The 144,179-nt window shown below is 42.3% G+C and overlaps 2 protein-coding genes across 2 annotated transcripts in view; both read left to right on the top strand.

The window, feature by feature from the left end:
* The window catches only part of LOC115381768 (polypyrimidine tract-binding protein 1-like), a 22,475-nt gene extending 6,148 nt beyond the window's left edge, over window positions 1–16,327 (top strand). Inside the window, exons 3-15 of the mRNA XM_030083363.1 lie at window positions 5,521–5,581; window positions 6,199–6,371; window positions 6,515–6,661; window positions 6,746–6,874; window positions 7,100–7,210; window positions 7,508–7,685; window positions 7,969–8,046; window positions 8,716–8,858; window positions 10,230–10,263; window positions 11,612–11,704; window positions 12,363–12,579; window positions 12,666–12,743; window positions 13,315–16,327. Of these exons, the coding sequence (XP_029939223.1) occupies window positions 5,521–5,581; window positions 6,199–6,371; window positions 6,515–6,661; window positions 6,746–6,874; window positions 7,100–7,210; window positions 7,508–7,685; window positions 7,969–8,046; window positions 8,716–8,858; window positions 10,230–10,263; window positions 11,612–11,704; window positions 12,363–12,579; window positions 12,666–12,743; window positions 13,315–13,447 (1,575 nt within the window). The 3' untranslated portion in view covers window positions 13,448–16,327. The remainder of the gene's footprint in view (window positions 1–5,520; window positions 5,582–6,198; window positions 6,372–6,514; window positions 6,662–6,745; window positions 6,875–7,099; window positions 7,211–7,507; window positions 7,686–7,968; window positions 8,047–8,715; window positions 8,859–10,229; window positions 10,264–11,611; window positions 11,705–12,362; window positions 12,580–12,665; window positions 12,744–13,314) is intronic.
* Window positions 16,328–44,021: 27,694 nt separating this feature from the next.
* LOC115382120 (ephrin-A2-like) lies at window positions 44,022–129,897 on the top strand. The gene is made up of 4 exons (XM_030083780.1): window positions 44,022–44,677; window positions 122,011–122,303; window positions 124,836–124,901; window positions 129,090–129,897. Exons 1-4 carry the CDS (start codon window positions 44,481–44,483, stop codon window positions 129,212–129,214), a joined length of 681 nt encoding a protein of 226 aa, XP_029939640.1. The 5' UTR covers window positions 44,022–44,480; the 3' UTR covers window positions 129,215–129,897.
* Window positions 129,898–144,179: the final 14,282 nt, after the last annotated feature.

The raw sequence follows: 144,179 nt of genomic DNA, 5'->3' as shown, positions 1-144,179 counted from the left end.
GAATTGTGAACTTTTAGTTGGTAATCAGAAGCAGAGGGAGTCGTTCTCAACTCGTACCTGCAACATGCAGCATCATTTAGAAATCAGACTGTCGGGATCTGCGGGACAGGAGTCTGTTGCTGTGACTAGAATGTTCTCTGAAGGCCTTTCATTTTTAAATTGATTAAACTTTTTTGAGCTCGTAAGCCCTTTTCTGTCCTCATTTTCTGTCTCTGAGGAGCTCTTTTGCTTCGTCCCTCCGCTCACATGCAGAACCTTCCATCTGTTGGCGACCATTCACTTACTCAGCACTTCAGCTTCCTCAATCATACTGAGCTGTTTGTACTTTTTCCAGGTCCAGACAATGTATGACTTGGAGGCTGATGGTCGTATTGGAGGCGTGCTGCCTTATGAAAAATGCATTATTTGGGGGACATTCATGTTGTCACTTGATATCTGATAATAGCCGCTATGTTCAACAATAAAATTGTCTTCTTAGTCCAGGCTGAGCAATATCGTATCATCTTTATGAAATGGAGCTCATGAAGAAAGAAGGCGTAGTTTATTTTTCCACTTGGGGGAATTCCTCTTGCTTGGAGACCCTGTGAACTCCTGATCTTAGGCCTGCTTCTCAAGCCTCGAGGCCACGACTGGAAACGGCTCACAGTATCAAACGTCCCCCGGTGTCAGACCCCTGGCTGTGATGCCACTTTGTGGACACGCTGTGTTACGTCTGGTTGGCGGGTTTGGGTTACGGGTGGCGAACGCTGACCTCCACCTCCCACACCGCCACTGTTTTCAAGTCAAACAGGAGCTTCTGAAGTCAGAGTGGCTGTGATCTGAGAGCGGGAGGCGAACAAGGCGGTGTCTTGTTACCTTCTGGTGCCTCGAGGGAGTCATGTGAAACCTCGTTGACCACTCACGCCGGCCGCTGCTTTAAAAGGGACTTTTCAAACCCAGGAACAGTTTCAGAGGGTCAGCTCATCTGCTCTCTGCTGAAGCAGACGGGAAGACCGCGGCGCTTCCTCTTTTTAATTTTTGGGGGGGAAATGAGTTTCAATACAATAAGGAATATTTTCTGACTGGACTGAAAGAAAACTCACTCAAAATCTTTATTTTAATCAGATCTGCTGTTTATTTGCAGGTGGGAGAATTTGAGTGACAGAAACCAACACATCCTTGTTAATTTTTTATTTAGAATATGCACTCTGTTTATTCAAAACCTGAGATTTTTTCTGATGGGTGTCATTTAGTTTGACTAACCTTAAACAAACAAATAAGCTTCCACAGAAGACTGAGCTGTTAACAGTGAACCTGTTCCGATTGCTAAAGGACCCAAAATCCAGTTGCTTTCTTAAATATCTGATATGGATTGTTACAGCTGCTTTTAAAGAAACTTAATCTTTTTATTTATTATTCTGATCAAGGACTTTCATTAGCACCCTGAGGATATCGCTAATGCTCTTAATAGGGAATTAGCGGCCGATAATCAGTGTTTTATTTTGTGAATATGCACCACAAAATTTACTGAATACATATTTTACCAAGATATTCAGTAGTCTTTTTCACTATTTTTTGCACATAAATAATTGATGGTTTACGAAAACTAGAAATTCAACCAAGGATTATTTTATTCGTCACTCAGTAGTTCATTTGAAAAATCTCTTTCAAATAAAAAATTAGACTTCTAAATAAATGTAGTTTGACGCACAGGCACAAACCCTCTTTAGTATATTTATCACTGCAGATCTTCAACAGACTAACTCTGAATCAACACAAAGAAAGAGTACTTTTAATTGAACCCTGAGGAACTCCATAAGTCAATATTGACGCTGTTTGGAAAGCAGTTATTTGTCAGCTGTTTTTCTCAATTCATTCGTGTTTCTTATAGGGATAGACCGATAAGGATTTTTTAGGGCTGATGCCGATAGCGATTTTTTTCCATCACCCTCAGCCGATGGCCAATTATAGACTGCTGATTTTCTTGAGCTGATATTTGGGGCCGATACTGCTTTTACTCCCTCAGTTTACATCAGAAATGACGCAAAGATAACAACTATTTCAGGTCTCAAGCTTAAAAGAAGAAATATTTATTGAACAGTAAAAAATTTTAACTGCTTTGTTCAACTTCACGCGACAAACATTAAAATTAACAAAAAGGGGTGCTTTTAATTATTCAAATAATGCCTATAAAGTAAAATAAAACACATATTTAGACATCATTAAAACAACTGAAGTACTTATAGAGCTGCCCGTGGATGCCTGTCTGTAAATCATGCCAGGGAAAAATAAATCTGCAAATCCATGCAAGTATCGGCCAATGCCAGTAAAAGTAAAAAAAAAAGCTCAAATATCGGCCCGATATATCGGCCGGCCCATGTATCGGGCTATCCTTAGTTTCTCAAATGGTAACTTAATATTACTTTTAACTTGCACATGCACTAATGAATATTGTAGGATTTTCTTTCATCAAAATGGTAAATCACTCCGATCAGAAAAATAATTACCTGTTAACTGTCAAAGAACCCAACAGCAGAAGAGATAGACATTACCAGAAAAAGACTCAGACTGCTGGTTATCACCGATCGTCACATTTGATAATAACATATTATGAACTGATGAACACCTTAGACGACCTTTGGCAGATACAGTTTGCAACGATGTTAGAATGAAGTTAGTCACTGCAGCCAACGACTCTCATCGACGGCGATAACTTCAGATGAACCTGATGAGTGATTTAGCGGTGCAGCTCAGCTCATAGAACATCAGCACTACCGTGATACAAGCGTGTGTTTATCAAGACAAAGAACATTACAAGGAGCTTCACCAAGTGGTTTTTATTTACAGCAGTTATAGCAAAGTAATTGCACTCCAGGTTCTTGGTAACCTGCACGGCAGGTGCTTAAACATGAATTAAACAGTGAAGGTCGAGTAACTGATGGATCCCTTTGGTTTGAAGTATTACTTTGAATCTTCTCATGAGAGGTTTTTGGTCTGGAGCCAGAATGTGCAGCCTGGACGAGTTCTGCTGCTGGTCTCTGTGCTTGGAGCCGGCCGGTCTTCTTGTTCGAACCAGACGTCGGTTTGCTCGCCGGGCGCTGACGCCGTTTGTCTTCAGGCCGTTTGTCAGCAGCTGGCATGCAGCACCCAGCGATGGAGAGATAAGAGCGGCGTGGCGAGGAGGGCGAGCGGTGAGCGGCACTCGGGTTTCTGCTGGCTTTATTATTCATGTGAAGATGGTAAGAAGATCTGAGCTGCTTTGTCCCCGCTGAGGAGAACGCAGGCGTGTGCTCCAGTTCCTCTCAGAGGAAAGTGCAACATCGGAAATGACCGCCCTCTCCGTCGCCCCCTGGTGCTTCTGCGTATGAACACATTATCGTGTGTGTGTGTGACGATTTGCTGGCGAGCATGCAAATTGTTGACGTTAAGTTCATTTTACAAAATCTGTAACCAAATCATTGTTTCTGCAGCTGAATTTTCAGGACTGAAGAAAGCTCGTCAACCTGACTCCCCATCAGCTCAGCTGCAGTGCGAGCACGCAGCTGAAGTGTGGTTTGTTTTGGTGCCTCTGCTCAGCGACTCCGGGCTTGTTTGTCCACATCTGTTTCTCATAGAGCTCCAGGAATTCACGCTCGGCCCCCTGCAGGGGGACGAGGAGCTGCTGCAGCGAGGTGGGGGTGTTTGGAAGAGTGGGCTTTCAGAGTGAAGCGCAGGACGGAGCTGTGACCCGTCGGTGTGATTTCCCACTGTAACGCTGCTCTTCACATGTCAACACATCTCTCTCTTTTTTTTTTTCCATTGGATTGTGTAAAGTGTGGGGGAAAACATGTTGCGTAATTTCACGCAGTCAGAGGTGACGTGTTTGCACCTGCAGCCACCTCTACGCAGCTCCAAAATATTCAGTCTGTTAAGCGCAGAACATTCTGAAGTCAGGGAGGCTGAGGGCCAATAAACAGTTTTTACAGTCATTAGTGGAGCAAAAGGATGTTTCGAGGCCCAAAAGTTGGATTTCAGTGTTATTGCAAGGATAATATTAATCTTTTGATGAGCAGGAAGAGAAAAGTAATCATCAAAATATAAAACGGGCTTCATTTCTTTAGAGATCGATGTAGGAGAAGTGGGATCATTTTGTATTTGACGTGTATCATTTAGCTCCAGGTGAGCCTCACAAGTCAGTTCAGACCACAAATGGTTAATCTGGTTAAACATCAGGTTTGCATAATGAGCCTTGACTTGATGGCTGCAGCTGGATGTCCTTAACAAGCTGGTGAATGACTTCAAAATGCTGCATCGTCGATGCTTTGGATGGCAGAGAGGACGATCCACTCTTCACGAGAACACCGGAAACGGCTCTTAAAATGGTGTCCAGCAAAAGAAACATCTCAGAAGTTTGAATAAATGGCTTTGTTCAGTGTGAACACTTGTGTCTAACCTAAAGTGCAGTTTTTGAGGTCCGGGGTTCCAATACCAGCCGGGGCCTGCTGCATTTCTGTATGGAGTTTGCATGTTATCCCTTATGTGTGTGCGCTGCACCACCCATTTTTTTTGATTAATTTCACAATTTGTTCTTTTAAGCTCTGACATGTTTAGTGTTCTTTAAGAATTCCTGTGGGTTGTCCAGGAAATGAGGGACTTAAAACCTGCTCCACAACCCATAAGTGGTCAAGCCCAAAGAGGCCTTTGACCTTAACAGTTCTTTTTATACAGCACTTTAGAAACAACTACAGCCGAGCCGAAGTGCTGCAGCTGCACACAAATTGATATAAAAACCGAAAGACATAAAATGCAAACAATAAAACGATAAACAAGAAAATCTCAGTCTCAAGCTGGGTTAAAAGTCAATGAATAAAACTGGGTTTTAAGGTTAGTTTTAGAAATAGGCGGTGAAGAAGCGTTTCTGATGCGCAGTGCAGCTCGTTCCACAGTTTCAGGGAAGACAGAAAAAATTCTGTCCACTATGAGCTTACGTAGCACAGAAGCATCATGTTAGAGCGACTGCCACCACATTTTGCTTAAATATCAAACATAAAGTGTGATTTATGACTCCGGGGTGTCTCACACATCTCTACTTATTTTGGAAAATCTGAATATATCCTGACTTTTTTTTTTACATATCAACTTAGGCTGAAGTGCACTGGGGGCAGTTAGGGGTTCAGTGTCTTGCCTAAGGACACATTTGCATATGGACAGGGATGGAGAACCGAACCAACAACCACCCGACCATTGTACCAACCGAGCCACAGCCGCCCCATGTTCAGAACTCAGATTTAATTTCTTTACACAACAAAGCAACACCATGAATTCTTGGTTGTGAAGAAAAAAGCTGATGTTGTTGTGGATGCATACCTCCAGACCTTATTCCTGGTGTCCTTGACCGTCTCAGCATTGAATTACTGCTCCTTCTGTCAGCTGACAGATGGTCTCAAATCACCTGTTTTGTACTTTTGGACTTGTTATTTTTTCCTCCCCCGTGTGGATGAAATCTCTTCATTTGACTCTGCTCCTCACTGACGGCCAGCGCGGTGTGTTCTTCTGTTTCAGAGAGGACCAGACGAGCTTTTCTCCAGCGTCTCAAACGTCCCGTATATCATGAGCACTGCAGGTCAGAGATCTGCACACACTAACACCCAGTCGGTTTAGTCGGTTCACGAGTCCTGGGAACAAACTGTGACTTCTGTGTGCTGTATTTACCCAGTAAAGTCAAAGCATTAATTATGTACTTCAGGTTATTTTGCATGCACAGAAATGGAAACCAGTAACGGCACGCACACAGCTGGTCTGCAGCATACTTTAAATAGTGACACAGGACTGTGCTGCGAAGTGAGAATGCTTTGAAAACTGTAGTTTCAAGAAGCACTTCATGTGTTGGAAATGCCGTTTAAAAGGAACTCTACAGTTCCAAACAATAACCAGTCGTAGATATGGATATGGATATGGACGGCTTTGGCAGTTTGCTTCACAGCTTAGATGAAGATGAGGGTCTCTTGGAAACTGTCAGGTGTGTGGTGAAGATGCAGCTGTGAGCTTTTCCGAGGTTTTACTCACCCACAACGATATTCACGCTTCTTCAGTAGAATCATTGTGAACAGCTCACATTTTCTCATTAGTGCCTGGAAAAAGTCTCTCAAAGAGAGATAATGAGTTGCATCTCGCACAACACTTAAAATAATACATTCTCATGTTGGAATGTTCTGAAGTCGGTTTGTGTCTGGTATTCAGCCAATGGCAATGACAATAAGAAGTTCAAAGGTGACGTCCGAGGTCCCAGCGTGCCGTCCAGAGTCCTCCACATCCGGAAGCTTCCCAGCGACATCACGGAGACCGAGGTGATCGGCCTGGGCCTGCCCTTCGGAGACGTCACCAACCTGCTGATGCTCAAAGCCAAGAACCAGGTACAGGGCGGCGACGGAGCAGCGGAACGCCGCAGACGTCGATCTGCCGCTGAAATCCAGATGGAAAATTATTCTGTTAAAATGTCACTGATGGAACTGTGCTTCTCCGTCCCACCTGTCCTCTGGTCCTCGCCTGGCCTCAGGCCTTCTTGGAGATGAACTCAGAGGAAGCGGCTCAGAACATGGTGGGCTACTACTCCACAGTGATGCCCATCATCAGACACCAGCCAGTGTTCGTACAGTTCTCCAACCACAAAGAGCTGAAGACCGACAACTCCCCCAACCAGGAGGTTCGTCAGCCCGACGCAGACATCGTCACGCTCTGCTGGTGTCTCAGTGCGAAGTGAACCTGTCTCTCTCTCTCTCGTTCTCAGAGGGCCCAGGCAGCTCTCCGGGCGCTCAGTACGTCTCACGTGGACACCACTGTGGCGGCGCCGAGCTCGGTTCTCCGGGTGGTCGTGGACAACCTGGCGTACCCCGTCACTCTGGATGCCCTCTGCCAGGTAACTCAAACCGGAAACAACACACTCGATGCTCACCCGTCGCCACATGGACGCAGCAGCGGTGTGACTAATGGTTTTATTCATAGAATCTTGCTAACTTGTAGACTGTTTTGCTTTTAATGCATGAGCAGCGCAGTAACAAAATAGCATGGAGCGTCGCATTGTATCGTCAGCTCAGCTTCTCGTTATGAACCGGCGTGCTGTGAAATGTCACTTCCTGCCCAGATCTTCTCAAAGTTCGGCACGGTGCTGAGGATCATCGTCTTCACTAAGAACAGCCAGTTCCAGGCGCTGCTGCAGTATCCAGACGGAGCTTCGGCTCAGGCGGCCAAACTGGTGAGGCAGCGCTCCCCGATCGGCCTCAGCGCCACGCATCCTGCTGTGTGAGCCTGACGGCGACTGCTCTGGTACCAAAGTGTCAGTCCCAGATGAAGTGAGGCATCCAAAGACCGGTCTGGTTTATTCAGTGTGTCTCACGAATGTTGTATTTTAATGGGGGAATGGGGACTCTGGACGCTGACTGAAGGAGCTTCGTCTCTGCACTCAGAAGTGGTCTGAACGCTAGGGTCAGGGTCAGGGTTTCTGCCGCCATCTTCGACTGACATTAACCCTTCTGCTGCTGCTGTGTTTCAGTCGCTGGACGGACAGAACATCTACAACAGTTGCTGCACTCTGAGGATCAGCTTCTCCAAACTCACCAGCCTCAACGTCAAGTACAACAACGAGAAGAGCCGAGACTTCACCAGGCCGGACCTGCCCTCCGGAGACAGCCAGCCGGCCATCGAGCACCCGGCCATGGCTGCAGCCTTCAGTAAGGAACCCCGCCTCGGCGCCGCCGGGCCAAGGAGAGAATGTGACCGGCAGGAGCCAGTGGATGAGAAGAGCTCGTGTTTGTGTAGATTTTACAAGCTGAACTGAAGTAAAACCTGTAGAGTGGGGATCTAATGGAGGCTTTACATCTGTGAATGTGTTGCAATAGAACTAAAACACACACACACACACACACACACACACACACACACACACACACACACACACACACACACAGAGTGACTGCTCAGCCTCAGTTCTTTGTGTGTCTTCCCGCTCCGCAGCACCAGGTATCATATCAGCGGCCCCGTATGCAGGAGCCACTCATGCTTTCCCACCAGCCTTCACGATCCAGCCTGCAGGTGAGTCCGTCCTGGGCCTCGGTCTGAGTCCGCACAGGAAGGAACACACCCCAACACACCTGCTGGCCTGATGCTGCAGCAGCAGACATTCACACCGACCGCACTGCAGCCAAGATCTTTACGCTTCACAAACGTTATGCACAGTACAACATGCAGTGAAAGGTTTTGACTCGTTCAGACCTGAACAGTAATAATTATAAATGCATGAAATATCCACAGATGTAAAGAATAAAAAAACTGTTGAATGTATAAGTCTATATTTAGATACTACACACAGTGTCTCGGAAAAAAGCTGTGGATGAAAATACTGCAGAAGAATCTTCTCTAAAATCTTTGAACTTTGTTGCCTCCTGTCAGCTAAAAGCAGCAGAATGTTCCAACCATACAGAATTCATCTTAAGCTTTTCTTTTGGTCACTATTTGAATATAAAAAGATCTGACTGAGCGTCACTAAAGCCGCCTGGTCTCTGATTACCCTGGGTATTTTTGTTACTGTATGATGTGCAGATTTTTTTTTCTTTCTTAATGTATCTTTAAGAATTTAAAACCAGTTTCCAAACACCTTAAGAGGGCTTCCGGCTGCTCTAGACAGAGCACAGAGGAAATAAATGTGGTCGTGTTGCATCCTGCCCTTCCTGGACTCTTGCTTACTGGTCTGGCCTGTCTCAGTGTCCTCCCCGTATCCAGGCCTGACGTTCCCCGCTCTGCCCGGCGCCCTGTCCTCGCTCTCCCTGCCCGGCGCCACCAGGCTGGGCTTCCCTCACATTCCGACAGGACACTGCGTCCTGCTGGTCACCAACCTGAACCCCGAGGTGAGCCAGCTCCCGCAGCGTTTCACATTCGTTCTTCAGACACGTCACATTAAACCCAGCCTGAAGCTAACTTCGGCACCAGCTCCTTCTCGCCTCAGGAAGCAAAACCAAACCGGTTTTCTGGTTCGAGGTGCTGCAGCGCTGAATCCCCCGCTGACAGTGAACACCTACTGACACTTCACATCTCTTCACCTCACGGTATCAGTCTGCGCTGATCCCTGGCTACGCTCTGTACCGCCACAACCACTGGCTCTCTCACACACACTCGCACACACACAGCACAGGAGCCCGCTTCATGGAGTAACCTCCTCTTTTCTGCTCCTGCAAACATTCACAGCCAGAGAAAAGAGAAGCAGGTGTAGCTTCATGAACTCAGGTAGAGAAGTGGTTCAGTAGTTTTAGATCACACAGTTTGATCTCCTGTTTCTTCATTAAATTACCTTGTTCTCATCAGTGTTTTTCAACTTTTTTGCACCCCCCCCCCCCCCCCCTCCCCCCCTCAGCTCCACCCCCTGCCGCCACATCTGACCCTTCATAACAGACTCATGTATGGCTGTCCACCGGGGCGCAGCCGTACCGGTGGCCCGCAGTTCAGTCTGGCCCTCGCTTTTTGTTCCTCGGTTTCGGTGCTTTTTTTTTTTTTTTTTTTTTTTTTTTTTTTTTTTTTTTTTTATCATAAAGAGAAGACGTTCTCTCGAAGTGACGCTATAGATCTGCTGAAAAGCGTTCTGGACACTTTCGAGTCCTCGGCTGTCAGAAAGCGTCACTTGCTAATGCTCCTGTTTCCTCCGACGCATGGGACGTGATTCCGGCAGCTTTTGCCGACAGTGACACAAATATGTTAACTGTTGTCACCCCATTCGCCACTGTATTGAGAGGATCAAAGAAACAAAGCTTGTGGCCCAGTTGTAGTCGCCGCCTAGTGGCCACCAAATGACACACACACACACACACACACACACACACACACACACACACACACACACACACACACACACACACACACAACTGCATGAGCCCCTACCTGTGCATACACACACGCTTGCACATGCATGCCTTCACACCTGCATGTGCGCCTGTGCACACTCCTGAACAGTATACACACACACACACACACACACACACACACACACACACACCCACAAATACACCTGTGCAGTCATGTGTGAAATTGTGCTGGTTTTGACATTTATCTGCCCCTCTCCTCTCCACAAGATGATTAACCCTCTGATTGACCCCTCACCTGTCTTTTGTTTTTTTTCTTCCCGTTTTTAATTTGTTGCCATGGAAACGCCTCGGACCCTCCACCTGTCCTGCCCTCCCACCTTTACCTGTCCTGTCCCTCCGCTGCCTTCTCTGCTGTCTTTAAAGAGAGTTACGCCCCACTGCCTCTTTATTCTCTTCGGTATGTTGTCACTAGCTTCTTATTTTAAATTATCAATACCAACTGGTTGTTCTGATTTACTTATATAAGTTTTTTTTTTTTGCATTTCCTCTTTTTAAGTGTCATTTTAATAATTAAAATGTGAGTGTTTTGTCATAAATTTGCGTGCTGATTGAGTTTATTCACAATATCTGCAGTTTTTCCTCCGTGGTTTCACTACAAAGTAAAAAATTGAGAAGACGTTTGAAAGTTTTACAGGTTTTAGGGACAAAAACGTACTTCTTTCTCTTTCAGCATGTTTTGATAGTCCCAGTATCTCTTTATATTTAACGTCAGCCTCTGTGTGGCTGCAGTATTCTATCATTTCACCGGAGGTCAGTTTCAGGGCGACCTCTTGTGGGTTTTGTAGTTACGGCGGCGGGAAGGCGGAAGATGAAGCAACAAATTAAAATAGAGCTGAGGGATGTGTGTTTTAACTCAATACAGATGTTCTGTAAATCTTGCGTCTGACTTATTTAAGAGTACAATGTGCCATTTATATAATTTTCACATTCAAGTTGACGCATTACCATGACGTTTCACAAAATTCATAAGAAGCCAGTTTAAGACTTTGTCCTTTTTTTATTGTAAAAACGGGGAGGGAACAGAAGCAAAAGATCTAGTTTTTTCATTTGTGTATAATTTGGAAAGGGCGTCGCTCAGCTGACCCCTCAACAGTCGGGGTTTGCCGTCACTTCACTGCCCCGCCCTTCGTGTTTTCAACCAGGAGGAACTGCATTTATTGTGATTTCCATCTAATTCCAGTGAGCCTGTTTGTGAGTTTGCATGCCGGGTTCCTTTCAGTTTGCATGTCCTCAGTGCTGAATCAGCTGCTCTTGGTTTTCTTAGTCAACTCCCATAATTCATAGCTCCTACATGATGTAATCTGCCGGGTTTTTGTTTTTTTTGTTTTTTAAATGTCCTCTGACCCTTACCCTTAATTTCCTCACTTACATTTCCTGTGCGTAACCACCAAGGAGATCCTGCCTTCTAAATTGAATGTGCGCCTATTTGGTTGGTTTCCCAGCCTCCACTCCGTGGCTCCTCCCTCCACCTGCAGATTTTTACCTCCGGCACTGTGGTGGAGAGAAGTCCGTCAAAGTGACTCCCAGTTAAATCTCCTCCGCCTTCATTTGACCAATAAGACCAAGGGTCAGTGGCTTGGCAGGCTGCAGTCAGTCCAGCTTCAGACACAGCTGTAGGCTTTAGTGGGTGTAGCTTCATGTTTGGATGCGTTTGTGTGACTTGTTGGTGTTTCTTTTTTTTTTTTTTTTTGTTCTTCTTCTTCTTCTGTCTCTTCCTCGTCTCCCCCTTCCTCGACGGCGTGAAGGCGTTTACGGAGACGTGATGAGAGTGAAGATCCTGTTCAACAACAAGGAGAACGCTCTGGTTCAGATGTCCGACCGCACACAGGCCCAGCTAGGTAACACTCGCTGTGCTCCCCTCTCACACACACTCCAAATATCTCAGATGTCACAAGTGGGCAAAGGTGCCAGGTCTGGGAGGCGACGAGCTTTTGTGTTCCTCCAACTGCTCAGCGTCCTTGAAGTTCTGCTGTCAGCTGCAGATCAGTGTGAAGCTCAGCGAGCAGCGTTTCAGCGTGAACGCTGCTCCCTTCCTCGTCCAGCCGCCTGTCATTATGATATAATTGGTGATAAATATAAATGATTGAGTAAAGGAAATATCTTCAGAAGAACAGATAACACACACACACACACAAACAAACACACACACACATATATATATATATATATATATATATATATATATATATATATATATATATATATATATATATATATATATATATACACACATATATATATATATGTATATATATATATGTATGTATATATGTATAGCTGAATCACATTCTTTACTTGAATGATGGACTTCCTCATAGGTTTCACAGTTCATGATACCTGTAAATGGGTTTTTGGATCTGCAGACAATTTGAAGTATTTCAGAGGCTTGCTGGTTTGAAGGTTTTTGTAATAAAAAGGTGAAACGTGTCTTTATTTAGCCTGCCGTTGTTCGGCCGAATGTGAAAGTTGAGCTCCGCTCGCCTTGTCCGTCCGCAGCCATGAGCCACCTGAACGGTTACCGGCTGTACGGGAGGAACGTGCGCATCACGCTGTCCAAACACACCAGCGTCCAGCTTCCCCGAGAAGGCCACGAGGACCAGGGCCTGACCAAGAACTACAGCAACTCCCCGCTGCACCGCTTCAAGAAGCCCGGCTCCAAAAACTACTCCAACATCTTCCCGCCTTCTGCCACTTTGCACCTCTCCAACATCCCGTGAGCGGCCGGCGCGAAGCCTAACCCGAGCCACGCTGCGCAGACGCCTGAAACGCTTCTCAGTTCTTGTCTCGTTGTGGTTTCAGTCCTTCTGTGAGTGAGGAGGATCTCAAGATGCTGTTTTCCAGCTCAGGAGCGGTAGTTAAAGCCTTCAAGTTTTTCCAGTAAGTCCATCTTTACACTGAAAAGCCGAGTCACTTTTTCCCTCTTCAATTATTTTCTCTTGTATTCATTTAAAATCTAGCCTCCGTCAGTGATGGGAAACTCTAAGCCCCGAGTTCTGCAACCTTCAAAACAGCTTTTTTTATTTTATTTTTTTTAGATTTTCCAACATTCAGAAAAACTGCCTGGAGCCCAAACATGTAAATTATCTGAAATGAAGAAAAAACACTTTATTTATGAAGAGTCATAGCTGCGTTTTATATACAGATGATAATTGTTGACATTTTTAACTTTTGTAACTATTTTTAGGGATATTTACTCTTTTTGTTTGTTTGAATGGATCGTCCCACTTTATTTATTTCATGTCTCGGGGCTATTGTCGCTGCATTAGCTATTTTTAGCCACTGCCAGTTTCCTAATAAAGCGGTTTAAGCTGTATCGTGATTTTTTTCCCCCCTCTTTTTTTCATCCTTCTGAGTTTGTCCTCGTTGTAAAGCCCCTGTCTTTTCCCAGATGCTTTGCCCTAACCCTCACTCGTCTTGATGCCACCAAAGCTTGTTGTCTCTCGTGCAGGAAGGACCACAAGATGGCTCTGATCCAGATGAGCTCGGTGGAGGAGGCCATCGAGTCCCTCATGGAGTTCCACAACCACGACTTGGGAGAGAACCACCACCTGCGGGTCTCCTTCTCAAAATCCTCAATCTGAGCCGGGGCCTCCTCCGCCCTGAAGCCCTTCGCTCGGCCGAGGGCTGACCCGATGGTGCCCACTACACTCCGATCATTCCAACAGTCGTCTTCAGAAACAATCGTGAAGTTTTACGTTAAATTATTATTTTATTGTTTTAAATCTGGGCAGGATTTGGGCTGCTTAAAGAAAAAGTGAAGGTCAATGTTTAATCAACCCTTGTCTGGTGTTCCAGTCTTTGGGACCTATTTCCATTTTTCATAAAAAGAGAAAGGATGAAATTGATTATTTATACAGAGACTCACTGGCATTGGCTTTCCTGTGAAGACACCCTACACATTTATATTAAATCGAGGATGTCCGTGTGTGTGTGTGTGTCCGTGTGTCCGTGTGTCCGTGTGTGTGTGTGTGTGTGTGTGTGTGTGTGTGTGTGTGTGTGTGTGTGTGTGTGTGTGTGTGTGTGTGTGTGTGTGTGTGTGTGTGTGTGTGTGTGTTGTGTTTAGGCCCCTGCTGTTCCTGTGCAAGGCTGAGATATCGTTGCAAAGTTGAAGCACTGGCACCTGTCTGCACTCTCATTCCCGCTCATTTTACCCTCTGTCGTGTGGGAACCCATCTTTATTTTCTCACACACCGCCCCAGCCGTAAGCCCTCGGCCTAATGTCACCGGCGAGGAGCAGCTGATGCCTCTTCAGATAGTAAACAGCAGCTAAACCTGCCGAATAGGGGATAAAGATGCCTGGAACCTGAAGGCATCCACAGGGAGGGTCATGAGAACTCCGCACAGCGTCTGGCGGATGTGTGGAAACTGGCATTGAAAACAAAAATGAAATGAAAGGAGGATTGGACGACACGGGCTAGCTGACTGCAGAAGCGGCGTCCCGTGATGGCCACTGGCGATGCTCTCTGTCCCTCTCATGTGACCGCCCCGTCTCTTCCACGCTTCCCCTCAGTCTCCAAACAAATTCATGAATGTGATCTAACAAAGAGCATATAAGAGCTATATATGCTCTTTGTGTTGCTTTTAAATGGGATAAAGTAAACATCAGGTTTTTTTTTAAGGTAAAAAAGCTTGATTGTGTTGAATTTAAAAACCCCAAAAAGCAGTGGGTCTAACAGACTCATGAACACCACACAAGGGTTAATCTAAGATGCACTGTGTTGTCAAAAGTGTTTGCTTGCCTGTTTTCACTTGCATCAGAGTTTGATGAACATCCCCCTTCCAGGCTGGCGGATTTAATACGTCGGTTCAGCTTTTACAGCTGCAACAGCTTCAGCTCTTCCACAAAGCTTTGGAGAGTGCTGATGGGAAGTTTGGACCTTTCAGGACAGTCAAACTGGATGGTCCAGGTCTTTCTGGACCTTGCTCTGTGCACTGAGGCGCCGTCTCCAAAGGAAGTCATCCAGAATGTCTTGGTGCGCTGAAGCTTTCAGTTCCTTTCACTGGAACTCAGGGGCCGAGTGCAGCTCTCCCAGAACAAGCCCACTTCATAACCCCTTCCACCAGACTTACTCTTGGTTCAGTGCAGTCAGACGAGTCCCGTTCTCCTGGAAACACCTGACCAGGACGGAGAAGTGAGACTGGTCCCTCCAGGGAACGGTTCTCCACTGTTCTGGAGTCCAGTGGCGGTGTGCTTTACGCCACTGCATGCTACCCCTTGCGTAGCACTGTAGCTGTTGACTGCAGGAAGTTCTCCTCCGCCGTGCAGCTCGGCGCCCTCTGACCCCGCCCTGTGAGTTTTTGGGGTGGCCGGGTTGCTGTCGTTCACAGCCAATCCCACTTTGCTGTCGTACTGCTGACAGTCCTGGTTGGCCTTATTGCCCAGGCGGCCTCCAGTCGCTGGACTGTGCTGGAATTCACTGACCTCCTGAGAGCGACACGCGTCGTCACTCTTTACAGAGATAATCTGCAGAGCTGAGCGAACACTTTCGGCAACATAGTGTATCATGATAGAACTGATGTTTAAAGCCAGGACAGAGACGCTGTCCTCCATGTTTTTTTTCAGCCACTCTTGCCTTTGTGACTTTAACCGCAGGTTAAAGTCGGCCTTCCACATCGTGTCGGCAGCAGTGCCGACGCGTCTGACTCGCCCTCGGACTTCTGTTTGTCAGATTGTGAAACCATCCCGCGGCCTCGCCCCTTTTTGAATGACCAGTTCTGCGTTAAACCCGGCGGCGCCGAGCCCACGCCGGCCGTGCAGCAGGTTTCTGCTCAGGCTGTCGGATCTCGGACGGGTCTCGATCGCTGAGGCCCGTTCTGACCATCGGATGACCCCTGTGCCTTAATCCTGGAGTCACAACGACCTCAAAGAAGCCTCTGTGAATTGGTAGAGCAGGTTTACAGATTGAAAGGTTTACTGTGTTTCTGACATGTTCTATTGGTGTTTTGAGTCCTTTCTTGTCGTGTTTCGTACTGCTGGTTACTGTAGTGTAAACATGTGAACTGAATGTTTTTAGCAGGTTTTGTTGGGTCTTTAGTCTTAGATGCGTTTGTTTTCCTCCTTTGATTCCTTTCTTTCCACTTCTTTATTTCCACATATGCAATCGAGATTTTATCAGATATCGTAGCAATATTTTAATCATTCCTAAAGCGTTTTGTTTGTTGTTGCACGTTGGTGAGCTTGGCTGCCTTTTTACAATCCAAATGTTGTTGTTTTTTTCCTTTTGCTGTTTTCTGCCGGGCTCTTGAGTCATGCTTGTTTCTGTTGCCTCTTTAAGGGGTTTTATTTATGCGTGTGTAATCCACTACAGCTAAAACCAAAAACGGCCTTCCAGATGCAAACAAACCCACCACCAGCCTCAGGTTTCTGGTTTTAAAGTTTCATTTAAAGGAAAAAAAAAAAAAAAAAAAAAACTGCAGTGACCTGGTTTTAGTTTTCCACTGGGAATCTCCGTATTTATCCACCGCTTCACTGGATTCTTCCGGTGTGATTTCAGTCGCTTCCACAGTATCAGGCGTCACGTGGAGTGCCTTGGAAACAGCACCAAGTCAAGTTCATTTCTCAGCTCCTCAGGAACCAGGAGACGCTGGTTGGGCTTTATTGGTCTTAATGGAGTTAATTATAATAGTTATTTCCACATTCCAGCTGACCAGATGTCACCTGAAACTCAGAAACATTCGGTCTGGACGTTTCCCTCTCGACGGCCCGCCGCCAGTCTCACAGCTGCGCTGCATTCAGGTTCACTCGGGACGCCTCCTCAGTTCTTTGTAGTCTTTGGATTCCTTTCTGGAAATAATCATTAAGAATGCAATTAGACTTCAAAGTGAAATTACATGGGGGAAAAAAATGACCAAAAGCTCTCCTGCTGTCAGTCCAAAAACAATCCAAGACCAAAATCAGATGGTTCGCTGCTTCCTGTAGCATTTTAACTTCAAGATATTTAGATATTGAAATTTTAATTGAGCAGATTCCAAAACATAAGGTTAAAAAAATAATTTCAAATGCCTTTCCTCTCTAATAGTGACCTCTATACCTGCTAGATGTTGACAAAACATCTTTTCAGGCTTCCCACAAAAAGCACGGGCCAATTGGGAAAGTTCAGATTTCAAATACGCTGAAAGTTTTTATTTGATTGACTATCTGTGAAAGTTGTAAAAGAAGTTAATGTGAAGCCGTGAAACATGAGGAAAATCAGGATGCACCAGTTTTACTAAACTGATCATATCATGGTTACTGTGAAAATAACCAGACTTCACTAACCTTGAATGTTATTATTTGAATAAATAAAATCAGTTTTTTCCTCAAAGGCGGAAGTGATTCTTCTGATAATATTGACCCTAGTTGCACTAATTCATGGGTGTTTGACGATCATCGGCTTATTTTTGTAATGCTGTTGGGGAAAAATGCTCATTGTGTTTCCCATCAAAATCTTTAATATCAGTCTGAAAAGTCAGCGTTTGGCAGAGACTGGCTGCAGCTCATGACGTAGTCTCTGTGATGAGTTCTTCCTCCTTCCTCAGGTTTAGATCTGGCTCGTTCAGACGCCAGGAGGGTCCGCAGAGGAACGTTGCTCCTTCGCTGATGCATTTGTTTTTTCTGAAAGGGCAAACAGGATTAACAGTTAGCCCGGACAAGAGCTTTGCATTCAAATGTGGAGAGGGAGAGCTAGCTTTTACCAGAAATAACCTTTTTTATAGAAGCAGACTCTATGGCGGAGACGTCCTGCTGCTCTGGCTGGAGGTTCGAGGTTCGAGGATGGGAGGAGGAGGGACAGGGCAGCCGGAGAGCAACAGACCGATAGTCATGAATCCAAAGCCGTTCCCTCAACAGACACCTGAATGCATCAGTCACCTGGAGGCTCGGCCGAGGGCGAGGGCGAGCGTTCGGCTCTATACAAGTCGTCTGATTGGTGACGGTGTGTGTTTTCTATTTGGTGGAAGTGTGTGAGCGGTTCTGAGCCTCACACTGTTTGTGTCGCAAAGAGAAAAACTCAAAACACAAAATAAATGACTTTTTAACTAAAGGTGTGAACTCTGTCTTCTTGAGCTGCATGAGATCTGTTCTTCCTCTTACTCGGAACGGCAGCAGCCCGGAGGTTAGAGAACAGAAGTTAACTTTATATAGTTAAATAGGAGGGGAACGAAAAGTAATTCCTGATCATTATTCTTTATAAATAATTTTAACTAGTCCTCGCAGCTGTTAAAAACCACAGCGAGGAGCTGAACTCAACAGTAGCAATGGAGCAAAAGTAGCCTAGTTATTCCAAAAAAAGCCTGAACTACTGTAACACGTAATATTTAACTTATCGATTCTAGTTACTTCTGCAAAGTAAAAAAAAAAAAACAAAACAACAACCTGATATGTTAGTTCTGCTGAGTAATCGGTTACTTTATAAAGTGGTGGAGTTACTTTCTGGGTTGTTACAAAAGAGGAAAAAGCTTAACTATTGTTAATTGGTGTGTTATCAGTAACATGTCCTTGAAAAAGTGATACTTTTTCCATTACTGTAGATAAAAATATAAAGTATCTAGTTTCTTGGAGTCAACTATTAGTTTGCATTAGTTACTCTTAACTTGCTTCTGAGGTAGAAGTTATTAATGGAAATTAGGCTAATCACCTATTAACTAGCTATTGACTAATGACTGCAGCAATACAAAAAGTGATAAAGGAAAAAAAATACTTGTGGATCTGATAATCAGTTGAATAGTATTCTTCCAGTCTTCTTGTGTTAACAAGAAGCGATTGATGATTTGAAGAATTGAATGAATTTGTGCTGTTTTGCACACACACACACACACACACACACACACACACACACACACACACACACACACACACACACACACACACACACACACACACACAAAACCCTCGCTCATCATCATCCTCGTCGTCGGCCCCTGTGCTGGTGTAGTACGCATGTGGACCGATAGAGGGCGCCCCTCCAGTAGGAATGGCTGCTGCTGGCAGCAGACAGGGTTGCTGCTCTGAGGCCTCCTCTGTTTTCTCTTTGTTAAATTTACATGTGAAGAATTCCAGTGAGTAAAAATACAATGAGCAATACATAAAACAAGCCTGGCAATGAAACTATGATCACTAGTTTTCTGACTCTTCCATAAAATGTGACTGGACGTATTTTTAGGTTTCAAATTTCATTTTAAATTTGGCTTGTTAAGTGTTTTTTTTTCAAACCTCCAGGTGTTGTTATTATTACAGCTCATTGTGAATCAATACAAGACCACCTCTCTCAAGCAAAACTTACAACAACTTATTCATTTGTGGCATTAATTTCAAATAACAGTGGAGAACAAGTCAGGAAACTGCCGTTTTACAGAGATGACTTTTACAGAGTTTTCAGATGATTGTTCACAGCTGTTCGGCAGATAAGGAGCTGAAAACACTGCCCACTGACTGAAATCACAGATAAACTAAACTGCATGCTTTGTGCTCTAATGAATACAGTTCAGCTGTGAGTGTTCACAGGTTTTCTAGAGATATCGGGAGCAGCAGGTAGTGTGTGACGCTGAAGTAACTCAGCTCTTCTATTATGCACATTTGATGAATAACCACTGTGTTTCCAGCAACAAATGAACACAGCACCAGAGCCACAGTTATTCTAGCATGTTCTACACCTGGTGTGTGTTGAACAGACACTGTTCAGACGCTTCACGTCTCTCGCAGTAACTTTCAGTCTGCACTCTTCCCCAGCTTCTCCACAGCAGACACTCATGTAGTTAACCACTGTGACCAAGGTACCTCTCTGTTTCTGACATCTCTGGAAAAGCTTTGGAGGATTGATTTGGTGCTTTCCACCAAACTGTTGATTAAAGCAGCCAGTACCTGTAAAACAGTGAGGAACATTTCTACTTCTTGCCACAAGAGCGAAAAGAAAGTATACAATCCAAAGAAATTATGAATGACAGTTTAGCCAAGAAATTTCTATGAATGTCTGAAAGCAAACAGGCTGAACCTAAAAAGCAAATATTCTTTCTTCGATAAAGTTTTAAGTTGTGAATACCGCAGGAATTCTTTGTTACGTTAACATCCAAATTTTTATTCAGTGTAAAACATTCCAAGTGTTTGAAATGTCACATGAATGTTGTGTGTCTGTGGAAGGAAAGAGGGAGGGAAGGAGCAGGAGTTAATAAATCGGGAGAGGAGGAGGAGGAGGAGATAATAAAAGAGAAGAAGGGAAGAAGTGAAGCGTTGCCTCTCACACTCAGTCCTGTGGAAACGATCTGAGGCTTTACAGACTGGAGGGAGTTCATATCCGTGTCTTCCTCTTCTCACCATGTTGGACCAGCGACACGCAGCCCAACAAAGAGGGATTGTTGGGGGGGGGAAAAAAAAGGGCCGGCACGCCAGCTTGGTCTCACATGGCTGTCAATCAGAAATCCTCCCAGTCTGAGCAGAGTTAGCATAATCCGCCCAAAACTTCAGCCCAACACAGAATCACACATTCATTCATACAAAAAGAAAAACCCCAGCAGGAGACATGCAGACCGGCAAAAACAGCAGAAATGTTCAAGTTCACACAAAAAAAGCTATGCAGAAAAAAAAAACAACTGTAGAGATGCAGAAACAAAACACAGAGACCAAATTTCACCATCAAAATACAAGAAAATACAGTACAACCACAAAAAAAACTCATAGATAAAAAAAACAACAACAAATGAAAAAGACACGAAAACCACAAACAGATACAGAACCAGAAGGAAATGAAATGACGACAAAAGAAAGCGACAAAAAACTGTCACAAAGAGACAAAACATGGTCTTTAAGGCTTCGTTCACGCCACAACGTTTCAAGAGCAAGATCTATTTTTTTTTTTTTTTTTTTCAGTTTGGAGAAGTTCTGCATTTTCCAATGAAAACAATTTCCTCAGAAGAAACTGACAATAAGGTATTTAGCATGCCAGGCCACAAGTTGACACTCTTGGCTATTTTTTAAATGAAAGCACACACTACTTGTACACAGTGAACAAATACGTTGTAAAACAACAATGTGGCGTGCAGGGTCATCCACATGACAGGACAGCTGTGAAACGATCAAGTCCCAGGAGAATAACGCCACTCTGGAGGGGTAACACGACTCGTCCGTCTACTGGCTGCAGAGCCACGATGCACATGAACAGTAGCAGCGTTTCCTAAAAGTTGCATTTTCCTCATTTCCATGAAAATGGAGCCAGAGCTTTTTCAAACACTTTGGTTTTCAGTGACTCTGAACACTTGTTGTGCTAACAGACGCTCAAAATGCAACGCCAGTTTTACTTTTTTTTACATAAATATACAATTTTTGTGTTAACGGGGCATTCTCAGACATTCTAAAACTGTCCATCGTTCCAAGGCCCTGTTCTTACCTGGCATTTCGGGCGATCGGATCAAAAGTGGCGAGCGCCGTTCACATTACGGGCAAGCCACCTCTGTGGTGAACTTCTTACCTCCTCCACGTCACTTCTGCTAAGGGGCCTGGCACGCAGTTCTGAGTCAGAGGAGAACAGATAAACCGCTGTTCCGCGGACCCTCAAGGAAAACAAAGGGCAGAGCCTGTGACAGATGTGGAAGTGAGCCTCAGCCATGGCAACGGTGGCAAAAGAAATGTGGAAGAAAGCAAGGACAATGCAAAATTCAGCTTTTAACAAACAAACAAAAAAAAAAAAAACAATTTGGAAAGTTGTGACAACCCATTTATGTTAACACAACGAGAACAAGTAGTGTAATCTGAAGAACCAGGGCTCATGAAGATAGAGAGACACTAAATATACCCACACTGAAATATTTTCATAGACTCAGCAAATACGAAGCAGAGAGCAGTGAGAAAGAGGAGTTCAGAGACAGAGGTCTTAAGATATTGGATTGCTGGGTCTGATTATAGATTCCGTGTCGCTGATCGCGTTCCAGTGATGCTGAGAGGCAACAAAGAGAAACAGACGAGAAAGAGTGAAGATCTAATGCCCAAATAGTTGAAGAATGTTTGGAGATGTATTTCAAGGTGTGGGCAGCCAACCTCAACGAGTGAAAAATGCAATTAACCCAAAATGCAGTTCACGTAATAGGCGAACAACCCGTATCCCTAAATGAAAGGGTGAAAAACTCGCCCACAGACAAAAGAATAAAGCAAGGAGTCGAAGAAGTTTTAAATGCTGTGGATCAACCCTCGAAAGGAAAGTCAGTGGATCCAGAGCGATGATTACCAACTGCAAACAAAGTCAGACACAACAAACACAACGGCAGGAGCACGGCTCTTTCCAAAACCGATTGGTTCTTAGGGTTTTTAAGGAATCTCGCTGGATGAGGAGAGTGCACCGCAGCGCTCGTTCAGTGCACCTTCTGGCAGACGCCGCTTTGTATTTATGCCCTTTGGGATTTCGTCTACCTCCCGAAGTTTCTGCAGCAACTGTTTGATGGGACGGTTTGGAGGTTTTCAGGATGATGTGGTCGTCTGGGGAATGACAGAGAAGGAATTCGGTTTGAGATTAGGAGAAGTTATGACGAAAGCCAAGAGTCTGGACAGAAGTGTTGACTGAGTGAAAGAACCTATCTGGGTAACGAACAGCCAGATCCAGAAGGGTGAGAGCAGTAACAGACGTACCACCACCAAAAGACTAACCAGAGCGAGGTGGTGAATCATGATGAAAGATTTATTCCAAACCTGTCAGCGAACACAAATAAAAGCCGGGTGCAGGTTGCTGGAGGTCAGGACCGACTGGCAGTGGGGTCATCTCCATGAGACAGGAAGCATGGTGAACAATCAAAGTTTTATGATTCTTTCAGCGGAGGTGTCCGCCACTATGTCAAAAGATGGAGGCGAGTTTTCCTTCAACATCACAAATCAGCAGGGTTTCCTGTCAACTGAGCATCATGGTCAATGACAGCGGTGAGAAGAAAATAAGCATAAATCAGTGGGAAAAATCACACTTTGGATGTGAGGAGTTCCACAAACACATCTGTGCTGGAGATGTGGCTTTAGAGACTGACCACAAAGGCTTTGATTCCAGTCTCTACTAAACCTCTGGGAGATGAACACATGCAAAAAAAAAAAGACAAAAAACCAAAACAAAATCAACACTCATTGATGGCCGTGCACTCAGCAGCTTTGAACACCACAGGTCAAAGTTCAGCAGAACATGAGCTGCAGGTACACGTCAACAGCATATGAGAGCATCGGCCAATGTCAGGAGATCAATGAAGACAGACTGCAGAAAACCGAAGACGTGACAGGCAGCTGCAGGAGGGTTCGATCTGCCAGCCGATCACAGAATAATAATCCATCGGTAACAACTTCAAAGAGCAAGTCACAAACGTGGATGGCATTTTGTTGAAACTTAACGGAATTACCACTGACCTTCGTACACCCAGTAAAAAAAACTAAATTTCCACATTTATTTACAGATAGAGGGAGACGTTTAGGCCTCACACGAACAGTCGTTATCACATGACAACATGTCAACGCCACAGGTACCAAATGCTTCCCAGCAAACCAGACAAACAGTGGATTAAAAAGGACCTGCCTCATCTCGCAGGGAGAGATTATCTTGCTTTGGATTATCATTCAAACTACACTGAACTGGCATGGCAGTCCAACGTCAGGAAATTCACCCCAGGCGTCTTCGGCAGACATATCAGTAGATTCCAGTAGAAGCAGTAGTGGGCCGCAGTTCTCCAGCCTAGAGGACTCCGCAGCTTCATATGGATTCCAGCATCTCACGTCCACAGTTTCCATAAATGTATGGCTTAGCTGAAGAGGGAGTTCACATCATTAAGAGATTCTTCAAGAAAGCAGCAAAGGCGGGAGGTGATCCCTATCTGGCTCCGCTAAATTACAGAGCTTTACCTCTAATGGGAGGCAGTCTGTCGGCTGCCGAATGCCTCAGGAACACGGAGCTGAGCACCAGACTTCTGTCAGCGGAACTCCTCCGGATAAAAAAGGAGACGGTCATTCTACAAAATACAACACACAAAATCAAGCATGTGACTGATCTGCAAAATGCATGATCCATCTGGAGGAGAAGGACGCGGTTTCTGTCAAATACGAAACAAAGCCGAGATCCTACATGTAGCAGCGCGCACACACACACACACACACACACACACACACACACACACACACACACACACACACACACACACACGCAGAGGAGGAACCAGAGGTCAATGCACCAAATGGTCTGACTGAACATGAAGATGAAGAGGAAGAGGAAGCATTAATGTCACAGTTGATCCAGGAAGTGACCAACAGAACAAATCAGCAGAGAGAGAAAATACAGAAAGGCCGTGCAGACACACCAAGAAACCAAAGCTTGATGGAAGAATGTTGAAGCTTGATTAAAGTAATAATAATCATGCTTTATTAAACTCTTTTTTTTCCCCCACATTAACCCCATTACTGCGGTGGTGCAGCCACAGGACGGCGCGCCGGGGAGCTGATGGGAGTTAACAGTAGTAAACTCTCCACTGAGTGACCCCAACCAGGAGAAGAGGAAGAAAATTATGTTTAAAACGTTTGCAGTATTTATTGAAATTGTACTTAAAAAAAAGAGATGTATGGATAACAGATACTCCAAAATATTCTGTAATGCTGTGACGTTGCTTTACCGTTTGTCACAGAGGGTTAATGCAGCAACACTGCTTCAGAAACACGTAGTTAGCGTGAGAGTCACCACTCTGTTCTGTCAGCTGGGCGCCGTGCACAGACCCGACTTTCGCCAACAGAGCACCAATGATGACAGCTGTTTCTACACTTTACACCACTGAAATGGGAAGTTCCTACTTGATTACTTGACCAGTGAATCTTTAATGACTGAGTCTTGCACTGACAGTTAAACTTACTGATAAACTTAGTCAACTTCAAATTGAAATCTGTTTTCCGTGTGGTGGCCCCACACAGATGGTCTCTGGCAATAATGGGCTGTGGCCACTGGTCTCTGATGGCTTCTTTTAATCGTCAAGCCCTCATATCATCTCGTGAAGTCTCACTTGACCTCCCTGATGTTGCCTCTGTTGTCCACCTATAACGCTTCAACAAAACCTAAAGGTTTTCAGTAAGACGTGTGCCTTCTCACCAAATTCTCCCCATGTTTGATTTTTCCATTGTCCTGATCCCGGACTGCACTGCGCTCCTTTTGGAACCCGGAGGACAAAGACATAAAGCAGACAGAATTATAAAATCCTCCTCTGTTTCCATCCATTGAGACATCCCATGGTTCCCTCCAACCGTGTGCTGACTGCAGGGGCCTGAGCAGCATCTCTTTGAAGAACCATCAACTTTCATGAAACTTTCAACCACTCCATGTCCAAGCGCTGTTGTCTAATGTATTTCTTAAAGTTGGTAAAGTTGTAATTTGACTTCCTGAAGTGACTTATTAATTTGGAATTTATTAAAAAGTCATTCTGCAACGCGCAGTGAGTTAGGAGAGCCACTGCTTACATACTAACGAGGAGAAAGACATATTAGACCGTCAACGATACTGAAACATTACACTGTAACATCCCACAACCTCAGAATCTGAGCAGAGTGTTAATCTGAGTTAAATCTGCACACTTACCAGGTCTGCTTGCTACACCGTCCATGGGTGTAGGATTACCAGCCCTCTCTGTTCCTGACGCTGGAAAAAGACTTCAGTGCCTCTCTGCTGTTATTCTGGTCTGGCCCCCATGTGGTCAGAAGGTTTGTCTCTAAACCTGAAGTTATCTTTGAGAGGCTGCTTTGTGTCGCCCAGCAGCATCAGCCCTGCTTCCCTTCGTCTCCGGCTACCTCGGGCCGTTTGCAGGAAAGCTGTTCCAGGTCCTCATATGAACCCCCTCCACAGAGAATGGACACTTGGTCACCTCGCAGCTCTGGAGCCACATGTGGCTCTTCAGCTCCTCGGTAGCGGCTCCATGAAAGTTTCGGTAATATGCCATGTATGTATGTTTTATTTATTTTGCATTCCACGCTGCTTTTCACTTGTTTTGGCCTAATTTCCAGGCTAAAAACTGCCGTAAACAGTGAAACACGTGAAACGTCTGGAATAGATGGAATTGCTAAAAATGGACAAAATCAATAAAATGACTCAAATAATGAGGGAAAATACTAAAAACCAATAACTAAAACTGTTGATATACTTTTTTAAATGAGGAAAATAAAAAAAGAAAAAAAATTCAAAGAAAGGATGAAAAAAGAAAAAAAAATGTTTAGAAAGATGAAAAAGGAAAAGATAGAAAAACTTAAAAAAGAAAAAATATTTTTGTACAGCTATCCTTGGATTAAATAAGGAAACAGAGTGAATATGAACAGCCAAAATAGGTAAACAGATTAAATGTGCACAAAATGATTAAACTAGAAACTAGGAAAATCCATGAAATTAAAAACTATAGCTAGAAAAGCTCAAATAAAATAAAATAAAATAAAATAAAATAAAATAAAATAGCAAAATCTGGATTTATTTCTTCTTTTTTTGGGGTGCTGGGGGGAGGTTTATTGATTTTCAAGTGAGAAGTTTGAAAGGAACACTCAAATTTTAAACATTTTAACATGCAACTTTAGTTTGAGCTCTGGAAAACAGCATGTCTAGTATGTGTGTGTGTGTGTGTGTGTGTGTGTGTGTGTGTCTCCAAAAAAAGTTTCTAAAAAGGTTTGTTTTGTTCTCTTTCAGGAATTGAACAATGGCCTCTTTGAGTGAAAGACAGTCTGTTTGGCGGAGCCTCCATTCAGCTCCACTGTCATCATTACTGTAATAAAGTCCTATCTGGGTGCAGTGGAAGCAGTCGGGCTCTTGTAGACTACATGCATGGGACTGTGTGCACAAGAAGCTCGGTCAAACCTCTAATAAACTGATCATTGAGCAGTTTTTACCTCCTAATCTGAACTGAAACACCTTGTGTTACACCTGCACTGTTATTTTTCTGAATAAGTTCAATAATTACAGTAAAATGTGTTCATGTAACAGCTGACAGTGCTGCGAAAACAGTGTGAGCTTCTCACTGAAACAGAACAATAACAGACTGAAAAAAATAACCTACATAAACTGAACTGGTCCTGTTGGCGAAACATAAACAGAGCCTTATTATGGAGGAAATCTCTGTCAGACAGGGAGGGGGGGTTAATCAGTCTGAGAAGAAAATGTACACTCACACAAAAAAACCCAAACCCAAGAAAGAAGAGCAGGTGAAGAACAGGAGGAGGGGGAAATAAATAATCCTGTTTTATAATGAGGATGAAGATTAAAACCTGAAAAAAAAGTATCAAAGATGGAGTGAAAGGCGAAAATCTTTAATCAGTCTGAAAAGAAGAATGGAGTCAGACAGCATCGCTCCAACTCCTCTGAACTGTCCATCATCCTTAGAGTGGGTGGGATGGTGGGGTGGGGTGGGAGGGACGGGTGGGGGCGTAAGAACAAGGAGGACAGGGAGGAGGAGGAAGGCTAAAGAGGATGAGGAGGGAAGAAGAGGAGACGAAATCTGGAACCCTTATTTTTTTAAGGAAACAGAAATCTGTTTCACTTTAAGCACTTATCATCAAGTCAAAGGTTTCATATTTAATGCAGAACTTTTAATATTCTGATTTGAGCGTAAGCAGATGATCTGAATGAGGTTTTCTCAGCTGATCCTGATGATGAAGGTCAGGTTTATTTTGCCCTCTGGTGGCCGAAGTAGTTCCTGTAGCAGCAATGTAGGAAGCAGATTAATGACACAAAAAGCCAAAAACTGAGCCAAAAAAGCTGAGGTAGAAAACATTTGGACATCATAAGTTAGTACATATGCCTTATAAGACAATAATGTCATGTTTCACGGCTGCTTGTTTTCAGTGAAAACATGTTTGGGAAAGTTATTTGTAATGATGTTCACAACGTAAATGTCAACTTCACTACAATTTGGAGAAATCACCTGGTGAGAAAGATGCAGGTTATAAAGTCTGAAGCGGGATAAAGTCTGTGACGGTCAGGGTGTGACTGAGAGCAGGATGTGGACGACTGGATGTGCCTCCGACTGTACATTAATCAAAGAAATGAACAGCGATTGTTTCTGCTTGGCGGATTGTTACGTTTGAGAACCATTAGTGTCTCTCTGTCTTTGAGGAAACAAAAACAAAAAGTGCACAACGCTGTCTCAGTGATACAAGGATCAAACATGCTGAGCTGAGGACTAAAGTTGAAACGACACAAATGACAGTCTGTTGCCTCAGTGCAGCAGTGGACCTCTCAAAGCCACCCAGCAATTCATCATTATCACGTTAGGGGGCGTTGACTTTCTGAAAGACTTGAGAATCTGCATGAAACCCTTTGGAAGGTTTTACCTTTCGAGACAAAATACAGGAATACAATTATTTATGATGAATACATTGTTTTTGGCAACTTTAAAAGCCAACTGCACCGTGCCAGAGGCGTCCACAGTGTCTGTGAGCACCTGGCTCAAATAGCACAGCCCTGACTGGCTGACTGACTGACTGAACACTCACCGCAGCTTCACTGGCTGCTCACATGCTGCCTGCATCATTTGGTTGTTGGAGGTAGAATTCTTTCTTCAGTCTTTCTTGACCTCTCAGACTGTGTTCGTGAAAAAATGAAAACCTCCCACATCAGACAGTTGGGATACAATACAACTCAACCGGAGATGCACCTGTTCAATAACCTGCTGAGACAACTGGCAGGTCGCCTCGGCCATATTACCCAATAACAGGTCGTGGCGGTCTGGGTTAGAGAAACAAGGTTGTTTTCAGAGGTTAGTGGTTAAATCCCACTGCCAGTTGTCACTGTGAGTCCTGAAACAAGGCCGTGACCCCCAGCGACTCCCTGGGCAGGAAGGGCGACTGCAGAGAAGTAAGTTTCCCTGAGGTGATCAATAAAGTATCCCGTCGAGCCTTAATGAAGTGTCTGATAAAACCTGACCACATGATCTCATTCAAATTCAATTCAAACTGATTTATTAATGTGCAAAAACAGTGTTTATTTTATTCTTTAAACAATTAATTGAACTTCTGAAAAATGCATTTTTTTTGTTAAGAGAACATATACAAACAGTTTTATGTGGGTTTACATTTATCTCATCATGTTGACTTTTATGAGTTTAAGATTTTTTTTTTTAAATGTACGACACGTTCCCGTTTGTTCGTATGTCCGCAGGCATGTTGACCTTCGGCCTTTCACTGGCTCAGTCTGCGGCAGGATCCGTCCTGTAATCAGGGCCTGCAGCGCTGCGTTCACGTGCTCATCTTCACCTGGTGGTTACCCCGCTCCACAGAGGAGGAGGGCTTGCTGCTGATGTGGCTGCAGGCTGTGATTAAAGAATCTGTGGAGGAGAAGGAAGAGGAGGAGGAAACGGCGGCAGCAGCTCCTCCTGGTGACACCGCCTGCGGCCATGACACCATCACTCCTCCTCCTCTCCGCTCAGGAAATGAAGCAAAGGCAAATAGTCAGGCTTCATCTAAAACTTTAAATACCTGATAATGTGGAGCTGAGAGGGGCTTTTTATCATCGGCAAAACAAATTCAACCAGTCTCAACCAGCCTCAACCACACCAAAACCCAACGGGTCTAAAATAGTCTTAACCAGCCAAACTAGTCTTCATCCAACCAGTCTCCACGAGTTTGAACCAATCAACGCTGCCTTAGCCAGATATTCTCCACTAGGTTTAGACCTGTTGGACAACATCAAACAGGTTTAATCATCAGTAATCCAGTCTGGACCAGAACAACTAGACTACTGTCTGAACATGTCTGAACCAATCATGGCAGTGTTTACTGTAGCAGACTAGTCTGAGCTGGTTTGAAACACACCAACTGCTGCAAACCAATGCTGAACCAGTCTGAACCAATGTCCCAAATAAAACTTGCATCAGCTTTATGTGGTCTGACTCCCAATCCAAACATTATGAACCAGATTAGATGGTCCAGCTGAATCTGTCTGAACTGGCTGGACTGCCCTGAGCCAAACTGAAACAACATAAACCTGCGCTAACCAATGTGGGTCAGGGTGAACCGGCATGGAAAGGTAAAATCACCTCAAACGTAAACACTCATCATTCCATTTACTGGATCAAGCCAGTCTGAACCAGAACGAATTTGTCTGAACCTGTAAAACCATCCATCTCCTTTCCCACAGTGGCGATATACGGAAAGCGAAAACGCCCTGACTTCTCTTGTCCTCCACATCTTACTCCAGCTTATCTGGTTGCACTGCAGCCAAACCCGAACTAAACAAGAGAGACACTTTTTCCAGACGGTCCAGGATCAACTCCCAGTGGGACACGCCTGAAAGACCTCTGATGGAAAGTGACCAGCGGGTAAAACTACCTCAACTGGCTCCTATCAATAGGTGCATTTACATGGGCCAAAAAATCCTCCTTGTAATTGGATTATAAGGTGAAGTAAATGTGCCTACTAAACACCTGAGTGGATCCGCTTCACTCGGAGCAGATATTTCAGATCCAATTGTAAGAGGCAGTTTACCCGATTGATAATCCATTCATGCCTCATATAAACAGCGGCTGACAGTCAAGCTGATTGTACGGGTGAATTATTCGTCCTGGGTTTGCATTTCCTTGTACATAGTGATGTGATGAGGTGCAGAGTAAACAGGAAGCAGAAACACAAGCAGAAGAACTGGACGGATACAGGATTTGGCGCAAGTGCAGGATTTTACTCATATTCGCTGTGTGTTGTGTTGTTCAAAAGGACACGTTGGTAGCTATGTGTTAGCGCTATGATGCTAAGTTGCTACATGCTACTCAGCTCGCACACGCACGAACTTTCTGCGTATGGAGGAATCGTTCCTCCGTAGAGAGCAGGGGAGGAGGGGGTGTGGGTCACGCATGCGCAGCATTTCAAAAAGGACTAACTGTCACTGGATTTCTCTCTCCATGGAAAATCCTCTATAGTACAACCTTTAAATGTGGATTGCTTTATACAACATCTATGACACAAATGTGTTTAATACAAATGTTTTTAGTCAGATTGAAAAAAAAAAAAAAAAAACGGTCATGTAAACGGGGCCACTGTGAATCAGCTGGACTCCCACCTGGAAGCCTCTCTTCGACCTTTCACCAAAAGTGAGGCCAACCGTTCTACGGAAATAACCCATTTCAGCCATGTTTTGATCTTTAGCCTTGTCCTTTTTGTCATGATGGGAAGTTCTGTCAAATCAGGACAGGAAAAAAAAAAAAAACATTTTGTCAATTCTAACCGATCTTAGTCATTTTAACAAATCCAAACCGTTCGCTCTAATCCAACATATCCCAACTAGCCCAATTCAAATGTAACACAACTTAACAAAATGGTGCGTGTACTGAACCACCAGTGTGACCTGATGGCCACATTGTCAGAATCCATTTTCCCGTGCATAGACGTTAAATTGAGGTTTAATTAGTGCCTCCTCCAGCCAGCAGATCATCTCTGAGTTCTTTATGTTTTGATGCTCTTGTGATGAAGGGACTGAATCTTCCTCCTCCTCCTCCGAGCTACTCTGATTTCACATTTTTGTATAGTTTTGGAGATTTCTAAGACCAGCAGGAGACATATTGGCTGAGCCCACCAAGGTGTGCTAATGCCTGGTGGGCAACTACTTTAAATGCTAATTCAGCCGCTTTCCATCCTGCACCCAAAACATCAGCCAGGCTGCTAACTACCACCTCCTCTTCCTCCTCCCGCGGACAAACACCGGGTCCGGCCTGTCAGCGCGCTCTTCCCGCCGCCGTTAGCGTCTCGTGCGGCTCGGCGAGCAGTCACGCGTGCGTTGACATGTGTGAGGAGGGCGGCGTTTGGGCGCTGTGAAGACGGCTCAGCGTGGCGCTAATGGCCGTCCGGCTGACAGCTCCATCACAGCTCCCAGAGCCCGGTCCATCTGACAGCTTCTGCGCTTCTGCCTAAAAGGCGGATTATGCAGCGTGTGGTTCACTGGCCTCCATCACTGGCAGCACCTCCTCCGCCTCCTCCGCCCCGCTGCTGCAGCTCTGATTGGAGGCCGTCCCGCCGCGAGCCGCCAGGTAATTCTGCCCACGTGCGACCAGACGTGAATAATCGTCCACTTTCAGGCGGTGGAGCTGCCGTGTGTCCTCTGGGGGATAATTAACCCTTTAATTCTCTCTGAGAGATGATGTGTACACACACACACACACACACACACACACACACACACACACACACACACACACACACACACACAAACACACACACACACGCCCACACACACACAAAACATATAAACACGTGTGCACACAGACCAAGTTAACAAACATATGCTATGAAAGAGTTTATGTATGTATGAATATGTGTGTGCATGCGCCTCAACTTCATGTTTATATGTGTGTGCATGCATGTGCGCATGTATACACTTTGTGTGTGTGTGTGTGTGTGTGTGTGTGTACAGGAACATTAAGTAGACTTACATTAATTTCCTAAGGATTGACTCCAAACTCACACATAAACTACTGATTTAATAACCGGTAATCACACCATAACCTCGTCTTGACTTAAAGCCTTTTCTTCACTCTCTCACAAATTTAAAGAATAAGTAGGGTTTAAACAGCTTTCACGTTGTTTAGAGAATGAAGTACAACAATATACTCACCCAGAAGGCTTTTCTGATCTGAACAGTGCTTCGGGAGAAATTTATATCTAAAATTGAGCGGCGGACATCCGTGTACATCTAGCAGACAGGGCATCAGTAACGCCGCTCCTAAAACGGCTTAAATTGTCCAAAAATTCATTAGATTCACCAATATTTCATTTCACGCCACTCCTCCATGACAGATATTCGTCCATTTTGCAATAAACTGGAAGAAGAAAGTTGTTGTGTAGCCTCCGGTTGCCCCGGAAACAATGAGCCGTACTGCGCATGCACGCGGCAGCCGTAAACAAAGCTTTCAGTTCAGGGGTCAGCAAAACCACAACAACATGTATCTTGTAATATGTATGAATGAAGTCCAGAGGCGTTTGGCAGGGTGAGAATGTCTATTCTCGAGAGCAGGTATCAGACACATGCCTTAGCATCGGCAGTCAAACACACACAACGACAATACGGCTTCCGTAGCTCCGGCTTACCTAGACATAGATATCTAGACACAGAAATCTAGACACGCGTAAACTTCTTACTGAACATATATCTGCATATATGACAATCTCTACACTGGGTTGTCGTGGAGGAGTGGCGTGAAATGAAATATTGGTGAAACTAATGAGTTTTTTGGACAATTAAAGCCGTTTTAGGAGCAGCGTTACCGAAGCCCCGTCTGCTAGACGTATACGGATGTCCGCCGCTCATTTTTGGATCTAAATTTCTCCCGAAGCACTGTTTGGATCAGAAGAGCATTCAGGGTGAGTATATTGTTCTACTTCATTCTATAAACAATGTGAAAGCTGCTTAAACTGTACTTATCGTTTAATATTAACATATATTTCAATAACACTGTCAATTGCTATTTGCTTTGAGGGGGACTTCCAGCTGGAAAAAAAGCAACTATATATTTAAAAAAAAATTAACAAAAGTACCAGAACTCAACAATCGTGCTAAATATTTAAATAAAAAAATAAGAAAGTTTAATGAAAACCAAAAATAACAGGAACAACAATAATAAAAAAAAAACTAACAGAGAAATAATTTTAACAAATTAAATTGATAATTTCAAAGATATCGCAATTTTACCTCTGTTTCTGTGTTTAGAAAGTGGTTCAGTTGCTAAATAACAACTGAAACAAGCTAAATGACAACAAAAATCACAGAGAGTAAAATAAAAACAATAACAGTGAGCCTCCTGCTTATCGAGAGATTTCAGTCTCTGCTTCAAGACACTTTACCTAAGACAGTGAGTGTGTAAACAGGTCTTCACAACATGACACACACACACACACACACACACACACACACACACACACACACACACACACACACACACACACACACACACACACACACACACACAGCGGGTGAATTAAAGGCTGATGGAGGAATCAGCAGACAGGCCATTAAATGGTCTGTCTGAGCGTCTGATTCGGAGGTCGGACCCCTGCAGAGACGCATCGTCTCCTTCAGCAAGGACAAACGGAACTGAACTTCACGCTCAGCGGGGTTCCGACCAAGTCCAAGGTTCTCCACAAACCAACAAACAGAACAACAATCCAGCTATTCTATAACCTCAAAGAGACACTAATGCTGGAGGGAGATGCCAAACGACTTACAAACAGGGACAAGAATACCCCAGAGAAACACAAAACAACCAAAAACAAATGGAGAAACTACCACAGAGGGACAAAAAACAACTACAAACAGCAGATACACAACATCAGAGAGAAAAAACAAAAACAAAGAGATGCAAAACAATCACTAAGACACACAAAACCAAAGAATAAAAGATGAAGAACAATCACAAAGAGAAAACGAACAACCGCAAAGAGGACGATAACAACCACAAAGATGCACATTTTCCCAGAGGCAAAAAAGAGACACAAAACAAACACAAATGAAAACAGACAACCACAGAGAAACAAAATTACGAAGGGTCCCAAACAACCGCAGAGAGTTACAACCGCAAATAGACAGAGAACAACCACTATCGGCCAAAACAACCAGCATGAGACACTGAACATCTCCAGACAGACACACAATGACAATAATGGGACACAAAATTAATAGAAAGAAACATGAAATCATCACAAAGACACAAAAACCTATCACAAAGAGAGACAATACAACAAACAGGTACAAATCAAACACAACAAAAACAGGAAAAACCACAAAGATAAACAATAATAATAATCATTAAATAAATACACAGAAAATTACAACAGAGATACAGAGGCACTAGAACGAGACACAAAATGATCAGCACACACACACACACACACACACACACACTCACACACATAAGTAAAAAACTAAAAGAGATGGAAAAAAGTCATGGACATCCAGTAAAAGACACAGAACAGTATAAGGAACATAAAGTAAACTACAAATAACACAAAACAAAGAGACAAAACACAACAAAGACCCTAAAGACCTTAACTGAACCACAGACAGGAACAAAGCAAACACAGAAGAACAGAAAGAGTCATAAAGGAACAAAAAGATGCAGAACAACCAAGAACCACAGTGACACACACAGGAAGACAATCAGGTCACGCTGGTGTCACATCGAGGACGTTTCTGGACGAGCAGTGAGGGTTAGCTTCATCTAGAATGTCTAGACAGGACCTGCAGCATCGGATCAGGGCCAGTTTTAGTGTTTGTTATTTGACTGACAATCAACAGAATGAACCAATCGTCTCAGAAAAACAACTGACATAAGGTGAGCGCCAACAATCTGCAAAGAGATTCTTCCCCTCTGCCACCGCTCCCATGAGCAAGGCCTCGGTCCACCACTGACTATACCTGGCAATTAACCTGTTTCTGATTCTGACTGTAATTCTGAAAACTCCACACAGATGAACAGACATACAGAAACATACATGGTACAACATTTACAAATCTAAGAGGGAGGGATCAGGAGCAGTGTCTCAACAGAATGGTCAAACAAACTAGAAGAGTTTTGTCGGCGCGAAAATGAAGGTTTTTAAAATGCCATCAGTGCATTGTGGGAGTTCTGGGCTCCTGTGAGAAGCCACATAATGGCTCCTCCTACCCAGTCCTGAACCCAGTCTTTAGGGTCGCAGGAGTGTTGGTACCTGGTGCCCTTCGTATGAGGAAGTCTGGGCCACAAGGCTGCAGCCAGAAACAGGAGCTCAGCATGTAAAGGATGGGAGCGGCTGGAAAAGATGGCATCAGCCTGCCCGGTTATTAGCCTGACGTACAGATCAGTTAGCGTGCTCCGTTGAACTCCTGCTGCCGGTTAGTGAGCCGGTTAGGAGAGATCAGCATAGAGTCAGTTTGGAATCTATAAAGTAAAACCATCGGAGACTCACTGATCTGCAATTTTTCTGAGACAGGATAGTCGTTGTTGGCCTTTTGGTGAAGATTCTCTGGATGACAAGTAAAATTTAGCTTCTTATCCAGAACAGTCCCAAGATATTTATGATTATCGACTCTATCTGCTGTCGGGCCTTTGATGATGGCTCTATGACTTCGGTCTTAATTCCATGCACGTCCTTGGTTTTCTCTGCGTCGAGTCGAAGAAAAGCATCAACACACCAGACTGCAAACTCATCAACGACAGGACTGTGGGGATGTTCATGGACAAGCTACAAGGATAAACATCACGCCGCCAGTATGGCACAGAGTAGAGTTTTCCTTGACAGCGACTGCCAGCTGGTGAATACACCTGGTGATACCTCGACACGTTTCCTTTTGTCACAGAAAGCTGATGTTACTCAACTTGTATTTACAGACTAATGAAAAATGGATGTTCAGTTTACAAAAAACATTCACGCCTGGTGTCAGATGTCAAGATAGTCGACTACAAAACATGTTTTGCTCCGGGGCTGTACTGAGACTCTCAGCACACACTCAGGTAAAAACACAGAAATCAGGGATTATTTACAAACTAAAAATCTGACAAAGACAGAAGACTTTCAGGAAAAGGGGAACAGAATGCTGGTGCTTTCTAAGACAGACTCAATACTGCCGACTAACCTTAAAGCTTTGGCATATGAGGAAACGAACTCAAAATAGAAGGTCCTTCAGCAGACAAACAAAACCAAGACCGTTTTCGAAATCGAGACGCCGACCACAGCTCAGCTCCGAGTTGGCAGGATGTAACACCAGAGTTCTGACCTGGGCTACACCAATAACACACACGGCGAACCAGGGGCACAGCAGTCCGGAGGAGAGCTGCAGTTTGAACTGGAGAGGGGAGAAGGCAGCCAGGGAGCGCGGAGGTGACGGCAGAGTATGACCCGGCGTGCGTTTGTGGCTCTGGAGCGGCTCTTATGGGGAGTGAGGACCAGACGAGTTGCCCCCCCTGCTGCTGGGAGTCCAATCAGCTGATTACTGTGAGCGAGCTCAGGCCCACCTGCAGCTCCGCAGGGCGGCAAGTGCAGACCGGGACGCATTCACCACAACCTCATGAAACAGTCAACAATCAGTGACGAGCACGTCTGAATGAGATGTGGACCCATATTAAAGCACAGACACATTTATTTATTTATTTATTTATTTATTTATTTATTTATTTATTTATTTGTCTGAATTAAGGAGACAAAGAACAGCTTGAAATAGACAAATCTCCCACAAAAACACAAAACACAAAACGAAGAGACAAAACAAGCACAATGGCCCAGTTTACAATTTTTTTTTTTTACCCCAATCCATTTTAAAGCAGTTGTATTGAAAGGTAGTGTAAACATGATGCTAAATAAAGTATATTAAACTTCGTATATACAGCTCTAGAGCGAACCTTAGCAAGAGCCACAGCAGGAATAGAAAGAGGCACACAACAGCAAACACACTCCAAACAATTACTGAGAGCCATAAAAAAAACAACAAAAACACACAAAACAACCAGAAAGAGACGGAAATGACCACTGAGACACAATCATACTACAACGGAACATAAGCGACTACGAAAGCACAACACAAAGAGTCAAAGAACACACACACACACACACACACACACACACACACACACACACACACACACACACACACACACACACACACACACACACACAGGGACTCCCTGCCTGGGCTCTAATTATGTTCATTAAGTGAAGCTGTGATTAATTGAAAGTCATTCAGTGTGAAATCAAACCTCCTCATTACCAGACTCATGTTAAGGACTGACTGTGCTGCTGCCACTTCCTGGGTGACGGGCAGCATCAGTGGCAGTTTGTCCGTAGTAATTATAGCTGCAGTGTTGTGGAGATGCTCTCTTTTCAATACTGTCCTTTCAAATGATAGCATGAAGCTAGCATGTAGCACGGCTTGAAGCTACGTAGCGCCGCACCTCACTGTGTGGTTATTTTCTCCTGGAATTCAAATTCTCTTTTTTTAAGACATGTATTTAGTAAAACAGTGTACTGAAAAGTATTTCTAAAGAAATTTGAGCTGAGTGATTAGCTGTCCAGTTGCTGAATTTAGCCTTGTTTCTTTCCCCTGCCTCGTAGTTTTAAAATAATCAGCGTTTTGGATATCAACACATATTCAATGAAGTGCATCACTGCTATTGCTCTTTACCTGTCATACGGTCTCATTACAAAAACAACCAACAGCACCGACTCGTAGTCTTGCATGCTGTCTGCGTCGTTTTTAGCATTTTTGAAATTTCCGTTTAAACTAACATACTTTTCAAACTGTTGCAGTGTAAATGTGAAACTTTTCTGAAAAAAAAATGCAGAAAAATGGGGCCTAACTTCCAGTGTCTTTAACGCTAAATAACACACGCATTCAAACGGTGAGCTGCGTGCCAGACTCACCCTGAAAGCAGCGATTCCAACACTCTATCTGCTCCTGAGTGCAACACTCACTGTAAACCAGCAACACCGCGCCGGCTAGCAAGCTAACATTAGCAGATCCGTGCGATCGGTTCACTTTAGAACTTTTTAAATTTATTTTGACAACTTCAAAATATTGTGATTAAAGTAAATTGAGTAGACTGAGTGAGAAACCACTTGAAATGTTGTACATGATGTGACAATTTGTTAATGAATTTAATGAGGTAATGAAATAATGTTGATTACACTGACATGAGCTGCGGAGTGAGATACCCTCATCCCAGCACATCACTTTATCAGCTACCAGCAGCAACAGCAGTAAAATAAGCTGCAGTCAGTGTCCTGGACTTGTGTCCTCTGGTATGTTAGCATTGCATTGAACAGAGATATCAACATGCGCTTTCACAAAATTAAAATAAACATTTCATCATATTTAATTATTTTATTTACACACCAGAGTCATTTTCAAAATGACTGTTGTCTCTTGGCTGCAAAAAGGCTCTAAAACAGTCACAGTCACTAAATTGAGGAAAATAACCAAAACCACAAGATACTGAAAACACAGTGAAGTGATTAGTATTTCTAAAATGGGGGGGGGGAAAAATTTAAAATGGGAGGCAGCAACGGAAAATGCTTTAAAAAGGGATAAAATAGCTAAAATGACTGAAAAGTCCTTCTTTCCTTTGGAAGTAAGACTCAAGAACCCCTTAAATTGATAAAGCATTCTATTCTATTATTCTATTCTATTCTTTTCTAAAATGTTGAAATTGTTTGAAGAACGGTGGAAAAGAAGCACAAAACTAATAAAATTAGGCATAAAAACAGCTGAAATGCATAAGTTTGATTTGGCGGGAAATCAGAAAAAGGTGTGTTTTGTACATGAAGGTTTCAGGTCGTTGTTAAAGATGAACAATGACTGACACAAGGGGAAACTTGGTCGCCTTGATAAACGTCCACAGAAGCACAGGATAAGTCACATCCGGTTCATCATGAGACACACCTGCACCTCTGCCACTCATGGCTGTATTCCACTCGTCCCCGCCTGGCCTCACTCCGCACGGCTCGCCGTCACCTCATTTCACCTCAGGGCTGCTCTTCGTGGATGAAGCCACATCACCTGGAACATCAGGCCAGCTCGTCCACTTTCAGTCTCTCCACTTCAACACTGGGCCTGCCCAGCTGAGGATGTTGTTTCCGACGCTTTGTACTCTGGAGGGACAGTTTATATTTCCTTATATAGTGTATAAGGATATATTTACCCAGGTATACAGTATCTATTACAGGTTCTTGTTTCCTTTATCGTCCAGACTGAACTTCTTTCACGCCTGATGCGTTCAAGGAAACAGTTTCCCAGCAGGACCTTTTGGCCTCAGGTACATAAACGCAGCTGTGTGGTTCGCTCTGATTTTAGGTTTTCCTTTGACCAATCAGATCTCTCCCTTCTGCTCCTCTTGTTGATGCCACCTGAACTTTAATAAGAACCGACGGATGTGATGCGGTTTTCCTGTTGTGCAGTAACCAATCCCCTCATCCCTCTCTCTCTCTCTCTCTCTCTCTCTCTCTCTCTCTCTCTCTCTCTCTCTCTCTCTCTCTCTCTCTCGGTGTACATGGTCAGTGGTTGTTGAACGCCCGGCAGTTTCTGCATTTATTCATGGGACCCTCTGAAAGTTTAATAGTGCGGCTCCATTAATCTTTGGGCCCATTTTAAAAGCAAGAATTAAAGATTCATCTGTATTCCTCTTCTTTTTCTCTCCCCCCCACCCCCCTCCCTCCCTCTCTCTCCTGGCTTTCCCTCCAAAGCTGACACTCTGAAATATTTATGAGTGCTGAATCACTGGATGAGAGGAGGAGGCTCCTGAATGCATCACAGGGCAGAGGAGCAGCTTCACTGCCGCCCTCACACAACTGGAGCTGCTCACGTCGAATGAGCCGCTGCTGGATATCCGGCTGAGCGTCACAGAAAAACCACAATGAAAACGCAAAGCTGCACGGCGCAAATTAAAACAAAAGACAGCCCAGAGGTCTTAATCTTGATTTAATCAGCTGTAAATGCTTTTCAATAATCTGCAGAAGAGTGCGTTTTTCAGACTGTTTCAAGTTCGCTCAGCAGATTTCTCAGATTAAACGTTAACTAATCACCACGACAACAACAAACAGAAATAAACAAACATGAATTAAAACCATAGCCTAGGCTGAAAAAAGGGGCCAAACAACTAACAACAACCAGAGGAAGAAAAAAAAACAAGATATGTGAACTCCTGCCCGAATCAGAAAAGTCAAGCATTTAAAAATCACAAGCCGAACATGCAATGGAGTAAAACAGATCTACATCATGGAAAAAACAACTGCAAGACTACGGCTAAGACGAGGACAATTTCAGTGGAACTCAGTAACATTTTTCCTCCTTCCTGAAAACAGTAATTTAGAAATGAATTTAGAGCTGATCAGTCACTCGTACATGTTACTCTTACTCTTAAGTTAGTTTCCTTTATCATGTCTGGCTTTCGGACAAACATCCCGCAGCATCATCCAGGGGAAGAGCAAGAGGACAGGATGAATGTCTTTTAGTTTATTTTATATGGATGTTTACATCTCCATGTTAGGCGGTCGTACAGCCCAGCAGAGGGTCCGCTCCGGCCCACATAAAAATACAGATAAAAAGTTTAATTTCTGACTCTGTCACTGGAGATGGCAGCAATCCAGCTACGCCAACAGGAAGTAACACTGAAATCTGTCCTGAGAGGTCAGTGATGCAGCAGTGAAAGATAACAATGTTACTGCTGCTGAAGTAGCATTAGCTTTAGCATTAGCATTAGCATTAGCATTAGCATTAGCAGCAGGCCATACTGGGGAGATGAGTTTATGCAGACACTCATGCAGAAAGCATGACCTCTGTGATCATCTCACAAAGTCGTTGTTCTCTGGATGCATCAAAACTCAAACAGCATCTTTTTTTTATTATTTTTAATTTAACCTTTATTCATATTATTAATCTCTTTAGAGACATGAACTCATTTACTAGACTGACCTCGTAAAACTCAACACAGACGTGTACAAAGTCACACAAAGTGGCAGGCATGGGATGTTTGATGTTCTGTTTGGCAGAAAATAAGAAGAAAAGGTAAAACCTTCTGAGAAACATTTTCAGTCTCTCATCAACATGTGGCCCACAAATGGAAATAATCATTTTAAGATACTTCACAACGTTGCACTAAAAACTGCTTACTGTTGGAATTGCTGTTATTTTCTAAATTTTGCTGAATGAAGTTGTACTGAACTAATTAAACATTTGGAGTTGTCGTCGTTAAGTCATTGCTGTGCTTTAAATTCCCAGGTTCCACCTGCTCATGATCACACTGCTGTTCATGGCCCCTCGACTAAAACCAGCATTACTCATGTGAAGAACACACATTTCAGTTTAATATGAACTTGTACAGCTATGTTTATTAACAGCAATGTGACACATACATATTCTGTGACCATAGTTGTTGCTCACTTTGTTCTGTGAAGAATGAACAGAAAGTTCAAGGAAACAAAAGACCCCCAAAAAATCCCACAAACTAACTCAGGGGTGTCAAACACATGAACACAGTCTTGAGTGGGCCGGACTGGTAAAATAGTGTCATAACCTTTAAATTTAAATTTCAGAAGTTTCTTTATTGTGGTGCAGCGTATACGTGATGAAAATGTTGATATGGTCATGAAAACAACAGCAAAACAACAACAACAAGACAATTACAACCAAGAATGACAACAGTCTCAGCATCAAGCCAAATCAAAAATCAAGCCAGTTTTAATGAAACCTTCTGGTGAAAGACAGTAAAATGCCCCAAAAATAATTCTGACAGCTGTTGCATAATGCAGGTTTTTACAGAATGGCTCAGCTTGGGCTGACACTGAGGTGTTGTGTTGGGTCTCCACCATAGAACACTTAAAGAAACATGCCCCCCCCCCAAAAAAAAAAAAAAAAAGAAAAGAAAGAAAGAAAAAAAGTGTGTTTTTGTTTTTACAACTTGCTGGATTGGAGCCTCTTGTCTCTTGTGGCCTGGATTTAGCCCACCGACTTTATTTTGACACCCCTCAGCTGCCAATCGGAGCCTCTGGTTTAGAGAAGTCCACACTGATGTTGCTATACAGAAAAAAGTCATAAAAAATGTGAAGTTGTTGACCTACAGATGATAACACACAAGTTTTGATGTCCAAATTAATTACAGATATTGATGAATTTTAGAAATAGCAGGGAAAATCCTGTCGTCATTGCGAAACTTTTTCCTGTTTAAAAAAAGGATCACAAAACTTTTTTTTTTTTTAAACATGAAGGAATTTGCTGAGAATGTAATGCAGACAAATTCAAACATAAACATCAGTGTGAAACTATGGGTGTAACAGCAGTTAGAATTTAAAAATAAAGGTCTACAGCATTTCAAATTAAAAGCTCAAGAAGAGTCTTTTTTTTCTCTTTGTACTGGAATTTAAAAAATGAAATGCATAGAATGTCAAACTTTCAAAATTTGTTCTTAGAGTGACAGTTCGGAAAACGGGAGGCTACATGAAATGTGCTTCCTACATTTTCACAATAAAAGCTATGTTTTGCTTAGTGCCAGATCTGGTCCATTAGGCAATACAGGGAGATGATAAAGGAACTGTGGCCTCCAGGGGGCGCCAAAAATGGGTAAAAATAGATTCACCTTCAATAAAACTACAGTATATTGTAAAATGTGCACTCTTGAAAAGCTCATAATGATTCAGATATAAAGAAAAACCAGTCATTATTGCTGCAAATGAAAATACAAGAGAAGTGTGGATGAAGGATGAGGACGACAATGGGGTCAAGATGAATATGTACCTGATTCTTTGTGAATGGGGAAAAAATGTAGAGACACTGGCTGGTGTACTCTAAAATGGATGATAGCTTTCACTGCTTCTGCTCAAAATGTTTTTAAAAAGAGATTAGAAATCAAACAGGGAAGAACTATAGGACTGGAACAATGCAATAAACGGTTCAGGTGTTTGAGCGTCTTATGGAGGGACGGTTTATAAAATCTCACCTCAGGCGCCCCCAATGAATCTGCTCGCTCTGGACGTCCAACATTCAAAATGTGTGCTTGTAGTGAAATTGGGGGTTCAGGTGAGAGGTGGCGGCGTGCTGGTGCAGTTCAGAAAGCTTTGTTTCCCGGAGCTGTGTTGGTGCTGCTGGTAGAGGTCATGGTTCAAATCTGATTTAGGAGTCTTTCAAGCAGAATTTGCATGTTCTCCTTCTACACTGGGTTCAATTCACAAAGTTGAATGAAAATTCAATCCGATTTTTTTTAAATATCATGAATTGATTCAAACAAAGCATTTTTACTTTCGTAGATTAAAACTTTTATTTTTTCATTCATTCACGTTGTTATGTATGAAAGTATTTCCGTACATAATGAGCTGTTCCGCTGTTCACTGTGGTCCATGTGTGAAGAGGTGGAGGAAGAGGAGGAGGAGGAGGAGGAGGAGGAGCGTCAGGACGCCGTGCACCACAAGCTCCGCCCTGCAGGACGCACCGGGATCCGCGGTCTGAGCGGAGCCGGTAAGCGAGCCGAGCGCTCCTCTCGCAGCACACAACAAACTTTCTCTGCGTTTCTTTCTGCTCCTCTTTCGTCCCGGTTGTTCCGTTCCGCTCTCACCCGGTCCCACTCGGCTCGGCTCGGTCCGGACTTCAGCTGCGGACGTGGTAAAGTTTGAGTCCGGGCTCACGGACGGAGGCGGACCCGGAGAGTCACCGCGGCTGAACTTCCAGAGAGCGCCGGGGCGGTGGGACGGGAGCTCCGGGGAGCTGCTGTGGGCGCTCGCTGCACAGTTTGTGGAACTCTTCAAAGTGCGGATCTGCTGGGAAAGACACTTTAAACCCGAAAGAGCGTCCCCAGGTTCGAGCCCGGGCTGATCCGAACTGCGCGTAAACGTGGGCGCGAGTGAAGCCGGTAGCGGGACGCACATGGACGGACTGAGAGGAGCTGTGCGCTGCCAGTCCCGCCGAGGTCCTGGTCCGGTTCAGACCGAGTGAAGATGAAAGTTTGGATGTGGAAGAAGAATTTCAGCATCTCCGAGCAGAAGCTGTCGCTGTGAGATGGAAGCGTCCCCGCTGGGCCAAAGCCGGTTCACTCTGAGGATGCAGCTGGTGCCCGGTGCGCTCTGAGCGGACTGACTCCTCTGTTTCATGCGCTTGGCTCCCGGTTCTGGTCCTCCTCCTCCTCCTCCTCTTCCTCCTCCTCCTCCCGTTACCTCCTCACCGCCGAATCCCGGAGCCGCGGATGCTCACCGGATCCCCGCGCAGCGCGCCGCCGCCGCCACCGCCGCTCATGGAGCGCTCCGGGCGGCCGCCTCCGCCGCTGCCGCCGCTGCTGCTGCTCCTGCTGCTCGGCCTCCTGCTCCGGCTCTGCTCCGCTGTCACCGACGACCGCCTCATCTCCGACCGGTACGCGGTCTACTGGAACAGCTCCAACCCCAGGTAAGACCCGCGCCGGTGCGCGCTGGAGAACCGGGCCTTAGTGAGGAAAACTGGGCGCAATGACCCTTTAACGCCAAACTTTCTGATTTCTGTCACACGCCTCAGAGAAACCAGTAAGTGACAAATATAAACTCTGGGCTTGCAATCAACTTCCAGCTCTGCATAAAACTGTCATTTATGCACTTTTAATAAAGTGTTGTTGTTTTTTTCTGCTCCAAAAGTCGTGAAGACTTTAAGTGAAAAGCTGAATGCATTAAAAAAACTATTAATAAACGAGGAAACTCAAAAAAAACTACATCTATGTTGTATTTACCTCAGAAAACTACACACATCAGCAACCTTCTGCTCAGCTTTCACCTGGAATGTGAAAAAGAAACAGGTTAAAGTGGGAAAAGTCAGTGAAGTGACAGGATCCTCCAGCTGCTGTATTACTGACACACCAGCAAGTGTCAGCTCTGAACAGCCTGCACAACACCTCAATTTACTCCTCATTTTAGTGTCAGGACACTTTCAGCTCATCATTTTATGAATGAGGACACATTTATTAAAGTATTTTTTGTTATTAGAGGTTTTATTGACTGCCGTTTTCTTGGTGAAAGTTTGTTATTAATCATTATTTTCATTGTCCTGAGGCGCCAAGCTTGCAGTTTTCTCTTATTATTGATTTTTTTTTTTTTTTTTTTTTGCTCAATATAAAACTTAAATAATGGAAAATGTGTAGATTGGAGCCGCTCTGATGTCTCAGTTTAATTTGGATCATAATAAAGAAAGAGACCAGAGGCTGAAAGGATGGGAATCCTATTAATTTGTAACTTTTTGGACTTTTTTTTTTTTTTTTTTAAATGAAGTAGCAGCAAAATATGATAAAATGTGAATGTGATGATCAATACTTTGATATCAGGACCACATTTTAATCAAAAACAGGCATATTTGGCGAGTCAATCTGCTGGTAATCCTTTTCAGTAATTACTAGGGCCCTTATTAGTATTTTTCTCTGGATTAGAGGACTGGGTCGCTGATTAGAGGTTAGAATTAGATTATTTTTCACAGTTTTTATATTTGTTCAGCTGAGATGACTTTAGTGGTGACTTGATATGATCAAACTAGTTGCAGAGCATTTTTGTTCAGATAAATATTCAAATTTCCTGATATTGAAAACATCTTTTTAATCAATAAAGTCTAATATTTGCAGCTGGTAATGGCGTTTCAGACTTAGTTTGCGTGTTTCTTTGTTTAACTGATCCCATTACTGAATGAAAAAAATTGTAGAAATAGAAAAAAATGTGAACTTCAGAGCTTTTTTAGAGCTATGACAGAATGGATAAATCAGATGGGAGAAATCTGAGGGTTTTTGTCAGTTTTGAACCAAATTTCAGTAAAAAAAAAAAAAAAAGACTGAAATCATATCCGTTTTGGATTTTAATCAAACAAAAAACAAAACATTTGCATGTTTTTCTGAGGTCTTATTGATCCCAGAGCTGCTGCTAATGATTATTCTGGCTGTCCTGAGGCAACTTACTCTTATTATAATGAGTCAATGATTGTGTTCATCAATAAAACATGAAATGTCTCCTCCTGTGAAAACAGTCTGTTAACAGTGAAAAATATAAGAAAAAACAGACTCAAAGAAGAAATCAAACATTTCAGAGTGATTCTAAAGATATTTCTATCCAGAATTAACAATATTTCACAGTCATTCATGAAAATACTGTCTGAATATTTGCCTGTATGCGTTTTCTTCTGCTGTAGGCAGAAAGCTGTGAAATACGTTCAGTTTCAAGCTTCTGGCCAGAAATCAGATTTACTACAATTTTAAACACGCTAGAATAGAATAATGGCTTAAAGGGTGAGTTGTTAGCTAAAGTAGTTGCACGGTTTTCTGCTTTCTGTTCGTCAGCGAGATTTTTAAGAACAGAATCCTGCTCTGAAATTGAAAAAGTGACTGATTTGCAGGTTTGAGCGTACATTTGAATACGTACGACAGTAGAATTAAACAGTAGTGGGTTCTGTTTGGTTCAAATGACACGTAGCGCCATGTTTTTACTGTTTGGATGCATATTTTCTGAGAAATTGCGGAAATCTTCCATTTGCGCTCAACTAGCTAAGATTACCGGGTCTCTTAGCATCACAGATGTTAAAATCAAAATGAAATGAGTTTTAATGCATGAAATAGAACAAAACAGAGACCAGATCATTTAAAGGGAATATTTTATCATGTTTTTGTCAAAAAAAAGACTGAAATAATTATGAATCACAGTAGGTTTGTAATATTTCACCTTTTTCAGTATTTTGGGGACAAATGATGTGAGCGATTCATTTATTTGTTTCAATCTGTTTGAAAAATGAAATGAACACTGAGGTTTCAGTCAAACACAAGAGAGACTAAAGCAAGCTGTACAACATGGTCCATTTTTTTTTTAACTTCAAATCTGAAATGTTGGATTCTGGTTGTACGATTCTTTTTGTGTGATATCTTGGTGCTTTTCTTTGTGTCGTGACGGTCTTGACTGTCTGGGGGTGTCCGTTCCAGATTTAGATTGTGTCTGGTGTTTATGGTGGAAATGCCTCATTTGGCCATTCACGTCCAGAAATTCACAAAATCAACAAAATGTTGATTTTATACCGAAAAACAATTGTGATGAACGCCTTTATTTACACTGAAAACTGAGACAAACGCAAGCTTGTTGGCTAAAATGTGAATTTCATGACAAAATTCTGCAAAAATGACAGGAAATAAAACTCATATTATCAGTTTTTTTGAAGTCTTTTTTTTGCTGGTATTTGTTATTTGGTTGTACATTCTGTTCATGTAAATGTAATATATGTTGTGTTCACAGAGAGAAATCCAGAAAAAATTTACGTCTCACTGAAATCGTCCCCCCCCAATTTTTTTTTTGAAAAATTTAGTCTGTAGTGATACAATAAAACTATTAAACGTCAATGAAATTATGAAATAATAATTTATATAGATTTTTTCACCACTGCTTATATGCTGACTTGTGAAAGCAAAAATTTTCCACTACAGTTTGAAATTTAAAAAAATTTGGACAGTTTGGTGCCTTGTGAGTTACAATAATGAGAGTAGCACTACTATTACTGCCACTGCTAGTGGCTAACAGTAACATTAATGAAGCAGATTTGATGATTTTTGTGAGTCAAGCTTTCATTATTTTGGGTATTTCGTCCTTTCTTTGGTGGAACCATCACATTGTTTTCGTTCAGCACTGGGCTCACAGACCTGCTTTTATTTTTCAATCACTGAGGAGAGACGGTACCTCACAGCTGAAGCAGACATCTTAAACTGCCATGAAATGGACGGGAACTCATCTGAGCGTCTCTTCAACCTTGGAGACCTAGCTTAAGCCCTTTAGGTGCCATCCATGTGTTAAAATGTAAAACTGAGCTAAGTGATACATATTCACTGTTCGTAGCTTAAGTTCACGGAGTTTGCTTAAAATATACCGTCGACCTCGTCGTGTCCTTCACGTCCGCAGTCTGGCATATAATCTGAAACAAGCGAGCGTGAATGTGATGAATCTGCTCAATGTTTGAAAGCCACTTATATGACACAAGAAGAAACGCAGAAATTCAGTCATATGGTCGTCCGCACACACCGGGTTGACAGATTTTAATATAAATAAAGGGAATAATGGAATTTTTGAAGGCTTTGTTTGCTATTATTTGGGGAAAAAGGCTGGAATAGTTTATTTTACTTTCATTTTGTTGTTTTATGTATCAATTTCAGTGTAATTCTAAGATATGTGTGTATTTTTAGAACCGTTTTCTTAAAATGGTTGGAGGTTGTCTTTGTCATTCAGTAGTGAAGCAGAACATTGACTATAGCGTTTCCAGTTCCTTTCAGGAAAAGCACGGTCTGTTCATTGACTCTTGAAGTGGCCAAAATGACGATTTCACAAAACAAAAAGCAAGAAATAGGATTTCAAATGATCCACATTTGAACCATTTTTTAGAGAAAAAATAATCAAGCAATTTGGGGTTCCTTAACGTTGTTCCTTTTCTTTGTCGGTCTTTGTTGGATTTGTGATATTTATCAGATAAGTGGTGTGCAGTTAAGCCTGAAGTCCTGCACTGACACTCTTTTTGTTGTCCTTTGAAACAGAGAAACAAACTTGTTTAAAGAGTTGAAACAATAAAATTAAGATTTCTGTGTTGGCGTCATCTTGTGCCAGAAAAATGGAGGAATGTTTCCCTCTAAATCAGTTTTTTTCCCCACTTAAACAAAAAATAGCGAAGAAATACCAGAGAAATTCCCACTTTACATTGTAAAGATGTGAGAGAAGGTGCCTGCAGAGGTCTTCGATATGTGACCTTTGGCCTCTTTCATCCTGTACTGTCTCCATCACGCTGTTCTCTCTCCTGATTGGCCGACTGCAATCTGAATTCTCCAATAGGAGTCAGTAGAGTTTACAGTTCATAGACGTCCTGCAGAGATTGTACAAAGAGCTGAAGGCAAAACTAATTTACATTAAGAAAACCCCAAAACAACAACAAAATAACAACTTGATTGGGCCTTTAGTGAGTTTGACCCATGTGGGGTCAAGTGTGTGATCGAAACACAATAAGATTAAAATTTCCATTTAGAATAAGATCGAATGAGATGAGCAGAGTCCGAGCCCAAACCAAAGAGCTAATGTGTTTCACTGGGAATCAGTGCCGACTTGCTTGGTTCAGCCTGAAATCCAGAGAACGTGGAAAAACCCTGGAATCACATTTTCTTCCAAAAATGACCTACATGCTGGAAAAATGTATCTTCTGTCACTTAAGCGTAAAATCATCATCATCACAATTTGGCTGTTTTCAGCGCCTTTAAGTCGACAAATCGCAACTTTGCTTTGTTAAAAAACAGAACTATTGAATGTTTTCTTACTAAATGAGTGGTTGTTTAGAGGAATGTTTTAAATGCTTTAGTGTGTTTCTATTGTCTCACTCTGTGTACTGGCGCTCAGTTAATGACCTAATACTTTAACTCTCTTAATGTGATGTTTTTAATTTCCTTTCGGGATTAATGCCATCTTTCAATTTCACTCCAATAAATTAGATTCCATTCATTTACATCCACCGCCTTCATTTTCATTCCACTCTTTTATTTTCTATTATGGTCCTTCATATTGCATTTAGCTTTCATTCCTTCTCATATTAGTTGCTTTAAAATTCACCCCATTTCTTTATATTTTATCATATTTCCTTCCATTCAATTTCATTCTCTTGATACTGTGAGAGAGCTGCTTGTGAAGCCCAAGCACACAGGCAGCGGTGTGTGTGTGTGTGTGTGTGTGTGTGTACGCATACGTGTGTACTTGTGCATGAATTCGACAGCTAATGAAGTGAAATATCTGCAGTCGGATTATAACCATAAATCCAGCTCACGGATTCAGTTTTCAGAGAGCAGGAGTTGAAAAGAATTCAATTTTCTCCCCAAAAATTGTAGGGATTGTTTTGTTGTCGTTGATACCAGCAAAATTTTGCACACAGAATCGCAAAATTTGGACATTTTCTCCCAGTTGGGGTGATTTGATTCCTTAAAACACACACACACACACACACACACACACACACACACAGACGGCCATCATCTGAAGCCTTGCTGCCGTTTGCCCTTCAGCGTTAGGTAAAGGTCAGATGTGAAGTGGCGTCTCTCTGCCACGTTTTCTTCTTTGCAGATGATATTTTGTTCTCTGTCACTGGAAAGCAGATTTGCTTGTTGTTCTTCGTACTTGTTTATGTTGTAAAGCGTGATCGACACGGCATGAGCAGTGGACAAAACGAGCCCTTAAATTCCCCACAAACAGGTTTGAAACCTTTTACTGATTGGCTCAGTAAAGTGTGACTGATATTCTCACTGAGTTGACCTTGAAAAACCGTCACACCAGTTCTGGTTTGTTTTGGATGTTTGTAGGATTTTTCTCTCTCATGAGTTTTTAGTCATTACCTTTAAACAAGAGGCAAATGAGCTGATGCCTCTTAAACCTTTTAAACTTAATTTTTTTTGTGAATTCGGCTTTATTTTCTGCACCTTGTTGACTGTCTGCAGTCCAACAACAGTGTTCATCGTAACTTGTTACAAACGTCTTGAATGTTGTCAAAACACCTGGCGACCTAAAATGACCTTCATGCATTTTTGCAAACCGCCAGTTTGTTTGTTTGACAAACACCATTTTAGATGAACTGACTGGAAAATGAGCTGTTCTGAAAAATCATCTCTCATTTTTTTTTTTTGTTTGTTTTAATCAGAATGCAGATTGATTTCATTAAGCTGCAGCTTTCATTTTAACAGCGTAGCAAGAAATCCGGAGACGTCTGATTGGCCGGCTAACCGTGTGACCTGAAGTGACCTTGTGAGGTTTTCAGGTCCAGCTTCTTTTGAAATATGTTTCTGTTTTCATTGCTTAATAACGAACTCCAAAACCTCTGATTGATCCAACCTGGAAACCTTCTTATTGCTCATTGCTGTTATATTGTGTGTGTGTGTGTGTGTGTGTGTGTGTGTGTGTGTGTTTTTGCTCTGGTGGGATGAGAATTTCCTTGTCAAGCTGCTTTATAAAGACTTTGTGTGTCTTTGTTTCTGAGTTGGACTGAGCTGATTGGAACCGTATTTTGTGTCTGATTTTAATTTTGCTTCGTCTTTACTTCATATCGTTGTGTCAAATGTGTTGTCTTCTGTTGTGTGTCCATTGTGACAGCGTCACAAATAAAAAAATTTGTCTGTCCTCGAATTTGAAGTTGTGTTTCGCTGTGCGGGGTTCGTGTGTCGTCTGCATCGATCTGTCGGGCATTTTGTGATGGTGTGAAAAAAATTATAATTTTAAATGTGTGTGAGTGGCGTGTTCACAAATCAGAGCGCCGGGTTGTGAATTATGGGGCTGTTAAGGCAGCATTTGGATTCTGTGTGTGTGTGCGCGTGTGCGTGTGCGTGTGCGTGTAACTCTGATTGGTCAAGTTGTCTGGTGACCTCGGGTAACCTCATGCGATTCCTGCATTTTCAGAGTTTTGTTGCGTCTGTAATGAGTTCGGAGTCGGATCTGATCTTCTCACTGCAACACGCTGACTTGTAACAAAAGCCTGAATATCTGCGGACACTGTGTCTGTCTGCCAATGAATTTTCAGTGTTGTTTGATCGGTGACTGTTTCTTCTTCTTCTTCTTCTTCTTTTCACAACGTAACAAGCTCCAGGGTTGCGGCCCTCTGATTGGTGGCGCTGTCCGATGACCTGAAGTGACCTTTCTTCGTTCTCTGAACCAACAGCTTTTTTTGTGCATTTCCAGCGTGTTGAGTGGCCGCTTTAGCCGTTAGTTGATTTTAGCTTTCCAGAGGTTAAATTATGAGGTTGAATTGAATTAGTTTGAGTTCTGATAGGTGGAGTCGTCACTTTCCTTCATCCACCTGCTTCCACTGAAATGTTTGTGTATTTCTTGCTTTTGGTATTTTAGCTTTTCTGTCACTGGCCTGACAGGAAAAATAGCCAATACCTACAAAACCTCAGGTCCTTTTTTGAGTCCATTGTAAATTTTGTGGTCAAAATGTAAGAAAAGCTGAATGCTGTGGTTGGTTGAGGTTGTTGGTTTGCGTTTGCGTGGATTACTGCCGCGCTCCGACTGCCCGCTTTGTGTGTTTGAATTCAACCGCTTGTCATTGCTCTGCCACTTGTTCACTTACTTTCTATCAGTAGTCACACATTAGAAACATCTCTGCTAATAATCAGCGTGATCAAATGTTCTCGTCTTAATTAGTTTAAATAAAGACAACAGCGAAGAGGCTTCATTTACTGATGTTGAATTGATTTATGTTTTGAAGCGACTTTGACCGGAAAAGCCTCCATCTTTTGTTCCCTTGTTGTTGCCTTGTCTTTAAATGAGACACAGTCACACCTTTGTTTTCATGTTTTATTTAAATTAGCAGTAAAAACAGTCAGAGCTCTGGTGTTTTTGCTGTTTCGCCGTTTTTTTCCCTCCTTGTCATTGTGTTCACTTTAAACCGTTTTATTGTGATGTGGTTTGGTGGAGCTGCTTCCTGACCTGAGCTGACCTCAGAAAACCTAAAACACGAAGAAAAAAAAATATAGAAAAATATTTTTTTAATGCCTTCATGCATTTAAAGTGCATCTTTTTTCTGTTGTGTTCTAATCCGAAGCGTCGGTTCTTCAGTGCTGCGATTGGCTGAGCTGCTTCATAACCTGAGGCGACTCCTTACGTTCAGCCAGTCTCAGGTTTGTTTTACAGTTTTTCAGTTGAACAGACATTTTGAAGTCATATTATTTTAATTTACCTCGCTGCATATTTTACTGTAGCCGTCTAGTTTCTTGGTAATTTAAATGCTGGAGCTCATCTCACATATTTAACTGGATGCTTTTTTTTATGATGGATTCATCATATTTTTAAGTGAGAACGTGTGCTGACTCTTTATTGAACTGTTCCTAATTTTAAAACTGATTAAATCCCAAACGAAGTCCGTTTAGACTTTGAATCTTGCAAAACAGGAAGTACAGAACTACAAATGTGGCTCATTTTTTTTTAATTTGAATGCATCACTCACACTTCGAATCAGCAAGATTTATTATTACGGAAATCCTTTGAATTTTTGCCGGTCACTTTATACAGAAGAGCATTTCACAATTTTACACTTTGCAAAAGCAGACTGGAGGCAAAGATGGGATGGAAAATAGTAGAGCGCTTCCATGCTAAAATATTGGCAGATGCCATTTTGAGTCCAAAGCTTTGGGACATGTTTACTCTTTGATACGACACAGGACTGGAGAGACGACTCAGACCTGCTTCCCGATTCATCTTTGGGCAGAATTTCTAATTTCTTTGTGATAAATATTGTGGCGCCACCAACACTCTCAGCAATGTCTTTCTGAGAATGTTTTAGATCAGAAAATTCCCTCCTATTTCCTCTGAAATGGTAACAAAAGAAGGAGAAGCATATTTATGACTTTTATTGCACAATGCAAAACGTTTGCAGATGTCGGACTCGACTGATTGAGTCAAGAAGTTGGTCGTTCTCATTGTTATCACACATCTTTTATTCAACTCAGAAGGGGGAAAAAAGAACCTAATTGAGATCAGAATATCTTATTAAATGTTCAGGCAGGAACAGTCTCCCTGCACTCTGTGATCTTCCTGTTGGGAGCTCATATTCATGAGCACTTCTCAGGCAGCAGGTGTGATTTTGGCAGAGGAGAAGTTGTGCTGGGAGGTTCTGAACGAGCTGCAGATGATATCGAGAGCAGAGCGGGGAGGATGGTGTTCACAGGTGTTTATGGGAGCTCTGTGATTTTCTTGTTGTGGTAAACTTTCACAGCTCCCTGAGAAAAAAGGAAATAAAGTGCAGGTTTGACATGTTGGAAGGAGCAGGCTCTGATCCCGCTTCCCTCATGTGACCTCCAAGGATTCACATGGCTGTTAATGCAGTCATGTTTCCACAGAACAGAAAAGATGAAATTGTTCAAATTGCTGTGATTATTGCCTCCCATTTGGGAGGATTTTACTGCAATTTGAGTATTTTGTAACATTTTTTGGGTTCTTCTGTAACATTAAGCTCTGAACTGCTGCGTATGTTGGATCCAAGGGAAGGAATCTTAAGTTAATGCTGGAAAAAAGGAAGGAAACATCCCGAGAGCAGGGGGGTGCGGGGGGAGCCTGGACCCCAGCCTTCACGGTTTGCTGGTTTTTGCTTGGTTTCCTGTGAGATCTTTGCTGGATGAAGCCGGGAGTTGTTTCTCGGAGCGTCTGCCTGAGCCGAGCTGAGCGATGCCATCGTGTTTGTCCTGAATGGCTGAACTGTGCCGGCCTGTTTCTGCTGGTTATCCTGGAGTTTTCTGCTGCTGTCAGCGTGTCTGAGCAGACTGGAGGCCTTTGTGAGGCGCTCCGCTCTCAGACGCTCTCAGACGCTTCCCTGTTCACAGGTCAACCCAAACATTTCCCCACTGTGACTTAACTCGTCTACAGTAAATGAAATTATGAGAGAATGAAGCGCTGCTCTGTGGCTACAGCCTCTCTCTCTCTCTCTCTCTCTCTCTCTCTCTCTCTCTCTCTCTCTCCTTTTATATCTCTTTCACGTTGTTTCCATTCCAGTCTCTCTCTCACTTTTCTATTTCCCTCTTGCATTGTCTTTCCATTTCCCTCACTGTGTCTTTATCCGTCCATTTCTCCCCCCTGAAGCCAGAAACCCATCAAAATGGTAACTTCATTAGAGATCCCTGAAGGGGGGAAAAAAGAAAAAACTGTCCCGCGGCAGAGGAAAGCAAATAGCCCAGTGGAGAGAAAGAAATGCTCCTGATGGATTTAATAAAAGTGGACGTGTGAGTCAAACAGCAGAAAACATGAGTTCATCTCCAATGAATCGACCTCACACACACACACAGACACACACACACGCTGAAGGCATCCCCGGCTGTGTTTTAACAACTTCCACACACCAGCCACTCTGTGGTCTGCTCCTTTAAAGAGCTCCTCATGTCGTCTCCATTTGGTTTCTGTGTGTGTGTTTTCTCACACACACACCATTAATTGTTTTATTCAGCTTTAACAGCAGCATCTAACTTTAAACCTTAGTAGCTGGTGATGAGTTCTGCATCGGCACGTCAGACGTTGTTTAAACTTAGGAAAAGAAACTTGCATGTGTGTGTCCCTACGAGGGACCTCACCTCCACCTCAGTCGGCTGAGTGTTGTTTGCCCTCAGTGCGGACTGGCAGGCTCTCGCTCCGTCTGGCGGAGCGTCTTTTGACCTGGACTCAGTTTTTTTCTGCCTTCATGACACAAAGTGTAGAAGTCAGTGATTCCACACATTTCTAATAGGAGTCAGCCGGACAAGAGCGAACCTGCAAGTGTGACCATCACAGAGACAGAGTGAAGTTGAGGCATTGAAAGTCCCGCGGGTGGAGGTAGAGGCGGAGGTGAGATATTTGCACGTTCTCATAGGCTCAAACATGTCACACTCACAAAAATCTAATTACACACACACATATACACACACACACACATTTCCCCCAAGTTTATGAGAAATACTCCAGGAGCGTTAAATATATTCTTTACCACAACTTGCCTGCTCATCATCGTCTTCATCATCATCGTCGCTCATTAATCAGCAGATAAAGAAACGGTCATGTCTGACTGGCTGAGCGGCTCCCCTCCTCTTCCACCTCCTTGCCTTGTCTGTTTTTTGTGGGTGTTTCCGTCCTTTTCTTCGATGTCCGTCTCCCCGCCCGCCGCTCTGCACCGCTGCAGAAGAAAATGGCGGACTGTGTTTTTTCTTTTTCTTTTTTTTTTTTTTTTTTGAACAGTGAAAGGAGCAGAATCGCTCGGCTGCTGTAACCGCCATTTTGTTCTGCATCTTAACTCCCCGTGACTCCAACCCCTCTGACCTCGACCCGAGTGAGGATCAGCCGAGCAGCGCCTCGGACGGACAGGAAGTCCGTCTTTCTGAACGGAAAGGCGCCGACACCTTAGGAGAAATAAACTGTCAGGAATTTGGCTCAATTCATCGATGAATGCCGCTAATTTTTCTTTAAATTCTTGATTTTTTTCCTGCCACGCCAGCGCTCTGGAAACTGGTGGGGGGAAAGAAAAAAAAAAATCACTCCAGTGAAGATTAGCAGCACAAATGAGGTGAAATCGCAGTGAATGTGCACAAAAACTCGGCTGGTTTGAGGTCCGATTCAGAACAAATGCGGCTGAAGTGTTCATTTTTTTTCTATTTCAGTAGAAGTACGGACACTATTATTTAAATATATTCTGGTAAAACTACTGATTCATGAAAGTACTGGTTCAGAAGTGCACTCAATTACAGTTTAAAAGTTAAAAAGGAGCGGTCTCACATTAATAGATAAATAAATAGGTAAATATTTGTAAGTTTCACTGTTTGGATTCCACTATTACAAAAAATAGCTGTCCCTTTATAAGCTAAATACATTTTTAACAGTAACGGTGGATTTTTGAGTCACTGGGAAATGAGAAATGTCAATTTCCCAACAGGAAAAACACATTTTAACTGCAGCTCTGTCAGCACTCAATTTCTCTGATCTCATATCAGGATAGTGTGTTATATCTGAAGGTAAACAAATGACAAAGCAGTTGATATTACACATGCACATCTTGGACAATGAGCTTAAAAGTCTACAAGATTGTCACTTCTGTTTACACTCACAAATACAAGACAACACAGAATACATAAAGAAATAACTGTACTAGTTATGTGTCGTGGTGGGGAAAAAACAATAAGAAACTGTTGCAACCATATGGAATGCTGGATTTTTGATTTTCAATTTTGTAAAGAAAGTTTATTTGTAGAGCACCGTTCACGCATGAAGCATTTCAGAGTGCTTCACAAAGTCAAACACATAAAATTAAATTAAAATCATACAAATACAAGACATCAGAAAAATAAAAGGCCATTAAAAGACACAAGGAAATAAAATAGGAGAGTATATTGTAAGAAATCAAAATGAAGCAAGAATAGTAAAAAAAAAAAAAAAAAAAAAAAGACTAAAAGGAATGATGTATTAAAATAAAAACTGTAATGAAATGTAATAAAAGCTGGTTCACTTGGTTTGGTTCTGGTTCTGGCTCTGGGAGCACTCAGTAAACCCAGACCGCCATCAGTTCTGACAACCTGAGGGGTCTGGGTTCTTCACAGTGAAAATAATTAATCTTATTTACATTTTGCGCTGAGACCATTCAGCAGTTTTCAGAGAAGTAAGATTTTTAAGTTCTCTCCTTTGACAGGAAGCTAGTGTCACGTTTTGAGTTGTAATCGCTTTTAAGTGGTTGTTAAGATTGAGGTCTGATTCAAAACAAAAAGACATCTATTTAGATTTTTAGCTTTCACTAAGATGGAGTAAACACGAATGCTGACCTTTGACTGCTGACCTTTGATCTTTGGGGCCGACAGTAATCACTTCTGTCGAGATTGATTTGGAGAAAATTGTGGCACATCAACATTTAATGAATGCACTTAATGAGGGTAAGAGACCGTAGTCACGTGATGAATGAAATATAAGGTTGTGTGTCATCTGCATAAGGAGAAATGCTGTGATTCCTTCATCTGATCAAGGGGCAACATGGAGACAAGGATAGAGAAATAAAGAACTTTTATTTGACTTTTCTGAGGTGCAGGTGTATGATTACCGTGCATTTCTGAGTAACTGGTAAGTGGGAAGTGTCCCACTTGCTAATGGGGAAAAATACTCTGTTGAACTTGGAAACTGGGAAATTTCATTAGTTAAAGACTCATTAGCCTAGCGCATGTTGTGTGAGCTAGTTTCAATAACTCGCAATATTACCACGTGCAGTAGTGACATTTACTTTACGAGTATGTATTATTTAATCAACTTTACTTTATTTGCAGTTTATTGGAAATGGAAGTTTCCCAACTGCTATAATTGTCCGACTTTCCAAATTGACGAGGGCGCTGTCACTCCTGCTCTTGAACAATCTGTTTTATATTCACATGTCTCTCTATTTTATTAATCATAAATGTTAAACGGTTTCAGTGTGAGTGAGTGTGTTGAGTTTAAACGTTTCTTTTGACTGGAGGAATCAAACCGCTCATTAACTCCTCATCGCTCTCAGCAGAGTTCAGACTCGTGGAGGAGATGGTCCCCACAGACCATGTAAATTATCTGAGTGCTCATGAGATGAAAGACGGTGGCGGCGGCGGCGGCGGTTAAAAATGGTGTGAAAGTCACTCTGAAGACGGTTGCTGAGGCTGTGAGCGTCTGAGTGATGGAGGAGCTCGTTACCCTGCAGAGAGGGTTTTACAATGCAAATAACGCGGCGTCACGGGAGTTTTTGTGCAGCACGAGGCGTCGCTGTGATGTAACAGAATCAGGACGGATGAGATGACATAATTTGACATGAGGACAGCGTGGAAGCTCAGACTAATGTCAGCACACTGAAGTTTTCAGGTGGGGAACAACTTCAATCACTATTTGGTTTGCTTTATTTTTTATCGTGAGTTTATTTGAGAAATCTAAATGTATATTTTTGGTCATTGTGAAACTTTCTGGAGCCGGTGGAGGTCAAAGGCCTCGCTGAGGGAACCACAGTGCTAAAGTCTGGGCAGTAGAATTCGGATCTGTTAATCTGTGATCATATTAAGCTTGCTTGAGGGTTAGCTGAATGCTAACTAGCGGTTTGCGTCGGCTGAGTTGCAGCCGAGCACTGGCAGCAGGTTTAGAATAAACGCATTTCTTGCTGAGGAGTAACTGGTTTCGCAGAACATTCGGCGCAGGTTCATCACAAAAGTGACACGTTTAGAGGAATGGAAACATTTTTTGGCCGATCTTTGGCGGTTTAGCAGAGCAGCATCAGATTTAGCAGCGCAGTAGAAAACTTGACACTGCATTCTCATCAATCTCAGTAGAGTACCAGGTATGTCGACCACCAAGAGTTTCAAGTGAAAAGTTTGGTATTTACACTGCAGCATTTTGAAAACCATAAAGGTTTACAGGGGAATGGCAGAAACTCAGAAAGGGATGCTAACTTGCCAGACCACAAGTTGGTGCTGTTGTGTTTTTGTCATGAAACAACACACATGTGCACAGAGAACAATATGCTATAAATCTTAATCATTGAGAGTACATGGACATTCACATGGGCAGACAGCAGAGGTGTTTTGCTGTGCTTGCATGCGTGTCGGACGGCAACGTATTGAGTGAAATGTGAGCATTTCGACTGTTTCTTCCTCCGTAATTCCCGCGTTCTTCTTCTCTGATTTCATGCGGGATGCAGAGATGTAAACGCTGCCCCCAGTGCTTCCTGTGGTGAACTGCGGTGACAGATGAGCATGAAGCGTCCGCTGTGATTTTATCATACAGCAATGAACAACGACAATAACGCAAATACTGGTGCTTAAATTTTCAGGTTGATGAATTTTTCTCGCCGACGTCCTAGATTACGTCGACTGACCGTTGCAGCCCGACTTAGCAGCAACTTGATAAGTTTGTGAATCATCAGCAGCAGGTCTCTTGGAATGTTTGCAGGTTTGAGATTGGGAGCAGGTTAACCGACCGGAGCAGGCGTTTTAACATCTTCACAAGATTTAGCAGAGTGGCAGCAGGTTAAACAACTGAGCAGCGAGTTTATTAATGGATCAGCGTCTGGTTTAGCAGAGTGTTAGCAGAGGTCACTGCCTTACATGAGGCGTTCAGGTGCAGAGCTAAACTCAGAACATGCAGAATAGAAATCATGAACTTGATACACAACATGCTCCTCTGTTTCAATTTTAAACTTTGTTTTGAGCTACAGGTATACTGTGACATGTTTCAGCCTTGGTTAAAACACTTGACAGTCTGCAAAGTTTATGAGAACAGTAAATAGTATTTCGAACAGCACTTAAGTGTTTGACAAATGTTGATTTTTTTTTTCTTTAATAGATATCGTCCTTTACGTGGCGTGATTATAGTTATTCCTCAGTTAAAGTGAGTAAACAGATTATCACCCATCGTGCAAATCCAGGAACTTTTGCTCGTTTATGAGACTTGAGCTCTCCTCCGATTAGTGGATGCTCCTCAGCAGGAGTCCATCACCCGCCTGATTGGACTGATGAAAGGTGGTGAAATAAAGCCACGAGTTCTCAGCATCAACATGCAAAATAAATAAAGTCTGTTGGAGGGAGAATTGGTGTTTTATTCTTGGAAATCCTGCAGACATGTGCGCTTTTCTGTCAGAGCTGACGGGAGCTGTGAACCTCGTCCAGGCTGCAGGAAACATGTCTCTGCTCTCTCTCCTTCGCCTTCTCCTTCTGCTTTTATTTTTTTCCACCACCGGCGCGGACCAATGGCGTGGCGGCGCGGCGTCAGCGGGGAGAAGTTTGTGTCAGAGCCGCTCCTCCAGTTATTTTTACCTTCTCTCCTCCTCGTGTCTCAGCACTTCATCATCATGCTTTCTGCTCCCCGCTCATGCATTTTAATGTCTGACCCACATTTCATTGGATCTACACACACACACACACACACACACACACACACACACACTAGGGGAACTTTGAAGTCCTGGCTCAAGCACACACAGGAGGAGGGGAAGGTGGGGGTGAGAAGCTGCAACCTTTCCCTGTTTTCTGATTAGATTTGGCCTGAGGAGTGTCAGGAGGAGCCGGGCGGGTCGGATCAGGAGAAGAGTCTCTGCAACCAGAACTCCCCGAACAACTCCGGTTTGATTTCAGCAGCGAACAGGCCGAGGGTCTGCAAGTCAAAAGAACCAGCTGCTCTATGGGACAGCATGCCAGTTTGAGTGCTGGACTGAACTGTTCTATGGATCAGATCCAAAACTGACCTGACATATTATTGTTTTATGAATTTGTAATAGGTTTTTCGTGTATTTTTCCAATATTTTTCCGATTGTTTGTTTTTCTAATTTTTAAAAACATTTTTATAGAAATTGTTCATGGTATTTTTATTGAATTTTTCTAATTTTTTATTTTTTTGGGGGAGAAATTATTTAGTAATAGTTTACCATAGAATTTTAGAAAAAAGTTTGTGCACCCTCCCCATAGATTTGCAGTGTTTTCAGATAATTTCATAATTTATTATCATTTCCTATCATTTTAGCAACGTGTATTTTTTTGTTTTTTGCTGTGGTTCTCAAACAGCATTCTAGCAAAATCATTTTTTCGTAAATATTTCTCATTTTTTCAGTTTTTCATAATCGTCAACTATTTTTTGCAGGTATTTTTCTATACTTAATTCTTTTGTGGTATTTTTCTGATAAATCCTAATCCTTAAATAGATGTCCAATATTTGCACAATTTAATATATATATTTCGCATCAAGCAACGATCTGGGTTTTTTTTTATTGCTTGACATTTTTCTACAGAATTCCTGTTATGTTTTTTTTCATATATGGGCAAATCATTTTCTCAAAAATTGCATCCCATAATTTTTCCAGATGCATCTAGTATTTTTTTTCCTATATTTTCTTGTATTTTTCATAAAGTGTCCCTTATTTTATCTGTGCATATTTTTTGTAATATTTGTCTGATAATGCGCTCGTTTTCATTTATGCTTTTTTCCTCATTTTTCCAGTGAAGCGTCAAATGTTCTGTGTTTTTTTTCTTTTGAGTCTTGAAACAATACTGAGCTCAGCGTTTTAGCAGATTTTTTTTTTTTTTTAGATTAGCACCTGCAAAAAAAAAAAAAACACCTTAAAATTGTTGTTTCAGCTTCCTGTTTTAAGCCGTGTTGCTTCATCTCTTCGTGTTGGATTCAGGGCAGAATGGACAGTAGAGCGGCTCACTACACCATCCTCTCATCATGTTAATAATACAGGCTGCAGCTCATCGCTTTGCTTTGTTTAATCCTAATAGACATGTGCTTGTTGCCTCGTGTTTAATTTTAAATCATTTTTGTCTGCTTTTGAAGAGTAAACGTGGCAGACTTGACCTTCACAGCCTGGCGGTCAGACATCACTGTGTTTGGTGATGAGGAAGCGAAGCGGGGATCCTGAATGAAGTGTCGCAGAGTTTGAACCTTCACTCACTCAGGCTACATGAAATAATCAGAACTTTTTTGATATTTAGGGTTTGACTGCACACAAGCAGTTTATTTAAAAAAAAAAATTCTCCACATTATAACCTTAGTGGACAGAAACAAGTTTGACACCTTAGATTTAATTTTTTTAGGCCACATTTTGCTTATATTTATTGTTATTTTTGGTCGCGGTTTGTCCCAGAATGTTTCACATTAAAGTTCCGGTCGCTGTTTCCACTGATTCGAGCCTGTTTTTATCCTTGGGTGTGATTCTCTGTGTTCATCGGGACTCTGGACCTGATTCTGTGTTTCATTAAGCATGCTCTTTTCTGCCTTGTTGGATCATCAGTGTATCTCTGTTTTCGTCCTGCATTGTGCAGGTTTCACCTTGTTTTTTTATTTCTTTATTTTATTGGTGTTTTTGACTTTTGGCTTCCGGTGTGGTTGAGTTGTCTGTATTATTCCTGTCTCAACACTATTATCTATTTTCACCTTCATTCATAATCGTCTGTTTGGTTGGAGTTAGTTCTTATCAGATGTTTTCGGCGAATTCAACTTGATTTTTATGCCCAAAATCTGATTGTTCTTGTTTTTTAGGGCTGCTTTAGCTTTGCATTTCTTTTTTCCCACTTTGTTCCAGTTTTGCTGGTTCATCTGATCTTTTATTCCTTTTTTGATATCAGGTGTTTTATTGGTATTTTTTTTTCTTTTTGTTCTGTATAATCGGTCAGTTCTGCTTTGGATCTTTATCATCACTACTTTTGCATTTTGGTCCAATTTATCTGATGTATTAGTCCAAATTCCATCATTATTTGGTGTTTTGGTTCGTTTGTGGTTCGTTTGGGCCTCGTTTCATCCGTTTCACTCCTGGTTTGTTCCAAGTTCATTTATGTTTTAGAGTAATCTGAACAGATCTTCTCATAATTGTACATATAGGTGTATTCTATGTGTTTCGGGAGCCGGCTTGACTGAATAACATCGGATATTTTAACGCTGGTTTCACCTTTCAGGTTTTGTTTCTTCTTTGTGTTTTACTCTGCATCTTGTGCTCCAGATCTGTTTTGTCTTATATTGTAATAATTCTGCTCAGTGTTGTGTTTTTCTGGATCACTTTGTCACGGTTACTGTGATGTTTTTGGTGCATTTTCCGATTTATTGAAATTTTCTTGTGTTTTGGTTCAAGTCTCAGATTGTCCATGTGTTTAAATCGGTATTGTCATTTTACATTGTAGGTTGGAAAAGCATGATGGATCTCTACATATATCCTGGTGTTATTCATTTATTTATTTTCACTTTTTTTTTTTAGTGTGTGTTCCTGGTTTGTACCTTTGTTGTCACATTCTGGTATATTTTGTTCTGTCAGTGCTGGTTTGGCTCATATTTAAAAAAAAAAAATGTCTTTGAGGGCCGACTTTACATTTAGTCTCGTGGTTTTACGGCAGAATCTTCAGTGTGTGTGTCTGTGTGTTTATGATGCTGTGCATTTCTTCCAAGTTTACCAAACTGACACAGCATTGCATTTTACGGCAAATAAAATATAAAATAAAATATATTGAATTAATTATTTTTATGACTGAGTGATGGTCGGGCAAATTCTGGAAATACAAAAAATTGATAATTTACATGGCTGAATTCATACTAACATGAATTTCTCAGTCAAAATTTGTAACTAAATGTCCAAACTGATCACAAAATGGAAAAAGTTGGGCTTTATGTGGTGAAATAAAAGTTTAAATTCACTCCGGACACAATGTAAATTGAGTGTGAAGCAGCATTGATCATGGTGTGGAGGCTGACCTGCGCTGCAGTTTCACTGGGACAGTGTCCTGCTGACATTGAGCTCCCATTAAAACAAAAAAAAAAAAAAGAATTGTTCAGAGGACGGCTGCTGTGTGTTTCCATGTGCAGAGAAAATGACTTAAAAGCCAGCTTTTATGGTTTCGGGATCGACGCCTCCGGCTTTCAGGCTGATTTCATGTGATTTAACTCATTATTTCTAAGACATTAAACTGGACTTAATGTCAAAATGACTGCTGCCTTTTTTTTTTTTTTTTTTTTCAATCCAGCACTAAATAAATCCCTCCAGAAACCTGGCGTGTCTGATCCGAGCTGTCGACCGGCTGCTGCCTCCTTAAAAACAACTTCATTGTAGCTGCTGGGATCAATTTTTATTGACTGTGTTATTAAATCGGAGCTCAGAGTCATTTTCTGGTTGAGTTACGGGAGACTTAGACTAAATATTCACACTTCTATTCAGCATCAAAGCCAGTTTTTGTTTTCTCGCCTTGTCTTGTTGAAGAGTTTAAATATATTGACTCCTGTTCTAAAATCTAATTGCCGACGCCGCGTCACCCTCCCTCCGCTCAAACAGGTCCTAACCCTGCTCTAATGAATTGTCGTAGCAACTCATCAGTTTATTATCGGGAGTTTTGCGGCGGTGAAAACTCAACGTTCTGTGATTGACAAAGATTTCCGCTGACAGAAAATGACACCGGCAGTGAGAAAGTGGCAGAATGGTGTTGAGTGTCCTCGATGTGACCTGACAGTTGGTGAAACGGTGACGACTCGTCGCCGCGTGACGGTGTTTTACGTCACCTGGACGTTTCAGGCCTCGCGTTACGGCTGTAAAGGCCGCGGCTCGGTGTAGCGGGATGGTTAAATAGCCTACCAAGTGGTGGTACAGGCGAGGAATCTCACTGCAACGTGACTCTGTTACGGCAGGTGAATGCTGCCTGTTTTCATGTGACGCTGTGACAGTCGGCGGTATTGTGTGATTGTTGAAAATGGGGCAGCGTTGGTGACAGAACTCCGTCACTTACAGTGGAGTCTGCGCCGCCGCTTCAGAACTGGACAGTGAGTGTCGGTGTCCTGTGGCCGTCGAAGGATTGACAACGGTACGAAGATGTCGCATCGTGTTCGACTTTAAGAGACGGCCGTGTGGCAGCGATCGGTAAAAGCTGCGACCCTGCGTGAGGTTGTGGCGTCACGTGACAGCTGAATGTTGTGCAGCCGTTTGATAATCTGACCATCTCTGAGTCTACCTTGACAGGAAAGTACGACAGGTGACAGTCAGGGATGTGAGGATGAGATGGTTGATATGTGGCGGTGAGTGACGCTGTGCTTCCGCCTGATACATGTGGGCGTGGCGTCATGCGGCGGTTGAAAGCAGGACGTTCTGAGGTTATGTGGTACGTCATTGTCTCAGAGTGCAACGTGCGGCTGACCGGGCGGCGTGAGGGAAAGCCGGACGGCGTCCCAGAGGTCACGCTGGGTGGACGTCCCCGCCGCCTGTTGATTCACTGAGCTCGGAGCATTTGAACTTTGTGTCACCTCTGGAGTTATGTCGAGGAAAGACCATGGAAGGGGCGGCGTAGGAACATCGAGACGCCGACTGTGGTGAATGAATTTAACTGATAGAGCGACTTTTGCAGCACTTGAGCAGCCAAACTGCTTTTACACTGTCCGTCACATTCACCCATTCACACACACATTCACACTCCAGCGGATGGTCGCTCGCTCCGTAGAGCCTCTTCCTCTCTCTGACTGACACAGCTTTAATGAGTCAGCCTCTGGTATGAGCCACATAATCACATCAGCTTTGTGGACGATATTAAGACTCTTCAAAATAAAATCTGTGTGGTTATTTTGAGTAGATTGAAAGAAATTCTGCTTTATTACCTGTAGAGGAACTGGGAAGGTGAGCTTTAATATATATATATTTTTTATGTTTCACTCCAAATTCTTGGCAGAAATCTTCAATATTTTTATTGTTTTGGAAAAATTTGCTTTTAAAAATAAAAAATGCACCATTTTTCATAAATATGCAAGTGTTCCAGCGAGAAAAGTTTGCTAGTTTTAAAAAGTTTTAGGAAGTTTCTTTCTTCATTTCTTTCTTTCTTTGGCAGATAATGAAATTTCTAAAACTATTTATTCTTAGTTTTAAAATGTGTGGCTTGATGTTTATGAACCCAGACTTTTTGCAGTGTGTTATTAGTGTCCTCGAACGCCCCACGTCAGAGCCCGAGCCAGAAACACATGCGTCTCCGACTGTTTACTTGTTTGTTTTATTCCTCCGAATGTGAGACAGCTGGGACATGACGAGTTTTTTCCACAACACAGACTTTTCTCTACATGTTTGTTTTTATGAGTCTCTCGTTCAGCAGTCTGTGTTTCCACGTTTTCACCGTTTCAGAAATACGTTCAAGCTGAAAACATGGTATTTTTTTTTTTCAGTGTTTGTGCTCGTGTGTTTAAAAACTGAAAGTTTCAGCAGCCGCAGAGTTTGGGGGAATATTTTCATGTTGCACTGAAGTAAAACTCGCGTTGTAAATAGCTCACTGTAAGTTATGTCAGATTTCAACTTCAGTCACAATTTCAAAAAAGAAAATCAACAAAACTGTCAAATTTCGACCACGAAATTTCCACAAAAAACTAAACACTCCTTCTGTTATAATGTGAATCAATACAAAAAGAGACACTTGTGGTCTTTGAAGTCACTGCATGATCTGTAGGTTCTCTATAAACATCACAAATTGATAGATTTTATGCCAGAGTAACAGAAAAATTCAAATATAGTTGAATTTGCTGAAAATTGTTGTATTTCAAAATAAGATGGAATGAATCGGTGCACAATGACCCAATAGATAATGTTTCTTTTTTTAACCACTTTAAAAGTAAAAGGTCCAGAATAGGGTTTGGTTTTTTGGCAAAGTGCCCGTTGAAGGGTTAAGAGTGTGGAGCGGTGGGGCTCTGAAGGCTTTAGCCTCCACTTTAAACCGTTAATGTGCCAAACGTGCCGCCGGCCGCACCTGTCCTCTCACCTGTGGAATACACAACCAACCACGCTAATGCACCAAAAATCACCACAACCCTCCCAAACCAGCCTTTATCTGCCCAATTACACAGGAAAACACACCGCTCTGTGTGTGTGTGTGTGTGTGTGTGTGTGTGTGTGTGTGTGTGTGTGTGTGTGTGTGTGTGTGTGTGTGTGTGTGTGTGTGTGTGTGTGTGTGTGTGTGTGTGTGTGTGTGTGTGTGTGTAAACAGGATTAGCCTGCAGCTCAGGTGTTCCTCTAACAGGATTAGTGAGTCCTCCCGGCCGTGTTAATCCGAATTATCGACCGCTCCAAACAAAAGGTGTGTTTGTGGACGTAGCTGAGACACGGAGGGGAGTGATTCAGTGGTCGTGGAGCCGCTCCGCTCTTCCTCCTCCTCCTCCTCCTCCTCCTCCCCCCGCTGCTGCTGCTGCTGGTAATGCTGCGTTTCGGTGCCTCTCCTCACTGCTCCAGGCCCCATGTCCAGTCAGCGGGGGTGGGGGTGTGGGGCTGTGGGCTCCCTGTGGTCTCTGACTTGCTGCCGAAGTGCCTTTGAGCAAGCTGTGGTGTTTAACCCGAGATACCCCGTGTGGAGCCCGTTTCCTCCCCGCAGGCCTCAAACCTGCTGCTGACTGACAGATTCACCTTCTCTACTGCTCGTTGATGAAGCCAAAGAAACAGCTTCACAGATACCATCAGCAACACACACACACACACACACACACACACACACACACACACACACACACCTTATTTCATGAAATACCCCCATAGATTATCGTCACATGTTAAAAACAGACATTATATATTTAGACGTTCTGTGGAATCTGCACACACTAACAAATAAAACTTATTATCTAACGTTATCTTTTTCACATAAATCAGTTTCTTTTGTTGCTGTTTGAGTGTTTCTCTCACTGCGTGATGATGCTGAGCACAGTTTTTTTTTTCTTTTATTATCAATCGTAATTTCCAGATGAGAGGAAATGGTGATAACTGTCTCTGCAGCGAGAAGCACATCGTCTTATTGAGGCTCACACTTACAATCTGGTCCCACACAGACGGATTAAGAAACAAGAAGGCCCCGGCGCTAATATGTATAAAAGTCCTCCCCCTCTCCGTTTATTTGCCCCGCCGAGAACAGACACACAAAACAAGCACAAGCTCTGCAGAGGTCGTTTGAGCAGTTTTGTGTCTTCACAGATGCATTTCTGCTCTTTGTGCTCCATCTGCATGCTTTGGGCTTTTTTTTTTTTTTTTTTTTTTTTTTTTTTTTTACAGTAGCAGATTATTTCATAGTATGATGACCTATATTCAGTTTCTTTGCATTTCTGGTGATTTCTTTCTTTGACCTTGAGTCGGGCTATTAGAGATCGCGCCCCAAAAGCAAGAACTGTACTAGGATTGTATTTGTAGTGCTTCTTTTTTATTATTATTCAAATGTGTAAATGAGCCTAAATTTGACCCTGAACAGATTCAAAAACTCAATAAAATTGTCACATTTTCATAACTGGTGAAAAATGTAATGAAATGTGAAAATGAAGCCCTAGAGTACCAAGATGCCCATTGTAGCACCACCTAGAGGCACGTAAATGGCCAGCACTGCCTGGTGAAATGTCACAGAGATCAAACCATAGCTCAGGTCCTGAGGTCCCGGACCAACGCTGCTCACAGAATTTCTCTGTGATCACTTTTTACTTCAAGTTTGTTTAATTTGCACGTTATGGAACTGTCTGTAGAGAGATATTGTTTCTTACATGTCAGTGATGAGTTTCATCCAGCGTTGGTCTTCACTGTTCTCAGATTTCATAGCCTTTCATGAACATATGTTGTGTTGTGTTTGTATCTCTCCTTGTGTGCATGAGTTCATTTTTAAAGTTGTAATATGATGTTACTGTATTGTCATTGCAATCCACTTTTCAGTTGTTTTACTTACAGTTTTGGCTCTTTTTGTGTCCAGATTTGCTCTTTTTCTCTTTGCTTGCTTGGTGACAGATGGTCTTCTTTTGTTGTTTTGCATTTGTTTTTTTGTTGATGCAGTTTGTGACTCATCGCAGACTTTATGTGCATTTGTGGTCACCGTTTTTCCACTGTCTCCTATTTTGTTTTGTTTTTTTACTCCCTTAGTGGAGCAAGTTTGCATTTTTTGCTCACACTTTTTGTGTGAGTGAGGCATTTTCCATGCCTTTTGTTGTCAATAAACTAAATAATCAGTGTTAGACCAGAAGCTTTTGCATTCTTTGGCGCTTGTATTTCCTCTCATGAAGAAAGAGCAGAAAATTAGGAACAAATGAAACTTTATTCAGCTTCAAACATATAATACGGCACATCAACTCGTCAGAGTTTAAAGTGACAAATAAAATAGTGCTGAATCTCTCATTACATGCAGCTTCAAGTATTAACGGCCAGAACAGAAATTTGTCAGTTTTCCTAATAAAAGCTGAAACTTGCCGTTTCTGAGGGCAAAAGCTCAAACATGGTGTGAATGTAAAACACCGTTATTTCCTCTCACAGGTTTGACATTGATGTGAAGGTGGATTTTAATGAGGAGTGTTTTAATTCTGCCTGGTGACAGCCCAGCAGGGTGGGTGGAGAGTTAATGGGGTGGGGGTGAGGGGGGGTGGGGGTCTTCTGAACTGGATATTTGGGAGTTTTTTTTTTCAATGTTTTGTTTTGAAGCTGAGTTTCTCTTTATCTTTATTTGACCCTCCCTCCCTCCTCCTCCTCCTCCTCCTCCTCATCTGAGGCTAGTCTGCATCCCACCTCCCTCTCCTCCTCGTGTTGTACATACAGACACTTTTATTAACATTTTGTCCGCAGATTTGAATCAGAAATTCATGAAAATTAGTATTCAGACACAGATGTCAGGTTAGTTTGGACATAATTTCTACAGCAGAGGCTTCACACATGTCTGCAAATGCAAAAAACATTTTTGATTTATTGCCCACAAGCGGGATAAAGCTGCAGGTTATCGCCTGTTTTTCAATAACAAAGCTCTAAAATAACATCACACTATGACGTCTGTGAAAAGAAATAAAAACAAAACCTGATGTTTATCATTACTGCTATTATTAAACATTCATCACGATGCCAACCGTTCTTATTATCTTTAATTATTCTTACTCGCACCAATTATGTGTACCAATGCTTATCAGTACTAATACTGACCATTTTAACTATTACTAATCTAATGTATCCACACTCATCTTGATTTGTACTGATAAATCAAAGTAATGCTAATTGTGCTCGTCAGCGCTTATCGGTACCCGTCATTATCATTTATACCAGTACTGAAGATTCACATTTATGCCAAACGTTTATACTAGTACTGCTCATTCATATGAGTGTGGATCTGTGTGGCAGTATTTATGTGGACTTGCATTAATCATTCATACTAGCACCAGTCTTTTATACTCATACTAATCATTTGTGGTGGTACTTATCATTTATACTAGTAGTGATTACTTATTCTTGTAGTAGTAATCGTCTTACTTGTAGTAATCAGGTGTAGCAGTACTCATCTGTGCTAGTAATCATTTTTACTTGTACTAATACTTTAGTGCTGACCATTTATACTAGTGTCATTCTAACCATAAATAAAAGCACTTCAGCAGGTTTGTGGTAATCCTTTAGCTAATCTTTCTGGCCTGCTCTAATCAGGTTTAGCAGTGCTTATCCGTTGAAGTACTGATCATTTTCACTTGATCTGATCAGTTGTACTTGCACTTATCCCTTTAGCCACTAATCATGCTTAGCAGTACTTACAAATATCAGTCATTTATACTACTTTCAATCTTTTTTACTAGTGCTGATCACTAACCCTGATCATTTTTACTAATGCTGAGAAGCAGCATTCGGGTAATTCCTCATGTGCCAGTGGTAACGTTGGCCTAAAACTCTCAGTCTGATGCTAACGTTGAGCCGAGACGGTTCCTGTGTTTACATGGAATAAAGCGCCGGCTGCTTCTGTCAGGACTGGACAGCAGGAGTTCAGTGGGCCCCTCTTATTGGCAACAATCCACTTCTACATACATTTTCCATTAGGTCGTCATTTGCGAATAACGTTATCATCTCAAGCGTTTGTAGTTTCATAGCGTAGCATGTTTTTGAGCATGCGTTGTGGTGGTTACAGATGTATGAGGACGCTTGGAGCTGCAGGGTCTCTGTAGGCTTCCTGCTGCCAGCTGCAGCTCCAGCACTATTTAGAGAAGATTTCCCAGCGTCTGCTTCGCTTCAGCAGGTCCAACAGTCGGGATTATTAACATGACTCTAAATCTTCTCCACAGTTTTCTTCACATGTTTACTGTCTGTGTGATTCTCAGCCTCCAGCCCGGCGTCTTATTCCGGCACACAGTCGGAGCTTTACTCGACCTTCATCTGAGGCTGAACAGAAGCAGAAAGTGAAAGACACACATGATGAGAGGCTGGAAAACACACAGAGACACACACAGAGACACACACACGCACTAACACACAAACACACACACACACACAAACACTGGCGCACACACTCACACACGCAGAGCTGCTGACTCAGCGGTGTGTCTGATGAGCTGCTCTGACCGCGCTGTAAAAAATAATATGCAATGACTACTTTTAAATCGCTGTTGAAGCCAAACGATCTGCCAGAAAACACACTCGTCCAGGAATAGACGTGAGTCCAGAGGCACAGTGAAAGATGTGTTTTTTATGAAGTGAAGAGGTCAGAGGTGAAGGACACAAAAAACACTCACGGCACATAAAATCCAACGGAGTTCAAGTCACGCAACAGCAGAGAGCTGCTGCTGCTGCTGCTGCAGTCCCACCGGGCACGCAGCACAGGATCACTTTGGTTTTGGAAACGGTTCATTTTACACGTTCACTTGAACACAGCTGCGGTGAGTTCAGGTGCTTGTGAGGAGTAACAGTTACTGTGACAAATTGAGGTGTGTGTGGTTTGTTTAAATGGCCGTGATGCGTTCAGGTGTTTCCCCGGAATTCAGATGCTTTCAGGTGGCTGTGATTCATTCTGGTGTGTGTGTGTGTGTGTGTGTGTGTGTGTGTGTGTGTGTGTGTGTGTGTGTGTGTGTGTGTGTGTGTGTGTGTGTGTGTGTGTGTGTTCTTGTATTTCTATCCTTGTTGGGGCCAAATGTCCCCACAAGGATAGCAAAACGTGGAACGACGTGCCTTGTGGGGACCTTTTTCCAGTCCTAAGTAGGAGAAACAGTGTTTTCTTGACCATGTTGTTGTTACTGAAAAAAGTAAAAGTGCAAAAACATTTCTTTAGGGTTAGGCTTTGTTGTGGTGTGGGTTAGGGTTAGGGTCAGGGTCAGGGTTAGGGGCTAGACATGAATGGGAGTCAATGGACGGTCCCCACAAGGATAGAAATACAAGACTGTGCGTGTGTGTGTGTGTGTGTGTGTGTGTGTGTGTGTGTGTGTGTGTGTGTGTGTGTGTGATGAAATCAGGTGTCCAATGAGTTCTGGTATCTGATGAGTTTATACGCTCAGACATGTGTGATAAGGACAGTAACCCACACTTCACGGGATTACGATGAGTTTGAGTGTGTGTGTGTGTGTGTGTGTGTGTGTGTGTGTGTGTGTGTGTGTGTGTGTGTGTGTGTGTGTGTGTGTGTGTGTGTGTGTGTGTGTGTGTGTGTGTGTGTGTGTGTGTGTGTGTGTGTGTGTGTGTGTGTGTGTGTGTGTGTGTGTGTGTGTGTGTAATAAGTTTAGGACTGAAGGCCGCTGTGGTGAATTCAGCAGCATGAGCGCTGCAGTGTCTGGATATTTCACACCTGTGTGATGAGCACAAATCATGTGTGATGTGTTCGGGTGTCTACAGTAAGTGAGCTGAGATGTGTGTGTCACATTCAGGTGTGTGTATGTGTGTGTGTTCTGTGCTTCAAACATCTTTTAATAAGAATTAATAAGGGAATAATTGAAATGCTTCACAATCTGAAGATATTCTCAGTTTGATGCTCACTGCAGAAAAAGGAGCAGGGCTTGCTGTTAACCGGGTCATATCACCATGGTAACCAGGTAGATCCGCAGGTTAACATCAGACAGAGGATTGGATCAAAACGGGGATTTTATAGATCAGAGAAACTGTTTGAGCTGTCATTGCAGTTTCACTCTGACGGGATTCCTCGCTGCGCCCACGCTTTCACATCCTGTCAGCCTGACGGCTTTTCGCTGATTTTAACTGCTTCCAGCCAAGTTCCTGGACCATTCAACAGGTTTAGCTACATCCAACAGTCCATTCCAACCCTTCAGCTGGATGTGACTGGTTCCAACTTGGTGGGAGTATGAATAATCTTTGGGGGGTGTCCTCAAATGATTGATTGGAAGGTTTATCTGTTTCCCTCGCCTTTTTTTTTTCTTCTGACCATTCAAGTATTTTCAATTGTATCCCAGGAGTCTTTCTAACTGTTCAACTGGTTTCAATTAGTCTTAACTGGTTCATGTTGCATCCAGCCAGTTTTAACTGGATCCAAATGGTTTTCCTGGAACTTTCTTTAATCTGTGGTTTTCCCGACCTTCCCGTCCTGTGTCCAATGTGTCAAACTTGTTCCGACTACTTAATTTTGACTGTTTCCTAACTGCTTTAGATTGTCGTCCTTTATCAGGCTAATTTGTTCCGACTTGTTTTGTCCTGTTATATCATTCTCTCCATTTGAACTACAACTGGTGTAATCTAATTGTGCATGTGATCTGGCTGGTTCTCACTTTGACCAGTCTGGTAATGTATCAAGCTGGAATTGCTGTTAAATAGTTCTGTCCATCAGTATCACTGGTTCTGACGTTTGTGCTCGGCTACATATATCGGTGTACTTTGGCATGACCCGTTCCATTCAGATGTGCATAGGTCTGGTTTTGGCTGGCTTTGGCTCGTTATGTCCATCAGTGGTGCTAGTTCGGATTGGTTGTGATCAGTTTTTGCTGGGTTACGTCCGTCACTCTTACTGGTCTGTAACTGGTCCTGGCTGGTTTTGTGTTTTTATGCGGGACCCATCGAGGCATCAGAGCTGACTGTATCTAAATGGCTCAGCCTGGTTACTCTGAGAGCACACATCAGTTTAACTAGTCCTGACTAGTATTGTCCGATTATATCCGTATCAGTCTACCTGGTCCTAAATGGCTGTGATCAATTTTTTATGGTTATGTTGATCAGGTTAACTGATTTTGACTGGTTCGCTCTCTCTTGCTCTCTCTCTCTCTCTCTTGCTCTCTCTCTCTCTCTCTCTCCTTCTGTTCTCACAGCTCTCTCTCTCTCTCTCTCTGGTCAGTGTTTGTGTTCCTTCAGTCTTCTTTTTTTCCCCGGCAGAGCTCGGTGAGCTCACGTCGGAGCAGAAACTCTCTTTAATGTTTGCTGTTATTCATTATGAATGAGGTGGAATTCCTGCTTCGAGTCCTCTCATGAATCATTGAAAACAGGCCAATCAGTGCAGGAGCCACATGGCGGGCTTTTGTTCTACACGTCACCAGAAGAACAAGCGGGCCTGAGCTGGACCTAAGCCATAGCGGAACTGGACCTGAGCTGGACTTAAACTGGAGATATGCTGGAATTGAGCCTGGCGTGGAAACAACTTGGATCGGCCCTGCATTTGGTTTTGACTGGATATAGAATAAATCATGACAAAGGTACTGAACTGTACTTGGACTGTTTTTGACTACCTGAACAGTAGACAGGATCCACATTTGGAGGAACTGGTTCTGCACTTGATCTTGACTGGAACTGGACTGCAGCTCAACTCCAGAAGAACAACTGCTGGGAAACGAGACATGAACATGTCCTGGTATGGCCCTGAACTGGATCTGCACCAAAACTGTACAGGAAAATTCCTGAACAGGGTCATGGTTGGAGATGAATCTTGAATTTAACCAGATAATTCTCAAGCGAGACTGGTTCCGAACTTGAAATTGACCTGAACCAGGACCTTTTCTGGACCCAGACTGAGTCTCAGCTGACTCGTGGTTCAGCTAGAAAGTAGCAGACCCTGCATTAGACCTTGACTTAACCCAAAATGAGGTCCTCTAATTTTTGTTGTTAGTTTGATTGCAACAAATTTGACAGACTTGTGACTTATTAAACTGTTTATCAATCATTCCTAAACATGAGGTCAACCATCAGAGGTTTCACGCTGCAGCCTTTGATGGGCCTTATTCCCTGATATAGAGTGATACCATTGGAATTCTTATTTCATTCCAAAGTATCTGATCAGTGTATCACAACAGTCTTCCAGCAAATATCTTACAGAAACACTTTCTGTTTGGATGAAGCCTGAAACTCTCCTACCTGCCATTTGCTTCACCCTCGCCTGCAGTGCTCTGGCAGCTCCTGGATGGGATGCTTCAATTTGCCTCCTAAACATCCGTCAGCTTTACATAAAATGTCTGCTGTCTCCAGGTCTCTTGGAGCATTTCTTCTTCATCTGGTTCTGTTTAGACACATTGAAATGCTTGGCTTTGCTTCAGGAAAGATGATTCTTTTTGTTAAATCCTGAAAGTCAACAGCGAGTCAAAGCATGAGACTCGGGCGTGTTGAGTTTCTCCACATTGCAATAAAAAGCCTGTTTGGGATGAAGAATTTTCAGAGGACAGCTTATAGCCGACATGTTTTGACCCTTTTTTTTTCTACCTCGTCATCCATCTCGAAGCAGTTATTTTTCTCTGGGTGGTTCATTAGCGTTTCCCTCAGGAGGCGTCTGTGGTTAATTAATCACCAAACCACTCTCCGGCTTTTTTATCGACCTTTTGATCTTTGATGGATGTTTCATTTCCGTCGTTGGCCCTCTGGATTTGCTAAAAAATCTGCTTTTGGGGGAAACCTAAACTCTGTCAGGCCTTCACAGGCTGTAGGTTTTTTTATAAGTGAGGTCAGGTTTGCGTGGAGTCGAGTGAGTGGCTGTTTTACGAGCGTCAGCGCAGCGGTGAAACACCCGGATTTGGTCTGAATTTAAATCTGACCTACTTTTCTTGTCATCAGAAAGCGTGAATCTGTTTTTCTTCTCTTTGAGGAGAAGGAGGAGGAGGAGGGAGACAGGAAACTCTGTAAGCGGACTTTTCCCCAGACAGAGGGGGAAGCACCAGCAGATTTACACCGGGATGAAGCTTTCAGACGCCAAAGATTTTTATTTTCGTCTCATCAGAGCTTCTTTGGCTCAGTCTGCGTCGCCGCCCCAAACTGTCACGCCTCTTCTTTTACTCCTCTTTTATTCATTCAGAAACCTGACACCAGCTAAATCTGCCTTTTCTCTGCCACTTTCTCTTCCACCTGAGCTACAGCTCCCGGTGGTGGCAGCGGCGGCGACGGCGTTGTGTCGGCTGCGTCGCTGCTGCTCCGGAGTTAATGGGATTATGCAGATGGCGGCGCTCCTAAAGCGCCCATCTGAAGTGTTTAATGGAGATTATGGAAATGGCCGAGCAGCTCAGGCCTGCACTCGCCGAAATAAAGGACGACACAATGAGAAGAAAGCAGCCGAGCGGCAGCTGCTCAGGGAGGGTCGACCGGGGGAAGTCGGGGGTGAAGGGTCAGCTGAATGATTGACAGCTTGATGCTTGGCTCTGAAGCACTTCGGCAGGACGCAACCATGTGTTTATTTAACAGCGAGAAAAAGGCTGTTTTTGTACAAAAACACACAAAGCGAATCATTGTTATGAATAAAGAGCATTTTTTTACACATTACATTGTATATTATGCAAATGAATTGTACAGATATGAAAACATTTGCTTGTGGATAAACATTGTGAACAAAAAGCGCAAACTTTGCATGAAAAAGATCCCATAAAAATTCAGCGCATTGGCTCAGAGTTTCATAAAACTTGTGACAGCAACAGGGGAGTCGAGTCTAAACAGGAAATGTCGGATGTTCTTGTTCACTATGGGATTGTACCGGTTCCACCTGTTTATATCATTTTAATCAATGCTGTATTTGTTTCCAGCCTGCATTGAAAAGGCCCATAGTGCAGGAAGAGCAGCATGGAAAAGAAAAGCTAACATTAAAGTTTTATTAGGAAAAAAAAAGTACAATATGAAAAGACAAAAGGACCAATCACCGCCCACATTTTACACAATGGGATTACCAATAGTTGTACACTTGGGCTGATATTTTGTTTTGTTTTGTTTTGTTTATTAATTTATTTATTTTACAGTTCCAGGTTTGTTGAACTCTTTTGCTCTGCGGTTTGTAATACTTTTACAATGGAAGGAAGTCATCTTAGCATCTCTGTCACTATAAAAGCATGAGTCGAGCATTCAGGCTCTTTTACCATTTGGCACTCAGGCTCTTCCACTCCGGGATTTTTTTCAGTGTAATGCAGTTTTGTCGCAGTTTGGTTGCTGCTGTGATACATTTACGCCAGATGTAATTTAGCTAATCATTTTTCACACAATCATTAAGAATCCTTGGGCAGTTGAGTACCAAGACTGTTTTGATATGTAGTTAAATCAGTTCATTACTTGGACTCTTCCATTATAAAGACTAAGTCTAATTTGGCACTTGGACACTTTTACTGGTGTGGCAGGTTCCTTTTTCCTCTCAGACTCCTAATTTGACATCAATAGTCCTAAACAAGGGAAGAGGTTTTCTCAGAAGGATGTTTTCCAGAAGTGTTCACAATCAAAGTTCATCTCAGTGTTTACAGTCAGTGGTTTTCAGAAGTGCTAACAGACGATGGTTTGCAGAAATCTCCTTAGACAATGGCTTTCAGAAGTGTTGGCAAAAGTGGTTTTCATTAGTGTTCACTGTTCAGACTATGATCTTTGAGGTGTCCACTTTTCAGAAATGTTCAGAGACAATAGCTTTTACAAACAAGGGTTTTCCACAAGTGTTGACAGATTGTTGCTTTTCTTGAAGTTTTCAGAAGATGGTTTCGTGCGTGTTCACAGACAATGATTTTGGTGAGTGTTTGCAGACAGAAGGTTTCAGACAGAAGGTTTTTATCCTTTCATGTTTCTGACATGTTGAACATTGGGAAAATATCTTGATAGAATACTTCATGGAATGTTCCCCCTGCTGCTCTCTAGCAATATTTCCCCCCCCCCCAATAATTGGTTGCCACCCTGCCATTTTATGTAAAACGTGTTCTTTCAGTTTCTTTTTTCTAACAATTATCAGATAACTTGAGTTGACCTTAACACTTCTTAAATGGCATTTTACACATTTTTGGGGAAAAACCTCTGCAAGGAGGACAAACCTCTAGGTCAAAGGCCATGCTGAGTTGTGTTTATAGTAAATCATTGTGGTAACAAATAAGATTCGGAAGATCCACACAACACAGAACGAGGACATTTGATATAGAAAGACAGATTCAGTCAGTGAGACTGAGCACAGTACAGAGACTAGAGTGGGAGGAGCAAACAGGAACAGTTGACAATAAAGGACACTTTGTGCGAGACACATGAATGGCCAAGCAACAGGACTTTGAAGAGCAGAAATCCAACATGCTACGAACAGAAGCCAAACCAGACACTGACATAGACACTGACAGAAATATGTACAGGTAAAAGTGAGAAGTAAAATATGAACCATAAAAAAAAAAAAATAAATAAATAAAAAAAATATATGAACCATAACCCATGGTAAAAGTACAAAACTATGACAATAAATTAAGACCCACAGCATAGCAAAGCTTTTGGAAAAACAAACTGCACTGTGAAAGCGTAGGAAGGTATACCGTCAGAACACACTCATTCCACAGAACAAGTACTTTAAAAGAGGAGATGAGTTGACATTGCCTAGAATCATTTAAAAAAAAAAAAAAACAATTAGAAGGTTTAGGAACAGAGGCCCTCTGGGGTCATGTGGAAGACTGGTGTCACATGAAGAGCTCCTCCGGGGGCCGAGCGAGAAACTGAAGGTATCGGACAAAGAGTCCCTCCGGGGGCTGAGCGGAAGGTGATGGTGTCATTAGAAAAGTCCCTTTGGGGTCTGAGCGGGAAGTCAATGGCATCAGAGGAAGAGTCCTTCCGAGGACTGAGCAGGTGGCTGAAGCATCGGACGAAGACCCCCTGTGGCGGCTGAGCAGGTCGTGTGGCCCCCCAGAAATGTTGGTGCATACAGAGGTGAGTCCGTTGGGACCTCCTCAGAGATCGGCACAGGAAGGGAGGAAGGCGGCTCCTCCCGGACCCCGTATGAGGCCGACATGGGAACAGACTGAGGAGAGTCCTCCGGGACCCTCTCAGACAGTGGCGCAGTAGAAGATGGAGGTGGGCCTTCAGGACCTCCTCAGAGAGGAGCAGAAGGATGGACTGGCACGGAATGTGGCCGGAGATAGGCCTGGAACCTATCGGAGTCGGGCCTAGGCAAGCCTTCCTGGACCCCATTGGAGACGGGCAGAAAGATGGACAAAGTTGGGTCCTCCAGGAAACTTTGAAAACGGGCAGAGGTAGGATCTTTGGGATCCCTCAGAGTCAGGCCCTCTGGGGCCCTCATTGACTCTCTCTGAGACGTCGTGTGTGTTTGACTTGACCATCATTTGCTGAATGACGGTTTCAACAAAGGCTCCGATTGGCCCCCTGCACTGGCTCAGTGGCATGGTTTTCCTGAAACAAGATGTGGGCAGCTTTGACAGCTCTGCTGGGCAGCAACAGTGGCTTGGCAACATCAGACACTACCATACACAAGATGTGGGGCAGCGTGGCAACTTGGCCAAAACCCCTGCAGGCTCTGCAGCAGTACAGCTGAACATGGCGCCGTCTTCTTCGAGCTGAGTGGGATTTAGCAGGTCGATGGCTGGCCGACTTTGAGCTAACAGCCGTGGAGCTAGCAGTCTTGTGGCTAGCTGGCCCGAACACATTCAGCCAATGTACAGCATGTACAAACTGGAAGGTAAAAGAAAACCTTAGTTTTCCCTATGTTGCTTTGTCTAGCACAGTACATGTTTGAAGTAATCAGGTTTTTTTCAGATTCATTCCGAGTCATCAGACAAATAAAGTTACATACATGGGCAATCGGTGTGGCAAAAAACCATCAAGGGAGGACCAAGGTTCAACAACTGATCAAAACCAAATACGGGAGAAAACGACAACATTAAATTGTACATCACATAAGGGCACAAGATCTAGAGCTGGGCTGGGGAGTCATGGTCCTCGAGGGCCGCCTTCCTGCACAGTTTCAATGTGCCCTTACTGGAACACACCTGATAGTAATGATTGGTTCGTTATCAGCCTTTCTGCAGAAGGCTTCGTCATGATACATTCATTAAATTCAGGTGTGCTGGAGTGAGGACACATTGAAACGTGCAGGAATGTAGCCCTGGAGTACCAGGAATCCCCGCTGCTGCTCTAGAGGGACAAACTCCAAACTGTCAGGCCTGAAAACAACACATCCGGTATATAGGCGAGAAACAACGCTGAAGGGTCATCAGAGTGAAAAACACGGAGGGCGACATCCATACTGCAGAGGTGGTAGACTTAATGTCGATATCAGCTAAAAGATGAAGCAGCAAACCATAACGAGAAAACACGGTGGGAAAAGACAGCACAGAACATAACTTCCATGGCCGTGACAAATTCTGCTAATTTAACTACACAAATATACTCTTCCTGATAACATTATGGGATGAAAATGTAATGATTTTACTGTTTTGAATGAGCATCTGCAGAATGACAGCTTGACCTTTACAGACATTATTGAGGAACTAAATTGCCACCAGGAACAGACTTTTTCTGCCAGTTCTTTGTTTGGTGTCATTTTTCTTCCTTTCATCATTTACTTGGAGCAGTTTTTGTGTATTTTACAGCGAGGACATTGAAGCATCTCCTTGGTGGTGAAGACGTTTTGGAACGTTTTGCTGCGTCTCTGTTTCTCATTGGGCATCGGAGCAAACTCACTCTTTGAAATGTCTCCTGATGAACCTCGCTCTGTCTGTGCCGTCCCATCTGTGTTTCTGTCCCGACCTTCTCACTGTTCATTCATGAAAAAATGCAATGTGTTAATAATAAAACCTAATATTTCTGCGACTCAGGCGGCAAAGGTAAACATGGCACCAGAAAAGACAAGTGTTTCATGCTCTGATTAGCCTACGGTCTTTACCAGGTTTACATTAATGGAAGCTGAAGCCAAGCGCATGCATGGAGACATGTCGCCACACCTATAAACACACATGACCTGAATGACGTCTCACATTTTTGACTCACTGAACAACATCCCAGTTAAAATATACTTAATTTCAGCTTTAATGCCAAATAATCACTGAGAGTTTGACAAATGTAACAGATGGTTTTTTGACTTTGCATGAAGAAATGCGGCGAGTTAAAAGCTTCTGTGAATGTTGTAGGAAACATTTTTTGCTACTTTGTTACAACAGAGAAACAAAATAATGATTAAAAAAAATAATGATAGAAAAGGTTTTGCTGCTTGAATAAGCTTACACACAGACAATGGAACATCCCACAGCTTTTTCACATAGCAAATTAACAAATGACACACTTTCAAATGGCTTAAGGCTTGGAAATTGTTCACAGACAATGGAAAGGCGACACTAAGGTGAACATGAAAAATAAGGAAGAAACACGGAGGTGACCACAGTTGAACGGTCCAACTATACAACCTACTGTTGTATCAATCAGACTGGTCTCAGACAATAGATTACACACACAGAGGTCATCCATACAATGGGCAGTACACTGAAGTGGCCATGGACAATGGACGACAGATAATAGTGTCCCCGGATATTAAATTGACCCTGGGTAATGGAGTACAGATAATGGAATGACTGTGGCCTGCCAACTGAAGAAGTAGATGTGACATTGAAGTGACCACAGATAATAGAGTAGACACTGAAGTGACCATGGACAATGGATTACAAACACTGAGGTACTGCAAACAAAGGGATACGGACACTGAAGTCTGTCCATCTGTCCATTTATCCAGTCGTCCATTCGTCTGTTCATCTTCCATACTACTTTTCTAGTATTGGCTGGCCATGGAAATAAACAGTACAGACATTGACATGAATTTTATAAATGGATTACAGAACCTGAAGTGACCACAGGCAATGGACGGTGAACCTCAGTTTCTCCTATATTCAACTGTGCCTCTGTTATTACAGAAAGCAAAGTAACCACAGACAGCCAGCCTAACGACTTGACGTGACCACGGACAATGGACTGTCCCGCTATTATTACTTACAGTGACCGACCGTAGACAGACCTGTGGCCACTCGCTGTGAGATATTTCAGTAAGTAAAACACACCAAATCCAGCACATTTTAAAAGTTTTTGGGCTTATTTGTGTATGGATTTTTTTTTTCTATACACAAAAAAACCCTCCAGTGACGAGAAGATGAGTTACCTAATGATGTTTCATTCTTCTTGATGGATTTATTGATATGTTCCCAATATTAGCGCAGAGGAGGGGATCAAAGAACAGACCTGGATTAGAGAATCAAAGGAACAAGCAGAGAAGAAACGGGGTGAGAGGTCTCTGTTTGGCCCCAGTTACTGTGATCCCTGTTGTCTGATTGGACAGAAGCAAGGCACCGCTCTGATTGGCTGACAACATGCAGACTGTTTTCAGCAGCCAGTAATAATTGATGGAGTCTGTTTCCATAAATATATCACCTCACAGGCCTTTCATTGTGTTTCTGTTGCTTTTAGAAATGACCTGATGGAGTTTTCCTTCATTAGATATATACATTTGTAGTTTTTAAATCAGACCGGCTGCTAAAACGTCTGCCTTTTTTTATTTTTACAGATTGAGATTTCAAGTCTTATTTCATCATGTCTCCCAGCAGCCTTTGCAGTCCTATGGGATGTGTCTACACCCTGCACAGACAGGTGTTCACGAGGAAAACAGCTGCCTTTCCTCCCTCCCTCCCTCCCCCTGTCCTTGGTTCCCTCCTCCCTCGTTCCCTCCCCGGCCGGCTCCGCTCACCGCTCCTCGGAGAATGCTGCGGTGGCGATGAGTTGTCGGGCTGCTCGGGACACGGGGTGATGACAGTTCAGGGTCCTTGTTCCCTCTCTGTTGCTCTTCCTCTCCTCTCAGCACCTGTCTGTTCGAGCCCCGAGGCATGCTGGGAGCTGTGGTTCTCTCTCTGCAGCGTAATGACCAGGCGCTTGTTAGCCTGTCAGCCGAGCGTTTAATGGGAGTTATCTGTCACAGGTGATGTGACAGCTTGAGGAAAGTTTCTTTTTTCTTGTAATTTCACTGAAACTTTTCCGGATAACACCGGCTCATTATGCCGGGAAAGTCGGAAGCAGTTTAGTCGGTATTACGGGAGTGACGGAGAAAATGTCGACGTTGAAACATTGTTGGATGGAGTGGAAGAAGGATCCCTTCATGATATTTTATTTTATTTCGTTTCTCTCTCCAGCCTGTGGTTCTGTTTGGATTGCAATTTGTTTTTGTGTAACCCGTGATTAATTATTGATTAATCCTTTATGGCTAATATCAGAAGCAAAATTTCCCTTCAGCTCTGCATTAGCACCATTTTTCTTCTTACAAATTCAGAAAACAAGTTTAATAATAATACAAATTTTGATTCAAGTTTATTCTCATAGCCAATGTTATTATCATTATATTATACATTAATGAAGCTGGGAATTTCATAGTTGTCAGTCGACTGGGTTAACTCAAGATACTTTTAAATGAACCACCCTAAAGCAGGTTCATTATCAGTTTTCTCAGAAATACAATTTCTCTTGCAGAAATGCTAATTGAGCAACCTCCAATTCAATATCCCAAGTTTTAAAGTGTTCAAATGATGTATTTTCACACTGAAAGTAAACTTTTTCCCACTTCACAGTTACCCTGTTTGCCAGGATTTAATTTAATTTTTGTTTTAAAAAGAAAGTCCAAGGAGAAAGGTGAGAATGAAACAGAAGGTATGTTACGTTTTTGTTCGTCATGGCATTTTGTAGTGTGTTCTCGATTTCAGCTCTGCATGGCTCTAAACAAATAACTTGGTAGTAGGTACATTTTCCAACTGGAAAAACATTCATATGAAAACAACCAAACTGAAAATCTTCTACGTGTTGAGTATTTACTTTCAAAACGTTCTAAGAAGCCGATATTACGTGAATCAACAAACCAGATTTCATCAGCCCAGCCTACAGAGACCAAGTCCACGACTTTCATCATGTTGTCCGTGCTGCTTCATCTCGGGCCGTTCAGGAAAATAATGTTTGCCTTTCTGTAGATTTTAATTTGTCAGTCTGACCTGCTGCTGTTTCTTGGTGTCAACACTCCTAACAGGGAAATGGAACTTTCCCATTTCCGAGTTCCCAGCTTGTGAATTTTTTCAGATTTTGTACCTCAGTGTTACGACATGTGATATTCTGAAGAGAGGTTGGCTGTGTCTGCCACCGACTGGTTTTGTATAAAAAGAGACGCTGCACACGTAAGTGATCAACATGTTCCAGGTAGATATTAAAACATTTTCTGAAAGGTTTCTCTTGGTTGTAACACTCTGTTGAGTTAACTTCTGGCTCAGCCCTTCTCATTTTCAGTCTCAACTGCTACATCGACGCTCGTTCAGTGTTAAACTTTCTACTTCCTTCTGTTGTTATTCTCTTGTTTCTTAAGCTAATTGACAGAAATTAATCACTGGGTGATGTTCTGTTGATAAATAACTGGGAAGTTCTGACTTCGAAGAGGGAAATGTGTGTTGGGAAAATGGAAATTTTCAGAGAGCTCTGGGAAGTTTACTTAAACTAAATGAATAAATCATATATGGGTGACAAAGTGCCTTTTTGTGAAGTGGAAATAGTCAGATTTTATCATTAGCTGAACCTGTATAAGCAGTAATGTGCATTATTTTCGCATGTGTGCAAAGTGAATAAAACCTCATAGTATTATCGTATCTGCTTGTCTAATCTAATCTAATTGTTTGTGGCACTGACTCATTGGTCGTTTCATGCTGTTGCCACCTTTAAAGTCTAACTTTCCGGCCTGGTAACTGTCAGGCTGTATAAACATGTCACTGTACACTCCAGTGAACCTCAACTTTAAAACTTTGCTCAGGTGACGTGAAGCTCTGTCTTTGCGTTGATATCTGTCGGGAGGTGGATCGTACATGGCTGGAGGAGAGTTCCTGCTGTGCGGGAAGCAGAAAACTAATCCTTCGTTGATTAATTTCCTTGGCTGATATGATGTGAACAGGAAGTGAAAGCTGGTCTGTGTGGTTTGAACCTGCTGAGGCACTTCCTCACCAGCTAATGCTAACAGTGAGCGGCTCACACAGAGACAGCAGCTCTGCAGCTTTCCAACATAAGTTCCCTCAGGATTCAGACTTTAAAAACATGAAAAGTTCTGAAGCTGTACGTCTGTGCCTAATTGAAGGCAGTAAAGGAATGCATTTGCATTGCATGACCCTCTGCTGTTGTGTTGGTAACTCAGGAGACCCTCAGAGGTCTGCGGAGCGACTGTCGGGTCGCACTGTGCAGTTTATGTAGATGTAGCAGTTACTTTATGAGAATCAGTGTTATTAAGAAAAAATACTTCAATTTTCCTTCCACGCGCGGCCGCTGATGGCTCGGAGATGAAGTCGATCCCGATTCCGCCTCATTCTGCTGCATGCTTTATCCTTTTCCATGAATAGGAAAGGAGCCCCCGCCATCCACATGAATATCAAACAAACCCTCTGCGGCCTCCCGCTCGTATCCGCTCAGCTCGTCTCAGCTGATTGCTGCAGCAGGAGGCTCACTGAACCCGCTCCCCTTCCCATGATGCCGCAGGCGAGCGTTTACTCTCACAGTGGTCCTCCTGGCGGAGCAGCAGCTCCGGTCCTGTCGCCGGACACAGTATTTCCACGCTCGTCTTCCAGTCTTTATCGATGCGTCTGCACACTGCTCTGCATACTTTACAGAAACAGATTTAACGACTGAAAACAACCGAAATTTGAAGTATTTTAGCTCCAATCGGGGGGGAAAAACATTCTAAAGGAGGCACAAGAATATCGGATGACATCGAAAAGCCTGGTCACTCATTGTTGTGTGAAACCGAGAATGTGACACCGCGAGTTCTAAACTTTTTTCTGGGATATTTTTTCACAAAAAATTGGCTGTGAGCTCCCATCTGATATGGCAGAAGTTTCAGAATATCATCAATAGGTAGTTTCCCAGCTCTGCTCTGTGTTCTTGAGGGTGTCTATCAAGGTTTTCTTTGATTTGTGCAAATTTCATTTTATTATGTGATTCCTGCCTCCTTCTCAAGGGAGCCTTAAACCCTAGGATAGGAACTACTTAAAATTTATGCATATACTTCATAATAGTGCCGTTTAAGGCGTTTAACTTAGAGATTTCTACCTGTCTCCAATGCGACACAGATACACGTTTGATTGTGTTTTGTTTTGTATTTTTAATTTTTTTTAAATGTCTTTTATGATTTTTTCATGGCTGTTACAAATTCACCAACTTTCTCTGTGTGAAGTTGAAATTAGATTTTTCTGACATCCACTCTATGTCACTAATTCTCCTTTACATTCTCCTAATTTAAATCTAATTCAATGAAGCCAGCCTTTCCGATTGTAGCCGAGTTTTTATTTTTGTATTGATTGTAAAAAAAAAAAATGTTGGTACTTATTATGATTTTTTTTCTGTTTCTGTCATATTTTTAGAATACAAAAAAGACATTTATCATTTCTACATCTATTTTTAAAATTTATTATTTTTTTAATGATATGAGCTAAACATTAATTATTTTTTCTTTAACAATATTTTCAAGAAAATATATAATATTGACTTGCTTTTTTCTACCATTTACCTTCTTATTTATTTTAAATTTTTAAAAACAAAATTAGAGTTATTAGTTAACTTTAAATAACATTTTATGTAACGTTTATGCAGTTACACCTTGATTTCCATTTTTCCAGACGTTATTAACTTTATTTTTTTATTTATATTTATTATTAGATTAGAGCCATTCTTTCATTTTTATGGAACCATTAATTCTCATTTACATATTAATTTTTTTTTCAAGAAACTTAAGTTTCCTAACTTAAGTTTTTTTTTTTTTTTTTTTTTTTTTTTTTAGGTTTTGTGCACTTAAAGTTTTCAAATTATAATTTAACAATTGCGTATTTATATATTTTAAGAATTTTTAATGCAAAATCTTGGAATTTATTTTACATTTTGTTCATTTCATGTATGTTTGAAACCCTCAAAGTTTTTTTTCATTTTGTAGTTTAATTGTGATCATTTTGCAGTAATAAAGCCCGAACTGATCTCAAAGTGTCACATAAATGTAAAAGTATAGGTGAAATGTGATTTCCTACACAGCCTGAACACGTCGTGTGAACAAGCGGACTATATAATCGTCAGAACGGCTCCGACATGCAGCTCCCATCAGGCTTCACCTCAGGATGGCGTGGGCGTAGTCCTGCTGTCGGGTCAAAGAAAATCACTTCAGTCTTCAATGAATACACAAACAGGCCCCCCGTCACTGCGTCCTCCCATGATGCCTTGCAGCACCGCATTCGCCCCCTTCAAAAGTAAGCAGTGCCCGTGGAGCCCATTTCCCCCCCGAAAACCGACCACCAACCACCTCCCACTGCATGCTGGGAACACACCTTCATCTTGTCATTCATCAGCAGTCCAAGGAGAAACCTTCCTCCTCTCTTTTTCTTGTGGGGACGCAGGCCAGAGACGCTCAGAGGCGCCTCAGCGGGAATCAAACCGGCGACTCTGAGCTTGTGGAGATTTGGGTTGCGGAGGAGGAGGAGCTCCTGAAGGTCACATGAATACAAACTTCCTCAGAACAAGAGCAAAACCACTTTTTAACCGCGTTTTATCCAGATACTATACCTCATTGCAAGCACTGGCTTCAGCGTGGATTTGAGGAGCATTTAAAACTGTTACTAATGGAACTAGAATCCTTAGAACTGAATGTTCTGTGAGTTTAATCAAGGGAAACTGAAATAATAAAATAAATTAATATTGTAAATGTTAAGGTTACAACAGCTACAGGTGTTTCTATAAATCCACCAACCTGATTTCCTCTTTCACAGAGAAAGTCACTGAGTAATCATCCTCTTTTATTGTACCAGTAGATCTTAGCTGTTAACCACAAAAGTGACGTGTGGTGCTCACGTCGGAGTCGGACGTTGGCCCGGTTTGATATTAGACTTTGGAGGGTGACTTGCCCTCTGACAGAGCCTGATTTTCAATTTTCCGCATGCCTTAGTTTTCATTTCAAGAAATTAGCATGAAAATAATTTGACAGAAGAACAAATGAAAATGTTTATTAAACTTTTTTTTCTGAAAATAAAAAGTTTTAAACAAAGCCATCGTAAAAACTATAAGTGTGACAATTAGAAGCTAGACATTCCACAACCAACTGGAAATGCACCAGTTTTTTTTTTTTTTTTTGTTTATTTTTTAATGTTTCAGAAACGTTTAGTGTTTGCACAGCAGTGTTTTGAAGAAAAGTCCTGCAGAAACACTGAAGACGATGTGGCTGGCAGGCCCGGCCATGAGTTGAAGCTGTTTTTTGGTTGTTGTGAAGAAACGACTCAGACGTAGGTGTCAAGAACAACATGCTATTGCTGTAAACAATGGCGGACATACTTACATACGTACGGACAGATGCTGAATGGGAGGCATCTATAAAACTACCAAGACCCTTCACAACAGCCGTGGAGCTCAGGCGTAGCAGCAGTGTTTCAGAAAAGTTGTGTTTGCCCAGTTTACATGCTTTTTATGCTTTTTATTTATAATGATAATAATAATCATCATCATCATAATCATGGTCTATGTATTCCTCCCTTGGGAGTATTGCTTGTTTTCTGCACTGACCCTCTGTTTGCGGTGGTGCAGCTACGTTAGGCGCTCCGGGGAGCTGATGGGGTTGAGGGTCTTGCTGAAGGATCCACTGCGTGGCTTGAACCAGCGAGCTCACACACTCCTACACTAAAGTCTGCTCCTTTAACAACTTTAAACCCCAATCACAATATGAACATCACTACATACGAGCAGACTTCCACATGTCCATGGATTCCAAATGGCAAGAACTTGTTCGAGTTTGAAATGTATTAAGAACTATAAGAAGTCCTTACCAAAACATCCTACAGAGTCCTAAACACCTCCAATCAGCGAGAACTATCTTGTGAATCTCTGAAACGATGTTTGTGACAAAGCAGAGGTGAAAAACCCTGGGAACAAACAAGCTGTTTGAGGATATTTCATCAGAAATGAGGCTGAAGTCGGGAATTGGAGGTTCGTTACAGAAAACTGCAGCTTCCCGCTGGTCCACCGACCTGCATGAAAACAGCTCGGAGCTGCAGAGGAGCTGATTTATTTAGACACAGTCCACAAACAGCGTCTTTGTTCTGCTCCTCCGTCTCTTTCTCTGTCTGCTCTGCTTTGGTTTGGTCCTGCAGAGTTAATGTAAACCAACACACATCTCTCTGTTTGACTGCTGTAAACTGACACACACACACACATACACACACACGTGTCAGTGCTGGTCAAAACTCTGTTGATATTTAGTTATCTGACTGAGATTAAATGACAGTGTTCACAACATGAACTTTCCATTAGGAGTCCCTTTGCCTTCCTTTGAACAAAGATGTTAATCCACAAACTGACACACCAACAAACATTTATTGAGAAAGTAGGAACCAAAACAATGAAACTAAGACAGACTGTATGTGGTTTCTAAAACAAACTTCTGCTCTTCTTTCAGTTGTTCCGCTTGATTCGTATTATTCTGGATTACTTGATTTGTTGTAATCTGGTTTTCCTGCATTCGTCCAGTTTGGATCATGGCCGGTTCAAGTTTGATTCTCTGCCCCAGTCGGAGTCCTTTGCTCCGTTCCAGTTTGGATCAGTCACTTTGTGTCAGTTTAGGTTGGTTTGTTCCAGTTTGGGTCAGTCAGCCTGTTGCAGTATGTATCGGTTGGTTTGTTCCAGTCTGGTCCCGCTGGTTTACTACACACACACACACACACACACACACACACACACACACACACACACACACACACACACGCACACACACGCTGGTCGTGTCCACAGGTGAAGCCCCAGACCTCCCAGCTGTGTGTAATGATCTGTCCTCAGGGAGCCCCTCCCCCCTCGTTATGTCGTTTTAATTAGTCCCATATTAATCAGCAGGCCCTTGTTATGCTCTGTAATCACAGCAGGTCGCTCTGGATGACCAGCAGGGCCCAACAATTAGTGTTTGGACACAAACCACACACACAGACACAATGAATTAATTAGTGTAACGGCCGACATGAGGCGGAGTCTTCAGGGTAAGGCGAACGTCTTCATGCTGCTGCTGGGCGGTTCAGCACAAGCGTGCGTCTCCTAACCCACCTGACTTTCACAGTGCTCTTTATTTTGTGTGTGTGGACAGTTTTCTTTACACACACACACACACACACACACACTCACAGTAGGGATGGTCCCTCAAAAACATGCAGTTTCTACTGAGGAGGACACAAGAGTTCTCCAGAATGGAGACCAGTACGCTGATGAATCTGCACAGTGAAGCTGATCAGTCCGGAACACTGAAGTAAATAGTTGCAGGAGTCTCAGCTGCTGCGCACTGTGTTGGTATTTATCTGCAGTAACTGTTCTGACACACACTGTTTATACACAGTACTCCATCATTGCTGCATTGTAAGTACTCTCTTGGTACTCTGTGTATGTTATTTACTTTCAGTGTATTTTAAAGTTCCCTCTGAGTATTTTGTGGACTCTGCGCATATTGTATGTACTTTTTGTGTATTTCTTGCACTTGGTGTGTCCTTCCTGTCCTTTTTCTTGGCTCTGGTGTCCTCTTCATTAATTCGGCCCCACGCTGCCCCCTCCCTGCTTTCTGATTGGCTGCCGGTGGACCTGCTGTGGTAAGACGCCACATTTATACGGGACGGTTTCTGACAAACAGGCCGCAGCAGGTCGTTGATGAACTCGCTCAGATTAGAGAGCTCGACCGGGGCGCAAGTCCGAGTCCCATCGCAAAGAGATGCGGCTCCCACAATGCAGCGGGGTTTCTCTGCGGCACGTCAGTCATGTGACTGCTGCAGCCTCAAACAGCTCATTTACACATGTATCTTTATTTACATGGAGAGCTGAGAAGAACAGAGTTTATAAAACGGATCAGACCGAACCCAGCAGGATGAGACATTTCAAATGAGTTGCAATGTGGAATAGAAAACTTTATTGGTGTCACACTTTTCTTCGAACTGATACAGACTGCTTAAGAAAACCACTGAAATCACACTAGATATATGCAAAGTACATCATAGACCATGCTTCAATTAGTCTAAATGTATGGAATGGGTTTTTTTCCCCTCCCATTTAAATGTAGTTTGTGATATTGTTGTCATGCTACTTTTGTGCATTATTTGTGCTTTTATTTACTGTTACACCCAACAAGTGTTAAACTGCTTTGTTATTTTTATCAAACACGTGTGCTTGTGTTTAAAAAAAGAAGTCGTATCACAAGGCAGGTTTACCTGCCTGCATTGTGATACCATAGTTTCACTGGTTTAGCTACCTTCAATTAAGTTCAGTAAATTCGTACAGGAAAATACAAACACAAATTTCAGATGACTAAACATTATTTTTGGTCACATTTCCTGTACCCTTTTCTTGTTTGAAAGCTTTGAGTTTTGGATTTCTCTGTTTTTTTTTTTTTGTTTTTTTTTTTTTTTTTACCTTTGTTTGAATAAAACATGACAGTTACTAGAAGTGGATGAATATGTCAGTTTATTTCTTTATTTTTTATTCTGATGTCTCATTTTTTTTTTAGATATCAAGAAGTGGTTATGGCCTTTGATGTATCTAGTCTTCATATATATATATATATATATATATATATATATATATATATATATATATATATATATATATATATATATATATATATATATATATATATATATATATATATATATATATATATATATAATACCTTTCTTATAAACACAGCCTTTAGTGACAGCAAGCAATTCTAGCAAAATTGTTTTTTGTTTTTTTCAGTTTACAATAAAAAACATTTAATTGATTGATTTGCTTCCATTCTGCTGTTAGTGTGTTCAAAGTGAATTAGCTGTGACTCATTTAGACCTTCATGATGATCAAATGACCAAATGTTGTTTGTTGGTTGTTGGTTAGCCCAACAGCAGTGTCAGTGAGGACATGTGGTGTTCCTCAGGGTTCAATTCTGGGTCCTTTATCTTCTTTAAATCGATTCAGTTTTAAAGACCTGCAGCAATTCCTGTTAATTATTAATCACATCGAGTCTACACCTCCTGTGCTGAGTGTATTAATATGAATCTGCTCTGTTTCCTTTTGTCCTCCAAGATAATAAAGTGATGATCTTTTCGTTAGTGAACCGTTTCTCGAACTAAATAAGGTATTTGAACATCATCACATTTCATGACATTTTTATTATCACAAAAGGTGATCTATTCTCACAGAAAGGTGCAAAAAAATATCCATAAGGTTCCTAGAATTGATTCCTGTGCAGCATCATCATAATTTCACTGTGTCCAAAGCATGAACAATCTTTCATTAGTTTACATTGTAACTTATGTATTTCTTGTTATTCTAGAATTTTTGCCATTGTCACTATAAAATAATGATTTGGAGGTATTAAAAAAAAATCTAAGAAGTTAGATAACATTATTTACATTTATTGCCATTTTAAAGTTGAAACTACTGAATAGAATGAAAAGAATGTACTTTTCCATTGAAAATCTTGCTAAATACCTGATGCAACATTTGTCATTTGTTTTGTTGGCCCACATGTGTCACAGCTGCATAACCTTTCACACATCTTTAGCTGATCTATTGAACCCAAAATGTTTCCAAATGAAGAAAATCATTAGTCGTGAAAGACACGTGTGAAGGTCCCCGAACTAATCCTAGTGAAATACTGCATATCAGAGTTACTGCGTCTGAGGCTTAAAAACAATTTTATTGACATATGTATATGTATATATATATATATATATATATATATATATATATATATATATACATTTTTTTTTTTTTTTGGGAAGCATTTCAGACTTGGGAGTCTACCTTTTTAATCATTTTCCAGCATTTTAACAATAATCATCAGTTGCAGCCCTGAGTTGTTTTTCCCCTGTCTGTGATCTTTAAAATCCCTGTAATTTAGCCTCATTTGTAAACTCCTGGTGTCTCGGTGGTGGTGAATAATGATGATTGAGAGCTGATAAAGGAGATAAATTGGTGGTAAATGTCAGACAGCTGGTGTGTGTGTGGTAGTGAAAATGAGGCTGGTCTTCAGGCTCGTAAATTGAAGGAAAACAAAGCGTCTGCATGTTTCTTTCTTTGTTTCCCAGCGCAAGATAAAGCCAGAGCGATTTGTGTCAGGCGTCAGTCAGCTGAGAGAGAAATGGGGAATCCTCCTCCATCAAACAGCCCGACAGCGCTCAGGTTTCACTCCCTGCTCACAGTAATCCCCTGTGGTGGCCTGTTTATTGTTCCTCCTGTCTGACAGCTCACTTTTCTTTATCTGCAGTTTACTTTGAGTTTGAGTCGGAGCTCAGGGGTCATAGGTCGTCAGCAGCAAAGCTCAACCTGTTCCCTGAAAAACATCTTATTTTACTGATACCTCACACACGGACGATTTTGTTCTTGATTTAGTTCTTTTTTTTTAATATACTTTTAATTATAGCCGATGAAGCTCAACCTGTCTAAAGTTAGTCCCTTAGAAAGGAACTGAGTTATTTCAGTAGTTATTGAAATACAATGTAGAATGCTTGTAGCTTTAAACTAAACAGCTCCAATTTTGTGTTGTTAGTCAATAAAGGCAGGAGTAACATGTTCTCATCATTTTCCTTTAATTGCGATCTTATATTGATTATCGGGTTGGTCTTCTTGCAGCACCACCTACAGGATGAAAACTTCACTGCAACCTGAAGCAAATACTCTTGTCCCATAATTTTTAAAATGTTACCACTTCTCATTTTGTCAAAGAATAATGTCATGAGTGTAATGGGGATGAAATTAAAATGCAACAGCAAAGTAAAAGCATTGATTTGTGTTGTTTGCTGAAACTTTCAGGGATTTTGGAAATACAAGAAATCCTTGGAATGAAGGTGGATTCTCTTAATTGGTTTTCAAACTACGTGAAAATGAGTCTGGAGTTAATTGTTAGTTTCAGTTGCACTGCATGAGAATTGGCAGCAAGAAAATTTTAAATGCTTTTTTTTTTTCCAGAGAAGGAGCTTGAATCACTGTGTTGATGGAAAAACAATCTTTATTTCACTGTATGATGAGATGTTACGTCTGATGGGGAATGAATGAGGATGCGTACACCACATACAATAGGGATCATGCGAATGAGCCTGAAAACCTTCATTCTGTGCTCACTGAAGTAATTCTGTCTCTCTGTCTCTGCTTTTATTTTCTGGGTGTATTCCTGCTGTGACCCGTCGGCCGGCTGCTCCTCTGAAGGTTTGTGAGATTTTTTTTTTTTTTTTCCTTCTCTTTGAATTTATCCTCTGCCTTGTTTCCTCTCTCACTTCAGCAGACATAAAACTGCGGAGTAACGTTTCACCGCCTCCGGTTTCACGTCGTCTGAATTTACAGTCCGGAACAGAAAAACGAGCTGGGAGTATTCGGAGGTGGTGATATCGGGTTTAAAGTGAGGACAAACTGGCTGTGAGACATCACAGAAACCCACCGCTCACTCTGAAAATCTGTACCCAGATCTTCAACTCTGACCTCCACCAGCTCCCAGCTGCAGTCTCACTCCTGTTTTCACTGGATTACTGGAAGTAGAGGGCTTTTGTTCCGCTCAGAATTCATACATTTTCAGGAGAGACGGCATATACTTTGCACACATTGAATTCAATTCAGATCGTTATATACATAGAGCCAAAAACAACATAGCCACCCAAGGCACTTGAACAAAGAAATGCCCAATTATTCCACATGAACAACATGCTGTGGTTATCTCCTTAACCAAAAAGGATTTTTTCAAAAAAATCACTCTCACATGAATAGTGCTATAGCTCTCAACTATGTATACTCTGCAGTGACAGGTGGAAAATAAATAGACGAAAGCTCATGTTTGACGGAGATTGAGTCGGCCCTGTAGAATAATAAACAATATATTGTTTTTTGGGGACTGAAATCACATAGCGCTTTATAATATATCATATTGAGTCTGGGGTTTTTAGTTTGTGGACACAGTGGCCAAAATGTTAGCCACTGCAAACAAAGTTTGTGGTTGTGGTGGTGAAGCAGCTGAAGCAGCTGGAGATTGAAGGCAGCCGTGACCTGAAAGGCAGTTGAAGAGCTGGATAATATGTGTTGACCAGCTGGAGCTGGACGGACGGTGTGGATCAGCTGGACGGCAGAAAAGTGAGAAACCAGCTGCAGCCGCTCGAGGTGGATGAGATGTTTGGATTAGCTTAAGGGCTGTCGTAGAGCTGGTGGACAATTGTGGAGCTCGGGGAGAGTTGTGGAGCTAGAGGGGGTGCTACAGGACAGTCGAGGAGATAGAGGACAGTTGAGGAGCTAGAGGGGGTGCCAGGGGACAGTCAAGGAGTTAGAGGACACAGTCGAGGAGCTAGGGGACAGTCAAGGAGCTAGGGGACAGTTGACGAGTAAAGGTTGAGTTGTAGGGTTTATTAGCATCTTCTGGAGGACGGTAGGGGACGGTAGAGGAGCTGGAGGGTAGTTGTGGGTCAGCATGTGAATGATGATTAATGAAATGTTGATTTAAATTAATGGGGAATTTCCTGTTCATGATTGGGAGACTTTAAAAAAAATTGTGCCATAATTTTAAAAATCATCACGGTGGGTTTTGTGAGAATTCTCTCGACACAGTAGATTTGCTGGCAGGGTAAAAACATTTTGGATTGCGGTGTGGTGACAGCCTCTGAGTTGGGTCAGTGGGAGGTTGATCTGCTGAGCCCAATTAATCAATCTGAAAGCTTCGCAGCTGATTGGCCAGTCAGAGGGGCCAAAAGGCAACAACGGTGACTCCCAGCCAGCTGGGACGTGGTGCTGAGCAGGCGAGGGGAGAGCGTCTCCGCCGTCTCAGCCTCTCCTCGTGTCTCCTGGCAGGATTTGTGTCCAATAATAATGAGCGGTCAGATTAGCAGAACTCCCAGCAGCCACTGGGGCTGTGTAATCCAGGCCGTGTCGGGGTGCTGATAAGAGTGGCTGGGGGCTGAGGGGGGTCCGGGGAGGCCCCCTGACAGGAGCCGGGCTGGACCAGTTCTCCACTGTGAGGAGGTGCCTTTATTCTTAAAGGATGCGGCTGCGAGCAGAGGTCACAACACGCTGCACCGTGTTTCCTCTTCTTAATATCTGATGCTTCTGAGCTGTGATTTCACCACAAACACTTGACCTGCACTGCATCCCACATCTTTTTGTCTTTAAGAAGTGAATTTCAGTCAGGAGGCAAAACACTTGGTTTTCTGACATGACGCATTGCTTTACTCTAAGCTGTGTGGGTCTGATAACTGATCGACTCCTTAAGTTCAGTTCAAGTTACATTAGTTAGTGGGAGGCAGATGCTCTAAAATCTCCATGTTTTCAGAAAGAAACAGCAGGAAAGAGATAAGCCATCGATGTACAGACGGCTTGTAAACAGGAAGGTAACCTTTAGGTGAGTTGGCTAATGCAAATGTTACTTACAGTTTAACATCTTTCATGATGGCTGAGGCTCTCTTCCCTCCCATAGACTGGAGAGAGGATAGAGAAAGAGGGGCTCTTTGCATAACGTTTTAAGTTTAAAAGTATTTTTGCATTTTTTTATTTCAGAAACGTTTTGCATTTACACTGCAGCATTTTCCAAAAAAAAAAAATGTTTACATGGAGCTGGTAGAAATCTTAAAAACAAGGCAGTCAGTGTGCCAGGTAAAACATGTAGGTATTCATATGGGCAGACTGGGAAGTTAGATTACTTTTATTGGTAACTATGAACTCTAAAATTACCAAGTCTCAGGAGAATTTGAATTGGGAGTCATGATGCCCTGGAGGCCGCCATTGTTGTTATTGTACTATTTACCACCACCATGGTGCATGTAAGTCAACATTTTATAAAAGCTGCGTTTTTGCCATTCACACAGAGCCGGAACATGTTCACAAAGTTGTATATTTCTTTATTCAGAGACGAAGTCAGAGTGTCTTTATAAAGTTCTGCCTTGGGAGGCATTTTCAAAAACTCGTGTTTTCAGTGGCTCTGAGAAAATGGTCACCCAAATCGCAGTGAAAGTTTTCCATGTTGTGTAAATGTAACCTGTGTTATTTATTGTATTGAACTAATCAGTAGCTTGTGACTGCTTGTGACTACCTGCTATGTGAAACCGTTTCAAGCTGTTGCATTAAACTTCAGACGGAGGCGTGGAGGCCATTAACTGCGTGCATGTGCCCCGCTCCCCCCTTTCTGACAAAACACAGACTTAAACATACTGTGAGGACCTTTTATTGCCGGCCTGTACAGTCCACAGAAACTGACAGTTATCTCCCACCGCCGTCCGGGGGCTTCGGGGGTCCTCCAGACGCATTGTGGGTGTCAGACGTGCGCTCAGATTTAGTTTCTGCAGCAGCTGCTGGTCGGCGGTGTGAGATCCGGCGAGCGGAGCAGTTTAAAGGGAGCGGGCCGGTCCGAGGACCTGCGGCGCTCCCGCAGCAGCGGCGTGGGGATGAGGAGGATCACAGAGGGTCCGAGGGCCGCCGCGGCAGCAGCTGTGCACAGACGGACCGCCGCCTCAGGTTTCATCGGGCGCGGCGCGGACGGGGGTTGAAGGGGCAGTGAGGGGGGGTCACCGGGGGCTGTGCTGGGTAAATGAATGGAAATTACACGCTGGTCCACTTTGGGGAAGATTCAGTGATTGCGGCTCATCGATCAGCGGGACTCCCCGACCTGCTGAACCCGCCGTGTTTCTGAGGGATTCTCACCCATCTGCCCCCGCAGGAGGGATGGGGCCAACAACAGCATGTCCGTGACCAATCGAAGGGGCTGGGGGGGGCACAGAAAAATGCCCCTCTCCCCCCACCTCAGACAGAGGAGGGTTAGTGAGAGGACACGCTGTTCCCACTGAATCCTGAACCCCAACAAACTGACCTGATCTGCATGTTTCAGAAAGCTTTGGGTGGAAACTTCCTGCCTCAGACATCACTGATTCACTTCATATCTAATCATAGAAACAACAAGAAAGCCATTGATCAGGGCACAAACGTTTAGTCGTATGATCATTTGATACAGTTTTAGATGTGTAAACGCCTCAAAAAAAGTTTCCTGTATTTTTGTTAAATTTTTATAAAGGTTGAAAAAAATATCCCAGATGAGTTCATCATCTTCCATGTTTATGTCATCCTGGGACGCCCAAAGTAAAAAAGAATTTGCAATGGCTGTATATTCAATAAAATATCATTTGAATGTAAGTCAGTGGAACTAAAAGAGGCTGGAAAAAGTCTTCCTCAATAATAGAATATAATAGAGTCAAATTGTTTTCTTTCTTTTTGCTCTTTCATTTGAAACTTTTAATTGAAGCTTTTTAGTTTTTTGATACTTAATTAATGGCATTTTCTTGAAAAAAGATGAAATGATAACATTTTACAAATTGACAAGAAACTGACTTTTTGGGGGAAAAAACACATCACAAAACCAAATTTAATGAGGCCATACTTGAATTTCAGTTTTTATTAAACCTTGATCAAATTTCTTTTCATTTGGAGTCAGTACTCCCCTCGGTCATGTTGACACTTGCAGGTTCAGTTTCTCCATCTTTCAGATGTTGCTTTACTTTAGACTTCCTGGATCAGATAGGTGTAGCTGTTTCTCATTTTCGTGGTTTCCACCACTTCCACTCTCATCATCCATTGTCTCAATTTGTCTCTAAATTTCCACCTTTACTGGTATTATGACCAGCAGGTGGTACATGAACCAGCTACAGTAGGTCTTTAAATAAAGTAAACAAATATATATTCTGTGAGAGTTTAGAAATTCAGTATGTTTTAATAGATAATCATCCTCATGGACAAGGTTCACTGTCTGAGGTGTAGCTGGAAACACGCCATATGACATAATATCATCTCATAAAGCAAGATAATCATGTTTCCTTTTTCAATTGCCATTTTTGATCCCTACATTGCTGTTGTGATAGTTCCTATGGCCACTAGAGGGAGATCTCACTTCCTTCCTCCAGTCAGTGCAGTTTCGCTCTCTTCTGCCACATCTACCGAGCTGATAGGAACCAACTGATCACGGTTTCCTTTAAATAAAAACTAAATATTATACTGCAGCCTGGGCTCTCGCGAGGAGCTCGAGAGGGGTTGTTAAAGGTCAAAGGTCAACGGAGGTTGATTTGTTGCACTGTGGAGCGTGAAACAGGAAACCTCGCCGCGCTGCGGAGTCGCACTGAGCGCGTGCAGACCTACACCTTATTTTTGGATTACTGGCATCGAGTTTTCGTCTCTGAGCATCAATCAGAGGAATCTGCTTCCTCGGCCGCTTTATCCTGCAGGAAGGTTCAACTCCGTCTGTGAGACAGCAGCTCAGCAACGCCTCAAAAATGAGGTTGTGATGAACTCCAGCTCATTTAAATGTGTGACTAATGAGGAAATTATTACGTTTTTCATAACAATTCCACTTCCTCAGAGGGACAAAGGTGTTAAAAACTTCAGGTTCATGGAACCCCCACCCCAAACAAAAAAAAAATAAAAAATTAAGCACATTAACCTGAAGACATTTTTTTCTTTTGATTATTTGCTGTTCATCACTTCAGATTTCAGCTGAAACAAGGCTCTTTCAGGAAAACAACAGAAATTGTTTTTCATTTGAGAATTTCTTTTTATTCTGTGGTTCAAGCAGTGGCTTTTTATTTTTCAAAAGCAAAATTTTACAGCTATTTTTTTTAATGTTTTTTTTCACATTTTCTGCCACCTTTCATTAAAAAGTGCACTAAAATATAAATGCTCATTTGTATGAATTTAAAGTCAACTGGTGAATCTAAAATGATAACTTGATCTGACTGTTTAGTGTGAAGTAAAATCTGACACCAGATTTTATAATACAATTTTGAAAAATGAACCAAAGCTTGTATTTAATTAGTTTTTTTTTTAGTCTTGGGGTTCAAATTTGGCTTCAGTTGGTTTTTGTGACCCCGCCAACACACCAGGGGAGGAGGGGGGAGGAAGGCCTGGATTAGTTCTACTCGGTCGACCGTGACTCCCCTGCGGCCCCCCCGCGGCCCCTCCCCGCCCCCCCCTCGTCCTCGCCCTCTTTGTCCCGGCTGTCAGCGGCCGACACGCTCTACCAATCACACGCCGGCGTCAACAATGGCTGCCATCATTCCCAGAATTCCCTGAGAGGATGCCCACTTTTTACTCCACAGCACCAAAATGTCCCACCGCAAACATGTCGACCCCATGTTTACCTCAATACGGCTAAGATGTAAATACAAAAACTAGCAAAAGAGAACTTAAATTATACCTGCAAATAACTTTGAATCTTTATGAAATACAGCAATACACAGTTATACTTCAGTGTAAGTACAAATACTGTCAATTCAAATGCAAACAATGCAAGTCAAGCAAAAATACTGTCCCACAATCACAGACATGACACTTGGCACTGCAGCACACCTACAAATGGTTTTTGATTCATGTTTTCTGCAGTAAAATGTAAAAAAAAAATCAAAGAAAATGACAAGTGCAATAACTTCTACAAAAAATTATTTATCAAAGTGCACTTATATTACAACAACATAGAAATAGTCCAGTTCAAGTACAAATAGTGGGAATAAAGCTGCATCAGTTCACGTCCTGCAGTGTAAGTGGAAAAATATCAGTGTCAATTTTGCACAATTACAATACAGAAACTGCAACAGAAGAAGAAATGTATTAAACAATGAAAAACTCTAATAAATGTACAACCGTCGGAAGAAAATAGGTGTAAGGACTGCGAAATAACATGTAATTTAATGTGTCTGTATCCATCTCTGATATGCTTTTTGCATTTCATTTGAAGTTTTTTCAGATGTTCACAGCATTGAATTGCAGTGCGTTAAAAAAGGTAATGATAAGCCCTGAATAAACCTATTCAAATATTATAATACATTCTCAGTTAAAACATCAACATCACGTAGTTGAAGTTATTTTAAAATATTGTTGAAAAGTCCAGTTGTTTATAAATCATATAAATGGATTAATTTTCAGTAAACCTGCAAAAGAATTACATTTATTTTATTGTTTAAAGCTGAGATAGTTTAATAAAAAGAAAAAGCAGACAAGTCAGAATTCATTTCTCATTATTCTTGAATTATTCTTGATTAATGCTTTGAGACAAGTGCAGCTCACCTGAATACCTGTGAGCTCAGTTTAAGCTCCGCCCCCCTCTGTAGGTGAGACTCTTATCTATTAAGAGGAGGATAATTAATCCTCAGTCCCCCCAAAGGACAGCGGCCCCCCCGGGGGCCTCCTGCTGTGGAGGTCAGATGGCCTGAAGCCTGTTTGAACACAGAAAAACAAAAATAGCTCACATGTCATTAAAATCAGCTCCACTCTGATGCTGCTGTGGTCGTCCTCCGACTCAGCAGGAAGAAACGTCAACAAACACACGACAGAGAGTCAAAACACAACAGAAACACTTCAGGCTACTTCCAGATGAGGACAGGATTCATTGTAAACTAGATTGTACTAGTTTGTGGTTTGATTTCATCAACTGAACGCTTTAAACTTTTTTAAAAAGGAGGTTTCTAGGTTATTAGTTTTAGACTGATTTTGGACTGGTGATAATCAAAATGGCTATCAATCCAAACACACTTTTCTCAAGCTTTAAAGACTTTAAATCACTTTCCAAATGGTTTCAGGGGAATTTATACATTTTAATTATAGTCAAAGCCTAAACTGGTCTCCAGGATGACTTTGTGCTTTTTCTTGAACCACACACGAATTAGTTTCAGACCAGATTCAAACAAGCTTCATGTTACTCTTGGATGATAGAAACTCAATACTTTAATAATAATAATCTCAATAAAGAAGAATTGAGAGACTGGTTTCAAACATACCAATTTTATTTTATATTTTTTATTACCATAGAATTGATTTTGAACTAGTTATGTACACATTTGGGGATGTAGACCAGTTTCAAATGATTGTTTAACTCATTTTATGATCATTTCAAACTAATTTCTACACTTTTTCTCAATGACTATAATACTGGTTTATTACATATTACGTTTTTCCTAGTTTTGAACAGTTTCAATGTAACTTTGAGCTGACTTGAAACTAGTTGTTAAGTTTGTAGACTTACAGATCACTTTTCGTTTAATGTTCAAATTGTTTTGAGTGGATTTGAATTATTTTAGGCTGGTTTTATTGTTGAAATGGCTTTCATGACATTCTCATGACATTTTAGTTCCATTTTCGGATATGATTTCGTCTATGATTTTAGATTAGGTTGAAATAAGTCTTTTTTTTCATGAGATGAACTTGTTTAGACAGCAGAGTGGTGTAGTGAAAATTCCCAGTATGAATTTTAAAATAGTTTCAAATCAGTATTTTATTCCATTAAGAGGTTTTAAGAAAAAAACATCAGGCTGATACTATTTTAGACTGGCAGTGGGATCATCAATGATGATTCATCATTCATTGATTTGTTATTAATGTTGATTAGCTTGTTAAAATCAAGTGTTGGAGGAGTTTACTGTAGTTTGTGGAGACAGCGGACCAACAGCTGGTTCAATATGACTCCAGAGTGTGTGTGAAGAAACTGGGATCTGCAGAGGTTCAGTGTCTCAATGTGGACGTAAACTTCAGACTGAAAAGTGCAGTTTCTATGACAAACACACCAACAGGTGGATTCAAACATGGCCGCCGTTTGTGTGGCGAAATCTTTAGAGTCCAGCAGCAGGGGTGAAACCAAGATTGACGACAAGAGCGGACACACACACACGGACACGCACGCACTCCGGTCTCACACATAATCAGGAGCTCAGGTTACAAACAGCAGCAGCTCTGACAGATGTTTCCCGTTTTTAGCCTCACAGGCTGCACACTGCACGCTGTTTACATACAAACTCCACTGTATGTGCTGCTCTCCGCACGATTTATTGATCCCTCAGGGAAATCTGCGCTGGGCAGGTGTTGTTACTGTATGAGGGCAACAGATACGGCTGTTCAGCCATGACAAGTGTACAAATGTTATGCCTAAACAAACTCACACATTTGTATGATTAACGTGTGCACATGTGCTCCCCGTGCAAATGTGAGTATGTGAGCATGTAGACTGAAATCCCCATCAAGAGTTCAGTTATTCCTGACGTGTTCTGAATGGATTGCTCTAACTCCTCCACATTTCTGGGTACCTGATGCAGAAATGACTTAAGTTAAAGATACTATAGTGTCGGTTTGACATTTTTGTGGTACGTGAAGATCATTGGAGAGCTGCAGAGCTTCGTCCTCTCGCTGAGACGACCACGAGCTTTGGTATTGTCCATGTACCCGAGAGAGTCTGACCTGACTGAGCTGACTATTGGCGTTCAGTTAGCAATAGCGATTAGCAGAGCTGCTTTCTCATCATCTGCCGCTCACTGAGTCTTCTGTCGGTTTTGGCATTAACATTAGCAAGGTTGCTGTGCTTTTAGCATTGACAGGGCTGCAGTCACACGTTCATCTGCTGATTGAACTTTAGCATTAGCTCAATCCAAAGCTGGTAACTTTTCACAAACTCCTTTGTACTGAAGGAGAGCTGCATCTTGAACAAGCTCCTGATCCCGTGTTGCCGTCCCTGTCTGTCCCACCAATCCAGCTAGCTCTTGTAGCATCGCTAACAAAGAAAAGCCGAGGTGTTACACGTTACAGTGTCACTAATGCTAACCGCTAAAGTGCGGCAGCACACAGGGATGAGAGTGGCCCTGTATCATGGGCTGTTGATGATGAACCAATAAGATGCCAGACTTGAATGTGTGTGTGTGTGTGTGTGTGTGTGTGTGTGTTTGTCTCTGATGATTTAAACTGTTGCCTTCTCGCTAACGAGGTCATGCGCAGCACAGATTGATTTGATTGGTTGATTTGTTTAATGAGGGAAAAACGCGACACTAATTATCCTGATGAGTGTGTTTGTGTTTGTGCGTCTGGGGATGAGAAGTGTTTCTCTTCCTCTTTATGAGGGCTCAGGGAATTGTACGCCTCTGTATGTGCGTCTCATGGGGACTGTTTTGTCTCTGTTGTCTCTGTCGCTGTTTGACTCTTCAGGTGTTTCAACCTGAAAATTAACGTATTTGCGTTTGTGAGACGTCTCCCGAGTTTTAGAGTGATTACAAAGCTTCACGGAGGAATACACTAAACCTCATGAACTGGATGTTGTGTCCATTTCATAGACATTTCTCCTGGAAATTGCTCCAGAAGAAATTACTCACTTATTTCAACTTGTGACTATTTTAAAACATACTTTTTACAGCACATTTTCAGATTGTAAATAGTTCAGTTACAGTGTAATTTCCAAACATGTTTAAACGGTGGTGGAGTGGCACACAGTGCTGTAGTGGTTCGGTGGATGAAGATGTATACGTGGAACTGTTGCTCTCCCTAAAACCTCACTTATTGGTTCATTACCTGCAGCAGGTATATTAGCAGTTTAAAGTGATAAAGGATTCTTTATTTAAAATTCAAGGGACCGTCACATCTGAAATTAAATATTCAACAAGGAATTAATAACCAGTGCATGCATTTGGAGCATTTTTATACATATATTTTAAAGAGCCAACCTTTAATTGGTGCAATCAGTATTCTGTCCATATATATGTTAAAATAACATTCTGACATGTTTGTGGTTTTGTATGTTATTTATCCAGTTTAAGCTTTAATAACAATAAGTTTACATTGAATAACAAAATACAATGGATTTTTTTTTCACCATGTAATCACCCAAATAGGGAAACATATATATTTCACCCATTAAATATATAATATTTCAAAGCATATATTTTATAGGTCTAGTAATAACTGAAAATCCTCTTAATCAGTGTCATTCTAGTAGAAGCGCCTGAATTTGTGGTTAGGAAAATGCTGCTGCGTATCTCCATTGGACTGATATCACTGGAAACAGCTGTATCTGTTCCAACAGAACTTTTTTTTTTTTTTTAATTTCTGCAGACAAATTTATAACAATGACATTCTGTCTACGTGTATACCTACATTCTTGTCTGAGGAACTTTTGAACTTTTTTTTTAGGAACAATTTGGAAAATGGGGATCTTTGTTTTCTATAGAAATTTGTGAGCGTTGTTGTAGATTTTAGTTTAGAGTTGAAGGTTCACATATTTGGAAAGTTCATTACACTATCGTGAGTCCTTAAAAAAAATTACAATACCGATGTTTGTCAGATCTGACAGGTGACCGACAGGTGAGCTTCAATACTGAGGTGAGAGGTGCATGATGGGAGAGGAGGCCACGCTCCAAAAATCAGTCTTGACAGAGATCCTACACACACACACACACACACACACACACACACACACACACACACTCTTTTTTAAGTTTTTGTGGGGACCCTGAACTCACCGTAAACCTTGAACTCTTGTTTGAACCCCCTGAACAGACTGAATACCCTCGCTGTGATTATAGAATGCTTCTTCACACACACACACACACACACACACACACACACACACACACACACACACACATTCTCTCTCCCTGTGATTGACAGCTCTGATAGTTCCTCTCTTGGTCGCCCCGGTGACCGCGTCCCGCTCCGGTAGTTCGTCTCAATTGGCCGGACCTGCCTGTCAATCAAACGAACCTGCAACCAAACACAACGCTCCTCTCACTCCTTCACTCTCTCCCTTCTTTGCTTAACTTTTGCTGCTGTCTGCGTGTTCGTCAGCTCACCGCACATCGTTGTTCATCATTCCCACAGCGACGACAACCAGGAGCCAATCTGTGTTGACAAACAGAGAGGAAGAGAGGGAAAGGTTGCTCCTGAAGAGGAAGACAAGGGAACCAAAGATGAGAATGAGAGAAGAGGAACATCTTGAAAAAGAAAGATAAGGGGAAAAAAAGAGCTGGGAAAGAAGGAAAGAAAGTATAGGAGTGGTAAATCAAAGAAGGTGGAAAAAAAAAACACAAGAGCTTGACAATGAAAAACTTAAAGTGAAATGGAATTTGATTTGAATGAAAGGAAGGAAGGAAGGAAAAAATGGGAGAGGAAAAAAGAGGAAGTGAAACACCATGTCAGCAACAGTGTAATTCATAGTTCTTCAGATTGAGAAACGTGTAGATGTTGATGAAAATGATGAATCCTGAAAGGCTGAAGAATGAAAAGAAAAATTTAAAAATACAGTGCAACGTAAAGTCTGTTTTTTGCTGGAATGCGACAGGAGACTGATATTCACTCTGGTTGGACTTCGACCTTCTCATACTTGGTGCAGAAAACCTGAAAGCTGCTTCTGCATGCTTGGGTTCGACTCTGGTCAGGTCAGAGGTGTCAAGAGGAAGAAGAAAAAACTTTCTGACCACTTAACATCTTAGTAGGAGCACACAGGAGCAGTGCAGTCCAGGTTACCTGTGTTTTGGAGAAGGCCTCGTACCATTTCTCCGGACATACAGTAAACTGTGGGAGGTGCTGCGGCAGCGTGCGGGGATGGGGACCACTGCTGTCCGCCCGGTGTGGGAGCTGTAGTCATGTCACACTTGTTTAAGATATGGTTTCCGTTAGAAGGTTGTGCTTTGTCTGCCCCCGGATGACGGTGCACAGCCGAGGTCAGGAGAGAGTCATGTGATGGGCTGAACGGTGGCGTCTTTGGTTTTTACAGATGATGTTAGCGCCTCGTCACATGAGGGCCTCGAGGATGCACTGGAGCAGTTTGCAACCAAGCGCGAAGCATGTGGCTGTGAGTCCATGGTTCTGTCACAGACGGAGATGGCTTGACTTCTCCAGGCTCCCTGTTCACCAGTCAGTTGACTCAACCATCACTGTGAGAACCGCAGCACTGCCATCCTCTCGAACTGAGAGACAAATTGTGAATGAGTGCAATTAATTGATGATTTATGGAACTTTTCCAGGAGGAACAAAGAAAGGACCTCTTGTAAGTCACAAAATTTTAATCACAGTGAATACATTTGACAGCTTTACCTTGAAATAAACCTACAAATTCAGTAATTTAGAGCCATTTCTCGTGATACATGGTTCAGATGTGATTAAAATCACCATCATTCTGAAAAAGCAATCATCAATTATTCTGGAAAATGTTTCACGGATCTCAAAGTGTGACCACGGGCCAGCCTTTTCTGATGTTTCATTTGCATGATCAGCCTCCTGGAGGTTATGAACTTCAGGTCATGACAAAAAGACTGTGGAAGCAGCTGCAGTGAGTTTCCTCCTCAGGGTGGCCTCAGCCCAGTCATCTGGAAGAGGTTCAAAGTAGAGCAGCATCTCCTCCACATGTAGAGTCAGACTAGGTGCTTCTGGCAACTGATTAGGACGACTTGTTGTCTCCCATCAGAGGTTTAATAGGCATGTCCAAGTGGGAGGAGGAATCGGGATTAGTCAAGGAGCCACTGAGGAGCTTAGAGCCTCGCTTACGACAACGTCTCAAATGGAAAGGATTCGGTGCAGAAAAGTTTAGCGCTTGCAGATCAAAGTTCTGAAAACAATGTTCCTTTACATGGAAACACCAGGTCCTGTACTACACACATGTGCCTGTGCGGTAGCAGCACTTCCGCTTTGGGAGTTGGGAGCGAGCCTGATCATTTTCAGGCTCATTGCTCCCGTTTCCATTTAGGTGGAGTCAGAGCATTTTCAAAAGGTTACACCTCGGCAGAGTTTCCAAAAAGTTGCGTTTTCAGTGGCTTCAAGCACAGTTGTCATGGAAACAGACCCCTAAAATGTAAGGGAAGTTGAGTCTTTCAGTTGGTTCGGGGGAACCGCTCAAAGAAGGTCTAGAGGGAGAAGAAGGATGTTCCAAAGAATGGATGATGATGGATGAACGAACAGATGAAAGAAGAAAGTAAATGGCCCTCAATAATATTGTGTAACTAATTTTACTGTTTCAGAGGTCTTAAGAGGTTTACACACACACACACACACACACACACACACACACACACACACACACACACACACACACACACACACACACACACACACACACACACACACACACACACACCAGTGGTGCCAGCTGCCATACAAGGTGCTCCACCTCCATTGGGAGCAATTTGGGTGTTCAGTGTCTTGCCCAAAGACAGTTAAACATATGGACAGACCGAGACGGAGATTGAACCACCAACTTTGGGAGGGAAAGATGAGCCCTCCAACCGACTGAGACACAACCACCCAGAAAAGACAGAAACGATAAAATAAAATGTAGCGAGAAAGAAACGGACAAAAGCAGGATACAATTTCATACTTTCGTATGAAAGGATGAATTGAAGGAACAATGATGCAAATGTTAAAAAAAAATAAATAAAAGAGAGAGAAGAAATATAACACTGAACAAAAGCATTACGGAAGTAACAGAGTGAAGGATAAGAATTAGGTTATTTAGTTATTGGTGGAAATCAGAAGAAGTAAAAAGGATGGAGAAAAATAAGCGGCATAAAAAAACTATTGAGGTTAGTTAAGCTACAGAGATTTAAAAAAAAACTAAACTGAAGAAAGAAATAGAAGAGACGAGAAGCAAAAAGATGAATGATTAAAACTGAAGAAACAAAGTGTTAATGAAAAGACGAGTAGAAACAGGAAGTCCCTCGTTAAAGAGAAAAAAAACCTCCCATCAGCCTCCCACCTTTCTCTCTGATGATCCGACACAAACAAACTTGTTGAAGGTCACCGACGTCGCTGTTTGTTTTAACCCCCCACTACCCCCCACCCCCCCACACACAGCAGTTTAACCCACCCTCTCCCCCCTCCCCCTCCCACCACCTGACGAGCTTTGAAGTGCTAACGAGCTAAGAGAGAAGCCGCCACGCTGCATTCATTACGCCCGCCGCAGGGCCGCGTTCAAAGCTGCACTGGAGGGGCGAGGAGGAGGACAGAGGTGGGGGGAGGTGGCGTGGTGGTGGTGGTGGTGGTGGTGGTGGTGGTGGTGGTGGCGGCGGCGGGGGGGGGGGGGGGGGGGGGGGTTCGGGGGGGAAAAAGAAAAACCTCAGCTTTGGTTTTTTGTTTTTTTTGTTTTTTTTGAAAATGTGTATGTTTTTCTTTTCCTATTTCATGTCACTGGGTTTAATTTCAGCCTGGTTGAGGCTCATTAATGGTCGTTCAGACTTCTTACCGCCATGACTCCCGGGGGGGGGGGGGGGGGGGGGATCTTACACCTGGGATCACCTGAACCACATGCATCAGTCCAGGTTTATGTTCAGAGCATTCTTTTTGAAAAATACTACAATACTCATGAGTCCTGGCAGCGTGCGGATGTAAACGTTATTCCATTTGAGCACCTGTGTCGTGTCCGTCCCACAGACAGCGCAGAGCTGCACCTGTTGAAGGTCAGATTGAGCGGCTGCAGTAATTATGGTGACAGCAACTTGGAGGCACTCGAGGAATTTGGCTCCTGTCCTCCTCTGGATGCTGTTTAACAATGTGCTGAGGAACTGGCAACAGCGGCACAGAGAGCAGCCGTCAGCAAGATAATTTATATTTCATAATCACTGCTGCTGAAATTAGATGTGAGGATCCTGTTTACACAGCATTTCCACCGAAAACGCACCGCTCTTGCATTTTCGTTTCAGAAAGGTTTTGCATTTGCAACATAATGAAAACAGTGTTTGTTAGCATGGAAACACCAGAAACACTGAAAACAATGTGGTTCCCATTTCATAATATCTCATATTGAAACCACACACGCGCTTCCAGAGTACAGTACGTTGTAAACTTTAGCAAGGGGAGTACACGGACGTTCCTATGGATGATTTTATCTCTAAAACTATGTTTCAGGAGCATATAGACGGGGAGCATCTGAAGGCAGCCATTGTTGTTGTCGTCGTCCGTCTGCTTTTTTTTTAAAGTTCTACTATGAGAGTTTTTTTTTTTTTTCAAAACGTTGCCTTTACAATGACTCTGAGCAACGTTGTTATTTTCAGCGGACATCCAAAACACAACAGTAGTGTTAGGTTTTCACTTGAAATCATTGCCGTGTAAATGGGCCACATTTAAACTTTAACTTTTTTGTAACACATTTTATCCTGCACCGATCCCTGGTTACTCTCCGGCTCGTGGTTAAACATGGTTAAATAAATGTACACGTTACCAGAAACTAGTTGTTGTATTCCTCTCTGTTCTGCTCCTGATGTCTGAAGAACAGCTCCCGTTAGAGGTGTGTCCAGCTAAATGAGGTCTAGATTTGACGTCTGGAGTTTAAAATGACTTCACTCTTGTGGTTTGCTGCTGCTTCTCACTGTAGTAAACTGATGTTACAGAGCTGCTGACAGTCGGCAGCATGTGAACCAACACAGAGGACGAGGAGGTTGTGTTATCACTCCTCCTCCTCCTCCTCCTCTGGCTCAGAGGGCTGGCAGAGTGGACATTGAGAGTGTGACGGTGCTGAATGAGGAGTAATGAGTGGTAGAAATCCTGCTGCTGCTCAGGAGGAGCTCAGCGGGCCTTTAAGTCTGTTTACAGCTGCACACAGAGACTCAAGGAGCCTCTGGAGGGCGAGGACTGAGCTCAGCGGGGGAAATATTTTCACCATCAGGTGCAATAATCTGAATATAAACACAAAAACAGCCTAAATCTGAAATTTGGGAAGCAGGAAAACAGAAGCAGCACCACCGGCGGAGAAGTGCATCAAGTGGCGGACTTAAATAATGAATGATTTCAGCAGAAACAAAGACCACGTGAGGGTGTTTACATGGCGAGAACCCGTAAACAACACAACTCACCGGAAAATACCAGCTCTGAAAATTTTCACAGCGGCAGCGATGCGGCGTGATGCATTCAAAATCAGAATTGATCAAGGTCACCTCTGAAGCCTTGTGCACACTTTCATACACATGGACAACAAGATTCCAAGGCCACCTGCATTGCATTAGATTTTATACATGTTCAGTGTTTATATTGCACCTATTTTTGGGGTTGATTATTTATTATTCTATTGTTTTAAGTATTGGGTATATGTTTTTAATTTTTGATTTTTTTTTGGTGTGGAGTGATTTACATGTTTATACCTTTGGAGGACATATTTCGATTTTTCTGTGTTTTATGCATGTGCAGTGGTAATTGACTGTTGACTGTCCATAAATCACAATTAAATGTTTTATTTAAAAAGGTCACATGTGAATGCTTAAGCTTCTCATGTTGGGTGAAAACAAGAACGGAAACCACTAAACGGGCTTCAGTGAATCGAGGCCGACGCCGCTCTGTCGGTCAGACTGAAGTTTGAGGTCACTTTAAGTCTTCTGGACGTTAATGTCATAATCTCTGAACATGGGTGTCAATTTCTGGGGATCAGCGAGGATTTTACACCGTGTATGTAAAGACATTTATGTAGAAGATAAGGAGATATTCTCCTCCCAAGCTTCTTAAAAGTGACAGGTTCAAATCTGTCGGCGCCAGGCCAGGCGGTGCGGCTGTCGGTCCTCACAGCGATACGCTTTCTTCATCCTAACGTTTTCACCCAAATCATCTGTAAATCCCTCGTTTACATCATGCTACTGAGTTTACAGCCAATCAGCTTTAAGCCCGGCATGAAGGAGAGTTGTAATAATTTGCAGTCGTGGAACCGGTGGAAGAAGTATGTGAGTAGTACTTCGGTTAAGTGGCATTGCAGGATAGCAATGGTGATAATAACCGTGGCAATGTGGCAAATGTTTTGTAGTAGCAGAGGGAGTAGAAAAGTCGCGGTAGTCGCAGTTCTTCAGTAGCAGCAGTGCAGCAGCGGTGTTGCATTGGAGTAATGCTAATGCTTTGGTTGTACTGCAGAAGTTATTTATATTAGCATTGTGGTTGTCATGTTGTATTTTTAAAGGTGAGGAAGAAGAACACGATGAAGATGAAGAAGTGGAGTAGAGGTCATGGAGGCTGAAAAGGAGTTATGGTTTTTTAATCGGCACAGAAGCTTTTACTTCCAGCCGCTGAGGGCAGACGTTAGCCGAGTTTCTACTGAAAGCAGTGTTGGGAGGAACGTGTTATGAAGGAACACGTTTCTGTTTCTTTCCAGAAAAAGCACGTTGAAATCCAGGCCATAGAGCATCTTCCTCCCACTAGATGAGGTAGTGTCTGAATACAATAAGTAAGTCAATAACCAAACAGGATGTGAAGTGGACGTTTTCCAGCAAACCTCCCATCAAAATAAAAGAAGCAGAAACTTCCAGGCTTGAGGGTCGGGTCTCGTGTCTCCCGCCGTCAATTGGTGCTCTGAGCGTAAACTGCGCTCGCCACTGCGCCGCTCTCGGACCAGCTGCTCTGTATCTGCAGGAGTTCCTTCAGCGGGACTGAGAGGCGTGAAGCGACTCACACCTAATGAGAGTGATAAAGAGGCTGCCAGCTGGCTGCAGAAAACCTCCCGGTCCTCCTGTGAGCTCTCATAGCTCCCCCAAAATCCTCCACAGACCGGGGAAGGTGAGGGGAGGTGTGGGTGGGGGGGATCAGCTTGCAGAACTTTCTACGTTGACACGCTGTTTTCCAGGAAAGCCTCTCTCCTTATTTATGAACATCACATTTTAAACTTGCCCATAGGAAAAAAAAAGATTTGGAAAAAATGTTTAAAAATACAAGAGATGAACATTACCTGACAGTCGACAATCTGATCTTTTGATATTTGGTCCGCATCAAGAACCAATCTGAAAAACACTGAAACCGTTTTTTAAAAAAGAAGTAAATGTTTTCAAATGTAAAATTTGTTTTCCCAGAATCAGTATTGTCCTCTTATCTAAATACAAACATGCTTTAAACAAGAAGTAATTAAAAATGGGTAGTTTCAGATAAAACACATTTTAAAGTTATTTCAAAAGAATAGAATATACTGTAAATAAGGCTTAGTAGTAACAGAGAGCAGGGCGTTTTCAGAGTTGTGTAATTTTACAATAATTGCTGGCAGAAGCAGAAGTTGGTTTAGTTCAAGTATTGCAATAGGAATAGTAGCTGCAGTGTAAAAGTAACAATAGAAGCCAACAGTAGTCGTCTGCAGTTCTGTTATTAGCAACATTCCAGCAGTAATATTGCACTGCTGTTAGTCGTAGCACTATAGATGTAGTAACATAAGTAATAGTAGAGTACCACTAATCGAGTATTAGGTGTATTAGGTGAAGTTTTACTGGTGCAGCCGGTTGTAGGGATGGTGATGCAGTAGTGGGTTACAGTGGTATTACAGTCTCAGTTGTGTAGTTGTACTACTCAGTAATTTCTGCATTGGTGGCGCTCCACAACAATGTTATTTATCATTACAGTAATGAGGATGAAAGTTGTCTTGTAGTGGCAGTGTTGCAGTCATGATAATGTTCTGATGAACTGGAGATGAAGAAGTACTTCTATAGTATTGCTGGACTCAGAGCTGCATTGTACGTAGTACTAACATTTACAGAGTAGTGGTAGGTGTAAGAGACATATTGCAATCGTTGCCTTGGCACTAATGCAGAATTACTTTGCAATAGTTTTGCTGAAGTAGTGTTGCAGGGGTAGTAGTAGTACTGAGGTGATATTCACACTGCAGTAGTCAGAACGTCTGGCTGTATTTCATGAAAAAAATGTGTGTTATGTGCAGTGAACATGTTCGAAGCATGCAGGGAACACATGTTCACTGTAACATGACTCCTCCAGGAAACTAGTTACCACAGCCACTCATGATGAACTCCGTGTGTGTGTGTGTGTGTGTGTGTGTGTGTGTGTGTGTGTGTGTGTGTGTGTGTGTGTGTGTGTGCGTGCGCATCAGAAACTCTCTCCTGTCTTTAACTTAGCGTTAGCTTAGCTTAGCATAAACCCAGGTAAACAGAGCGAGTGTGTGAAGACTTTGGGGTCCAACTGACTTGCTGACATCAGGACGGGAGGATTACCCACAATGCACCGGAGTTAAAGTTAGACTGAACAAACACACTTTCATGACCAAGACACAGAGAAGCTGGCGGAACTGTCAGCCGTCAGTCAGACAGCCCTCCCCACCCTTCTCCACCCATTCCATACTGTTGACCAGCCCCTCCAGTTACAAACAATGTAAACAATACGAAGGCGCCGCTGCTTTGTGTGTCTGATGTGAGAGGTAATCCCTGTCAGACACACACACACACACACACACACACACACACACACACACACACACACACACACACACACACACACACACACACACACACACACACACGGCAGGGTCAGGTGGCCCCTGTTGGCCCCGGGGCCTGGCCTGACCCTCCCATTATCTTTATTCCTGTCAATCAGGCTGCTTTCAGAGGAGGCGCGCAGAGCGAGGAGGGAGGGAGGCGCGAGGAGGAGGAGGCTGACCACGAGCAAGATGACGAGAGAGAGGAAGACAAGGAGGAGGAGAGGAATAAGAAATAGAGGAAGGGCAGGAGTGAGGAGGAGGAAGAGAGAGTGGGACAAAGGAAAAGCGGAAGAGGTGAAAAAGAGGGAGAGAAGTTCAGAGAAGAAGAAGAAGAAGAACGGGTATAAGAGGAGGAAGTGGAGGAAAAAGTAAAAAAGGTGATTGATGAAGACAAGGAGGACAAGAAGAAAAATGTGAAGTGTGAGTGAGAGGAAGAGGAGGAGAGGTACACAGAGGAGAAGGAGTAGCGAGTGAATTCATGACTCTGCATCGCCAAAAAAAGCAGTTTCACTGAATTTTAACCATCAAACCTCAAAGACGTCAGGATGCTGCTGCTGGATCTGCTTTGCAGTGACCCTAATTTGATAAAACAGACACAGATGATGGGGGATTCTACCTGTAGGGCCACCTTGAGGGCGAACCTGTTCAGTTCAGATGAGCTCAAGTTACTTTTTCAAAGGTGTAGTTTCGAAACTTTTCAGGAGCCTGTCCTCACAATATCGAGGGGATAAAGCCTGAGTGTGTGTGTGTGTGTGTGTGTGTGTGTGTGTGTGTGTGTGTGTGTGTGTGTGTGTGTGTGTGTGTGTGTGTGTGTGTGTGTGTGTGTGTGTGTGTGTGTGTGTGTGTGTGTGTGTGTGTGTGTGTGAGAGATCAGGTGTTGGCACTGCAGATCAGATAGTTTTGTCTGGCTGCTTGTAGCTTCTTGTCTGAACTTGGGGGGAACACTGCAGGTATTGTGGGCCAGCCTGTCAGGACCGACTCGGGTTACGTTGACATGCAGGAGCACAATGGACCCCCGAGTGTCCCCAGAGGGACGCCATCACATGACCGTGGGGCAGAAATAAAGGTGGTGCTGCTGCTGCTGTGGGAAACTGGTGCTCCATGATGGACTCCAGATAAAACCACAGGAGGGAAAAAAATGTTGAAGCTGCATGAATCATCTTTTTGCCACTAGAGGGAGCACCACAGACCATCCAGGAGTCCTAAACTCACAAAGTCTTCAGTGAATAACACTATGAGAGCAAAATAAGTGTGCGACCTTTACCGCTCATTTATTTAATGCTGTGTTTAGTAAACAAGAAACTTCAAACAACTAAGTAGTTTGTGATATTTTAGACCCGTTTGGTTTAATATGTTGTGATGTTTTGGCTCACTGTGGTTGAATATTTTATGGTATTTGAGCCTGATGTGGCTCAGTGTTTTGTGGTGTTCTGGTCTGCTTTGGCTCAGTATTCTGGGGTCCGTCTGCTGGGACCACCTGAGGAGAATAAACCTGCTTCCTCCTCCTGTGATTCCCATTAAGGCCGTGTTGATTCTGTCTGAGCGCATCCCCGCATTAATCTGTCATCGGCTCACTTCTGCTCTGACGAACGACCTCGACCCGGCCCTGTCCACGTCGGACCCGGGCCCAATCGGGCCGACCTTCACAGACCCGCACAGATTAAACAGTAAATCACACGTCTTCACCGGTCTGTGTACACAGAGAGGAAATTTATTTCTGCTGTTTCTCTGTCGCTGCTGTAGCACAAACTGAGAAACTACAAGCAAAAACACATTTCTGAAAAACACTGAATGTGGAAGAACAAAAGGCCTTTAGTCCAACGTTTGGCTCATGTGTTGTTTAAACCACAGTTTTAAGTGTTGTCTGCTGCGTTAGCCCAGGTTTCGTACATTATTTTTCCTGTATTATTGATTATTGAAATAAAAACAAAGTCAGGTAGATTACTTTTAAAGAGTTTCTTGTCTACATAAATAATGTGGACAGTTTTTTGCTTTGAGATTTCTCCTTCAAACCAGTGCTGTTTCTCTTTCCACCTAATTTACGCATTAATTTATTAAAGAATTTATGTATTTATTTACGCGGTTACTTATTTTGTTGTTGTTTTTCCATCATGCGTGCATTCCCTCCCCTTTTTGACATTTCACAACCCGCCGAGTTTGTTGACTTTGTGATTTTAGGTTATTTGACCACCAGGTATCAAACAGTTAGAACAGTAAGTCAACACTTACATTTTGTAAATGCAAAGTCTTTCTGAATTATGATTCGTAGCACTTTTTGTTTCACGCTTAAATTCGGCCATTCTGACTTGACAGATCACGAAAGTAGCGTAATTCATCCCAGTTCCGTCCGTCTTTTGCAGTGTACAGATATCGCCGGGTGTTGACCCTGGTCACCCCGCTCTCTCGGACACACAGTCCCCCTCCATTAGGCAGATGAGTGATGATGTAAGAGCCTTAGGGGGCAGGGGTCAGTGAACGCACCGCCTGTTAGCGTCACCCGATCTGCGCGTAACTGAGTTAGCGTGCACTTTGCTAATAGTGTCTGAGGAGACGAGGAGTGCGAGGTGGAGGAGAGTGGCTCCCCTCCGTCAGGACCCGCCCAAAACTCAATCAGGGGGCCTCCTCCCACGCTGCGTTCAGGTCATTTGGGAATAATCAGTGCTGTGACTCAGCATATAAAAACACAAACAAGGTGTTTAGATTTATTAGAATGGTGCAGTTTCTTCCTGCAGGGCATCGATGACTCAGCGCTCTTCATTCACGTTGACGAGTAAAAGAGAGAACCGCCGAGTCCTGCTGCTCACCTCCCGCTGTGCTTCATGACTTCAACAGACCAAACTCTAATAGCAGCAATGATCACAACTCAGTCTTGTTAAAATTACTGAAAATTACTACGTTAAGATGATTGTGTTTGACTTTCTCAATATGTAGTTGAGTAATTAACTTCTTCAAATTACAGTAACAGTAAACTGTGAGTCATGACCACAGTTCCTAGCTACTTATTGTAAAAGCAATGGAAACGTATACTAGTTTCTGCAAATTACTTTGAAAATTAATTACAGTTCTGTCATCTATAAAAAGCAATAGAGTTGCCTGGCTAGTTACTGCAAATACAACGCAACTAATTACTTTGTATAGTAATTTCAGTTATCATGCAAAGGATTAGTTATATGTTACTGGTGCAAAAAGCTCTAGTTTTACTTCACTAGTTCGCATTATTCAAGCTATTTTACCAAACAAGTGATAGTCAGGAGGATTTAATAGCTCTTCCAGTAAACAGAAGTTCAGTGAAATAGTTCCAGAGCTGCCCATCACTTGGGATATCAGCTATAGCTAATGCTAACAGTGGGATCAAAAGAGACAGCAGCTCTGGACCGCCTCAACACTTTTCACCTCAACAACAGAACCAAACCCAATGAAGCTTCAGAAACTAATTTCATTACATCAATCAGTCTTGACAAAAAGTGGTTCTGTGAAAGTAGCTCATTGGCCTGTAGTGGATAATTCCTGAAAGGGAAGACAAACAGATTTAAACGTGAATATATTTTTAAAGATTCTGGACCATTGAGATGTAGAACATTCCCTGTAGTGGCATACGTAGACATCATTTGCTAGTATTCACCTTTATGTTACAGAAATTAAATGCATCAGAATCAGTTTGATTTATGGATTTTTAATTGGAGGCGAGCAAACAGGAGCTTCATCTCATTTCAGCCCTCCAGCCCCACCCACACCCGCACCCCGCCCCCCCACTCCTTCCCCATCAAACAAACAAATCACTTTAAAAAAAAAAGATAAATTATTATTTTGAAATGAGACTCTATTTGAATTTAAAACGAGCTGTGATTAAAGGATCGTGGCTCAGCCAATCAGGATGAACCCTAAAAATCCAAATCAGTCAGTTCAAACCTCATTATCAAAATCCAAATTAGCTCAGTTGATTGGGCGACCCTGCTGCACCTCCTCCTCCTCCTTCTCCTCCTCCTCCTCCTCCTCTGCAGAATGAAGGTTTCCAGCTCCACGGTTGTTGTTGTTGTTGTTGTTTTTAAGAACATGAATATTCAGAGAGATGTGAAGTTTGATGTGAGTGTGTTTTGTGAGATCAATTGTTGCATCTGTCAGACGCTGACGGCCGGTGTGTTTTTGCTAAATTAAATTATGTAAATTGCAGCAACAGTGTGTCGGAGCAGCTGTGACGATGAATCCAGAGGAAACACAAACTCAACTCCATTATTTCAAGTTCAAACTGAGCAGCTACAGAATCCACTGTCTGAGAAATGTGTTGTTTACACAGAAAACAGACTGGGAAAAAAAAAATCACAGTTACAAACAGTGATGATCATCAACTATGAAGAACCTGTACTCCTCTTTTCAGTAAATACAACTCGTATACCATGTTGTGCAAGTTATTGAAAAAAACACTACTTGATTACAGGTATGAGCTACTTCTTTAGCAACTGGTGTGGTTAGTTTATTAGTTACTAGAACGTCAGATTCACCCTGGTTTGGGTTTGTTTCCGCAGTTTTCAGGGTCACACTCCCAGTAAAACTACCACAACCCATTTGGTTTCATTTCAGTAATAAGAAGAGCTCCCTCATGAGGTCAGTCAGTAACTTGAGGACTTGTTTTAAGACCTGAGGAAGCAGAGTCACAAAGAATCTGCAAGTAAATCTACTCCATGTCCTCAGAAGTGGAGAAAAAAAATCAGCTGTGAGCGTCTCGGTTTGGCTGCTCTGCAGGGATCAACCTGCTGTGAAAGGGAGCGCTCGTTTCCTCTCTCAGTGATTCCCGCGAGGGCGGGGTGTTGACACCGGCTTTTTGTGTGTGTGCCTGTTTTCCTGTATCAGCCTCATTACCTTCTCTCGCTCTGTCTCGGCGGAGTTGAACTGGTCCCAGCCGCCACTCCACGCTGTTGTTGTTACTGTATAAATACGGCAAAGGCTGCTGGGATACAATGACTGCTGAAACTACTTAATTTGTACTTTTTGGGGAAAAGTAAGACATTGTAATGTGGGTCAGTGCTCTGGGTAGGATGTATCTCATTGCAAACTGAATCAGGACCGGATTCGGTTTGCAAGGAGAAGCAGTAGGAGTTAGTTTCTGGATGGAAGTATTGAACCACATGTGCTCATTACTTCAACTAAGCAGCGTCTTTTACATCCTACCTTCTTTTTCCCGTCTCTAACACCTTCTCACCTTCAAGGAAAAGCTCAGCGTTTTACAACAAATGACATTATGAAAATATCTCTGACAATGTCATTGATTTGTTCTTCGAATGCTAAATTCGCTCATGGCCGAACGCAGAAAAGAGAAAGCTGCAGCTGATGAGACGCTGTGATTTAGGAGAGAACAGCAGACCGGAAAGGCGTCCAGCTGTGAGTCCAGCCTCCCTCCTGTAAACACCACGACGCTCTGATAAACAGTTAGCTTTGATTAATCGAGGCCTCGGGCCGTTTGAAGGGAAACGCACACACAGGCAGAGATTAATGGTTTCCATGTGTGTGATCGGGTGGAGAGCGGAGTCCTGAGCTGAGGGCCTGAAAAAACAGAGAGGCCACTGAGAAACATGGAAAAACTGTGACATTGCAACTGTGAAAATACTAAAATGTGTTTCTACACTCATTTCATTAAAATATGAAATGTTTTATGGCTTTGAAAGATTTCTTGCATTCTGGTTTTATATTTTGTTACATTTTTTCTTATATTTTTGCTAGTACAGAGCACAACATAGTTAATTGTCATTTATTTTGAACGTGTAACAAAAGCAACAAAAGTTATTTCAGTATGACGAAAAAAACATTTGAATATGCATAGTAGGGAGTGATGTTCCTGGTGACTCATTTCACTATTGACTAAACAAAAGCTTAAAGACTGGTCTTAAACACAAAAAAAGGAAGAAACACCTTCAAACCTGTAATTATTCATCAGAATTTGATAAATATTTAAAAATTGTTCCTGAAAAGTAATTTATTTTCAGATCTTTCTAAACCCGCCAGTCACTATCTTCATTATATACATCAGATTTTACTGTGAATGCTGCTGAGGTTTAAGGCTCTTCGCTCTGTGCATTACTCTGGAGGTTAGCACTGAGCAGCGAGGTATGCTTAGGCTTAACATCATCAGTTAACTTCCTGACCCTTAAGTGTAAGCAGACCTTGCAAGATCGTTGTCTTGATGAGTCGTTTTAACATCTGAAAGCAGGGGATCACCGTGTCTCTGGTTAAATAATGTGAAATTGGTCTGACTGTGGCTGCCGACCACTGTTAAGCAGGCGCAGTTGTTCTTTGCAGGTTTATATTCAAATGTTTGAGTCAAATGTGATTTTCAATGTCTGTCTTGAATTAATTTGTGATTCCTTTCATTCTGATACAGTCTACATGCTGTCTTATTTCCAAGATAATGTTTTTAAACTTCAGTCTGATAGATTAAAATAGGATAGAATAACAGGTTATTAGTCTTTCAGATAAAATTGGTTTGTTTCAGCAGCACACAGGCACCCTTATAACCACACAGTCTACACAACTCAAAAGTCCAATGTTTTTATAATCACATATGCAGACAGTCTGATTTCTGCTGCTTTCTGTTCTATCGGTGGGCTTCTGCATCACGGTTAAGGGTGAGTAAGTTTAGGGTGCCTAATTTCATCGATAAAATACACTGTATTGGGAAAAGGTATTTGTTGACCTGCCATCCCGCACATATGAACTCCCACATCCATATGCCATCCCGTTCTTAAACCGTATGATGTTGGTCTATCCTTTACTGCTGTAACAGCTTCAACTCGTCTCGGAAGGCTTTCTCACAAGGCTTTAAAATGTGTTGATGGGAATTTTGGACTGTTTGTGAGGCCAGGCACTGATGTGGGAGGAGAAGGCCTGGCTCTCAATCTCCGCTCCAGTTCATCCCCAAGATCAGGCTGAGGTCAGGACTCTGCAGGACAGTCAAACGGGATCATCCAGGTCTTTATGGACCTTGCTTTGTGCTGGGTTGAAAGAGGAAGGGGCCATCTTTAAACTGTTCTTACAAAGCTGGTAGAATGAAATTCTCCAAAATGTCTTGGTACATTGAAACTTTCAGAGTTCCTATCACTGGAAGTAAGAGAACAACACTCTCAAAACAAGCCCACTTCATAAACCCCTTCCACCCAAACTTCTCGCTTAATTCAGTGCAGTCAGACGAGTCTGGTTCTCCTGGAAACACCTGACCAGGACTGTCCATCAGACTTCCAGACGGAGAAGTGAGACTGGTCCCTCCAGAGATCAGTTCTCCACTGTTCTAGAGTAGGTGGTCGTGTGCTTTACGCCACTGCATCCGACGCTTTGGTGATGTAACTCTTGGAATGGAAACCATCCTTAAGCTCTCTACGCACTGTTCTGGATCTCATCTCAAGATCACATAAAGTTTTGAAGTTTGTAGCTGTGGACTGCAGAAAGTCTGTGACCTCTGTGCACTATGAGCCCGAGCATCCGCCGTCCCTGCTCTGTGATTTTTCGTGGTTTACCACTTCATGACTGAGTTGCTGTTGTTCATTTCCCCTTTATTATAGTTCTGCTAACAGTTGATTGTGGAATAACTAGTAGCAAGGAAATTTCCCGCTTGGCCTCCTGTCACTGCACCACACTGGAATTCACTCAGCTCTGCACTGAGCGACGCATTCTTTCACAAATGTTTGTAGAAATTGTCTGAATGCTGAGCTGCTTGATTTTATACACCTGTAGAGATGGAAGTGACTCAAACACCTGAACTCAATGATTTGGCAAGCTGCTCTCGCACTAGACAGAACAGTGATGTTTTTACATATGTATACTCTTCCTGAACACATACAGCCCGTTCAAGTCAATGAAGTTTGGAGTCCTTTACAAGTTAACGGTTTAAGCATTTTATAAAAATCCAAAACCAACATGTCTGTAACCTCTGCAGGTTTTTTCGGGGGGAGTACACAGTGGAGGTGGCCATCAACGACTACCTGGACATCTACTGTCCTCATTACGAGACGGCGGAGTCTGCCGAGCGCATGGAGCACTACATACTGTACATGGTGAACTACGATGGATACACCACCTGCGACCACCACCGCAAGGGCTTCAAACGCTGGGAGTGTAACCGGCCGCAGAGTCCCAACGGGCCCCTCAAGTTCTCCGAGAAGTTCCAGCTGTTCACGCCTTTCAGCCTGGGCTTCGAGTTCAGGCCAGGACACGAGTACTACTACATCTGTGAGTACTGCTGATGCTACTGCTGAGCTGCACTAAGTCTATGATAGGAGTGAATTGGCACCAACAGCACATAGAAGTCGAAGGTCGTGGATATTGGGCCTCTAGATTGGATTGTCCACCTCGCTTCTCTCACTCATTGACTTTAAAATCCACTTTGCTTCAGGGGCTTCAAAAAACAAGATTCTGACTTTGTTAAAAGACTTTTTTTTTTAATTTTTTTATTTAAAAGGCCTGTATCATGCTTGTTTAGCTAGTCCAAACCCTATTATTGGCATTAACATGGTAATAGTTTATTTTTGACGCTAAGGGAAAGTCATTTTGTGTTAAATAAAAGATTTTCGGGGGCTAATTCTGAAACCTGGAAGAGAAAACGCTCTGTTTCACTGAAAGTCCCGCCTCTGCCCCTGTGGACTTTGACTAACAGCGTACTTGAACCAATCAGAGCTTCAAAACAAATATGTCATGCGTTAGCTTCTCTAAGGGTAGCTTTAGCTCTTTAGCTCTAGCTTCTCTACATGCAAAGACACGCGAAAACGTCTTTTCCTGTAAGAAACTCACCAAGCGCAGACCCTTCAGACTCTTGCTCTTCCTTGATTGTTGCTTTCAGACGATGGTTAAAGTTTTTCTCCGTAATCGGAGATATAAAAAGCGGCAACGCTGATTGCCGAGGGCCTGCGGGTGGGGGTGGGTTGGGGGTGGGATGTCTCCTCAGTGGGAAATGCTAATCAGCTGCGTGCTGGTCAGAGGAGAGTGAGCATGTTGTCTGCGCGGGGTTGGGGTGGGAGAAGAGTGGTGGGGAGGAGTTCAACTTTGTGACGTACTTAGGTTTGAAGAGTTTCAAACTAGCTGTTTTCTACCCGAAGGGAGGGGCTGCTGTAGAGAGCAGCAGACTGAAAGAGATTACTCAGACATGCGTGGATGAAAGGAAATAACATTTTGGGGGTGGTTTTTAAGGGAAATCAACTTTGTGGCATGCTTAAAACCTTAAAAAAGTGGATTTTGCATGATATAGGTCCTTTGAGACATGATGACAAATTTCATCAATGTTCACACTCAAATAATCAACACAGTGGACATACAAACATTGCTTAATGTCAGTAACAAATAACTAATCTTTTATTGATTGCATGATACCCAAGGCATTCTGGGAAACACCACTTCTCAGGACCCCACACGCTATACTCTTTTATGCAGCGTATTTGCCCAGTTCAATCTGAAAAGAGAGCTACTGCTTAGCTGTTTTAATTTTCTTTAACGAACTGACTGCAGTCATAATAGAACATGTTGAATAAACTCTGGGAAGCCGATCTAAATGTGCTGCGTTGCTTTTAGACATTTTCTAACATAGCTTTGTTTTTTTTCAATCCATCAGTGTATTTTTTTTTAATTGATTAAAATGATCAATTAGGCATCTGGAGGCAGGCTCAGGTGTCTTCTTTTCTGTAAATCAAAAGATGGTAACTCTGTGTTAGCGTCTGTAGATTATTTTCTTTATTATTCCGCATTGTTTTAGTCCACTTGGATCTTATCAGAGGTTTTCTGAGCTGGTCTGGTTATCTTCTGGATCAAGCTTCTGGAGTGGTGTCATTGTTCATCTTGCTTCAGTAAGGTTGTTGGTTCAAAATCTGGTCTGGTCAAATATTTTCCAGTTTGTGTGCTTAAGTGAATCTGTCACCGCACTCTTGAATGAATTTTGTAAATAATCATGTGGGTCTTTGTGGGCTCTGGCTGCAGTTAGCTTCTTTTAGATTTCATATCTCTCTTATGTATATTTACTTTTCTCTAGGTCACAGCCAGCATCTCTGTTTTATCAAAGTCCCGTCACATTATTTGGCTTTAATCTCACTTATTTTGCAGCAAGCTGGTAAATCTTTTAGCTTCTGAGTTCTGTTAACTTAAAATCTGTTTGTAACTGTGCTCAGACTCCACGCTTTGATTGCATCCTCAATTAATTGTTGCTTTAATGTATAACAGCAAGTTCATCAGGTTCATTCACAGGTTTAATGCAGGTTAATTTGAATGTTTTTCAGAGGGAAAAAAAATCAAGTTTTTTGGCAATAAGATCAGCTTTGAAATCCCACAGAAACATGAGCTGCTGGCTTTTTCCTCCGTCTGGATGTAATTTATCCTCCAAGCTGGAAAACATTTGCTAAATTGTGTCTGATTTGGAGTGAAAGGCGTCCAGCAGAGACAAGACACAGGCAGTTTGTTTTAAATGACACTTAATGACCGTGCTGCAGGTTGAGAGCAGAAACATGAACAGCAGGTCAAACAGCTGCTGCTGCTGCTGCTGCTGCTAAGGCTGCTCAGAGGGTCAAAAAGCACAACATCCAGAAAACAGAGTTCACTGTGTCGCTTTTGGTGCATATCATCCAATATCCACTGCCACGATTTTCACCCTGCTGTTAAATTCATCTTCTCATCCAGTTGATTTTCAACTTAAAGTAAGTGTTCCTGTGCTGCGCTTCTGCAGCTGTTTCATATCAGAAGGAGTGTTTAATCTTTATCTCTGCCCTGTGTGTTTTTCTGTAGCGTCACCTCATCCAAACCTGGCCGGAAAACCCTGCTTGAAGCTCAAAATCTACGTCAAACCAACCAGTGAGTGCCACAAGTTTTCTTTTGTGAACAAGCTCAAATTTGAAGCATTTAAAGTTGCCTTTCTGACATCAAACTCTGTGAAATACTCAAACTCTCCTCCAAACATGGGCACTGTCATCCTCGTTCATCCACTGTGATTGTCGTGGTGATAGAACACTCACATGTCATGAAATCCATTTCAGACTTGAAACCAGCAGATCAACAGAAGTGAGCTCCCTCTAGTGGCCTGAGGACAAAAGTCATAAAGACCTTTTGTTTGTTTTTTTATTGAATCCGTTTGAAAATATCTCATGTCATCAAAGTAGTGCAAATCCTACAGTAAAAATCTATAAAACATGAAGTAAATATTAGCATTCCTTCATTTGATGGAAAAGGGCTGTTAATCTTTGAATGGTATCCGGATCTCTAATGCTGGAAGAAGTTTTACTGCACACCAGCCTGTTTTCCAGGCTCTTTTGGTAGTCTGTGTCTGACTCTCTCACTTTACTGCATCGATAATAATTATCTTTTGAAAAAAAAAAAAAGGAATTTGACTTCTGAGTAGAATTATTTTCATGATTTTGATAATTTTCATCTGGTTAACTTTGAATTGAAAATCATTCAAGGATTTATTGCCTAATAATTACCTTGAATGAGCCTCTAACTCCCTATAGTCTGCATTTCCTTAACTCCTTGGTCCACAATTAGTTTTGGTAACTCTGAAGATCAATAGACAGAGAATTCTTTTCATATTTTCTTCCATGAAATAACTATGCATGTCTGTTAGTTTGATTTCCTGTTACCTAGTACATTTTATTAACCTAATTTTCTTTATTATAATAATGATAATAACAGTAACATTAGTTATGTTTATTGTCTATTTACCTTCAAAATCCTGCTATTTTAGAATAATAAATATAATTTGGAATCACTTGACTTATCTGTTTAGTTAGCATTCAGTCAGCACATCCTTGAGTCCAGATTCCCAAGTTCCCAATAGGAGCCAACATTTGAATATGATTTGATGAGTTTGGGTGGCAGCTGACGGCAGGGTGCCCGGCCACCCGAAAATTAGGCACAGCTCTAGAGACACGGAATGTCACCTCACTGGGGGTTAAGGAACCTGAGCTTGTGAGGGAGGTTGAGAGGTACCGGCTAGATATAGTGGGGCTCACCTCCACACACAGCCTGGGCTCTGAAACCCAATCTCTCGAGAAGGGCTGGACTCTCCACTTCTCTGGTGTTGGCCGCAATGAGAGGCGGCGAGGTGGTTTGCTTATAGCCCCACAGTTCAGCCGCTATGTGTTGGAGTTCACTCCAGTGAAACCAGAGGGTCGCATCTCTGCGCCTTCGGGTCGGGGACAGGTGCCTCACTGTTGTTTCGGCTTACGGGCCGAACAGAAGTGCAGAGTACCCAGCCTTCTTGGAGTCCCTGGGAGGGGTGCTGGACAGTGCTCCGACTGGGGACTCCATTGTTCTACTGGGGGACTTCAACGCCCATGTGGGCAGTGACAGTGAGACCTGGAAGGGGGTGATTGGGACGCACGGCCTCTCTGATCTGAACCCGAGTGGTGTTCTGTTATTGGACTTCTGTGCCAGACACAGTTTGTCCATAACAAACACCATGTTCGAGCACAGGGGTGTCCATAAGTGCACTTGGCACCAGGACACCCTAGGTCAGAGGTCGATGATTTACTTGCTATGTCATCTGACCTCCAGCCACATGTTTTGTATACTCAAGTGAAGAGAGGAGCAGAGCTGTGGACCGATCACCACCTGGTGGTGAGTTGGATTCGCTGGCGGAGGAGGAAACCGGACAGACTTGGCAGACCCAAACATGTTGTGAGGGTCTGCTGGGAACGTCTGGCGGAACCCTCTGTCAGCATGGTTTTCAACTCCCACCTCCGGGAGAGCTTCTCCCGGATCCAGAGAGAGGCTGGGGACATTGAGTCCGAATGGACCATGTTCTCCACCTCCATAATTGAAACAGCTGCTCGGAGCTGTGGTCCTAAGGTCTCCGGTGCCTGCCGTGACGGCAAACCCTGAACCTGGTGGTGGACACTAGAAGTAAGGGCTGCCGTCCAGCTGAAGACGGAATCCGATTGAGTCTTATTGGCTTATGGGACTTCTGATGAGCTTTCTTCTTAGGGTGGCTAAGCGCTCCCTTAGAGATAGGGTGAGGCGCTCAGTCACCAGGGAGGAACTCGGTGTAGAGCCGCTACTCCTCCACATCGAGAGAAGCCAGCTGAGGTGCCTCGGGCACCTCTGCCTCCTGGACGCCTCCCTGGGGAGGTTTTTGGGGCATGTCCCACCTGGAGGAGACCCCGGGGAAGACCCAGGACACGCTGAAGAGACTATGTCTCTTGGCTGGCCTAGGAACGAATCGGGATCCTCCCGGAAGAGCCCGAGGAAGTGGCTGGGGCCAGGGAAGTCTGGGTATCTTTACTGACCCGGTCCCGGATAAGTGGTTGAAAATGGTTGGATGGAGTTTCCTTTTTTTATGGTCCAGCTACCATCTGAGATATATATTAAAAAAAAAAAAAAACCTCTCAGTTCAGTGGTTCTATGTCCAGTCAGCTTGTACATCTAACCAGTATCCAAATCCAGTTAGCTTCCAGGACTGGCTAGCCTCTGGTTCACGTTCACTCCACAGTCCCGAGTCAACTCTTTGTAACGTGTTAATAAAAGTTTCAGAGGAGTGAAATTCAGACGACATCTGAAGAGTCATCGAGCTCAGTCAGAATGTCTGTGAATCCTTAATGAGTCCTCCCTCTGTTCAGATTTAGCTGTGGATGTCAGTTTGAAACTGGGAGGTGAGAAGAATCCCAGCTGTCACAGCCGAGGCGCCAAGCACTTCCTCCTCACAGCTTTTAAGAGAATTTCCCCATCACCACAGAAAATGACGTTAATACAGCATCGTTGGCTGGAAAGCCGATTCAGCTTTCCTCATGGCCACAGGGGGAGGCTGATATAGTGGCGTAAACTCACTGAGCGCTTAAGTGTTCGTCATGTGTGGGGGTGGATTAATTTTTTTTTTTTTTTAAATGAACAAACATAAAAGCGGACAAAAGCTAATTAAAGATCCATTTAATACATTTGTGGTTTGAGGAACAATATGAATTTAACAATAACAGCAGCTGAAGCTGTAATTACCTTATACTTTATGTTACGGTAATATTTTTTTCATATTGCAGGATTATTATTCTATATTAGGGCTAACCATTCTGATCAGGGTGTATTCCTAATGCTTTAGATGGTTGAACCACTGAATTTGTCTGATATGTTACAAGAGATCAACACATCAATTCCAACAGTAAGAGGAACTGAAAGTCAGTACTTAAAGGTATCAGCCAATGATTAACATACTAGAGGAGTTACTTTACGAATTACTTAAAGTTACTGCCTCATAACAGTGATACATAAAACTTGCTGGTTGATATAGCGGTGGAGTTAATTACTTGGCAAAATAACCTGAATGGTGCTTATTGATCACATGCACTGGTTAATTTCACTCAAGTATCAGAGTTGCTTTACTAGTCATTGCACTGCAGTATTTAGTTACTTGACAAAATAATCCTTGTGTTTTTCAGGGTTTTATTATATTATTATATTGTATTTGATTTTTAGTCATCCGGTTTACTCATTAGAGAATTGATATTAGAAATAACTGAAAGTTAGTGTTTAAATAAATACATGGTTATTAGTTACCAGTTGAAATTTACTTTACTGGCTAAGAGTGATTAGTTGGTTTGAAAAGTGATGTGTATGTTGCTCAGAAATTGATTACAGGTACTAGCTGATTTGTTAAAAAATTCTGAGTATAACTACTAATTACTGCAAATAAAAAGTAATCTGTTATTTGGTGTGGAGTCATTACTTGATAATTCTTTATCATATTTATCTAACTTGCGTTTAAGTGTCAGGGTTAGTGTTCAGATGTTTGCTGTTACTAGTAACTAGTTACATTTTAAAGGAACCTGGTTTTTGTCAGTATTTGGCAATGAAATGACTTACTCCACTAATACTTACCGGTACTACTCTTACTGGTTTCTTCTTTAAAAAGTAGAGCTGTTCCATTACTAGTTCCTCAAAATAAAGAGAGACTAGTTACTTGTTGCAGCGACATTGATTACAGTCACATGGTGGAGCCCTTGACGGATTACCGCAGTAGGAACAGTTTTTGACTCTTTGTTCTCGCTCCTGTTTCAGACGACTCGGTGTACGAGTCTCCGGAGCCGTTCCTGACTGATGACACCACGGGCGGCTGCGGCGTGGCTCTGCCCTCCGCCATGTTGCTGGCCTTCCTCCTCCTTGTCCTCCTCGCCTCCTCGTAGCACTCCCTACTCTTCCTCCTCCTCCTGCCGCTTTTGCGAGGATGACTTTTCCCGGCCTCCTGACCTTCTCAGCCTGCACCTGAACTCTGCACGGTGCCTCAGCCAGTCAGAGGAGGCCGAGGCTGGCGGCGGGAGGAGCTTTGGAGCTTTGCGTCAACTCCACTTTTTGGGGTCGCCACTGCCCCGTGAGAGCGCCTCAGTCGAAAACTGAAAGGAAACTGATGCAGAGACAAAAGCTGAGACTCCACCGACTCCCCATGTTTCCCGTCCCACGAGACGTGAAGGCTTATTAATGCTAAAAAAATAAAAAAAAATAAAAAATCATGATCAGACCAGCAGATTCCAGAAAATGTTGCAAACTTTAATGACAAATGTTGCCACTGTACCAAACAACAAACATGCAAAAACTTATCCGCATATCTTCTTTCTGTTAATTTAAAAGAGGCACGGCTACCAGAGCGGGTGTGGCGTCAGATAGGCGTGAACTTTTGGGTGGGTGTCAGAGGGGCCTGTCCTTCTTTTAAAGACGACAACAACTCAAAAATAACAGTTCAGTTAGTTTAAATCTACATATCAGCCTTTGTGGGGATCTCACAAACTACTACTTCCTTATTCAATTTTATTTGAGAAAATAAATTCTGAAAATATTTTTAATCAACAGAATCGTAAAAACAACTTGAGGTTGAACTCAGCGGAAGTAATAAAACACTTTATTTTGCAAACACGTATTTATATTATCTATATCGTCATGTCATAAACCTTTAAAGTCAGGTGTTATCAGGACTTTTGTTCTGTCTCTCTAAAAAGTTGATGCAATATTTCAATTTGGAGTCCTTGAGTTCATTTGAAAAAAAATATATAATTAACTGGCTTTTCCTCGCTAAACTGATTCTTTCATACTGCTATATTTTGTGAATGAAATACGGCATTTTTAAATGACTGACTGTTTGCTATTTTACACATTCTCACACAATCAGTTAAAAAAAACTCAGCCAGCCAACTGAAGCATTTCTTTCTCATCGTCAGATCTGTAGAAAAGATGTAAAGAATAACAATGAACATATAAGACAACAAGAACATAAGACATTAAAGGAAAGCCTAAAGGGTTAAGATATACAACTTAAAATATTGGAAATTATGAAAACACTGATGAAAATAAGCAAATATAAAAATACTGGCTCATCTGTCATGCATGATTGGGAAAGCTGCTTCAATTATTAACTCACTATGTACTGTAATGGCTCCACCTGGAGGTCAGAAACTTACTAAACACATGATATGTTGAAAAAAAAAATCCCTGAAAGTTGAGGAACTTCCCATCTTTGCTTTAAGCCTTCACTCTACTTTAGCAAGCAAAAACAGTAAGCCTCAAAGCCAACATCTGCATCAAACCCAGGCATCAATTCAAAACACTCAGACTTTAAGCTCTGCAGCTGAAATGAACTTTTACTGACACTTTACATCGTTTGCAGCACACTTCAGTCTGCACTGATCCCTGAATACAGGCTCAAACTCTATATAACCAGCATTCATGGATGCCCAATGTCAAATTTTTGATACTATTGTAAAACTGTTCCTGCTGATTGTTGATATTTGCACATATTTGTTTCTAACTCCACCTGTAGAATAAACACACAATATCTGCATGTCTTACAGCAGTCGACTGGCGAGTGCAAACATGAAATACTGTCTTCATGGTACAGGACATATTCATCGTGTACGATGGTGTCACTCATCCAACTGTAATTATAGCATTATTTGATATGTTGTCATGCGTCAATTAAAAAAGTAACCTTCAGAAACATGGAAGCATTTTTACGTCCTCCAGACGAGGTGAAAGTTGAGTTGGCTGAAACATGGAGCTCTGTGGAGTCCAGCCTCAGCCCTTCAGACAGGACTTCATCTTCACCATCATCCTCATCCTTTGTGTTACATGGACGGCTCTGACCACGGCTCCTGGACTTCTCCGCTGACAGCTGCAACATGATGATGTCTGCACGGGAACACCAGCAGAGACAGACGGACAGACTCCATCGCTCCCGGAAACGTCCGTATCTATGTCTCAGACATTTCCTCTTTTTTTTTTTTTTCTTGAAGTTGATTACAGTCATGGAAATCAGTCACCTGAAATAATTTTATATAAAATCGATAAATGCTTGAAATGTGAAACCAAGAGGAAAGACCCAAATTAATATGCTAACAAAATATGGCAAAAATATAAAGGATCAGTGTAATTTTATCCATTTATCACGCAAACAAGTCTTGCTAAGAGTCCAGTGAGCATAGCTTCATAGACCTCATGGTCAGAATAACACACAGCCTTGTAGAAGACCACAACAGGTAAAACTAAGTTCACAGACTTGAGAGACGAGCTACTGCAACCTCATGTTCCCAACGAAAGGAAAGAACTTCACAAATATATGGGAAATTTTAACATCGCTGCACAGATCTACTGGGCTATTGTGGAACAGGAAACCATGAGAGCAGCTGCTAGCTGCTAGCATCTCTTCATAGACTAATGCGACTCTTAATACCTGAAATATATGTAAAAGTAACGTGGAAAATCACTGAGACGCTGTAGTGTACCTCCATTGCGGATGGAAAGAGCAGACATAAGGTTAAAAAAATCTCCAATTGGAATAACTAATGTAGCTTCACATATATATATATTCAACAAGCTAATATGACTTTACAGACAGTATAAGAAGGCTAAAATATCTTCAGTGACCTTTAAGACAAGCTAGCAGCCGGTGGGGCATACTAGCACAACTTAGAACCGATGGCTTTGCTCCTGCACCTTTAACGATCTCCATGAAAAGCTAGCTTACCTTGACAGGCTAAAGGAGCAAGTGGAAGTATCTTGAGAAACATTTGTTTAACGTAATTGTTTTGGAGATTTCTGTGACTGTGAACTTCAGCGTCAATGCCGAGGTCAAGTTTACACAACAACGTTTCAGGTGAAAATTTACTGTTTAGCATTTTCATGTCAGAAAAGTTTCGCATTGACAAGGCGATGTTTTGAAACTGATGTGCGTTTACATGGCAAACAACAGAAATGCTGAAAATAATGTTAGTAGGGCCACTAGTTGTTTTGTTTTTTTTTTGTAATGGAACCATACACATGCAAAGAGAACAGTACGTTATAAGCATTAACAATGTTAGTTCACTGACATCGAATGAAAGTTGGATTATTATTCTGGATGACTGTCAACAATAAAAGGAAACTGTGGACTGGGAGTCATGACTCTCTGGAAACAAACTATGGTGTACTCATGCATGTGCAGAACTATTTACTATAACCGTGGTGAGCATGTGCAGTAGCAGCATTTCAGAAAAGTTGCATTTTTGCTCGTTAATACAAAGACTTAAGTCAGACCTTTTTCAGAAGTTGTGTTTTTTTTTTTTTTTCCTGTTTACAGAGATGGAATCAGAGCAATTTCAAAAAAACCGTTCACCTACTGTTGTGTTTTCAGTGGCTCTGAGCACCATTGCCATGTAAGTAGAAGCTTTGAGTTTTCACTTGAAAACGTTGTCATGTAAACAGGACCGATAAACAAAACAGATTAATAAAATAAAACTGACTTCTGTCCAGCTGACAGCCTTTTATTTCTGTAAAATTGCCAAAGACTCTTGTAAGACTTTTCTATGTGATGCTTCTTTCTGGGGGTGGGAATAACAACAAACAGCAGCTAGGAGTCAGCTTGGCCCTGCCTTCTTTGGATATGGGCATCGGGTCATTTGTGGGTCTACAATGTTATTTTCTTTTTTCTAAATTGTGTTGTTTTGTTGTAAAACATGAAAATGAATGTTCTGCGCAAAATACAATGAACCAATCAAAATGGCCTTTTTCCCCCCCACTGGTGCTGAATTTTTAATGACAGACGGACGTCGACACCGTGTTGTGGAGGTGAAGCTTTTCATCCGATCCCACACCTTCCTGTCTGTTCTTGTCTTCATGCCTTCTCTCCATTTCCTCAAATGGAGGATAGCATGTCTTTGTTAGTGAGTAAGCAGGGGTATGCTGGGAAATGCAGTATATATATATATATAAATATATATAATCCTATATATAGATATAAAATGATGGCACTGTGATGAAGGAAGGTCAGATGATGTAGCACTTGGACTTGAAGCAAACAAAACGTAATTTCTTTGTTTTGAAAATTTTGTGCCATTTCTTTGTTTTAAGAAAGATTCATATGAGATATGAATTGCAAGGTTTGAAGGAACCCGTCTGATGTTTGTTGTTGTTGCTGTTGTTGTTGTTGCTGCTGCTGTTGTTGCTGTTGCTGTTGCTGTTTTCCTCCTTTCTGTTCCTGCTTGGGTCACAATGCATCTGGTCCCTGTACTGTGTGTTCTGTTGGCGAGTGATGGTTCGGTGTTATTTTCTCAGCTCTTTTCCTTTCTATGTGTTGCTGGAAACTTTTTTTTTTTTTTTTTTTAATGTGATATCTGAAGGAAAATGTGGAGAAAAAAAGTTCTGCTGTTGGTTTTGTGGGCGTGTCTCTGGTTTACAGTGAAGACAAACCTTTTTCTACATCCAAATGTCTGCATACTCTATTCTTTAAAGACAAAAAACTCTGCTTTTTGTATATTTTCTTATTGGATGCTTACAAAGTCCTGATGTAAAGAATGCTTTTTTTCTGATTGGCTGAGAGCTAAAGGAGGGATCAGAGGTCACATTGGCCTCTTTTGCATGAGGAGGAACCTTTTAAACTTAAAAAAGACCTTTGAAAAATGTCATTAACTGACTTTACTTTGAAGACGCTTTCAGAGAAGAAACAAAGAATTGTATGAATCTGTGTCTGATGAATTCACCACCAAATAAAAAGAAAATTACACTCATCATTTGTCTGTTCTGGTTACGTAGATAAATGTAGAAACTCTTTTCTGTTATTTTTTCCCCATGAACCATTATTTCAAACCAAGATTTGATGCATGCTTTATATTCATTTTGACAACGGAATTATTATAAATCACTTTTTTTGTAATTAAACAAGTACAAGCTTCCTTTCACACTTTTAAATAATTTCTGTATTTTGCTGTTTTTGTTACATCAGCATATTTTTTGTGTTTTAGGATGTAGATGATGTTTTTCTAACCAACTCATAATGCATGCATGTATTTCCCAGAAAATTCTATAATATAATATATCTGTTAACTATTAAAATATTAAAATTTCATGAAAAACGCATATATACATATATACAACCATATATATATATATATATATATATATATATATATATATATATATATATATATATATATATATATATATATATATATATAATGTGTGTGTGTGTGTGTGTGTGTGTGTGTGTGTGTGTTAACATAACACACATGTACTAACAGTTAAAGTGTCTGTTTAACTTTTCCAAATACAGATCTGAAATATTTACATTTTCACACCTGAATCATCATTTTAACCAAAACTGTTTTGAAAGTGTATAATAAAATATGTTTATTCATCCTTTTATCTTCTGTTCCACCTTACCCTGTTAAGGGTCACGGGCCGCTGGAGCCAATCCCAGCTACACCTGGACAGATCTCCAGTCCATCACAGGACACACCACACACACAATCACACCGAGGGGCAATTTCGGTCATCCATTAACCTCACATGCACACACAGGGAGAACATGAAAACTTCATAAAGTTCCCTCTCTGAGACAAGGGCACTAACTACATCACCATCACATAACCTGTGTTCATACATTTTGTTCAAATTTCCAAATTATCTCAAGATTTCTAAAGATGCAAAGACAAAAAATACTCAAAGTACAATGTAAAAAATAAAAAATCACAAATAAAGAAATGTAAAATTCAAGAATATGTGTGTGCATGCATGCGTATTAAGATTGTGTTTGAAATATCCGAATAAACTTTGAAGGAGGAGACAAAGAAGACGGAGGATTGTGGCTGCAGTCCAGCTCTCACTGCTGTTCCTCCATATTGTCATTATTATCTCATTATGAGGTCAGGTCGTTGTTTCTCTGTGTTTGGGCGGAGGCCAGCTGAGTTTGGCTCCACGCCCAGGCTTCATGTCTCCACCAGTTGAGGAGGAAGAGGAGGAGGAAGAAGCAGATGAGGAGAAGGACAAGGAGGAGGAGGAGAAAAGGAGAGAAAAGTAGAAAGAGGGGGAGGAGGAAGAGAAGAAGAAACAGGAAGAAGGGGAGAAGGAGGAGGCGGATGAAGAGAAGGGCAAGGAGATGATGATCAGGAAGTGGAAGAGGAGAATAAGAAGGACGAGGAGGAGGAGGAAGAAAGGACGATACAAGAACAATGCAGAAATCCATCTGAGTCAAACATCCATTAATTCCTCCTCATAAACCTTTAACATCATTGTCCCCTTAAAATGATTTTACATCACATGAAGAGTTTTAAAATGTGTCCAGTCTGCATAAATAAAAGTTTTTAAAAACAAGCATTTAAGTGACATTTGATCATTTTCACTTCCAGTTAGAGAGACTATCATCCGAGCCATATGGCTGGTTTGTTTGATTCTTATGAGAACGCAGAGCATCATGTCTTCTTCCTCAGGGTCAAATCAACCTGACTGCATGTATTTCAGTGGCTGTTTGTCTTTCAGCAAAATTTACCTCAAACTTAAAAATTCAAAAGCCAAAAGTATATATGGTTTATGCAGGCAAACGGTCAATGTCCACACAAAGCCACTGCGTTTTGTCTCTTTTCAAGTTTTGTTTCCTCAGTAAGCAATCAAAAGGAATAATCGCCTCCCGCTGCCTCAAAACAGCTCCCACAGTTACGCTGTGAAAATATTGTGTCACAGTTTTGAGAAATATGTGAAAACTCAGTAATGAATGGACAAAGCTGCTCATAGACATGATTAATCCCATAAAGCATTGTCTGACTGAAGTACATGATTTTTTTGGTGTGTATAAATCTGTACAGAAATCTGATCCCTTTATTCAGAGTTCATGTAAACAGGAAAATCTGATTTCTCAACTGGGAAGAATTCAAGCACTGAGCAAAACAGAGACAATATTAATGTAGCTAAAGCTGATCTGAGCAGCTTTTCACTATTTTCCAGTCAGAAAGCAGCAAACTGTTTATCACCGTTCTTTTAACATTTTTTTGGGTTATTTTTTTTTTTTTTATGTGTTTGTGTCCTTTAACGTTTCCTCCAATTTGGCATTTTTTCAGGTCTTATTATAATTTAAACCGACAATATTGATTATGTTAAGATTGCTTAAGTGCAGGGAACTCACTAATTTATTTGAAATGAGTGGATTATCTTAAGCTGACATGGAAACTCACTATTGAATTTTTTAAAAATTGATCCTGATTTTCATTCCTTACAACACACACACACACACACACACACACACACACACACACACACACACACACACACACACACACACACACACTCCTCCGGGATGGTTTAGGTCCACGGGCCACATGTTTAACATTCCTGCAGCAAGCAGTTGAATGAATTAAAAAACTCTTAATTCACCTTGACAGCATGATAAGTTATGTTGATCACAATTTCCAACTTCAAAAACATTCATGAAACAAGTTATATTCAATCTGGATTTTTTTTTTTAAGTGTCAACAAGAAATTTCTTTTGTTCACTTAATGTCAATCACAATTTTACAATTTAAGTTTGATTGAAGTATAATTCGAAGTATTTTAAATACATTATTTAACACATAAACACGAAAAGCAATGAAACCTGTCTTAAAATTATAGTCCAGATTTGTTCAGCCAACACATCATGTTGCTGCTTCACTTTTTCTTTTAGGCGCTCAACTTCTGCCCCCATGTGGTGAAATGTCAGAAATGCTTTTTGACAGATCACCGATGAATGCCTCCAGATTATATGCGGTGAAAGCAGCAGTGCGCAGGGATGATTAGCCGAAACTAACAGATTTTAATACACCTGAGTGATATTTCATGCATGAAGTAATGTGGTAAGCTGTTCGGTGTGCTTGTAAATGTTTTTTAAAAGGCCTGTTTGTCTGTTTGTTTGTGGCTATGCCTCCCAATCTGGATTTTAAGATCCTAATATATTATGTGTACCTGTTTTCCGTCTGAGGAAAGGTTTCATGTCGTTTTGTGGATGTTTTAGTGTTGCAATAGGTGTTTTGACCCTAAACTCTCTTGTGGTTTTCCATTTACTCTTATGGGACGCTTCTTGTGGATATTTTGAGTGAAACTTGATATATTTTTGATTGAGTTGCTGGTATCAGGGGCCACGAGGCCTTCGGAGGACCGCCAATGGAGCTGGACCCACTGCACTTAAAAAAGAAAGAAAGAAAATTAGTAACTTTTGCTAAAAATTTATAATTTACAGACGATCTGAGGAAATGCTCCAGATAACTGCAGTTGGTATTAATCGTACGTCATTAACGCTGACATGTCTTCCCCTCTACTGAATCCAGAATAGCCCCAAAGTCAAGCTGAGCTGTGGGGCCACGTCAGTGTTTGAGTATCAGAGAAACACAGCTATGTCCCACACACTTTATTACATCTGCCATCATCATATATCAACTTCACAAACATGTTCATGAAACAGCAACAAATACTGTTCGCCACATTTCATCCAGTTTATAATCAGGCCCATAAAAAGTTTAAAGGCAAGTTAATGAATGACGAATATTTCCCTCCAATCAGTGCAGCACCAAGGGAATGCCATGAAGCCTGTGTGAGTGAATGGTCCGAGGGTGCAGAATGGCGGCCTTGCTTCTGTCAGTCTACCCCAGGGTAGCTGTGGCTACTTGCATAGCTTACTACCACCATGGGGTAAGGAATGAATGAATAATGCAATTGTAAACTGTCTTTGAGTGTCCAGGAAAGTGCTATATAAACTCAATGCTTCATTGTTATGTTTTGAGCTGTGAGAACCAAACCCTAACTGCTGGTAATGCTGCTGTCTTCCATTCTGACACTCAAAGGTTCCTTCCCAGCATGTGTGCAATTTCTCAACCTGAGCTGAAGGGAGGGTTTTTAAAGGCAGGAGGTCTCCAGGAACCGAGAAACAGACTTGGACAAAATGGACAATCAAACTTTAATATTTTCATAAATGGCTGACCACAATGTTTGGACAAGCTGGCAGGACGACGTCATAAGGAGGGTACGAACACTCGTCCAACATCATCAGTAGTTCAGGCTGTCCATTATTTTCACCCTATGAGGACTGGAGGGCGACCAGTAGATCCTATTTACAATCTTACATTGCACCACTCTAGTTCTTAGTTTCTGTCAAGTTTTCTTGCTTTTTGTCAAAATACCAATCCATTCTAAATGAGAGTCTAAGTTCAGACTTCAGGTTACCATCATTGTGAGTAAAACTTTTAAGTAAGATGGAATAGTATTGGCCTGTGGAGGCCTCATAGTCTGGGCCAATTATTTTCACTACACAAGAAAGACTATCAGAGCTCGGGGCGCCGTTGAAGGAGAGCCAGTGGGTGGGTTTGGGTCTGATGATCACAGCTGCTGTGATGAGGTGGAGAGGAGACAGAAGATTGCAGCAGTCCTTCTCTGAGTGAAACCACGGAGGGCCATGATCTGGAGGAAGACAGTGTGCGAGGTGTCGAAGGCCATAGGCATAGTAGCATAGCAGTGAGCTTGGAATGCCCAAGCCCCCCTGGCCAACAGGTTTTTGCAATTTTGATCAATTAAGGCAAAAGATACACACTATTCCAGAGAATGTTATGAAATGGTACCTGACAGTAGAATACACCAACATGTCTGGTCAACTTCCCTTTCTAATTTTAGGTCTTGTCTAACTTGACAGAACTTTATTTTTCTTATAGATGAACTGTCAGAATATTATTAAAAAGACATCTTTTGCTCCAGATGTTTGCAATTTTCCAAGCTTGAAGTATCCATGAGATAAGTATCGTTTAAAGTCTAGTGAAAACATCTTTTTTTTTTCTTTTTTTTTAATCTTTTTACCTGTCTTGTCCAGCAGCAGAATGATGGTCTGACTGCAGTAGTGTCACAGACAGATTTTCTCTGTGTAAGTGTAAGGATCCTCTTGATCATGTGATTTCTTACTTTATTTGTTTTCAATACTGCTACAAAATATTGCTGAACCTGATAGGGGGACAGAGAGACAGGAAGAGAGAGAGTGTGAGGACAAACAAACACACAAAAAAAAGAGAGGAGATAAGAGAGCGTACAGATACAGCAACGATTCTTCAGCTGGAGCTGGCACTCCAGACGACCGGCTACCACACCTGCACAGAGATTTAATAAAGAACATCCTATGGACTACCTTTAGGAGGCTTGACAGATAATTATCCAGGATGCGCAAGCTGAGGATCCAGGCATCAAATTACAAGCCAGAGCAGAAGAAGAGAGCTAATACAGCCAGCCAATAGTCTAACTCTCCACAAGACAACATGATGACTGGGTCCTGGGGGTGTGACGAGACGAGATCTCGAGCCACAAGCGGCAGCTGTGGCAGCAGGCAGCGGCGGACTATGGTGGTGACGGCGGCGGGCTGTGGAGGGGAGGGCGGTGGCTGGCACAGCCAGAATGACATCAGAGTCTTAAAATATCAGCATAGAAGATGACTCCTCCACTTTTGAATGGTTTGCATATTTTGGGTCCACAGTGGAAATAATGAATGTCAACCGAGTGACAGGAAGACATGAAAAATATGTCAGAACTGTAAGAAAATAATACTGTACTCTATGGTTAACATGAGCATTGTGCACTCTGTACTGACAGAGGAGGACTTTGGTGAAGGTTTTGCATATACTTTACAATTTACAACTCTACAGTTTACATATTTGGCTGTTGTTCTTTTTTCTTTTGTGTTTTACTGTTGTTTTCTTTTTTTTTCAAACAATGATTCATTGTTTAATTTATTGTTTAATTTATGCTTACATGAAATGAAGTGCAAACTCAAACTCAAACTCATGGCCGAGGATTTGACCAGGCAACTTTGGAAAGACATCACAGATAACAAGTGTTTCTCTCTGCAGTGAATGATGAATCTACAGACATGAGTGACACCGCTCAGTTGTGTATTTTTATTTGGATGGTTTTTACTGTTGGGACAGTCCTGACCATAAGAGAACACTCACGAGGAGAGGACATCTTTCAGTCTGTCAAAAACTTTATTGAGAAAGCTCAACTCCCAGCTGTGCAAATTGGAGTCCGTCACCACAGACGGAGCGCTCGTGATGGTTGGTTGCTTGAATGGGCTTATTGCCAAGTGCAGAGAGAACGATGGTTTCGGTGATTTCCTTAATCACCATAATCACCACTGCATAATACACCAACGAGTGTTGAAAAATGCTCAGACCTGAAAGAAATAATGGATGTTGCAATGATGACAGTCTGTTCTATTCACACCAGATCTCTTCAAAGACTGTAATTCCATACACATCTGGATAACGCCAACAGTGCCCACGCAGAGTTATTGTTACACTGTGATGCTAGATGGCTTAGTCGACAAAAATTCCTGCAAAGATTTCGAGACCTCAGTCCGGAGAGTGTTTTTTTGTTTTGTTTTGTTTTTCCATGAAACTAAACATGCAGAATAAAACAAAATAAATGATGGTCAGTGGCTGCTAGACTTGGCAATTTTCACCGATCAGACCAACACGTTGCATAACCTTAATCTAGAGCTGCAAAGAAACGACAACACTGTGCTCAATATGATGAGCTCAGTTAATGCTTTCAAACAAAAACTGCATCCTTTCTCCTCAAAGCTCCAGTGCCATGATTTGGCAAACGTCCAGAACCTCGAAAATGTTTCACTGTTTGAACTCTTCTGGAGTGGAGGATGACATTTTGTCACTACAATCCAACACTGAGCTGAAATCCAGAGCTCATGGACAGTTCTAGAACTTACTCACAGAAGAAAAGTGCCCCAACATGAAGAAATGTGCAACCTCCTTGACTGCATTATTTCGCTCCACTTATTTATGTGAGTCAGCCTTTTCACACATGAAGATCATGAAGTCCAAGTACCAACATGACTGATGGTCAGTTGGAAGTGTGCTTGAGACTGGCTGTACTATGCATCCCTGGGTGATTCCATTCAGTGTAAGTCATCAGAGTAAGGTAATGACAACAAATGTACAGCAATATGGGTTCACACAGTTACGCAAAGTACAAGAACATATATGGCTCATACGAAGAATTCTTCATATATTTAGGAATAAGTATATGTTCTGCAATAGGCAGATCCTTTTAACTTGGTCATTTTGTAAGTAACTTGCATGCTGAAAAAGTGTGTGCACCCGTGGACTAGAAGGAAGAGAACTTTCCTCCAGAGAGCGAACCACTGTTGTCAGTTGACACCCCTGCTCCGCGGGAGCCCATGGCACAGGACGAACCAGGAGCCGCTGTCCCCAAGACCAGAGCGGATGGCAACTGCAGCCAGAGAACCACTGACCCAAGAAGCCCCCACCGATCACACATCAGGAGGAGTGCAGGCGAGGGCAGACAGGGGGAGCAGAAGAACCCAGACCCAGGGTTCCCCCTGCGTTACTGCGTTACTAAACCATGCTTTTGTTTCCTGAGACTGTCGCATGATAATGTCGTATCAGTGGCGCAATATCAGTTTTGGACAACCAAAGATATATATGATATAAAAAGTGAGGGGAAAAAAATGCGTCCGCTGTACAGAGCGTACAGAGTGCATGGAAAGAAAGCTTTCATCTGTGAAAAATTCCTCCTTCAATCTGAGCAAGCACCTTGCAAGTCTGAAAAGGAAAATCAATGAGGAACCCACGAATAAAACCACATGTCCACTGTGGAGATCACATCCCCACCCAGGAAACCTCCACTGTGTAGACCATATGCCCGCCCGGAGAACCTCCGAGGACCCTTCTCCTGATACACATGTGAAATCACACTGAAGAGCAGCAGGACTGAACTAAAGACGATCATCACTGTTTATTGTTGAGAACTTGTTTCCCATTTGCACTGAGGACTGAAACTTTAATTTTATTTCTATATTTCATTGTTTGGATGCTAGAAGGATCCACAACATTATTTATTTTATTTTTTCATTTTATTTTGTTCAAATGATGGAGTATACACAAACAATAGTTTTATGTTTATTCTACTGGAATATGTAGAAATATAACTTTATTTTATTAAAATACAGTGGATGCAATGTGTATAAAGTTAAAATATTGAAAAAAATTTAATTAGGACACTTTTATTTGATTGAATTTTGGATCATGATTTTATATGATGGAATATGCAGAAGGAATAGAATCAGGCTGAAAACTCTGTTGCTTCAAAGCCAGGGCCGGCCCTAGACATCTTGGGACCCTAAGCAGGATACCTTTTGGAGGCCCCACAATGCAAATTATGGACAGTTAAGACACAAAAGCAGATCCATCCATCCATCCATTTTCTACCACTTATCCGGCGCTGGGTCGTGGGGACAGCAGTCTCAGCAGAGATACCCAAACTTCCCTGTCCCCAGACACTTCCTCCAGCTCTTCCGGAAGGATCCCAAGGCGTTCCCCGGCCAGTTCCTCCCGGTGGGACATGCCCGGGAAACCTCCCCAGGGAGGCGTCCAGGAGGCATCCTGAAGAGGTGCCCGAGCCACCTCAGCTGGCCCCTCTCGATGTGGAGGATTAGCGGCTCTACTCCGAGCTCCTCCCTGGTGACTGAGCTCCTCACCCTATCTCTAAAGGAGCGCCCAGCCACTCTACGGAGGAAGCCGCTTATATCCGGGATCTTGTTCTTTCAGTCATGACCCAAAGCTCATGACCATAGGTGAGGGTGGGAACAGGAACCGGTCGGCCTCAAAGAAATTCTGGCAAACCATCCGGCGCCTCAGGAGGGGAAAGCAGGTCTCCACTAACACTGTTTACAGTGGAGGTGGGGAGCTGCTGACCTCAACTGGGGAGATTATAGGACGGTGGAAAGAATACTTTGAGGACCTCCTCAATCCCGTAGCCACGTCTTCCATGGAGGAAGCAGAGGCTAGGTCCCAGTAGCCTGGCATGCCAGACTGACCTCATATGTTACACACAGAGACATCTCCGTATCTCCGTGTATCCCTGAGCATGGAGAGACAGTCTGGCGTGCCAGGCTAAGGTCCCAGAGGAGGACTAGTCCATCACCCAAGCTGAAGTCACCAAGGTGGTTGGTAAGCGAGATTCACCCTGAGTACCTTAAGTCTCTGGATGTGCAGGGACTGTCTTGGTTGTCACATCTCTGTAACATCGCTTGGCGGTCGGGGATGGTGCCTCTGGATTCAACCATAGGGGGATGACACTCCTTAGACTCCCTGGGAAAGTCTATGCCAGGGTACTGAAGAGGAGGATTTGACCAATAGTCGAACCTCGGATCCAGGAGGAACAATGTGGTTTTCGTCCTGGTCACGGAACACTGGACCAGCTCTGTACCCTCCATAGGGTGCTAGAGGGTTCGTGGGAGTTCGCCCAACTAGTTTACATGTGTTTTGTGGACTTGGACAAAGCGTTGGACAGCGTCCCTCACGGTTACTTGTGGGTTGTGCTCTGGGAATACGGAGTCCGGGGCCCCTTGTTAAGGGCTGTCCGGTCTCTGTATGTGAGGGTCGAAGGCGGTGGTTGCTTCGTTCTGTCTCGTTACTGTAAATATTGACATATTACCATTATGCTTATTCACTGTTTTTACTTTTACCGACCAATGTAACATCTTGAAGCCCTCTGAGGCAACTGTTGTTGTGATACTGGGCTATACAAAAATAAATTGATTGATTGATTGATTGATTGATTGATTGTATGACTGGAGTAGGAGTCTGGTCCACATTGCCGGCAATAAGTCGGACCTGTTCCCGGTGCATGTTGAACTCCGGCAGGGCTGCCCTTTGTCAACGGTTCTGTTCATCATTTTTATGGACAGAATTTCTAGGTGCAGCCAGGGGCCGGAGGGGATCCTGTTTGGGGACCACAGGATTTCATCCTTGCTTTTTGCAGATGATGTTGTCCTGTTAGCTCCATTGAACCTGGACCTGCAGCATGCACTGG

Source organism: Salarias fasciatus, chromosome 23 (assembly GCF_902148845.1).
Source record: "Salarias fasciatus chromosome 23, fSalaFa1.1, whole genome shotgun sequence".
In the NCBI taxonomy this organism is placed as follows: domain Eukaryota; kingdom Metazoa; phylum Chordata; class Actinopteri; order Blenniiformes; family Blenniidae; genus Salarias; species Salarias fasciatus.
Note: the sequence above shows the minus strand (reverse complement) of the source record. Positions and strands in the feature narration are given on the sequence as shown.

Coding starts and splice junctions, on each gene's coding strand:
- LOC115382120 (XM_030083780.1), top strand. CDS start 44,481: ATGCTCACCGGATCCCCGCGCAGCGCGCCGCCGCCGCCACCGCCGCTC. Junction 44,678..122,010: donor TGGAACAGCTCCAACCCCAG/GTAAGACCCGCG, acceptor TAACCTCTGCAG/GTTTTTTCGGGGGGAGTACA. Junction 122,304..124,835: donor ACACGAGTACTACTACATCT/GTGAGTACTGCT, acceptor GTTTTTCTGTAG/CGTCACCTCATCCAAACCTG.